The sequence below is a fragment of the Cyprinus carpio genome, chromosome A14 (assembly GCF_018340385.1).
Source record: "Cyprinus carpio isolate SPL01 chromosome A14, ASM1834038v1, whole genome shotgun sequence".
Taxonomy (NCBI): Eukaryota; Metazoa; Chordata; class Actinopteri; order Cypriniformes; family Cyprinidae; genus Cyprinus; species Cyprinus carpio.
Window position 1 is genome coordinate 188,757 of NC_056585.1, and position 141,639 is coordinate 330,395.

The 141,639-nt window shown below is 35.1% G+C and overlaps 2 protein-coding genes and 2 pseudogenes across 2 annotated transcripts; all 4 read right to left on the minus strand.

Moving 5' to 3' along the window:
- Positions 1-41,736: 41,736 nt before the first annotated feature.
- On the minus strand, positions 41,737-45,146 carry LOC122147382 (transmembrane protein 271-like). Its single transcript, XM_042769662.1, has one exon. It carries the CDS (start codon positions 44,778-44,780, stop codon positions 43,992-43,994), a length of 789 nt encoding a protein of 262 aa, XP_042625596.1. The 5' UTR covers positions 44,781-45,146; the 3' UTR covers positions 41,737-43,991.
- Positions 45,147-56,592: 11,446 nt separating this feature from the next.
- Positions 56,593-65,220, minus strand: LOC109090486 (protein farnesyltransferase/geranylgeranyltransferase type-1 subunit alpha-like). The gene is made up of 10 exons (XM_042769642.1): positions 64,988-65,220; positions 63,903-63,994; positions 63,480-63,588; positions 62,730-62,834; positions 61,881-62,007; positions 61,652-61,800; positions 60,563-60,625; positions 60,130-60,258; positions 58,469-58,508; positions 56,593-56,938 (listed from the first exon to the last, which is right to left on the minus strand). Exons 1-10 carry the CDS (start codon positions 65,119-65,121, stop codon positions 56,768-56,770), a joined length of 1,119 nt encoding a protein of 372 aa, XP_042625576.1. The 5' UTR covers positions 65,122-65,220; the 3' UTR covers positions 56,593-56,767.
- A 2,044-nt stretch (positions 65,221-67,264) lies between these two features.
- Positions 67,265-69,398, minus strand: LOC122147383 (annotated as a pseudogene).
- Positions 69,399-86,988: 17,590 nt separating this feature from the next.
- On the minus strand, positions 86,989-121,008 carry LOC109101919 (annotated as a pseudogene).
- Between the last annotated feature and the right edge of the window lie 20,631 nt (positions 121,009-141,639).

A 141,639-nucleotide genomic window follows, 5' to 3' on the forward strand; every position in this document is an offset into this window, starting at 1 on the left:
GGTCAATCAAATCAATTATACATAGCCAAAAAGGCTTCACTTTCTCACATTCCTATATACAGAGGTACAGTGTACCTTTTGCCACATTACACTTCATACAGGTATCAGGAATATTATCATTAAACTTGTGCAACATAGCCGGAGTTATATATGTTCGCATCAGCCATTTATATTGTATGAGTTTCAAGCTACTTTTGATTGTTTGTATCTGAGCCTTCTTGCATGCCACTTTCCAATCCTCTAGAGATATTTCATCATTAATATCTTCTTTCCATAATTTTAGTTTAGTTTCTAAGGATTCATTAGACCCAGACACAAACAATTCATTCAAAGAGGAAACTGAAACTTTATCATAACAGTGACCTATAATTGCTGCCTCTAATGGGGAGATGACAGGTATATCTAATGAATGATTTTGAGATGAGGATATAAAGCTTCTAAGTTGCAGATTTTTGAAAAAATGGGTCTTTGGAATGCCATATTTGGTTGATATTTCTGCAAAGGACATAAATACTTCATCCTCATTGTACAAGTCTTGCACTTTCCTTAACCCTTTTTCAGCCCATATCTGAAACCCTGCATCACATTTCCCTGGTTTAAAATTAACATTACCCCAAATAGGACTGAAACATGACCATGAGGGGGTTATGTTCAAATATTTACAAGAATCGAACCAAATATTAATCATGTTCAATACAATAGGGTTGTCCGTGTTTTTTCTTGGGTATTTGTGATCTGCCGAATACAGGTATAAGTGCAATTTTAACCATGGTGTAATAGAGCATGATTCCAAATCCATCCAAGAAGGAGCGCTTTCAGATGAAAAATAAAACATGATTGTATGCAGTTGGGCTGCCCAGTAATACCACTGGATGTTTTGACATTAAAGTCCTCCTCGAATCAAATGGTAGGTATAATAAAGGTAAACGTAGCCTGGGACGTTTAATTTGCCAAATAAAGTTAGTAAACAATTTCTTAATTCTAGTAAACAAAGATGAGGGAGGGGGTATTTTGAAAGTATATTCATTTTTAGAATATTTATTCTGCCAATCATTGAGATGGGTAAAGATGCCCAGCGTTCTACTGATGAGGTAGTTGCTTCCAAAATTGGGTCATAATTTATCTGAGCAATCTTATTCACCTCATGAACAATTTTTATACCCAAATATGTAAAATTATCTGTTGAATCGAAGATAGAAGCATAATCTTGGTTATTTTTCCTCTCTGATTCATTAAGTAACATTAAAGATGATTTGGAATGATTAATTTATATCCAGATATTTTTCCAAAAGTTTCAATGAGATCCAGTAGTGCGGGGACAGAGCTACTCAGATTTGTCAGGAACAAGATAATGTCGCCTGCAAATAATGCTCATTATGTTCCAAATGACCCTCTCGGATTCCATAAATATCATTATGCGCCCTCACCACTATGGTGAATGGTTCTATTGCAAGGATAAATACAGGTGCTGGTCATATAATTAGAATATCATCAAAAAGTTGATTTATTTCCCTAATTCCATTCAAAAAGTGAAACTTGTATATTATATTCATTCATTACATACAGACTGATCTATTTCAAATGTTTATTTCTTTTAATTTTGATGATTATAACTGACAACTAAGGAAAATCCCAAATTCAGTATCTCAGAAAATTAGAATATTACTTAAGACCAATACAAAGAAAGGATTTTTAGAAATCTTGGCCAACTAAAATGTATGAACATGAAAAGTATGAGCATGTACAGGACTCAATACTTAGTTGGGGCTCCTTTTGCCTGGATTACTGCAGCAATGCGGCGTGGCATGGAGTCGATCAGTCTGTGGCACTGCTCAGGTGTTATGAGAGCCCAGGTTGCTCTGATAGTGGCCTTCAGCTCTCCTGCATTCTTGGGTCTGGCATATCTTCACAATACCCCATAGATTTTCTAAGTAGGAGTAGATCTAAGTAGGAGTAATTGTGCATTTGCATCTATAGATTTAGTTTTATTATTGTAGAGATCTGTTTCAAGTTTTTTTTTTTTTTCTCATCTAATGTCTTCATTTCCATTAAAGTTCTCTTTTTCTTTGGGCTGGTAAAACTAATTATTTGACCCCTAATAAAGGCCTTAAATGCCTCCCATCTTATTCTAGCTGATATTAGTACCATTTTTTAACAGTTTAACAGTTTAAATTTACATTAAAAACATATTTCATTAACTTATATCATGTTATAAAATCAGTTTTTAACCTTTATAATGATTTCACTTCCAAAGACTACATACATACAAATTTTTTTTTAAAGAGTGCATCTAAATGTATAACAACTTTGGTCTTTCACCAACACAAGGATGTTATATGACTTCAAACGGTTTGATATAATGCACAAGTCTAATAGACTATTTTTTATGGTATTTTAGGTGTTGTTTTAATTATTTTTGATTCCACCACAATTACTTTTTCTTTGCATAGAAAAGAGCACCTGGGACATTTAGCTGAACTTCTGTTTTTTAAAGTTATACAGATTTGAAATGTCATGAGGATGAGTAAATGACGATAGAATTGTAATTTTGGGAAAATTAACTCTTTAACCCTAGGTTCGTTCAGAGCGATTGTCTCTGTAATAATTGTACAGTGAGTCACTTCTAATAAAAGCATCTGCTAAATGAAAATTTCACAGGAAATGAAACAATACGTGCTCAAACCATTCAGGTCACCTGAACTTTTAGAAATACCTCACATCTCCAGCACTTTGATACTCTTCCATGACTCTCAAAAACCTCTTGTGAAAAAGAAAGATGAAAAAAGGTGTGCATTAGCATATAAACTCTGACTCGCATTAACACCAGAACCCATTGAGATTCTTCCTCCTACGTGCCACAGGATCTTCTTGTGGCTCACCACCAGATCTCTGTGTGAATCCGGCTATTCCAGAAACCTATCACTCTAGGCTACAAATTCAGCTTTAAATATCTCTGCTCGGCTCGTTTCCCGGCAGAAGCTTCAGAGTTTCTCTGCTGTGCTCAAATCAACAAGAGAAGCATTTGTGCTAATCCCAGCAGGCAGCGATTTCACTCAAAAGAGTTTAGCTACATTACTCCCAACCGCCCATTAACAAAGCACACATACTGTACACACAAACTCTGCATTTCTGTATCCCTGTGATACACATTTATAGGCCCGGTGATATGACCCTTTGAACAACAGCATACTTAAACTCCATTTAATCACTTTCCTCCAGTTATGAGCTATGATTTTAGTTTAAATAGTATAGTAATAAGTAGTAAGTAATAACTTTTTAGAGGGAATAAGTTGCATTTGTAGACGATTTCAGTTGTCTTGTATGTCAGCCTGACATTAGAATGGAAACATTTTGGACCGTGATTGGAGTAGTATGAATCAGGACATGTCGGGATGTAATTGGCCACTTTCACAAGTATGTCAATCATTATTATTTTTATTATTATTTATTTTGGCTTGCAGCCCTCTGCAGGTGTTCACATTTACAGTTCTGTATATTTACGTATAGGTGATGTTTCATATGCTGAGCTTCTATCATAATTAATTTACACCATATAAAGGGTTCAAAAAAAAAAAAAAAAAAAAAAACTGATGTAACCACCTTTGTAATCCTTAACATTTTCATAAGTAACTGCAATTTAATTACACAATTTTTCTCAGTAACTGTAACTGATTACAAATACTTTTATTTTGTAATTAAGTTACGTAATTCCATTACATGTAACTAGTTACTCCCCAACACTGTTTATGACCACATTGAATGGGAGACTTTTCAGACATGCACTCTAACGAATGAGTGCAGAAAAGGTAGAGGTGACGAAGGAGCTTCAGTTGAACAACAGTGAACTGTGGTCAGATGAGATACTGTCAGGCCAAATGTCAGTCAAGTCAAGTCACCCTTTATTAATAAAGCGCTTAATACAATACAGATTGTGTCAAAATACAGATTGAGTTTACAGTGTCAAACAGGAAAATAGTTAATAATTCATGAGGACAATAACAAACACTCAGTTTATCAGTTAAGGTCAGTTCATTGATGATTCAGTGATGTGATCATCCAGTTCAGCTCTCTTCCAATAGTGTCTGTGCAATCAAGCTGACAATATTGCCAGAAATTAAGCATCCCCAGCTAAGCAAGGCAAAGGGGACAGTGGCAAGGAACCAAAACTCCATCGGTGACAGAAATGGAGAAAAAAAATCCTTGGGAGAAGCTAGGCTCAGTCGGGGGGGCAATTAATGTTTGATCACAAGTAATTTTTTGTTAAAAAATTAAAACATGGGTAAAAAACATCACAAAGTTACCCTGAAATGAAAGCAAGAGCACCCTCAGTGGATACTGCAATGATATAATATTATTGCTTAAACAGATTAGGCAAACGCTCCATTGTTTTTGAGTTTGAGCTCTGGAGAACGTGAAATGTTCCTGTTTATGACATGTTTGTTGATCTCTTGAAGGCAATGGCCATCAGAGGTGTTTAAGTTAGAATCCACTCACAATGCCGGAGTTTTTATTCAGTGTTGAATTATGCTCGCTCTCACAAATCCTTTCTCGTTAGCAAACAATGACATATCGTACTGAGATCGCAAACTGAAATGAGTAACAGCTTTTTAATAATTGTAAAGTAAGCGGCCTTTCGCACTTTTAAGGCTATATAGCTATAATCCAATGAATAAAATAAAAGGACAGACCAAAGTTTTGGAATAGACATAAACATATAAATGAATGATGACAGACAAAGTTTTTTTAATATGTTTAGTTTTATTAATGTTTGATTAAATTTTAATATGCATTTTTATTTGTTATTGTGAAAGTTAAAGTAAAATTTAAAATTTTGATTATGTTAATGTATTTGTATAATTTTTATATAATTATATAATTAATTATAATATAAATAAATAATTATATATGCTTCTGTATTCCAGCACTTCACATGTCACTGCCTTCATGGATTAATTGTTCAAATTATTTTTAAGTCCTTATTTTTGAGTCACTTTGGATAAAAGTGTCTTCTAAATGTAAATTGATGCCATAGTCTTGGTCTTACAAATCAGACTAAACCTAACAAAACTGGCCTGGATTGACCAGCATCCATGATTCTGGTGTCTTTTGGGGTTTTGGATTTTCAGTCTTAATTTTGAAGAGATGGTTTGAGTGTAAATATGGTGTTTGTGATATATTGACATGTATTGGTGAAAATGAAACGTCTCACATCATAGAATGCTTACCTGTAAAACACACCTGTCAGCAGCTCTAAGGAAGTCATCTGAGACACAGAGACGAATCATCACTTCTTCTGTCCACCATCCCCCGCGAGCAACAAGTGCGGTGTCTAAACGCTCAATCTTTCTGTTTCTGTCATCCGTCTCCAGGGTAATGCCACTTTCTCTGTTCATTCTGGCCACCATGACATACCTGTCTGTTCGACATGCTGTCGCCTAGCAACCTATTGTCTCCTTTTAGCTGTCCATCATTACAGGAATTGCTTCTCATCTCAAAGGCTTGAATCTATCAACCTCATACACATGGGCTCCTTCTGCTTTTTTGACTGAGGCCAACCTACATTTCAGCTAATTTGCGTTTCTAGAGTTGGCAGATTTGTGCTGTTTGATGGCATTTCGGTAAGCATGAGCTGCAAATAGATTTAAAACTGTGTGTGGAGACATCTTGAACTGCAGAACCTGTGGTTGATAGAGTGTGAAACTCCAGAGGATGAAGGAATTGATGGATTTTGTTTCTCAGAGAACACAAGTGATCGATAAAATTCAGATGTTTCTCCTCTCAGATCATCAAGCTTGATGTTTTGGACTTCACACTGAAGATGCCTTGCTTTGTTGCTTATAGTTTTGCCAAATAAGATGTACACAAAATAAAATCAATAAATTGTAACATCAAGACTTTATTAATATTATTATTATTTGTTGTTGTTGTTGTATTGTGACCTTATGATCATGACAGTTAAAAAGTTTGAGTGTCATGTTAAATTTCAAGTTTTTTTTAATATTCATTAATTGTACTGATGATTCTTATTACTATAAAACTATATTTCTTTTAAAAATGAAAATCAGCATAAAGGCATTACACAAAATACTAAAATTATTTATACTTTTCCATGTAAATAATTTTTATATTATATCTTTTTTATTTTATTTACCATTTTATTTTACATTTTATTAAATGTTTATCTTTTACAGTGGCACCATGTCAGAATGTGAATATAATTATAAGAAAATAAAGCAACCACTATTGATGAAATTGTAAAAACTTGGCTGATTATCCACCCAAAAGTTAATTAGAAAAACACAGAAGAATAACTAGCTGAAATTTTTATTAATTTATTTTTTTATTTTTAATTTCTTTTTTTTTACTCTGGCAACATTGTCAGGATGTCAATTAAGAAAATAAAGCAACCACTGCTTATGAAATTGTAAAAACTTGGCTGATTATCTACCCAGGACATGTAGAAGTTAATTAGGAAAGTTGAATATATATATATATATTATTTTACTGTTTTGTTGTGTTTTTATTTTATTTCTTTTTAACACTGGCACCATGTCAGGATGTGAAAATGATTTTAAGAAAATAAAGTAACCACCTCTGATGAAATTGTAAAAACTTGGCTGTATATCCGTGTTGTTGATGGGTCCAAACTGGCTTCATCTCAAAGACTCCCTTAAGGACTCAATAACGCCTCAAATTAGTTTTCTCTCTTTATAAGTTGCTCTTTTATTTTTGGCAGCTGCTGTTTGCCTGCCATATACAGAATGATGAATGTTGTTTGCCCAAATGTCCAATCAGTCAGACACAAGACATCTTTTTATGTTTATAGGTGATTCTCCAATTAGCAACTTACTTCTGTCCTGGCATAATTTGAAAGAAAAATAACAATCTTTCTGGTTTTAAAGAGTAGATTATAATAGCTTTACATTTATATTGTGTCTCTTTAGTTACCTTTTCCTCATTTTTAAGAATGTTAAAATGTAAAGTTATTTAATTATTCCAGCCTTGTCCCATTGTAAAATTCCCTTCCATATTTTATCAGTTATATTATATTATTAGTAATTATTTAGTAACTTGTGTTAGCAAGTGTATAATTTTTTTTTAAATTTATTTAAAAAAGTGCCAGCAATTATACTTACACTTTAACTTAAGAAAATATTATGACATCAAGCCAGAAATTTATAACTGAGTGAAAATAAAATAAGTTTTCACATTTAATTGCACAGTATTTTAATGACATACATTTACTTTACACCCCCGATTATGGTGATAGTTTGTATTTCAGGGTTAATGATCAGTTTTTTTTTTCTTTCATCATTTAATATATAAACTTGAGTAATATCATTAAACTGAGCTGAAATAACCTACTCTTGTAGTTGATGAGAAAGAAGCATCAATCTCCTGAGAAAATCACTAGTTGAAATATTAATTTTTTGCCAATGTTTCAGGACCCCTGGCAGATTCCTTGTTCAGCCAAAGATGAGAGAACATCCTGGAGAGCATCTGTTTCGATCCTCTTCTGAAATCAGCAGAAACAGACCCTCCCAAACTCTTAGGCAATAGATGACCTACATGGGACACCCATAGGAGGCTTAGCAAAGGTTTGTTGAGTTGTTTTTCCAGTTGAGATTCAGATGCTGACTCAGGTATTGAGATCTGCTCCTCAGGGACGCCTTTGATACGCTAAAACACATCAAAGTGTCCAGCCCCCCCAGATTTCTGATTGCTTTAAAAAAATAGATTTATTTAAAATGACTCAGGTGTAATTATGTAATTAATGTTTTGGGGAAAACAGCAAGGTGACTACCTTACCATTTTAATAATTTTTTGAAAAACTAAAAAGTTATGAAGTTAATGATGCTTAACCGTCATCTCTGCGATATACACGTTTCATACAGATGACATAATCTGAGAATATTTGTTTTCTATTTGAATTGGTTCATTATTGAAGCATTTTATGTTCTATTGATATATTTCTCATGTCTATGAAACATCTTGAGTTTTGGCTCAAGTTCACAGGGATCGAGACAGCAGAAATAGTATCCTGTTTGGTTTCATTATTTTACAGCGCACAACGTTTTGTTGTTATTGTGTGTGTACACAAACAAATGTAAACCCTTAACAGATTCGAACAAACTAATGATTCTTGGCTGTATGAGCAAAATGACAGAGTATTTTAAGTGCAAATGATCGCACCGGCGCCTCCATGTAAACTGTCATACAGTTGTTAGACTCTGTTCCATGTTTTGTGTTTGTTTTGCTCCCTGTTACCCAGTTTCTGTCTCCCGCGTCATTGATGTAATACCAGGTGTTTCCATGTGTTTCCATTGATCCCAGGTGTGTCTAGTCTTCCCATCACCCTGTCCTGTATAAATAGTTCTCCCTGTGTTCAGTCTAGTGTCCAGTATTGTTCATGTCTACATGTGCTACATGAGTTTTCCTTGCTCCTTGTTATAATTAAACTTCTCTGGATTGATGTACTTCTCATCTCATCTCCCTCCATTCCTTGCTCCGCACTCCACTCAGTAGTGCACACGTGACAGAATACCGGACCCAATACAAAGTAAGCAGCACCCCTTTTCCCTGCGTTTATTTTTTGTTTTTTAAGAAGTGATATGTTTTGTTTTTCTCGCTCGTAACGCCACACTGAAATGGACGAATGCATTATGTTCATTACCGTGGCTCAGGCGAGCTCAAACCCCATCATCTTCGCAAGCGCGTTTGTGCCACATGCCCTGGCCAGCTCGCTGTCCAGATCGGGATAACTTTCCATCATCCCACGGAGCTCCCAGACACCACCGAACTCGACTGGAAGGAAACAGTCATCCGATGTCTGGAGAGTCTCCAATCCCGATTTGGAACCCATCTGCCGGCTGGTTTTGAGTCAAGTCAGCCGTCCACGGCTCACCCATGCCTGCCACTGTCGTCGGCGGCTCACCCAAATTCACCGGCCATTAATATGACAAGCCCAACAAACATTAATATGGCAAGCCCAACGAACATTAATGTGGCAAGCCTGCCAGCCCTAATGCGCCCTCCAGTGCCCGCTAGTCGATAGCGCCTTCTAGAGCGCCCTACCGTGCCCGCTCCTCACAATCGCCTTCCAGATTTTGCTCCAGTGTTGGCCCAGACCATGCCTTTTCCCCCCGATCCAGAAGAGGTGGGCTCCTGATTCCCCGTTAAGCCCAGGGAGGGCTCCTGATTCCCCGTTTAGCCCAGGGAGGGCTCCAGATCCCCAGTTCCACCCAGGAAGGGCAACGGATCTCCAGTTAGCTCCAGTGTCAGCCCCAGTATCGGCTCCGGACGATAATGCCCACTCCCTCAGAGCCCCCTCAAGAGCCCGCTCCATCAGGATGCCTAATTTCCCCAATACATTTTTTTTGGGGGGTGGGGGGGGGGTGGGTACATATACCCGTGGCCGAGCCAGCCGTAGAGGCTGAGGCGAGGGCTGGGGCCATGGCCTCGGAGGCTGCTCCGCCATGGCTTCCTGAACTATCTGCTCTGCCATGGACTCCCGGGTCCCCAGATCCACCATGGCGACCCGAGTCTCCTGATCCATCATGGTGCCCCGAATGGCACTGTCCCGTGTCTGTCCTGAGGGACCTCCAGAGTGCCCACCCTCACTCCACCTTGGATGTTATGTGCCGCGAGTTCGCGCCTTCCGGGAGGGGGGAGTAATGTTAGACTCTGGATTTTCTGAAACTTATACGATCCCTGAAGAAGTGTTCTTGGCCCAGAAATACTGCTTCATACATCCAACTTTTTTTTTTTTTTTTCTTTTTTTTTTTTTTAACTTTGGTCATGTTAAGCAGGAGAATCCATCTCTTTAACAGTGTAAATAACTAAGAATGCATGAAATAGCATTAAACTCCCCCTTTAATTAAAGAGTCTGAAGTCATCTGCCTGATATGTTCAAAACATGTGTTGGTATTTGAAACACATCTGTGATGTTTCTTCAGCTATGAGAGCTTTTGGACCTGTAGATATCTAGAAATTAAAATTACTTAAATTTTTTCTCTCATGTTTTGTTTTATTTTAAAATATGGTCATATTTTTTATAATTTAATGTTAGCTGCAATAACCTGCTCAATTTGTAGACAATGATGGTTAAAAACCTGAGAGAATCACTTGCTGAAATATTATGGGTTGTTGTAAAATATTTTATGTACATATTATATTGTATTGAAGTACAACTACTTTACATCCCTGATTATCATCATATTTTGTATTAAGGTTAAAAGATTAATTTGATGTTTATATTTTTTTTCATTATGTAACATTAAATCCTAACATTGTAATTTGTTCTGGTCCGAAGATGAGGGCAAGACAATATATCATTTTATCAATTTCATTAATTTAGTTTATGTATGCACTATATACATAAACAAACACAATTACTTTACTGCCCCTGAATATGGTTATATTTTAAATAATTTAAGGTTAACTGATTAATTATTTTTTTAAATAATTTCATTATGTAATATACTAATTCTAATAATGCCATTAATTTGAGCTGCAATAACCAGCTCAGTTTGTAGAAGCTGACCATTTTCTTATTTTATGTACATACTAATTGAGTACAATTATTTGACACTCTTGATAATCATCATATTTTGCATAATTTAAGGTTAACAAATTAATTTGATATTTACATTCATTTATCATTAACTCCAATAATACCATTAAATAGGGCTTTAATAAACTGCTCAATATGCATAAGTTTTTATTTTATATAATTTTTTTTTGTTTGCTACATGGTCATAGTTACTGTACATAGTTTCCAAGAGTAGGTTTTAATACAACCTTTATATAATAAAAAGAAAAGTCTAAATCTCTCACATTAATAAAAATCAGCCCCCGGGAAACAAACATACCTGTAGCTGTGGAAAAGTCATTGAGGTTGTTGCGGTGATGAATGACAGCCAGCATTGTGCTCGTCGCCAGCGATATGTCAGGTGCTGGGTGATGATTATGTCACAAGTCCGACGTCCATCAATGGCAAGAAGGCAAAGCTGACAGTGAGAAGATGGATCATATCGGCCTGTAACTGCGTTACCATGTTAATGAAACACTTTGAGCACTGTGGCAAAATTAGACTCTTGACCTTGATGTGTATCTTTCAAAAAAGAACAAATCCATAAGTAACTAAATCAAAACCAACTTTGCTGTCAAATCACGTGGCTGGAATGATCAAATGGGTCTCTAATGGGCCACAAAAGCACGTCGTCATACTTTAATGTCACAGTAAAATCAGTTTGAGAAGCAAAGTTGACATATTTCGGTCCTATAAGCATTTAAATGTTTCGCATTAGTGGTGCCACAGATCTCTACTGCAGTAGAAGTGATGCATTATGGGAACTCGCCCATACCCCTCACCTGCCCCCACATTCTGCCTGCAAATTCAATTTCCTTTGGATCGTTTCCAATTTATCCAGTGCTGAGATATATACCAATCTTAGCTTGCCAATGCATCTTTTCAAGGACACACACACACAAGCCAACAAACAAACCTTCAGTCTTCATAAATATCGGTTTTGGCTACTGAAATTTTATTTAGTCAACTTTTAGGAGAACATTAACATATAGATGGCCTCAAAGCTAACAGATGTGGACTAAAAGCCATAAGAGAGTTAACTGGGGCCAACAACTGTAAGCATACACACTCGTACGGCTCTGTGACTCTTATTTTAAGGCACCTGAGAACCCTTCAGTGTTTTTGACAGCTTTGTTTGATGGTAATCCCTGGGGCAGGTGTCATGGCAGAGGCGAAATTGCCATCCATGCTGCCGTACTCATCTTAAAGATTCAATCATGAGCAAATCCCCTGTAACAGCAAATGCTTTTCTAGCTGGTTTCACTGCTAAATGTTGCAACGTTTTTTTCTAGATGCATGTGCAATATGTCTGACTGGTAGATCTTTGGTTACACATACAGTAAAACTGTTCCACGTGTATTTTCAGACAGATAAGGGTCTTTGATGGCCACATTACATCTAATGTTTAAAGCAGCGATGCCCAAACCAGGAGCCAAGGGCCAAAGTTGGCCCATGATAAACTTTGATTTGGCCTGCCATGCCATTAACAAAAGTGGAAGGAAAAATAGAAAGAAAACATGTCATTGAAGCATTATCTATAATTATAAATTTGAAGTAGGAACTTTCAGTCCCTATGGCGGTTAAATGAAAAAATGCTTTCATTAAAATTTTTCTTGTTTTGTTTTCCACAGAAGAGGAAGGGAAATAGAGTTTTGGAACAACATGAGGGTGAGTAGGTGACAGAATTGTCAATTTTTTTGGTGCAGAATTACATTAGAGCCTAACTGATTGCAATCATTTGCCAACATTATATGGAACCATTGTTTGTAATCTCTGACACCTATTTGAGTTCTGGCTGTGTTGGTGTTAATACGTGCCATGAGCTCACACATATGTCACCGCTGCCAAGTTCAGATTTGATATGGCTCCATCAAACAGTGTTACCAAACAATTTCCCGGAAAGTTGAGCACAGCACAGCCGTGTCGGCGTCGGCAAGCTTTCGGCAGATACACAGACAGCTGTCTGACTGCATTAGCTCACCCTGATCAATGCAACAGGGATCTGCGCTAAACATTTTCTAAAAAAGGATACAAACAAGTCACAAATGATCAACACAAAGACTGACATAAGTATCAGCATTATTTTCAGATTTTTTATTTAAATATTGAGGTTGATATTTACTTCAAAACAAAAATGTATCTGTTCTATTAATTTGTTATGTGTTCACTGCAGTAAAAGAGTAATACATAATTTAGCATTTTTGAGAAACTTGGTGCTCTCAATGAACTATAAACAATATATATATACAGAAAAAATATATACTGTATATATATATATATATATATATATATATATATATATATATATATATATATATATAGAAACAATATATATAAAATTCAATGAACTATAAATAATATATAATCATAAGTGCTTTTAGAAATTGACAGTTAAACTGATACTGATAATAATGTAATTTATGTACTTTTATTTTATTTTTATTTTTATGATTTAAATTATATTTTATTTCATGTTTACTTATGTCTCATATAATCAGATCTGTTTTGTGGCAATTAATTGCTATTTTGCATATAGTTGCAATGCTTTACAATAAAGTGTATTTGTTAACATTGTGATTGGCTGATTAGCAATTTGTGTTACCAAGCAATGGAATAGGTATACCTAATAAAGTGGCCGGTGAGTGTATAGTTACATCTGTAAACACCCAAGCAACAATTTTTTCTCCCTAAAAATTTAATGCATTCTCCTTCTGGAGAATTAATTTTATTCATAACACAGTTTGACATCATTTCCATAATCCATGGCTGTTTTTATGGCACTCTGAGACTGTCCAGACAGTAGGGGTTGATAATATTTTATAATATAAGGTCAAGAATATAAAGAAGTTCAAGAATTCGAGAAATGAATGCAGAAGTAGTCACCTGTTTATCAGATTCTTCCTTAAGATCAGATCGATTGACATTCACAGCCAAAAGAACAGTAGATCAATGTTTGAGAGTTTAGCAATTTCCAACATTTTCTTCTGCTAGGATTTGTTTTGGTTTGTTGATGTTTTAATAAAGCTTTGCTCTGATGCTGTGAAACAGGTTTTAAATTAATAAAGCACAACAGAAAATGCCCAAAGTGTGGAGAATATTCCAGGCTGTTCAGCTGAAGTGAGTTCTCACAAGAAAAAAAAATAAATAAAAAATAAAACCTCCTGTAAACAGATTGAGGCTGTTTGTTGCTCGTCAAGTCGTCACCTTTATTTATATAGCCTTTTAACAATACAGATTGTGTCAAAGCAAATGAACAACATTAATTAGGAAAATAGTGTCAATAATTCAAAATGACAATAGTAAACACTAATGTTTCAGTTAAAGGCAGTTCATCATTGAATTCAATGATGTCATCATCCAGCTCAGTTCAGTTTAAATAGTATCTTTGCAATCATTTGCAATCAAGTCAACAATATTGCTGGAAATGAAGTGTCCACAACTAAGCAAGCCAGTGGCGACAGCGGCAAGGAACCAAAACTCCATCGGTGACAGAATGGAGAAAAAACCTTGGGAGAAACCAGGCTCAGTCGGGGGGCCAGTTCTCCTCTGGCCAGACGAAACCAGCAGTTCAATTCCAGGCTGCAGTAAAGTCGCATTATGCAGAGGATTCTTGTCCCGGTGGTCGTCTGAGACAAGGGGGATCTGTATCTGGGGTTCATCTAGTTGTCCTGGTCTCGGCTGTCTTTCCATCATCTGGTCTGGATACGTACTGGATCAGGGTGACTGCAGTGACCATCTGATCTGGATACAGACTGGATCTGGTGGCTACAGTGACCTCGGAATAAGAGAGAAACAGACTAATATTAGCGTAGATGCCATTCTTCTAATGATGTAGCAAGTACATTGGGTGTTATGGGAAGTGTTCCTGGTTCTGGTTGACCTAATTAATGCAACCTAAAAATCCTTTAACGGATTTGGATATTAGAAGTGTATTAGTGTGTTATGTGTAAGCCAGGTTAAAGAGATGGGTCTTTAATCTAGATCTAAACTGCAAGAGTGTGTCTGGCTCCTGAACAATGTTAGGTAGGTTATTCCAGAGTTTGGCGCTAAATAGAAAAAGGATCTGCTGCCTGCAGTGGATTATGATATTCTAGGTATTATGAAATTGCCAGAGTTTTGAGAACACAGCGGACGTGGAGGACTATAATGTAACAAGAGTTTGTTCAAATACTTGGAGTGCTAAACCATTCAGGGCTTTATAAGAAATAAGCAATAATTTAAAATCTATACAATGTTAAATAGGTAGCCAGTGCAGTGTTGACAGAACTGGGCTAATATGGTCATACTTCCTGGTTCTAGTAAGAACTCTAGCTGCTGCATTTTGGACCAGCTGGAGTTTGTAAATTAAGCATGCAGAACAACCACCCCATAAAGCATTACAATAATCTAACCTTGAGGTCATAAATGCATGGATTAACATTTCTGTATTTGACATTGAGAGCATAGGTCGTAATTTAGATATATTTTTGAGATGGAAAAATGCAGTTTTACAAATGCTAGAAACGTGGCTTTCTAAAGAAAGATTGCTATCAAATAGCACACCTAGGTTCCTAACTGATGACGAGGAATTGACAGAGCAGCCATCAAGTGTTAGACAGTGTTCTAGGTTATTACATGTGGTCGCCGTGATTTTGTCAAGTAAGACATGTTCCTGGATCAACATCTTTTGATGATCCTGGATCAACATTACTGTCCAAAAATATAGACTTAACCCAATCCCTACCCCTAAACCTAACCCTACCCGTAATTTATTCCTAAAATCAGTGGGAAATGATAGCTGATTAACAAGGGTGTAGAAGCACCTAACCCTGATTTTAAGCCTAAAACAGATATTTCCTGAAAAGTTATATCTCAGTTCTGATTGGTTGATGGGAATGTTATTCCAGGATCAACAAGGATGTTGATCCAGGAAGTTGTTGTACTTGGTGAAATCAACGTCATCTATTACATGCAGAGTTTTTAGGTCCTATAATTAATACCTCTGTTCTTTTTTTCAGAATTTAGCAGTAAGAAATTTCTCTTCATCCAGTTTTTTATATTGACTAGGCATTCCGCTAGTTTTTAAAATTGGTATGTTTCGCCGGGCCACGAAGAAATATAGAGCTGAATATCATCAGCATAACAGTGAAAGCTAACACCATGTTTCCTGATGATATTTCCCAAGGGTAACGTGTAAATCGTGAAGAGTAACGGCCCTAGTACTGAGCCTTGAGGTACTCCATACTGCACTTGTGATCGATATGAAACCTCTTCATTCACTGCTACGAATTGATGGCGGTTATATAATTAAGATTTGAACCATGCTAATGCACTTCCATCAATGCCAACAAAATTTTCTAGTCTATGCAAAAGAATGTTGTGGTCAATAGTGTCGAACGCAGCACTAAGATCCAGTAGCACTAACAGAGAGATACAACCACGATCAGATGATAAGAGCAGGTCATTTGTAACTCTAATTAGAGCAGTCTCAGTACTATGATACGGTCTAAATCCTGACTGGAAATCCTCACAGATACCATTTTTCTCTAAGAAGGAATATAATTCAGAGGATACTACCTTTTCTAGTATCTTGGACAGAAAAGGGAGATTTGAGACAGGTGTGTAATTAACTAGTTCTTTGGGGTCAAGTTGTGGTTTTTTGATGAGAGGCTTAATAACAGCCAGTTTGAAGGTTTTGGGGACATATCCTAATGACAATGATGAATTAATAATAGTCAGAAGAGGATCTATGACTTCTGGAAGTACCTCTTTTAGGAGCTTAGATGGAATAGGGTCTAACATACATGTTGTTGGTTTAGATGATTTTACAAGTTTATACAATTCTTCCTCTCCTATAGTAGAGAATGAGTGGAACAGATCCCCAGATCTAGCAGGATCTGTAGTAGGATAGGTTACTCTCTCGCCAAGCAACACGAAATACCTATAGTTTGGTTTTCCTCCACCTGTTCATCAAATCTTCTGTGAATATTTGTTACATTTATGTTTATTAATATTAAAAAGTTTATAGGGTGTTGCTGGTGGTTGCCAGTACATTCCAGTCTATCAGAGAAAGTTCTCAGAATCTCTGTATTTTTTGTAGTTCTCTGTATTTTAATAATATCCTCAAAACGCTTGTACAAAAACATTATCATGGTTCATGAATCATTTTTCCCAGAAATGTTTATGTTGGATGTTTTTTAAATGTTACCTTAAAATACCATAACCAAGAAAAAAAGTTTCTAAAAAATTGTAAAAAAATGTTTTGAACATTCAGAAATTGTGTTTTTTTTTAGCTTAATGAGGGTGTTTTGTTTATATTATTTTATTAGAATTTGTTTTGTTGGTTGTATTGTAGTTAATATGGTTGTTGTGTTATGTTGCTGTTTGTTTGATTGTTGTCAGAAGAGTCTATGGGATTTTTTTCCCCTGTTTTGTCATCTGCCAGTCAAAAACTATATTAACATCAACTAGTTATTAACTCATCAACTAGAAAAGTAATAGAGGTTTAAGCAAACCTTTAGTATAAACAGTCAAAAACTGCAATATAACTAACAAGATATTTTAAATGTACAGCTTTTATATGTGAAAATAACAGGCCGTCTTATAATTCATAGTGAAATAACATAAATTGACATTTCCTTACAACTCACTTTTTGTTTATTCTTAGTTTTTTTCTAATCAGTTATTTACATTAGGGTTTTATGTTGCATCTTATGTTGGTAAATGAATGTTTATTGCATTGTTTTAGTGTTGTGTGTTGGCATGATGGTGCTTTTTATTTGTGTGCACTTGTGTTCAGATTTTAATACTTCTGTAGGTTTGTATGTTATTATATCAGTTAATGTTTTTTTTTTTTTTTTTTTTTTTTTTTTTTTTTTTGCTGTAAATGCAAGTTCACAACCTATAAAACCTAAAATGATGTTAGTAAATTTTTTTACTGACAACCACAGCTGAATTTTTTTTTTTTTTTTTTTTGCTGTAAATGCAAGTTCACAACCTATAAAAAAGCTGTGCAATATGGGGGAGGACAAAAGTCTAGGAAAACCTGTTTGGAAACAAATCTGTAAAAATAAATAAATAAAAAGAACAGCATTATAATACACAGAAAAAAAAAGAAATTAAACCTATAATTAACTTTTATTGTTTTGGTACTCGAAAACCCCTTTTCATCTTTGATGCAGGTACAAAATGTAAAGAAGTTTGAGTTGAGCAAAGCAGGTGTGTAGCAAAGCAGTGTGGACTGAGATGTTTGTTTGCAAGAAATTCGATCAACAAGAGCTCCCTATTCTCATAATAAAATCCATCATGAAAACCTGTATGGATTTACAGTTATCAGAGACTTATCACTGAACGGTTTGACTCTCTGTCTGAACTTTTGATCAGCAGGAAGCGTTTTTCAGGCATCTTGCCCAAGATGTAAATGAAGGTAAAAAACCATCTGTCAAAAAATGTGGAGATTTTATAAGATATTGAGTTTTTATTTTCCAAACATCTCTCTTATGATTAGATGTATCTCTAATCCACTTTACATTGCAGCATTCATGATACGAAGTAATTGCTTTAGTGTGTAATTTAGACTCACTGCTTTATTGATTAAGTAATTGAAAATGATTACATGACCAATACAAAATAATCCCTTTTGTGGAGCCTCTTGTAACTTGATTATTGTTATTGCTGTTATAAATAAATTATAACATTTCATATGTGTAACAGGGATATTGTAATGTGACAGCATTCCCCAAAAGATAACTATTAAAATATCCCAAGAGACTTCTTGCATATTGTTCAGATATTCCATATTAAACAGCAACTGCATATATTAATTATATTAAATATTAAATACTGGGTAAATAATAAATATTGCAGTTAATATAAATGCCTCTAGGGCTTTTGTAATTTCAATTGAAATGAAAAATGAGGGAGATTTAGTTTTTCATTGTTTGGACATTTTAATATCTCTTCTTCCTCTTTTGCATATATATGTGTATCTCTGTGAAACTGTGCATCTTTTTAAATTAAACAAGTTATTGATGAAAAAGCAGTACATATTTATCACTGTTACATATTTTATATTCTGTGTTATTTTAATACCTCTGAGAAACTTGAGAGAGGAATTGTTTTGATGACTTGCAGTATTTCCCCAGTGTCGGCTGAGCTCTTCCCACCTCTTGCAGGATCAGGAGGTTCATTCCTCTGAGGTCTGTGTGAAATCTCTGGGCTCGCAGGATTCAGCTCTTTGACTCGTGCAGTTTTTGGACTGTTAATGGCAGGCCATCGAGAAACTGTAAGGGCAGAGTTCACTTGGTGTGCTTGACTGCCTGAAGATAACCTGACTGGTCAGAAACCTGCACTACATTTACATTTACATTTAATCATTTAGCAGATGCTTTTATCCAAAGCGACTTACAAATGAGAACAATAGAAGCAATCAGATCAACAAGAGAACAACAACGGTATACAAGTGCTATGACAAGTCTCAGTTAGTCCAGTACAGAACACTTAACCAGGGTTTTTTTTTTTTTATTTATTTTTTTAAGAATATGATAGACAAGAAAAGAAAGGGTAAGTACTAGTATTAGTTGATTAAGTGCTGGCGGAAAAGATGAGTCTTTAGATGTTTTTCGAAAATGAGATCGGGACAACAACAAAGAGGACCATTATAACAGAAAAAGCATTTCACAGGTGTGTTCAGAGCATTATTTTTGCCAAAACAGACCTACTTTTTGTAGGATGTTCAAAAACTGCTCTTAAGTCAGTCAAACTGGGCACCTTAACCCCATAAAGCCTACTGTATTACAGTATGTTATATACAAAAAATTTAAGGCACCTGAATGATCAACAACATGATCAAAACTTTGTTGTTGTACACAGTCTACTACATGCCTTCAGTCTTTAGGAATTAAAAGGCCTTTTAATACAGTTGTACAAATGTCTACTTTCAGCTTGTTTAACCTGTCTTTTTGCTTTTAAATCTTTACAGATTTTTATAGAGTAAATGCAAGAATAACTTTTATATTATTAGTAATATTTCAAGATGAACATTCACTGGTCTAATGTAAATTAGTTTTCCTTGATTATCCATCCAAATATATTTTTTAAGTCATGTTCAAATATGAATATCAGGTAACACTTTATAATAACTTTCATTATTAAATCATTAACAAACATAATGCTTAATGGATCATTAGATAATATATATTCAAAGAGTTAGTAAAGTGAGATAATTTGCTTGTTAATGTTTGCTAATAAACTTATTAAACATTAGATAATGTTCAAACAAATAATTATTTCATGCAAGTTAAAATTAAACTTTCAATTCCAAATGATCAAAAACTTATTGGAAATCTACAAATGATTTTAACAGATTATAAAATGATTAAAAAAGCTTTTAACACTTTTGCTGCTACTGAGGTGTGATACAGGTAAGTTATGGACAGGTTTGGTGGTATGGGTGGGTTTTAAGGGTTGGTTAAAGGCTTAACAGTTACTATAAGGGAACACGGTATTGATAAATGACCAAGTATTTTCTTTTAAAAAATCCCCATTTATTTATGATTTAAGTAATATCCTGTTTAATGATATACTGAAGAGTAGTATACTAGTGTGAGTGTTGAGGCAATAAATATATATATATATTTTATTTTTTGCAACAAAATTACAGTGTGTTATGTCTTTAGCAAGCATTTAGCTAAACTTAACCAGCCACCCTTTACACAAACCTTGTTACAGCAGCTAAATGTCCAATGCCCATAAAGATACTAAATTAGTAATCATTTATAAACATTTACAAATATGAATGGTTTTAACAAATGATCAATAAATGATTAGTAAAGATATGTGAATAGGGTAAATTTAAGTCTTTTGGGACACTTTTTTTTTGCCATCGAGACAAAGGTATTAATGATTAGTAAACATATATAAACATTTACAAATGATGAATATAGTTTCCACTTTAGATTGGGTACTGCAAAAACATGAGCAAATAATTAATTGATTATTTCTTCAGATGTGTAAATAGAGGTCTATACAACAAACAAAGACCAACAAATGAAGATCAAATGAACTGAAAGTTTACTGACATTTGTAAGCATTTTAATTTACATTAAATAATCATATGATAATCATTAGGTAATGTTTAGTAAGTTCATTAGTAAACATGAACAAGTACATTATATCATATTTAAGCTATGTAGATATATATTAACTAATGATCTGTTAAGCATTATATAATGTTTGTTAATGATTTATAAATGAAAGTTATTATAAAGTGTTACTTATTATCTAATGAGATCATCAGGCTTTTGAAGAATGTTTATTTGTTCATCTCTCAGTCATCATTGTATTGAATTGCATTACATTTAGCTTTGATCATCAAACTTAGCATTTAAATATCTTCTTAACAATTTCTAGCCTTTCATCAGTACTGGGGCACAACCCCCATCAAAAAGTGTGTTCATATTTTGATACTCCCTTTTAATCATGCTTTGGATATAAATGGATATAATTTGTCTTTACCATAGACAAAGGATGAACCAACTCAAGGATACGTAGTGTAATCTATTTACTATACACACATCATAAACACACCTCATCTTATGACAAGTACCATGGGTGTCATGTCATAAAATATTTTAATAAGATTGAATTTGCATTTAACGTGATCACAATTTAATAAAAACATTATGCTACTAATTATAACACATTCATTTCCACAGTTATTCAAACAATGGATAAATTATACAGAGAAAGCGAGCAAATAACATTTACATCAAAAAACATTATGACTGACTTCAGTCTAGTGTGAGCTTAATCGCTTTCAAAAACACTTCTGGTGTAATCAGTGAAGCTTACCTTCAACTCAGAGTCGTTCAGAAGCTGCACACACAATAAAGAGCTGCTTCGTCTTTGACTTACCTTCAACTCAGAGTCATTCAGAAACTGCGTGTACAGTGTATATTTGTTTTGTATTTGAATACACACACATTTTTCCAACAATGGATTGTAGGTAAATATCCAGCTCATCCAGCACTCGTTTGTTTCTGTTCTCTGCTGCAAACGATCCAGTGCGTGTTGTGAACAATTTCAGACCTTTTTGGAAACCCCTTTTACAGATTAGTTAAAAAGACTGACTCATTTGCATATCTGGCACCACCAGTTCTGATTCTAAACAGCGGATAGAAAACACTTATTGACTTGATTGCTGAAATATTATCAGAGAAAGATAGATTCATCAGTAAAAGGATCTAACGACGCACCTGCATCTTACTAAGACATATTATTGGAGATATAGATTGACAATTGATATTTATATCATTTTATGGCAGTATCTGCTATACTGTTATAAATATCTCATTCATTTACATTACAAGAATTATCAGAATTTCATCTTTCTTTTTGGCCATAAAAAACATCGGCATCTGCAGCAAACTGTATTTTTTTTCTCTCCCTTTGGGAATAAAATTGAGGTGCCTCTTCCAGATCGATATTCTCATAATATCATATTCTCACAAATGTCCATATGAACCATGAAAGTCTGATGTATCAAATATAAAACTCAACAAATCTGCAAAACATATGCAAAAACATTTTTTAGATATTTTTTTGTTTTCTAATTTGACTAAGGTAGACTCTTCCATTTCAAAAATCAGATTTTTTCCATTTCTGACTACTATTTCATTATCAGGTTTTACAGCATCTGTTCCTCGCACAAGTTACAATGACTACCTTTATGGTGTTTTTTTTTTTTTTTTAACTCCAGATCCCCTTCATCCTCATTGTATAGAAAAGCCAGGGCATTCATTTATACATCTCAATTCATGTTCCACAAGATATAGAAACTCTTACGCATTTGGAACAGCATGAGGTTGAATACATGACAGATTTTTATTTATTTTATATATTTGTTTTTTAATTTTTTTTGGAGTGATTTTGGATCAGTGTTACAGCAGGAGGTCTTGTGGAGAACAGCGCTCGACTGTTTCTAATGGCTCTGAGAAACACTACGAGCTAATGATGTATTTTCTGTCACAGTCAGACCTGCTCTCCACTGTTAATGTCCACTGGAGCTTTTCCAGAAGCGTTTTTACCTGCTACTCTGTTCTACACAGACAAATGGACCCCCGCCTCACGAGTGGCTTTTAACATAGATCAATTCTTGCTTTCCACTTCCATTATTGTTGCATTTTAAGCCTGGAGTGGATGAATCTGTTCCCAAAGACAGAGACAGACGGCTGAGGATCTGCTCTGCATGTCCCACAAACATACCTGCCATTAGTCTCCAAAAACAGACACATTTACATATTGAAATTCATCAAAGATGCTCACTAATGTCCTTCACACAAAGGTACCATTTCATTTGATTTTCTCTTTATCAAAATTATGTCTTCTTCACTCATTATCCCTATAATCACCTGTCTTCAGATCGTAAAATCAGGTAATACCAATTCAATATAGTCACACATGATGTTATGCATTTTATTTTAAAGTTTTAGGGAATTATGTCGTCAAATTTATTTATTTATTTATTTTTGCATTTTAAATTAGCTAGCAAAAACAGACATGCAGAAAACTAGCATTAAACTGGATGTGTGATATGCCAAATAATATTTTGTCAACATCAGATTGCTAAATTTATTTGATCAAAAATACAGTAAAAACAGTAAACTTGAGAAATAGCATTACAGTTTAAAATAACTGTTTTTATGTGAATATATTTCAAAATGTAATTTATTTCTGTGATGGTAAAGCTGAATTTTCAGCATAATTACACCAGTCTTCAGTGTCACATGATCCTTCAGAAATCATTCTAATATGCTGATTTGCTGCCCAAGAAACATTTCTGATTATTATCAGTGTTGAAAACAGCTGTGCTATGTAATATTTTTGTGGAAACGTTGATACAGGACTTTTGATAAAAAGAACATTCAAAAGCAGAGTATTTATTTGAAGTAGAGATCTTGCAGCATTATAAATGTCTTTACTGTCACTTTTGATCAACGCATCATCAATGAATAAAAGGGACCAAAACTTTAACAAATTAATCCAATTTATTTTTGTTTTAAATGCTTTTTGTCCCATTGCTCTAGAATCAGTGCCTTGTTATGAATAAGTATAACATTAATCATGAACACTAGCTATGTCTGGTGGGTATCGTCTCAAGTTCTGAAACCATAACCTGGTCTGCAGTGCATCTTTCATTGGGGAATCACTGTTATGTGACATTGCTAGAATCGAGTAGCACGGCATGTTTTATTCATGCTGATTTCTCGCTGTTCGGCTCAATCAAAATCTCTGATCGTTTGCGAAATGAAATGTGACATCAGCAACAGCAGAAATAGATCCTCATCTGTCACAATCATTAATTGTCTCAGAGGTGATTGTGAACTCCTGTTACAATGAAATGGCTTGTTTTTTAATATATTTTTTTATTTTCTTGTCCTTTTCTGAGGTCTCTTAACCAAAGATTTCTGTTTCCTAATGCCTGGTTGTTCCCATTTATTTTTCACCCTGTTTATGTAGGCTATAAACAGGGTGAAAAATGAATGAAATATCTGGTTTACTTAACAGTAAATATAGCAGATGTAATTATAAGTCTGTAAAGTATGTATATCACATCACCATCATGGTCCAGCATGAGAACAGAGGTCAAAGGTCACACCAATCTGAAACACTGATACACTGTGAAAACACTTTTGTATACACAAATAGATTGACTAACTGTAATACTGTATAAGATTTCCATTCAAACTGAACGCATAAATCTTGGTGCTGCTGTTTTCAGAGAAAAATGCAAAACTGTGACATTCACTGACGCGCTTCTCTCGGCTTACTTACCCGCAACCCACCAAAATAAAAGCTTGCTGATTTTAGTTTGAAATAAATTTGAATTTTCATATAAAAAAATAAATAAAATAAAATAAATAAATAAATGTCAATATTAGCATTTAATTTTTTTAAGTAAACTATAAATGCATTTTAATACTATTTTTTTATGTAATAGTATCATCACTTATTTTTAGGGCTGTCAAATGATTAATCACGATTAATCACATCCAAAATAAAAGTTTTGTTTACATAATATATGTATGTGTACAGGGTATATTTATTATGTATATATAAATACACACACACACATAAATTATATATTTAGAAAATATTTACATGTATATACATTTATATATTTATATTCTTATATTTTATATTATATATAAATATATTTAATATATAAACATAACATATTCTTCTTAAATATATACATGCATGTGTGTGTATTTATATATATATAATAATATACACAGTATACACACATATATTATGTAAACAAAACTTTTATTTTGGATGTGATTAATCGTGATTAATCATTTGACAGCCCTAATTATTTTATTTTTATTATTTTATTTAAAGAAATAAGCTAAATAAAGTGCAATACTACTACTAGTATTAAGAATTATTTATAGCAGTATTAAAATTATTTTATAGTTGTATAGTTATAGTAAGATTATATATATATATTTTTTTATAGTTACAGTATATTTAATGGGTCACACTATATGCAGTGTGAGCACCAATCCAAATCTCCAGGTGCTCTCATGAGATCCAGACCAAAAAACTTATGTGCACCCCTGTATGTTATCATTGTTATTATTATTATTAAAGAAAAAGGTGTATTCAGCAAGGCTGCATTAAATTGAAAAGTGACAGAAAAGACATTTCTAATTACAAGTTCTTTTATTTCAAATAAATTGTTCTTCTAATTTTTCTATTCATCAGAATCCTGAGCAAAATGTGCCAGTTTCAACAAAAAAATTTAAGCAGCCCAACTGTTTTCAACACTGATGATAATAAAAAAGATTCTTGAGCAGCAAATCAGCATATTAGAATGATTTCTGAAGGGTCATGTGACTGTTAAGACTGGAGTAATGATGCTGAAAATTCAGCTTTGATCGCAGAAATACATTACATTTTAACGTATTTAAGTAGAAACAAGTTATTTTATATTGTAATATTTCACATTATTGCTGCTTTTTCTGTGTTTTTGATCAAATAATGTCATTTTTGTGAGCATAAGAGCCTTCTTTCAAAAAATCTTAATGTGCCAATTGTATTGTTTACAATTACATCAACCCAACTGAATGTCATTCTGCAGTATTTGCTGATTAACCCAAATGTTTCCATTACACGTGACAGTAATCTTTGCATTTTGAAAGTCTAAAATGAAACTCATACAACCCTACTGAATGAATGAAAGCAAGTTCTGACAGCTGTGATTCATTTGTTGTTCTTCTGAAAAATGCACCAATTGTTAAAACAGTCCTAAAATAACTGAATAATGTAAAACATTCATTTCAACATTAAACATTTTGCTTTGGAATATTAAGAAATTATCAGAACTTTGGAGCAGAGAGCAAAAACTGTTAAATGAACAAAACTCTCTCTCAAAAACCAAAATAAAATAAATCTCACATTTTTCAAAGAAGCCACCCTCACCTGGTCATGAAGAAGCATCTCTGACCTCAGACAACCTTCAGTCCTCAGGAATTATTGAACAAAGCAAAAGAGAGAGGCGGCTATGAATAAAAATGGAGTTCATCCATTCAGCTTTGTGCTAGGATCAGCACATCGGATGTGGCAGACATCCGTGTCAGCTCATGTTAGAGGTCCACCATTACCAAGAGTCCAGACTCTGCCAAAACAACTTTCACATTCTCTTTCAACAATGATCGAGAGATAGAGAGATTCATTTATTTCAGACGACTTTCTGTAGACAAATAAAAGCCTCCCTGTCAGTTAGTTTAGTTAGTCGAGTGCAGATACAACAGACTTTTTTAAACCATAATCTAGATTTCACAAAGATGCAGAAGGACCAGAATTTTTATTTAGTATTCTCCAGAAAGAATGGCATGTGAAAGTCTGTGGAGAAATGGGTTCATAACTTGTATTTATGAAGAAAAAGTTGCCTCAATCAGCACATTGCAGCAGACTGGAGTAATGATGCTGAAAATTCAGATTTGCATCATCTCAGAAATAAATTACATTTTAAAATATATTCATATAGAAAACAGTTATTTGAAATTGCAATAATATTTAACAATATTACTGATTTTACTGTATTTTTATCAATGCACCTATGCTTGGTGAGCATTTCTTTGAAAAACAACCCCAGACTTTTGAATGATTCTGTATTATTACTGTGCAGCTTCAATCCACTAAATATGTGTGAAACATCTGCTTAGACAGATTTATAAATCTTATCAGGACGTACGTGACACTGAAGGGCATTATTTCAGCGTCATCATGCCTGTATTTAAATAGCAGTTTACTGTTTGGTCTCTTAATGGCCTGTAGAATATAAATGAAACCAAGCATGACTAATTCAGATGTATTTAAGAACATCGACAGGACCTTGAAGAACTCGAATGTCTCTTTCTACATTGGTTCTTGACTTGTCATTGATTTCTCTCTCATTAATGGTCATTTGCCGTGGTGTAGTGGTGCCTAGTCGGTATACTCTTAATTTATGTCGGGTTTTTTTTTAAGCAGCCCAGTAAAGGATGAATGCCCTGTGTTATAGCCTGTTTCGTGTAAAACTTGCATATTTAGTTCACCCCAAAATGGGGCAGTAGTATTTGCACAGTCACTTAACTTCTGCTGCTTGACTTCACGGAGTAAGGATCATTATGAAACTAATATTAGCCACAGAGGAGGTGCAAATAAATAATAAAAATAAAAAATAAAATAAAAATAAATAAATAGACTGCAGCAATTACCATTTTGTTAGAACCTCTAGTAAATTACATGCTATTTTATTTAGTTTTCTGTTCAGAATCATGGGAGATTTATGAATTATATTTAAAATTTTTTGAGAACCTCTAGTAAATTACATGCTATTTTATTTAGTTTTCTGTTCAGAATCGGGCAAATGAGTAATTTCGAGCCCTGAAACTGTGGCGTAGCCATAATTTCAGAAGTGAGGGGGACAGAAATGTCAAATATACTAATACCTTTTTTTAATTTTTTGGTCTAATTGACAGGAATTATTATTATTATTATAAGTACTATTTTCCTGTTCAGAATCATGGGAGATTCATGAATTATATTTGAATGCTGGTCAATAACCAATCATTTTTGTATTCTATAATATTTTTCTATATTTTCCTAATGACAATTTTATGATTTATTTATATTCAAACACTTTTTCCATTTTTATATTTGACATATTTTATAGTTTCCATAGCCAACAAATGTCAATTAGCACTGCATTATTCAGATGCTTTTTTTTATTTCCTGGAGATGACTTGAAAAAACACACAAATCATATAGTATTGTCAAAATCGTGTTGTTTATTGTCTTTATGTTTCATCAGTCAAAACGTTATTATTATATTATTATTATTATTCTTAGCTACAGCAATAACTGGATGCCTTTATCCATATCAGTGATTTCTTGCAGGTCATAAGTTATTACTTCTGAATCAGTTTTGGACTTTCTGCGTGAGAGTGGCCTCAGGCTTTGAGTATAATTGAAACATACACTGCAGGAGAGTGTTTAAGCCTCAGCGTTGACCACATTACTGTCTTTACTGGGTGTTTTTAGGAAATATTTGCATTTATTCACATGTGATCGGATTAGTTACTCATGTGCTGGACTGTCTTGATTTTGGCTAATGCAGGACACTACTGAATGATGCACATCAGAGGGGATTTAAAGTGGGTATACGCAGTGCTGACTGATAAAGGAAGTGGGTATACACCTGTACCTCATATTCATATAGATTTGATTCTGAAACAGAGCCAACTTTTGACCATTTGAACAATTATGATTATTCAAACTATGATTTCTTTGTTGAAACATTCATCAACATTAACTTTTTGTTAATACACAACAATATATACCCTGCACTACTCCACTGGTCATTTGTACAGACTCCCAGCACAGCTCTGGCCTGTCCCACTGCAGCTGTTTACTCCTCCACTCTCTAGTCTCTATTTGAAACCCTCCCCATTTACTTCCTTCAAACAGATTTAGTGCACATCATACTTTCAATCAGCCTCATCCTTATGCGTTCTGTGTTTAGTAATTTAGATTCATAAATGACCTCATTCATATTCATATAGATGTGATTCTCAAACAGAGCCACTTTTGACTACTTGAAATGATGAAGAATTAGAGAATAAAAAGAGTATGATTTCTTTGTAAAAACGTTCATCAACATTAACTTTACAATAATAATTATTTAATTATTACTTTAATTAAATGCTAAAAAATTAAATAATAAACCATATTACCATAGTAAGAATAGTTTTACTGTAAAAAAATGTAGTAATAATAATAAATAATATTATATTGCATGACAGTAAAAGTACAATACTTAAACCTTTTATGTTGAACATTTATGTTAAACAAATATTTAACATTAAAAGTACAATGCTAAAATCGGAACTTTATCTATTGAATATATATATATTATACATATATTTAATATTAATTATTATGCTGGAAATCATAGAATATATATATATATATATATATATATATATATATGCTGTTGTGTGTGTGTGTGTGTGTGTGTGTGTGTGTGTAAAATAATACAATTTATAATAATAATTATAATAAAATAATAATTATTATATTATAATTAATATTATTTTTATTTTTTTTTTTATTATATTCATGGCTTAATTTCTGTTTCTAGAGTGTTCTGTAAAAAAAAATTAATAATAATAAAAAAAGGTTGTAAAAAAAGTAACAAAAACTATTGTTCTGTTAAATTTTCTGTTGCCCAAATACAAAATGTTTTTTTTTCTTTGTGAAAATTTGACTTAAACTTTCGTTATTTATTTTTTAATGATTCAAAATTTCATGTTTAATTTAATGTGCTACTTGCCATTTCTTTGTAATTAATTGTGAAATTTACTTGGAGTTTCTCGGTGAAAATTGTTTCTTCATCCGTGTGTTCAGTGTAATAAATGTAGATTTTTTGGAGAAATCATGTAATGAGAACGTTCACAAAGCTCAGTTCACACACACACACACACACACACACACACACACACACACACACACACACACACACACACACACACACACACACGATCAAATTACCAAACAGGTTAAAAGAGCACTGAATTTTCTTACATAAGTGGTGGTACCATGTAAAAAACACAAAAAAACCCCAAAAAAAATTAAGTTAAAAACAAAGATTATTAGAGTATATTTTACTAGAAAATACTATTTAGTCTTTCTGCTTCAAAATGTGACATTTAACATTACTTTGTAATAAATTGTGAAATTCAGTTGCAATTTCTGAGTGAAATTTTTTCTACACCAGATTTTTGTCAGTGTAAGCGTCATCATGCTGATGATATAATTGTCATATTACAGTTACAGCAAGGGCCGCTGGCTGAATGGCATGCTGTCCCCACATCCACTCATACACCATAATGAAGAGCTGTCAGGAGTCAATCATTAATTACGGAAACATTCAAAGTGCTTGAGGTTTTTAGCGGACCAATAAAGTTAATTTATCACTGCCTGTATTTGAGTGACATTTAGCATTGTGAAATGCCAAACACACTTGAGCTGAACGCTGACTCTCAAATGCTTTAGTGTGTGTGTGTGTGTGTGTGTGTGTGTGTGTGTGTGTGTGTGTGTGTGTGTGTGTGTCATGGCTCACGTCACATCTCTCACACACACTACATACACTACTGAGTGCAAACTTGAAAGTCTGCACACACTCAAAGACAAAGAATAACAAAGTCGGCCTCCCCCAGGGGCCTGTCATCTCAACACAAGGGACCCAGAGTGAGCGGATACATGAAATATTTCAAACTGACTATCTCTCCCAAATAACAGAGAGTTGAAACATGAACTGAATTTACAATCTGAGCATGGGATGCTCTGAGACAAAGTCATCTTACAGAAACATTACACTCTTTACAATAGAATAGAATAGAATAGAATACACTGTAAAAAATGGAATGAGCTATTTACTTTAAAAAAAGAAGGTAACAATGTTACACTTAATATTTTTGAGTAGTTTTTCAGGCTTGATTTTTTTAATGGAATCTACCTGAATAAATCATGTGTAATCTCCTAAATGAATTAATCTATGACACAATGAATTTAATATAATTAGTGAAATGTGCTCATTTATTTTAAGTTGATTCTCAAAATTCTGTGGTTTTGAGTAAGATCTGTTTGTATTTGAATTTGAGTTATTTTATACATTTTGAAAGACTATATACAGCCAAACAGCTCAAGTAGGAAAATACTTGAGAAATACTGGAAAGTACCACATTAGCACTAGCAAAGCTACTGCTCACTGAACAAGGCAGTATCCATAACCATAAGCTCTACTCTTCTGCACAATGGTAACGATTACACTGTGCAGTGGATACTTCAATGTAACAGAAACGCTTTCAAACGTCAAACATAACTGTACATTAATCATTAATGCATGTTTCCCTTCACTCAAAAACAAAAAATGGAATTTAATTTTAAAATGTACTCTCTATATCCAGCCATATGCAAAGCATGCTGGAATTACAAGACCCATGATTAATTTTTTACAGTGTATGCACAGCGTGAGAAATCACTTACCATTAAAAAGTGTGAAATGATTAAGATTTTTTTTTTTATATATTTCTTTTGTGGTTGTTTTGTTGTTTTTAAGGCTGCATTTATTTGATCAGAAATATAAAAACTGTAATATTGTGAAATATTATTACAACTTAAAATAAATACGTTCTATTTGAAAATATTGTAAAATGTAATTTATCACTGTGATGCAATGGTGAATTTTCAGCATCATTACTCCAGTCGTCAAAAACCAAAGATGTTGTTTTGCGTTTACAGGCTTGAATCAGCATAAATGATCTCAACTTTGTTGTGTAAAGACTCCTTGTGAAAATTTTATAAGGCAGTGAGTCTACACAAGCTGAGGCAGAGATCACTGATGTGAGGCCCTTGTTAAAGCAGACAGAGCCAAGGCCAGACATATTTAAAGACATTAAACAATTTATTCATAAGACATAGTTTTTACAGCTACAGATTTTACTTTTACTGTCCACTATACCTGCTGCCAAAACCTTAAAGATAAAGTGTTTCCCAAAAGGGCTTCCTGAACACCCCTCTGTCTGACACTGGGCAGAAAGAAAGAAAGTCCCACCACAAACTCACGCCACTGGTTGAAACAATCCTGCCGTGTTTGGTTGGTCACGTGGTTGGTAGCGACAGTTTGTAGCTTTTTAATGTGGGTTTTTTGTGTTGAAACTGTTAAAGATGACATATGAGAGAGTATTTAATCATAATCTTACACTTACACTTAAATTATTGTCCTTAAATGACTAGTTAACTATTAACTGAACAGATTTGGAGAAATGTAGCATTACATCACTTGCTCACTAATGGATCCTCTGCAGTGAATGGGTGCCGTCAGAATGAGAGTCCAAATAGCTGATAAAAACATCACAATAATCCACAAGTAATCCATGACCCCAGTCAATCAGTGAACACCCAGTGAAGTAAAAAGCTGCATGTTTGTAAGAAACCAGCTAATATATGAGTCCTCTATCTATAATATTGTTTTCTCCAGTAAAAAAGTTGTCTTGTCTGAATAAGGAGAGAAATATGCACAGATCAAGCACTGTTCACAAGCCAAAACCAAAACAGATTTTGATATGAGACACAACAGAGGATGACATTTTCACTAGAGGACACGTTATTATGGATTATAGACTCATATTTTGGCCAGAAGCAACGGTTTTAAGTAAAAAGACCTCTTGATGGATTTGTGTCTTACAAACATGTAGATTTTCACATCACAAGATGTTAATTGATGGACAGGAGTGGCGTGGATTATTGTGATGTTTTTATCAGCTGTTTGTACTCTCATTCTGACGGCACCCATTCACTGCAGAGGATCCATTGATGAGCAAGTGATGGAATGCAAAATCTGTTTCAGTGAATAAACAAACTCATGGGGTGAACAATTTCTATGAAAGAAGTCAGCAACCAACAATCTATTGGCCGCTCTTTCATTTCATAAAATGTTTTTCCTGCTTTGAGTTTCTTGTAGCTTATCACCGTCTTCCTCAACGGTAAAAAGTGAAAGTCATTCTGTCTCAAAGGGATGATGTAGAAAATTCCTCTAAGATGGATTGCAAACCACAAATAAATTGAGCCGGTTACTCTACCTGAGTCTGTGAGCAGTTTTTCATGGAAATGCAGAGGGAAGAAGTTACTTGATTTCTATCTGGTAAACATTAATCAGAAATGCACCTTTCACACCATTATACGCAACATTACTTCCATAACATTAATATCCATCAGACTATAGCAGTCTACAAAATATTGTTACCTCACCCTAAAATGTATACTTAGATGGGTCGATTTTCAGCAGAGATTTCTGCAGTAGAGCTGCTAATACCTCCTGATGTCTTGATTTTTCTAGTATTTAACCTTCTGAAATGTCATGTACCAAACAAAATTAGTCTAAACAAGTTAATCTCCATCAGCAACATCTGTGAAATGCTGTCAGTTACTGCAGTCAATAATGAGAATTGGTCCCTCAGTTTATGAAAACATGCAGACATTACAATAGAAGTCTATGCGCACAAGATGCTTCACTAGGATAAATGTGAGACCTACAGATTTTACATTTGCATTTATCCATATGCTTTCATCAGCTGCATTCAAGGTTTACATTCTATCAGTTCATGCATTCTTATTATACATATTAACATGAGAGGAATGTGATAGAATCACATACTAGTCAAGGTTATTTATAGTTAACTAAAACTAAAAGCTTAAAAATATATTTGTTACTTGAAATAAACATTAACTGAAATGAAATATAAAAAAAACTTATTTTATTTCAGCTAGATACCAAGGCAAGATTTCTCATTTTCAATAGTTTAATATAACCTACAACTGAACCTGAAAAAATTATAAAATAATAAAACCTATACAGACATACAAAAAAGTATAAAAATGACAAAATTACTAAAACTTAATAATTTAAAATAAAAACAGAAAATATCGAACATCGAAATATTAAACAAATCTGTTTATTCTTAAAAGCCACAAAAACAAACAAAAAAACAGACACTGAAAGAAAAAAAAGTCTAATAGAAATTAAGATTTTTGAGGAAAACACGGGCTGAAGGTCAAATTGCAGTTTCAATGCAGCTTCAAAGGGCTCTACATGAACCCGGCTGAGCTGAGGAATACGTTTTTTTTTTTTTTCTTGTGTAGTGAATCGGTAATTAATTTTTAAAATTATTTTTTTAAATAAAATCTAATATTTTATTTATCTAATATTTTATTTAATTTTATTTTAAAATTAATATTTTATTTAAAATCTAGTGCTCCTGTAGCTCAAGTGGTAGAGCATTGCGTTACGAAGCGCAAGGTTAGGGGTTCGATTCCCCGGGAACACATGATAGGTACAAATTGATAGCCTGAATGCACTGTAAGTGGCTTTGGATAAAAGCGTCTGCTAAATGCATAAATTTAAATTTTTAATTTAATTTAATTTTAATATACTTAGATCACGCGCAGTTAGCTCTTCGTCTGTGTACTCCGGTTCAAAAAGGTAGGGTAGGGCGAAAAACATCACATTTTCTCCTCCAACTTCAAAATCGTCCAACATCATTGTTTTACCTTTTTTGTAAAGGGCGTTTGACTTTCTTTGCACATTTGCTTTGTAAACACTGGGTCAATGTCACACAAGACCTTTCCAACATGATTACATAATGCACGAGGTCCAGCTAGTGCAAGACGAGCATTTGTGGTTAAAAATATATATTACATTTTATTAATTTCACTAGAAAAAAAAAACCTTATTCCTCAGCTGGGTTCATGTAGAGCCATTTGAAGCAGCAGTGAAACTGCAATTTGACCTTCAGCCAATTGAAGTCCATTATATGGAGAAAAAATCCTGGAATGTTTTCCTCAAAAACCTTAATTTCTTTGCAACTGAAGGAAGAAAGACATGAACATGATCTTGGATGACATGGGAGTGAATGAATTATCAGGGAATTTTTATTCTGGAAGTGAACTAATCAACAAAAATATGAGCTGCTATTACTTTTTACACTTTTTAAAGAAAGTTTTTTTCGCATTGACTTTCATTGTAAGTGTGTTGCTGCATTTGGTTTTTGTTTGTTTTTCTGAACTAAGGGACAAGTCATAATGATACTACATTTTGAGCTTATTTTATTTACTTAAAATTGGTAATTTTTTCATCATTTACTGACCCACATCTTGTTCCAATCCTATGTGACTTTCGATGATCCAGTTATCAGGGAAAGATTATCAGTAAATCTGGGTGTGTTTTTCACATGCACAAGTCATGCGAGTAGTGCAATTCTTTAAAAGTTCTGCTTTTGTGTTCCAGAAGAAAATAAACCAGGGCGAGCAAATGATAACTTTTAGGGTGAGCTATCCCTTTAATGTGTACCAAACCAAAACATTCCTTTCCAACAGCTGTATTTTCCAGCACAGCTGTTGTTTACTTTCAACCAGGACAGAGTTCATCCAGTCTCACCCACAGTTAAACAAGAGAGACAAACACGCGAGAGCTCCAGCAAATGACTGCTCACCTCAGAGATCGTGTGCACTTCTGCAGAGACTGGGGCTGCTGGCGGGAGCCCAAACAGTATTTAGTGCCACGCTAATGCGGCTAAATGAAGCACAGGAAAGTTTATTTATGTTCGCTTTGACTGAGGAAGAGTCTATTCTGTCTTCAAAAGGCACATTAAAGCGGCTGCCTGAGGCAAACTGCTCCAAAAACCAACTCCATAAAGCTAAATTGAACAAAAATTTTTCATTAAACCTCTGATGGGAATTAACAGACTTTCCCTGGATGTAAACTACATTCCGGATTCTCACTGGGAATCCGATTAAGCTTAAAGAAGGAGGAATAAACGTTAAGATTTGATCACCACCATTAGCTTCACAAGCAGCGGCGGTAATGGAGGCGATAACAACGAGAGCCGAAATTGTCCTGCTTTTGCTTTCAAGATGAAAATCTCCTGCCAGAGTTAGTGTGTGAAGAGGGATACTTTTCAATGATTTTTCAGAAAAAATATGCTTTAAGTGCTCAATAATTGAATTGTGCCAACTCAAGCTAAATTGATAAAAATCTATATGTTCAATATGTTTTATATAACATTCATCTCATTGGCAGTTGTTTGAGCCAATCAGCTGAGAATAAAATTTTAAGTGGTTAGCATTATTTGAATAAAAAAAAAAAAAAAATCAAAACACTTTACCTAAACTGGAAAATATACGGAAAATGACATCATGCAAATAATTTTAGTCATGACTTATATACCATTCAAAAGTTTGGGGTCTATGCAATTTTTATTATTTTTTTTTAAATGAAGGCTGCATTTATTTGATCAAAAATACAGTAAAACCAGTAATATTGTGAAATATTATTACTATTTAAAATATCTGTTTTCTATTTGAGGGCAAGAGACAAATTTTCCTACTTGAATTCATAGCAAGAAAGCAGGATAACATCTCTTCTTTTCTCAAGCAGGGTAAATTGAAAGCAGTTCGTGACGCAGTCGAGGGAGCGCAGATCTGTCGAGCACACACAGTCACTCCAGGCTTACAAGAACACATGAGTCAGTTCCAGCAACTATAAATCCATGTCCACACGGAATGATCTCATTAAATGCATGATTAACAGCATGATTAATGAAAATACTGCACTGTATCATTTCTATGCCAACTGCTGGATAATCATTGTACTCGATGACCTCAAAACGCTGGAAGACAATAGGGTGAATCTCACAAAACCTGCCAAAAACTTGCTGACAAAAGCATATCTCACCTAGAAAAATAGATAAAAGAAATAGGAAATTTTCATTTTGATGAAAGAAACATTTTTAGAACTAATTTGTTTTTTCTTTTTTTGTGTGTGTGTGTGACTTTTTCATGACAGACAGGCATATTTTCATCAGTTCTCATTATTATTATTATGGAAAATAATGTCCAAATAGATTACAAAAAGAAAAGAAAAAGCTTTCAGGGTTATTATAGTTAACTAGAACTGAAACTAAAACCATTAAACAATTACATTAAAAACCTTTTTAGTTAGTTGCCAAGGCAACATTTCTCATTTAGTTTAAGTTGAAGTACTAAAATAAATAAACTGAAATAAAAAAATAATAAAAAACTATATAGACATAACAAAAGAAGACTAAAACATTAACTAAAATTTAAATGAAAAATGAAATACAAAAATAAAAACTGATTCACTATAATGGTATTTCACTGATACTAAAATAACAAAATTCAGAAGTTAACATAATGAGATAATGTGTTTAATTGTCATGAACATAATACTGAAATGCATAAAAATCTCACAAAAATTATAAAGAAAATATAAAAATTTGCCACAAAAAAAAAAACAACAACAACAAAACAACAAAGAAATAAGAAAAACATATATATATATATATAAATATGTACATTTGTTTTTAATTAAGATATCCAGACACTTGCCAATTTGTGGGGAAAATGTGCTTAATTGTCTTAAAAATAATGTTACAACAAAAAATTAGGATGGTCATAAATACTGTAGGCCTTATTTTTAATGCAAAAATATAATTCTAATCTTATTTCTTCCCATTGAAATCTGCCCTGCATGGACATGTTTTCATGAGATTCATCTGTTTAGGCATAAGCCTAAATACTTGAGACACACACAAGACCTAACACATTTTGTCACATTGATGGGAAGGTATGCTTTAACATCTGAAACAAAAAGCTTAATTCAGGAGTGGATAAACTTCCATTACACAAGCAACGCTGTATTCCCACAGCCACATGTGAAACATAACAGGCAAATATATCGCTCCTAAAAATAGAAGCATCAAAGTCCATGAGGCGGATCGTGCATAACAAGCGATGTTTGCTCTGAAGCTCTGATGGCGCTTCTTTCATCATCTGCCTGGCTGGAAACGGTTCACCTGTGCAGAGACAGATTTCACTGCAGAGCTGGAGCTCAATCAGCAGCACACAACTATGAATCTCAACCATTCTCACACTTCTACAGCTCAAACAGACGCCTTAGAGCCAGTGTGAAATATAGATCCATATTTACTGCACTATTCATCACCGTATGTTATTCCAGTGGCTCAGATATTTTGTTCCCTATCTGTCGGTCACTCTGACGTTTCATCCCAATTTAAGTCCATCAAATGTGGCCCAACACAGTACCAGAATGGTTCAGTTTATAAAAATAAAAACGTCAAGCACTGAGTTTTTAATCTACCATCCAGAGGCCCAACAATATGCTAAATTATTATCAAAACACTAGCGGACCGAAAACTGGAAAATGTTTATCTTTTTAGTTCTTGTACTTCTAATATCTTTAAATTTCCATGGTTTCACACTTTCAGCTGGCAAAAAATTCACCACATAAAACATTGCGATTTGATACAAAATGTTTATCCTCACTAAACCTGTATTTAATGTTGCCTGGGTTGTATTTTCTTTTATTTTTCACATTTTTATTCATGGTTTGTCCATGTTGACATGTAATTTGACTAACTTCTTTCAAGTGAAGAAAGATATAGAGTTTGACCAACATATGGTAGATTTAGGTACAATACAAAATGCCCTCAAAGTCAAACATTGAAATGCATTAAATTTACCATCCAGAGGCCCAACAATATGCAGAATTATTAAGTAGACACAGGCTGAATACAAAAATTGTAAAATGTCTTTATCCACCTTATTTTTCCCGTAAGAGCGGGTGCAGCCGGTGTCATTTGCTCCCAGCTATTTTTAACTGTTCAAAACAGCTTGTTCGCTGCTTGATATTGCAGACTGGTGTGTCTTACCATATTATATTAATGTATTATCTTAGTTATAAACACACTGGTTTCTATTGCAAACAGTTTTACCATTTACTGCACTTTGTTATTATTCTCGTTATTTCCATACAGAGGCAAAAGAACTGGAAGTCTCTCACATTCACAGAAAACAGTTTACTTCCGCATCGAAAAATAAGGTGGATAGTTCCAATGTATCACTTGTATTTAATGTTGCTTGGGTTGTATTTTGTTCTATTTTGCAGATTTTTATTTATGGTTGGTCCATGTTGGCATGTACAGTAACTTCAATAAAGTGTCCAAAATATGGTAGAGTTTGACTGATAAACGACTTTTGACATTCAAAAAACAAACAAAAAAAAAGATATGGGAAGAGTTTTCCTTCCTTTTATATCTACATTGTGATATTCCAAAGAAAAAATAATTTACACTTTCATCAAAATATGACCACTTCCCTTTTCCTTCTGACATCTCCAGGTCAGATAAATAACAGCCACTTTTCACAATTCAGTAAATTCCCAAGAGGATAAAATCAAGTCCTGCCCTACGTGTTTTTTTTTTTTTTTTTTTTGTCTAGTTGAATATCCTGTTTCACTCAGAAACGTGTCCCATAACAGAGGCAAGTCTTTAAATCAAGAACAACTGTAAGACTTCAGAGTCCTCAACAAAGCTTTTTACAAGTCATTTGTGCCATTGAAGTTTAAAAATACACTCCTGATTGAATGAGAATGGCTGTAATTGTAATCAGTATGAACGAACATCTGATTTGTACAATTTTAACTTGCATGAAAAGTTTAGTCTGATGAAGAAAGCTGTATTTAGAGCCCGATCTCCTTACAAGAATGAATTTGAAGAGTAACAATGATAGAAAAATCATGACATCTCAGGCAATTTACTTATATACTCTAGGGGAAAGGCCATAAACAGTCATTTTTGTCAGACAAATAAGTTTGGTTATGTGGTCTGGGGTAAAGGCCATTGTGATTTCTTGTCTTGGTCATTTGAATAATAGATAACAGAAAATGGGCTGAGAATGAGGCAACAAGTAAATTGCATTACACATCACTCACTTCCAGTAGCTAAATTAAACTATTTTTGAAGATCTACCATAAAAGAATAGAAAAGTCAACAGTGCAACCAATTTCAGAACTTTCACTGATCTTCAAGAACATTTCTTAGTGGATGTAACCTAAATTTAGAAGTACTTTCTACCTTTTTCCTTACCTTATGTCACCCCTATGAAATGTTTTTATCAAAATATATCTTTAAAGGATTAGTTTAAAAGGCACTTCACAGTTTGAAGCTTCTTACACCCCAAAAACACAATGACGGTATTCGGTTTCCCATCTTGCAGTTGTTATTCTGCATGACTGCCATTTTCAAAGGGGCATCATTTCCCTTCTAGGCTATTAATACATATTCAGAGTTCTTTTAGTTCTATTAATGATGAGCAAATTATCTTGGGGAAACTGGGAAGTATATGAACTGTAACTGTGAACTGTTAGAGCTTATCATACTTGTGAAGGGTGATATTGTGAAGAAAACCATGACATAAATAAGATGCAAAAACATTTGCTTAAAATATTTACAACCTCTCCTGCAAAATGCAACAGTCGCTATTAGATAAAGGTGATCATCCATGAGGCAGATTTCAATGAATTACCTGAGTGCCACCATTCATTCACATCTGATATTCAAGTTTGCTAGTTAAAGAAACCGTTCACTCAAAATTAAAGTTGAAAACATTGAAAATGTACTCACCCTCAGGCCATCCAAGATGTAGATGTAGTTAGTTTCTTAATTGGAACAGATTTGGAGAAATGTAGCATTACATCACTTGCTCACCAATGGATTCTCTGCAGTGAATGGGTGCCGTCAGAATGACAGTCCAAACAGCTGATAAAAACATCACAATCATCCACACCACTCCAGTCCATCAACTAATATCTTGCAAAGCAAAAATCTGTGTGATCATTGAGACTTTTTTTTTAACTTAAACGATTGCATTGAGCTAAAAAATGAGTCTTTTATCCATAATATTGCTTTCTGAAAAAGTCTTAATCAGGAGAGAAATATGCACAGATCAAGCACTGTTTACAAGCAAACAGTCCAAAAGAGTTCTAAACAAATATGTGGGTGCATTTTGATGATAACACTGGAGGAAGCGTTATTCTGGATTATGTATTCATATTTTGACTAAAAGCAAAGTTTTAAAGTTAAAATGCCTTGACAGATTTGTTTCTTACAAACATAATTGATTTACTGGTCATGTTGATTACTTGTGGATTATTATGATGTTTTTATCAGCTGTTTGGACTCTCATTCTGACGGCACCCATTCACTTCAGAGGATCCATTGGTGAGCAAGTGATGTAATGCTACATTTCTCCAAATCTGTTCCCATGAAGAAACAAACTCATCTACATGATGGATGGCCTGAGGCTGAGTACATTCATTTTCAATTTTTGGTGAATTATACCTTTAACGTGGCTCCATTTGCCCCTGGTGGCAGAAATGGTAACTACACCATAAAACATCTTTCTAACCAAAAAACTCCAGCAACTGTCAAGTTGGATATGCTGAAAATAGAAGCATTGCTGTTTGTGTGTTTCAGCTGAACATAAGGGGGCATGTTCTCCTATTACGCTGGAACAATACAATGCAGAAACATTAATAATATCCCACAGCCACAACACTGCTAAGCAGAAATTTTCTGTTTGAATGGTAACACCTGTCATTTTAATGTCGCCAGCAGCAATGGCTTTTTGTCTGACATTTCAGGAAAGAGGAAAACAAATCACAAGGATGAGGATAAAATGTCTCATTTTAGGCCTTTAATAAAAATACAATTAGCATGAAAGGTTTGTTCACTTGTACTGTCCACGATCACTCACTACAAGCTTCAAACAGGCTAAAGTGGTTTCAGTGTTAAAGAAAATCATCTAAAAGATATTTTAAACTGCAGATAATCTCCACAAGATAATCGGTAGGATCCAAAAGCCTGAGATCAAGTTGAATATCTTTTTCTTCATTTAAAGCTGGAAAACAGTTCTGGTTTTTCGAAATTAAAAAAAAATTTAACAAAGAAAAAGTATGACTTTTGTTAAAGTTTGGGGTAAGTATTATTATTATTTATTTTATTTTTTTAGAAAGAAACTAATACTTTTATTCAGCAAGCAGAGACATTTATAATGTTACGAAACATTTCTTTTTCAAAAGAAATGCTGAAATATGAAACATATAAAAAATATGAAGCAGCACAACTGTTTTCAATAATAATCAGAAATGTTTTTTTAGCAGCAAATCAGCATATTATGAATTATAAATCCATCTCAAATCATTCTGGAGAACATGATCATCAGGTTTTCAGAGCTGCTGTCATTAAAGCAAACAACATTAGGAAAACAGAAGCACTTTCACTCATGGTCTCAGACTTTTAGACCCCATTCTATATCCAGCTCCAGTAACATCTCAGACAAAAGCTTGTCTCTTTAATCAGAAAAAGCCTCAACAGAGGCTTTGGTGTTGTGCCAAAGCATATAATATCCACTCAGAATAATTACCAGCTCAGGCATATTCTCAACGTTTGTAATGCATATAATACCGCAGCTCTTTGAAAATATCCCTGTGACATTCAGTGAAATCTATTCAGATAGACTCAAAGAGATCTTTCTAAAACGCTAAACTGAAATGTATGAATGTGTTTGTTACATTAAACAACCTGCTTTGCTTTGTACACCAGATCAAACTTGACAAACCAAGCAAATCTGCATTTCAAAGACTGGGTTGTTACATATCTAATTACACGCAGGTAGAAAAAGGGTCAAGGAACCATGGCAACATCTGCTGCAGGCAGACATGCTGTCACCTCCCGAGAAGCACTGCATACACAAACGTGTTAGTTAACCTCAACAGCAACATCAGGAGAGAGTAAATACACCTTTTATTCAGAAGCTAAAAGTAAGCAATATGAGAGAAAACAACAGAGCCACACCAAGAAAATACATTTGCATCCCTAGTAAAAAAATAAAATTGGTTTACAGGATTCCCAATGAAACTTCAGTCATAATTTAGTGCTGATGTTAAAGTAAAATTCCTACAGCAATTCTTATTTGATTCTTTGAGTGCTATTTTGGAATTTATGGGTTTCTTGTTACTGGACAATGATGGCTAGCTGTTAGATACTTTTTTGTTGGTCCTGATGGGAAATTCTTTTGGTTTTGTGTTTTTTGTTGGACTATAAAATTGAGATTCTGCACAAATGGACTAAAATTGAACTAGGAAAACAGTCATGACAGTCAAAAAACGAATTAAATAATAACTTCAATGGCTTTAAGTGTTGGTGGTAACCTCCAGTGAATACACTAGATCAGGGGTGTCAAACTCAATTCCTGGAGAGCCCTGCAGAGTTTTGTTCCAACCCTGCTCCAACACACATACCATGTAGTTTTCAAATAAGTCGGAAGGATCAGGTGTGTTTAATGAGGGTTGAATCTAAACTCTAGGGCTCCGGCCCTCCAGGAATTGAGTTTGACAACCCTGCACTAGAGGATAACCACACAACTAGCAACTGACAAGTTGGACATTAACTGCTGAAAAGAAAAGAACTGCATGTTCTCCTATTGCTCTGGAACAAAACAAATGCATAAACATTAATAATATCCCACAGCCAAAATACTGCTAAGCAGAAATTTTTTGTCTGATGGGTAACGCCTGTCATTTTAATGTCGCCAACAGCAATGGCTTTTTGTCTGAAACATCAGGGATGAAGTAATTATAAACAAATCACAAGGCTGAATATAAATGTAGGCTTTACATAATACTTTTGATGTCCTACAGGGACATTTTATCCTGTTGTAAATTGTAATAGCCCTACTGGGAATATTGTTTTTCCTGTTTTGTTTTCTGTTGCCATACTAACACAATTATGATTCTGGTTCTAAATGATTAGTTCTGAATCATCATCATCATCATCATCATCACACACACACACACACACACACACACACACCTTTAGGACATTGACTATAGGAATGAATTGAATCCTGTACATCAGGTTTTAGGATATTGACTAGGGATTAACTGGGAATACAATCAATCAGGAAGGTCAAAAAAGATATGTTCCATGTATATTTAGATAATGCATACTTCCAGTATGTTTACCTTCTAAGATGTTCTTTTTGCCCAATTGGTAACTTATTTTTGTTTTGTGCCCTGCTGGAATACTCTAAGAAATCAAAATCCTTTAGATTCCAAATATTCCAATGGGAATCCTATATACACAAACCTTTGGGATTTAGACAAGGGATGAGCTGAGAATACAATCAGGAGGGTCAAAAAAAAAAAAAAAATGCATGTATATTTAATCCTTTCAGTGCGTTTACCTTCACATAGGTTCGTTTTGTAGTTTATGAACAACTGTAGGATTTCGGTGTTGGCTGTAACCTCCAATTAGTAAAAAGTACATTCGGCAACAGCTGGTCACCATTATATAGAAATAATCAAATCCAAGTTCAGCGTGCCGAATGCGTGATTGTCACTGCAAAACTGCAACTCGGTTCCTCTCCTTTGCTATTTGCTGCTCGCTTCTCCAGGGAATATGTCCTCGTAGGCAGGTGGCAACTCGTTGTGAAGCGGGTAAGAAAACGGGTACGTGTGATTAAGCTCCGGATTTGTGGGCGAATAGCCCGGCAGCACCATGGACGGGTGGCCCCGGCTGTGCACCTCCCCGTCCGCCTCGTCCAACGCGTGAACCACCCCCAGGTTGATATAGGACACCGGCTGGGACTCCGTGACCGCGAAGTCGCGCTCCTCGTTCAGCACGATCCGCGCGCTCCGCCTCTGCGTCCGGCGTCTCCGGTGAAACTGCGCCGTTTGGTAACGCTTAATGATCACCAGGTTCATCAGCCCCAGGAGGCACTCCAGAGTGTTAAGGATAGTGGAGACCACCAGACCCCGCTGGTACACCTTGAGCCGGTCGCACGCCGGGTTTACATCCACAGAGTCCAGGCAATAGTGCGCGTACTTCCTCTCCACCAGGGACACCGTGTCGCCATCCACCACCGCGCCCGAAAACGCCGTCAGGACCCCCAAAAGAAACACTAAGATCCCAAACAGGAAGAAATTCGCACACCTGGGGTTGCCCCGGCAAAAGACCAGCGCCACCCCCATCAGGATCTGCCCGAGAGTCACCAGGATGCCCGAGTAGAACGCGCCGGCCGCGGTGGCCAGATGGAAGTGCGCTCGCACCCTGGAGCCCAACGCGATGCATCTGAATCCCACGACCACAGCGCTCACGGCACACACGAAGAGTAGACTGCTGGAAACGATGGTGCACAGTCCTTTGCCACTCAGCTTCATTATAATCCTCCTCTGCCTCCTTCATCCTCCTTTGTCTTCCTCGTCAGCTCCTCTGGAAGCGCTGTCAGTTGGTGACATGACTCGCCGGTGGTTGCGCTTCGGTTCTAGGATCTCCGACTCACTCTTATTAATTATGGATAGGCTCCTTCTGCGGTAACAGCCCCCTAATTCCAACCCATAGGTTGTGGTCACCTTCATGACCCTTACGCTCCATCCATCCAGTCCCCTAAGGCGATGAAGCGCATCCCTCGCGTTTGATGCTGGAGAGGGTGTCCTCCCTCTCTCGCCGTGCGTTCATGCAGCACTGAGACCGACCTTGGGCTGGAGGCTGGAGATCAACGGGAAGCGATCCGACCCCCTACTGGTCTCACTTACCAACTACTAAATGTGTCACAGAGGCTCGCGGAGTGTTCTGATGTCCCGCTTTTAAATCATCGTCTTAGTTTAAATATAACAAGAATAACAGCGCGAAACTGCAGGCGCTTCAGAAAGTATATTATTCATGACTGTGTTTAAAACTGTGAGACATCATTGAAAATCCGGGATATGTATATATATATATATATATATATATATATATATATATATATTTATATTTATTTTCCTATCTATTATGTATCTATATATATATATATATATGTATATATGATAAGCTATATATATATATATATATATATATATATATATATATAAGCATATATTATATATATATATATATATATATATATATATATATATATATATATATATATTATATTTTGTTTCTTAGCATTAGTAAACCATGGTTTACAATGTCAAATACAATGTACAATGTCAAATAGCCATATACTATGATACAATAGTGTTTATTTTTGTTATTAAAGAATATTTTATCCACACTTTGCAATCCATCTCAATGAAGTTATGAGTTAAAATAAGTTAAAATGCAATGGGACCCCAGACTCTGCAGACAGTCTATAGTGTTTTTAAGTGCTTTAACTACATCTTTATGCACCTATTTGCAAAATGGGACAAAAAAAGTCTCAAAGGCTGTATTCTTCAGAGCAGGACCTTTTTGAATGGTTCTTCAGATAGTCTCTGCATCACCTCTAAAAAAGCATCTGATGTGCAGATGATTCATTTTTAAAGCAGACGTGTCCCGCATGCACAACCACAGGCATCCTATTTTTGGGAGCGCCTTGTGTGTCGCAGCATGTGATGCTGAAAGGTGTTTGATGGCAGCGGATTTTCATCTGCACATACCCCAGAGACGGAGGCATAGACGGAAAATTGACTCTTTGTCTCACAAATGAGCATGTTGCACTAAATCCACTTGAACACATTCTGCTCTGCTGACTGCTGAATTCATGTTATGCTTTCATATGGTATGGAGCCGACAAACTACTATCATCCTATGTTTTTTCTCCACAAAGCCAGGAATCGGAACTTTCCAAATAAAAAAAGAACACATACAGTACAGGAAAGTCTGGATTTTTACAGCTAATTGGTTTGTGCAAGTTGTTAAAATTGTAAAACTGCCACTGGTAAAAGACTGCAGTCAAGTAAAAAACAAAGTTGTAGCAAAAGCTAGTTATCCTTAGTTACAGAAATCATTTTGAATATGCATTAAAGAGAAATAACGAGCTAAAAGTTCATAAGGAGTGACATGAAGTCAAGATGTGAAATTAGGACTGGCAATTTCCGGACTGGCTGATTCCCTCAAGCCCCCTGCAGAGAGAAGGTCTGTTTCTCAATTCCCTGGAGAAACCAGTTTATCAAGCTTATACACACACATTAAAACAGCACAAATTATCCCCAAAAGCTCCAGTCTGAGCCATAGAATCGAACAATTATCTCTGTAATGCTGGTAATCACTGCAATTAAATGCTGATCTGTGTGAGAGGTGGTCTCGCTTGCGTCTCGCATCTGCACCTCATGCCGAGACAAAGCACAACATTCAAGACTACGAAAAATTGTGAAAATGCTTCTGGTGCGATTCCCAAGACACTGCATGTTGTTTTTTAAGCTAAAAAAACCCAAACCAAAACAAAACACTGCTCTGATAGCAACTTCTTTAGAAACATAGAGTTTGGTACACTCTACTACAGTACCTTAACATGATGTGTTTCTGAGTAGAGCAGAATATCTACTAGGAACTGACTGGATTGTGCAAAGTTGCTGTTCCACACCAGAATGAAGCTAGACTTGAATGTGAGTTTGCAGTATATTATTGAAATTGCATTAGCAGTTTTTGCAACATTATTATATAAAATATAAAATTTTGGGGTGAATGAAAATTGAAAATGTACTCACCCTCAGGTCACTGATGATGTACAGTACATGCGTTTGTTTTCTTCATCAGAACAGATTTGGAGAAATGTAGAATTGCATCACTTGCTTACCAATGGATCCTCTGCAGTGAATGGGTGCCGTCAGAATGAGAGTCCAAACAGCTGATAAAAACATCACAATATTTAATTAACATCTGGTGAAGTTAAATGCTGCATGTTTTCAAGAAACAAATCCATAAATCCATTTTAACTTCAAACCATAATTTCTTGCCATAACCCATAATGACGCTTCCTCCAGTAAAAAAATCCATCCCTTGTTGTTGTCTCGCGCCAAAGTGTTTTTTGTGTTTTTTTCTTGTAAACAGTGCTTGATCTGTGCATATTTCTCTCCTGATTTAAACAAGACAATTTTTTATTTTTTCACTGAAGAAAGCAATATTGCTCTGGAATCCTTATGGACAGAGGATTTTAGCCAGAAGCAATATAGTTTGAAGTTAAAAATATCTTGATGGATTTGTTTCTTTCAAACATGCAGCATTTTGCTTTTCAAGACATTAATTGATTGACTGGAGTGTGATGTTTTTATCAGCTGTTTAGACTCTCATTCTGACGGCACCCATTAACTGAAGAGGATCCATTGCTGAGCAAGATGTCATGCTAATTTTTTCCAAATCTGTTCTGAAGAATAAACAAACTCATCTACATCTTGGATGGCATGAGAGTGAATACATTTTCAGCAAATTTTCATATTTGGGTGAACTATTCCTTCAGAAATTGGTAAATATTAACCATAGCCTATATAGCCAAAGTGGTATCAGCCAAGTACTTTCAGAGTTATTTTGATGAAAGATTATGAATACAAACTTCATGTCGACTTTAACCTTTTGCACATGGACATTGAGATGCTGGACATAAGTCACCCTTATACCTGAACCTGTCCTGGCTCACTTCTGTACCACCACCATCCCGTCTGAGTAAAGTTTCAAGGGACTGAGAGTAAAGAACAGGGTTGTGTGTAGATTATACTTCAAGGTTTTGGACATGTTGTCAGCAATATCAAAATATATCTTTCTGCTTCTTAGCAGTAAGTACACCTTGGCTTCATCAACAGTTTCTTTTTGCACCTTTAGCCTGCCAATTGGTCTAAAAAACAAGTAAACCTGCCACATACAGGTCGTTTCAAATTTTCTAACTTTTGTTTTCATATTAAACATTATCAACTGTCAGACTGACAAAAACAACCCAAGGCCAAACAAAACAGCAAAAGACATTTAAATATGATACATCTTCAAAATACTAAAAAAGTAATTTATGAAATGGACCAATTTGCTATATTACATGGCAACAGAAAACACCCTACAATGAACTATATTACTTGGCAGAAAAACTACTTATTCAGATAATAAAACTACCTATTAATTCTGAATTCAGTGCTTACAATACTAGCTCACCCAAAAATTAATATTCTGTTATGTTTACTCAAGAAATAATGACTTTCAAAATGGGTGCAAAAACACCACAAAGCACCATAAAACCCATAAATTCCAAGTCTTAAAGTTCTGTGTGACAAGCAGACCAAAATATACTTAATATTTCACTGATAATCGTGACTTCCAGCCTTTCTGTCTTTAGCATGTTCATGAGCTAAGTGACAATGTCCAATTTGTGAGTTCTTTCAGGTCTTTTAAGCTCTGAAGGATTTACTCATAATCTCATGCAGTCCTCAAGTTCAACCCACTGCCACGATGATCCACTCACAGCAGCCAATTGCTCAATGAACATGAACATTTTCAGTGAATGACAATTAAATTCCAGTTTGTTTCTCACACAAAGATATCATATAACTTGATATGATTCAAAATAAAGCAGACAAAACATATGGGCTATTTTTATATCTGAATACTGCTTTTTTGTGTCTTTTTTACGCTGGAACACTTCAGACCCCATTTATTATATCTGCACTGGAAAAACAGAACAGAACAATTCTGTGTATAGTGTATACACTTCTCTTCTGTCAAGAGCAGATCTCGGCGTTGACTGTTCTCCAGCACAGACACTCATTGGCACATGGCATCACCGACAGGTCTAAGAAACCTAAGGAGAAACAAACAGGAAACCGGAGAGACAGAAGTGCCAAAAAACATAAAAAAACAACAGCGCTCTCACTATTCAAAATCAGGATGAGCAGCACACACTCATCTGGAACAGGAAACAAACTGGAAGCATGCCTTAAAAGCAGAATTAAATGAAAAATACTTCAGTGTCTGGGGCAAGAAAACATCAGATGTTTTAGACATTTTTAGGGTATGAAATGCAGAACGGAAATATAAAATATAACAAATGCAAGTAGATGTATGGGTGCAGTTTGTTAACACAAAACTCTCCCAAATTGCTATGTTATTGTGAGTGGTTCAAGGACATTGGAGTTTTTTTCAGAATTGTAAATAAAGATTGTTGAAGTATGTTTTACAAGAAAATACTATTTCAGGTTTTCTACTTGAAAATTTCAGTTAATTCAATGTGTTATTATTATTATTATTATTATTATTTGTGAAATTCACTAGCAATAATGAAAATTGTTTTGAAGTTAATCTCACACCAAATATTTTTCAGTGTATGTAATAGCTAAAATTATCAGAGTGGTTTTTACATTATATTTTATTATTTAGCAGATGATTTAATACAGAGTTACTTACAAATTAGGATCAATTTATCACACAGGAGACTCACAAGTCTTTAAAATCAAACTTTCTATATACTTTTTTACTATATATTTTTATAGCCTTTACATAGCATTTTTATTTATAATTTTATAAATTTTTTATGTAACTTTTTCTATTGAAGAACCTATGATATGAAGAACCTAAACTGTTATATCAAGAACTTTTTAATGTCCAAACACATAAAAACAACTCGAGAACTCTATACCCACAGTACCGCAACTGCAACTTTTTAGCATGTTGCTATGCAGTTGCTAGGGTGTTTTGATTGGTTGCCAGATGCTGATCAAATAGTTAAGTAACAAAAACTCATAAATTTAGGAATCATTCATATCTGGAGCACAAACATGCATTAAATGCCAAAGTTAAATTTTTAGTGTTATGGGTTTGTTAAAATCACTTACCAGAAGCAATAATAAAAACGATGCTTGACTTAGCAAACATTACTATTAAAGGCCTAATATTGAACTTTTTTTTCAACATGTCTCATCTAAACTAATGATGTGCAGTTCATCTTTGTTATTAACAAAATTCACTCTCAAAAGCAGCAGCAACAACTCCTTCCCTCCATGACACACACTCATTGGATTTGACAGCGCCAAGTCAACCAGAAGGTCAAGCCACAATGAAAGCAGAATGTATTTTATATTGATTAACTGTTTGGACTAATTATATTACAGTGACATGTGACAAAGCTAACACAGGAGGAAGAGAAGAGACAACTCGACTTCCATATTAAACACGAATAAGAGATTATATTCTGAATGCAAGACTACTCTTGTACCAGCAGCACCAAACAGAAAAAATAACTGAAATAATGACTGTTTTCAAACACTCAGACAAACAAGAACCAGACAAACCCTCCCACCACAAACTCACCCAAGTTTGTCCATGTTGCCATGTCAAACCACTCAGACAAAGAGATTTCAACTCCATTTGATGCAACAAGTGGAACAGACGTTTTAGTCAAGTTTTTGGTGTAAATACATATGAGCAGGCAGTTGCCTTCTCAATAAGATCTAGAATTTTACAAGGACAGAAATGTAAAGTGTGAAGGAAGGAAGCAAAAAGAAGAAGACATGACTGTTTAAAGTAACTTATTTTCTATTTCTTCAGAAAACCATCGTGCATTAAAAAAAAAAAATAGTCCAAATGCACATGAAACCAGCCCTATATACACACACAAAATGGTGATCTTAAAGAGATGAAAGGAAATGAAAGCACACATTTGTTCTGTAGAGCACAAAAGAAGATATTTTGATGAACGTTGGGAATCAAACAACACTGGAGCCCACTGATCTCCAATTGTATGGACAGAAAACATTTCTCAAAAGATACTTCAAGATACTGTCAAAAGAAGGGACTTATTTTCCAGTTAATATTATTATTTTTTATCATAAACTCATCATGCACCAGTGCATTAAAACATTAGAAAGCAAAACAGTGATCTGAAGGACCTAAAATGAACCTAAAATCAAGAACTTTTAAATGTCCAAACACACATAAAACCAATACAAGAACCTATATACACCCAAAATGGTGACTTTAAAGGTGCATTAAAGAAAACTACCCAATAATGAAAATTTAACCTCTTGTGGTTCCAAACCATGTATGACTCTGCCTTCTGCAGAAGACAAAAGAATATATTTTGATGAATGTTGGGAATCAAACACTGGAGCCCATTAATTTTACTTTGTATGGACGATGTATTGTGAAAAAATAGAAAAGACATTTCTCAAAACATTTTCTATAAGGTACTGTCAAAAGAGACTTCTTGAGAAAAGCATCATACACTGGTGCACTTTAAAAATAAATAAATAAATTGAAACTAAAACAGTGATCTGAAGAACCTAAAATGTAACATCAAGAACTTTTTGAATGTGTAAACACAATTAAAACCAATACAAGAACCCTACATACAAGCATATTCCAACCAAAAAATTAAAACCCTCTTAAAACATTCACCCTCATGTGGTTCCAAACCATTATGACTTGCTTTCTTCTGCAGAGCACAAAAATAAATGTTTTGAAGAACACTGGAAATCCAATAACTTTGGAGCCCTTTGAGTTCCATTGCTTTGACAAAAACATTTCTTACCTTCTTTACTGTTCCACGAGAGAAAGAAAACCATACAGTTTTGGAATGATGTGAAGGAGTGTAAACAAAGACATATTTTTCATTTTTGGCTGAACTATCCCTTCAAGATGCAAGTGTACCATGATGGCGCTGACTTACATTCAAAGGTATTGCATGAACGTTCACAGCTCCATGATAAAACACATTCATAACAGACCAACAACAGTGCGGCCTCCCACCCTCCAATTTCAAACTGTTATTCATCTCCGTCTCGGATGAGTTGGGGCTTTATGTTCTTTTAGTATTCTCTCCCTGAGCTCGACAACAGATAAAGTTAACCTGCCCACCAACAGCTGCATTCGATACTTGAGATCTCATCCATGCACACACAGACATGGCTTTATGATGAACGCCTAATGAAGCAACTTTTACCCCAGTGTCACCTAGCAACCATCATCTCCATTAAGTATCAAAGATTAGCTTGAGGAGGACAAATAAAAATCATATAGCTGCTTGGTTTGCATAGCACAAACATTGTGAAGAAAATGTACTGTATAAAGCAAAAAGTAAATGTATTTATGAAGCCTTGGAGTCTCACGCACACACCTGTGAGGCAGCAGGGAAGGTGAGGAGCTGTCTGACTCCTGGCATCACTGTATGTGTCGAGTAGCAGGTCTTGGCACAGGCTGCAGTTAATAATGGATGGATGTTATTTAGACGGGAAACAGCACAAGGCATTTCCTCCAGACCTCCTCTGATGAGTTTCTGCCTCATTTAGGATCATGTTCCTGGCGTTTCTTGTGGGAACTCTTTAAAGCTGCCTGAGATATGTCTCGCTTTCTGTTGCTCTCCATTCAGATGGCTTCGGTTCTGTTGCAGTCTATTGCCGGATGGAAAGGTTATGAAACAGACCATGAAATTCAGCCGCACATGTTGTCACCTAACACAAATGACTGTAAAATCCTGTCATGGCGTACTTGCAAATTGAGGATTTACAGTATGGAATTGGTATTAGAACCACTGGGGTCTGAAGAGACAGGATTAATGTGGATTTGTACTTCATTAAAGCTCTGTGTCCCTGCGGTCCCATGTCTGGTTATGATAAAGGCCGTGTGGGACTCACAAGGGTGATATATTTTATCTCATTCCATCCAGCCTTGTTCAACCAAGGTTTTCATCTGCTTTAATGGATGCCTGTTTATCTGAATCTGACAAATGACACTAAGTCTGCTGGAGTGGTTGGGAAGCTACAATCTGTTCTTTTCTATGCTTAACTTCAGAAGCCATGGGGTGATTTTAATTGGCATACTGCATATTATTCTTTGAAAGAAAGTATGGATGGAATACTAAATGTCAAGTGCATCTTTGAGCCTATATTTAGTATAAGTAAAATACTTAAGTACTGTTTAGTTGTCTTGAAATTGGTGACTTGAAGTGGTTAAAAAAATTATTAATGGCTATGGAGGTAAGTTATTGATTATCAAGAATACTATTATGATGTCGTTTACAAGATAGCATCGATAGCTATGTAGTAAATGTTAGCCTAAACAGATAGTGTTTAGTTAGCATTTAAAATATATAATGTATAATTACGTGGTACTCTCCTGGGACTAGGCTACCAGGCTATAAATGTATGTTGTTAAATAGCATGAAACTGTATGTTAATGCTGCTTTCATTATTATCATATTGCAATTATTTTGTTTCTCAGTTTCTGATAAGAACGAGGCAGGAGAAGTTTCTGTGAGGGTCTCAAGAGTCTCTACCTACATATATATACCACAACATCAAATGAGCTTCACTGGAAGTTTAAGAGCTGGCTTATCTTTATGCGGGAGTTCTAAAGAATGTCAATTAAGTATCAAACAAGCTCAAAAAGAATCTTGGTGGTGAAGTTAGTTAAACTGCAACCCTGTTTATAGCCATCTTAAACATGCAATGTAATGATGTCAAATGACAACAAAGTGGCATGTAAAAATGTTTGTTGCATACTATTTCATACTAAATAGCTGGCAGTGTAAAGAATAGGCTATATATACCTCACAGTATGCTTATATTCCATAAAAGTAAACAAGAACAAAATTATAGTTTATTTAAAAAGACTGTTCTAATGCGATCAAAGCCCTGAAAAAGAAAATAAAACAGAATAGAAAAAGACAGAACAACATCTACAGCTTTAAAGCGGCCAGACAGTCCCAGGGGCCAAATCTTCCAGTAACTCACAAGCCGGTCACTGTCACTGGGGTAATAGCCATCACCGTCACCTCCCTCTGACATCTTGTCGAACACCAGAAATCATCCAGCTGCATCTAAACCTCATTCCTTTTAAGTTTGCCTGAGTGAAGATGCAGCAAAGTTCAAACAAAAGTTACCTTTTGGTGCGCTCCTATCCTGGGCTCTTCCTGCTCTGTATTCTGCAGCTCTTTCTGTGTTATTTGGAAGTCATTGTTTTCTTCTTGCGGATGGCCTGTCTGCATCTGGAAATGCTTGAAATGAGATACAATCCTCTTTGCTCACACTATAGTGCATCTCAATTAAGCTCCAGAGCTCTTGTCGAAGCACACTCACGTACAAGAGCCGACTTGGCTGCTCTTTAATTTCCAAATTTGCAGTAAAAATATTTTGGCCGCAATTTTTCTGTTTTTGTGACCATGATTCAGTGCAGCATTAAATGAAACATCTACACGCATCCGATTTGTGCTTAAACTCACCCCAACAGAGCAGTTCTGTAAAAACTTGGACTTTTCATTATGATTCTCAATTCTGACTTTGTTCTCTTTCTCCGATATGCTCAATACTGTAATGTTCTAATGCTACTGTGGGAAGGTCTCATTGCCAGGGCTCTGCACCATAAACACTTCAGATCCTGCCATGGGGCTCATCTTCAGATGAATGCCCTTGAACAAGGATCATTACCCCCTTGTACTTTAGGGAAGCCGTCCTGCTTTGACCCCGGTCTCTGCCTGCAGATGTCTGCTGAAGTTAGAGTTAATCCAGCCTGTACTCAGTAACAAAAACTGACACATAATAACAAACAGTAGCTTAAGATAATGAAGTAGAAATATCTTTCACTTGAAGCTATAGAGGAGAGACTTTTTCATACCTGTGCCACCCTGACAGCAAAGCAATGAGCTATCGAAGCCTGTTTCTGCCACAGAATAAAAAGCCTGTTTGACTTTTTTCTTGCACTTCCAAGTTTTATATCTGGCCATTATGATTTTTTTTTTTTTTTTTTTTTTTTAAATTCAAATTCTTAGTTTACATCTTGCAAGTTTGTTTCTCCCAAAGAATAAAAAAGGTAATTATGACTTTTTATCTCTCAATTCCTTTTTTTCTTCATAATTGGATAACTTGCATAAACTTGCAATTCTGACTTTTTCTCAGAATTGGGAGAAAAGTCTGGATTGCGAGATAAAAAGTCACAATTAATTTTTTTTTTTCATGGTGGAAATGGGCTTACATAAGCTGCTCTTAACGACGATGAGTGTTTAAATGTTCAATGAACTAAATGTTTTTTTTTTTTTTTTTTAAATGACAAAACATGTTTTAGAATGGTCAGGTTTTTCTCCAGTCTTGAAGTCAAAACAAACAGACATTGAGTGTTTACATGCAAAATCACTAAACTCGCTCACTAGGAGCATTTGCACAGCAATTAAAATTGTTGTTCATGACCCTTGTTACCAGAAATGAACTATTATTGGTAAAAGCAAATGACTTCAGGTGTCTACAAATCGCTATCAGTCAAATAACACTATTTATGCTCACCAAGGCTGCATTTATTTGATTAAAAATACAGTAAAAATTAATATTGTGAAATATTGTTACAGTTGATTTATTAATTTTGAATACATTTTAAAGTGAAATGTATTCCTGTGATCAAAGCTGAATTTTCAGCATTATTACTCGAGTCTTCAGTGTCACATGATCTTTTTAAGAAATCATTCTAATATGCAGTTTTGATACATGTGCTGCTTAATATTTTTGTGGAAACTGATACTTTTTTGTCAGGCTTCCCTATATAGAATATATAGTTTATATAAATATAATTATTTTGTAAAATTATCATTATCGTCTTTACCGCCACTTTTGATCAATTTAATGCATCCTTGCTGAATAAAAGTATTAATATATAAAAAAAAAAAAAAAAAAAAAAAAAAAAAAAAAACTTACCCCAAACTTTTTTAACAGTAGTGTACATACAAAAGTAAATTGTTGTTCAGCCAAGCATGTTCATAATTCTTTTTCCAAAAGATTAAGTATAATGTTGGTTAAGTATCTGCTAAAAATGGCATTAAAATCTGAAACCAGCCTAAAAAAAAAAAAAAAAATCAAGCACTTAAGGCAATATTACTTGTATTGTAAGTCTTCTTGTAACAAGTCACTTTCAGATCTTATATCAACTAGGAAATGTAAGACAAAGAAAATAAAAGTCAATCAGCCTTAGCATTAACCATTATTATTTCTGTACATACAAAAATACAAAAAAAAAAAAAATTGTGTACAGTGTCTGTGTGGGGTTTGTTTGTTAATATCAGAAGATGATTTGGTTTGGAGAGGGTTGTGACTACACCTGAAGCATGTCGGTTATGTATTCGCTTTGATAAATGACACTTTAAACATCTGAAAACTTAGATGGTAGTCTAAAAACATAAGAATGCGAAGTGTGTAAGGGAGGAGAGAGGTAAAGATGAAAGGGAATCAATGAGTGGTATGATTAACTGCCAAACTCCCACAGTCCATTTCATTCAATCTCAGCGTGTTTAAGCATATGGCTACTTAGATTTTTACGCCGTTCTTTGACTTACAAGCACTGCTGTTAAAGCCTGGTTGTGCACACCCAAGCACTCATACAAAGATAAAGAGTCTATCATGTCTCAGAATTTCTTCTTGCTCCAAGCATGTGTCCAGGTCTGCGCTTCTCCTCAGGGGTCACTGGGCTCCGTGTCGGGCTGCTGGGATGATGAGGGAGGAGGCGGGTCAGAGGAGGAGGCAACTGGGTCACCTGAGCCATACGTGTTCTGGAGAGAACGAGACACGTAATTCCAGTATTCCCTTCGAATGGTGTCCTTTTCCTCAGCCAGTAATTTACAAAGCTAAAAAACAAACAGGTGTGAAAGGGTGAGAACAACCAAGGCTCTTTTGCATCAATGGAGACAGCAGAGATGATTTGGGGGAGAAATGGAAATGATGATAAACTCCGAGACACTTAGCGAACACTGTACATAATTCAGACAGTGTAAAACAACAGGGGAGTGAAAGTCTAAACGCAGCTCTGACATTTTCCCATGTAAAGAGTGCCAGCATACAAGTAGTGAGACGGCCGTCTCCCTCTGAGCAGCAGTAAAAGCCAGTTCAGACCTTATGAAAGAAAATCTGCTGGTTGTGCTCATCAGTATTCTGCACTTCACAGCCTTACTGAAAGGTCTCCAGCTCGACCTGCTGAGGAATTCTCTAGAAGCACAGGAGAAACGAGCAGAATCCTCTCTAGAGCCTTTCGAGAATTGTAAGGTTTCCACAGTAGAACCCACAAGAACCATTTTAGAACTCTTCTAAGGGTTCCACTGTAGAAACCATTCCAAATATTCTGGAACCATGTTCTGTGAAGTTGCACAGAAGAACCTGGTAACCAGGTAAACTTAAGACATTTTAAAGACCCTTTTAAGATGAAGAAAAGAAAATTTAAGGAATAAATAGAAAGGGAACACAAGAGACCAATAATGTCTCTTAATGTGAATGTCTAGGGAGCAGACAATGAGTTATATTAGTAGCACTTCAGTTTGAAAATACAACTGCCAACCAATCCATTACTTTTTAATTAAGGTTACGAAAAGAAAACAGATCTGCTTTGCATCAAATAGAATAGAATTATATTTTATTTTTTTTCTGATCTCACGGCAAAAAAAGTGATGTTTGCACAATATGATTTTTTTATTAAAATATCCAAAAACCACTAGAACGGTCTTTTTGGTTATACATACATATACATTTTTTTTATGTTTGTTTGGGTGGGAAAAGTATTTTTTTTTTTTTTATCCAATAAATATATATTTATTAGAGTAGGAAGGCTTCACTCTTGTTTTGAATTACACATTTTTTTTTTTTAAAGCTGTGATAACTAACACAAAAATATTCATTTCATATCCATGGACGCTTTTCCTCTGAAAGCTTTCATATGCGTGTGAGTCTGACTGCAGCTGAAAGGTTGAACCAGTTTTTTAACACATACACATGCAGGTGGCCTCAATTTCAAAACAGAATATCATTCTCAACTCCATCATCATCATCATCATGGCGGCACACGATAAGAAACCCACAGCAAAGAAATCTCATTAACCTCAACACAGATACAACATCCGCAGATGTGCAGAGGAAAACACAAGGCGGTGTGTCAGGGGGGGAATAATGAGGAAAATAATACTTTCTCTGTCCTGATTTTCCTCCCTTTATGGTGGAACCAAGCTCTGTGATGTACAAAGGAAGCCATGTAATGTTTTATATTCATTTTGTTTATTGGTATGGAACCACAGATCAATTATTAATTAACATCTATTAAAGTTGTGTTGAGTTAATATTTAAAGACAAGCGCTTTCAGCTAAAGACAGAATTAAAAAATCTCTAATTACCTTAATCACTGGTTTGGAATGATGTCTATTTTTTTTGTAAAAACCAAAATACTGTTATTTATTAGTTTGTTTGTGATATAGATATCTGTAAGTGTACCTACAAGCTAAAAGAGATGAAACATAATCACTAGACCAAAGGCTTAAACCACGTATTCTTTATGAGAACACTTTACATGTGATACGGGCTAATGAAATTTTTATGATAAAAAATTAAAAAAAAACACTCTCAGAGTTTGAGTGTTATCCATCATAAATTGCTCCTAACGGAGTACAGTACTTGGATATGGGCACATTATGTAAGTTTTGTAAAGTTTTACAACATCAGTTCTGCTTCATTAATGCTTTGATGATTGTTTAATGATTAAAACCACAATAAATACTGTTATTCACCTTAAAGGCAGCTATTTATTGCGGTTATTCATACAAAACTGAAACTATGTTTACATGCAAATTAATATCAATACTTGGTCATACTCTGATGTATGCATGAAGTAAATGCATTATTTAACACAACTGCCATATGACTGTATACAGGTGAGTAGCAGAGAAAAAGTGTGCATAGTTTATTTGGGAAATTTTGATTACCTGGTATATTCAAACTTTTGAAGACCTCTGTGTCTTTTTTAGGAAAAAAAAAAAAAAAAAAAAAAACCTTACAGGAACTGTTCACCCAAAAATGAAGATGTACTCACGTTCAGGCAATCCAAGGCAGATATGAGTTTGTTTCCTCATCAGAACAGATTTGTGGAAATGTAGCATTGCATCACTTGCTCACCAATGGATCCTCTGTAGTGAATGGGTGCCGTCAGAATGAGAGTCCAAACAGTTGATAAAAACATCACAATAACCCACAAGTAATCCACACCACTCCAGTCTATCAATTATCCATCAATCTTGTGAAGTGAAAAGCTGCACGTTTGTAGGAAACAAATCCATCGAGACGTTTTAACTTCAAGCCATTGCTTCCAGCCATAAAAATACAAGTCTATAATCCATAATAATGTGTCCTGCAGTGAAAAATTCATCCCCTGTTGTCCTCTCACATCAAAATGCACTCACATATTCCTTTAGAACTACTGTATTATGGACATTTTTCACTTGTAAACTCGTAAACTGTGCATATTTCTCTTTTTTATTTCTCTAAGACTTTTTCACTGGAGGAAGCAATATCTTGGATAGAGGACTTGCATTTTAGGACAATGCAAAAGTTTAAGTTAAAAACGTCTTGATGGATTTGCTTCTTACAAACACTTTTGTTTCACAAGACATTAACTGATGGACTGGAGTTATGTGGATTGCTTGTGGATTATTGTGATGCTTTTTATCAGCTGTTTGGACTGTCTTTCTGACGGCACCCATTCACTGCATCACTTGCTCATTGGGGAGCAAGTGATGTAATGCTACATTTTTCCAAATATGTTCCCACAAAGAAATAAATAAACTAATCTACATATTCAATGACCTGAGGGAAGTACATTCTCAGCAAATTTTCCGTTTTTGGCTGGAAATTATTTCTTCTTTAATACGTATCTTAATACAAAAAAACCGATCTTCATATAAACATGGCTACTGATTCCTATGTGCTAAATAATAGCTGATCTCCTAAAGAATTGTTGTTTGTTTTCTTTTTGTTGGTTGGTGGATGTGTTTGTCTCCAGAGCATCTTCGTTATATCTTCGTAGAGGTCGACCAGGAAGGCGGTGAGATATGGAGAACTGCATGTGTCCTGAAGCTCCGTCACCTGTTCCAGCAGTCCAGGGTATGAGGACAACCCACCATCCTGTAGGATCCTGAGTCACAGAACAGATGCTTTGAGACAAATCACAATATATATGTTTGTTTAATTCATGCATATATTATATTTGTATTTTTTTATTTGTATCATGAGCAAGAATAATTATAATACTTTTTTAAAGTTGATGTTTTTTTTTTGCTAGTATATAGTCATAAACATTCAGTCAGGCTCTTCAATGAAAACTGTGTTTGTGTGTTCTGTGGTGAGCATCTGCCATCTGCTGGTCTTATGTTTGAAAGTACAATCCACAGAAAATTGGTTGACATTACAGGATGTTTATATCTGTTTGCAACACCCACCCATTTAAATAGTTCCAAGCGCTCTCGTTGTGAGGAGCTTTCTTTATTTGTTTCAGGGTGTACCTAAGAGAGAAAGACAGAGAGAAAGGGAAAGAAAGGCACTGCATGGTTTTAATTGGCCATATTTGCTTTTCAGTAATAAATAATAATCTTAATATGTAGATTCTACAGAAGAAGTTTCTTTAAAAGCAGGTGGAACCAGATGAACATTTACATGTTAGATGTCTTGTTACACAACAAGCAACCACGCTAGCGTGTTCTTCAGAGAAGCAGCTTTAAGTAATTCATATGAGCAGCACTGTGACTCTCTAGTAATATTTTATATATATTTTATATGATGTAAATTTTTATTCATGTTATTGAAAGGCATGGTTATAGAACTAGAAACTATTATTATAGCCTGTTTCCATAAATAAAAATGTAATTGCAATTTTTATCTCAAAATTATTTTCTATCTGAGTTTATATCTCACAATTCTGCCTTTATTCCTAGCAATTCTGATTTTTTTTCTTTCAATTAATCAATATGAATTCAGAATTGCACTATAACAAAAACTTGCAATTCTGAGAAAAAACTCTGAATTGTGAAATAGAAATCTGCAATTGCAAAGGAAAAAAAAGTCAGAATTGTGAGATAAAAAGTTGCAATTACCTTTTTTTATTTTATTTTTTCCATGACACAAAAAAAAAATAATAATAATAGAATTGCGAGATGTAAAGTAAACTTAGAATTGTGAGGGAGAAAAAGTATCAGGATTCTGATTTTCTATCTTGCAATTATTAGTTTATATCTTGCAATTAAGACTTTTTGTTCTCATAATTGTGAGAAAAATCTGAACTGTGATAAAAAAAAAAGTCTCAATAACTTTTCGTTAGTGTAATTTTTTAGATGCAGTACCTGAATAATCACTCAAATGCATAAACCAAAACTTTGAAAGCCTGAGAAACATGACATAAGAGTTAAAATAAAGAATAACCAAAAGAAAAATTTAATTCAAGGCCAATTTTTATAACTTCATGTGATCATTTGTATATTTGCAAAGCTTTTTAGAGCAAAAAAGGCTCTGATTTGGTAATGAATGAGACTCACTGCACTTCTCTTTCGAGGATGGCAGAGTCGGAGTATCCACTGGTGTGACTTATGACAAAGTGTCTCTGATTCCAGGCAGAGTTATTTCTCACGTCCTCCTCTAATAGTTCCTCCACATACTCCAGCTCTCCATCCCACAGTTTATACTCCTGGGACACACAGAGTCGGACCATGAACACGCATGCAGACCAGCAAACGGTTACACACCACACTGGATCTGGATCTGTACCTGCATGACCCACTGTCTGTGCTGCCATGCGTGGTAGTTCTTGGCATCTTGACTAAGAATTTCTGCTACGAACTGCAGCTCTTCAGACGGGTCGTTCAGCCACTCCACCACCATCCGCCTGTGATGCCTGCAGATTTACACAAATTGCTTAATAATCAATAATAAATAACAGGGCTTGATTTGTATGTACTTAAAAAATGGCTTTGTTGTTTTAGTATCACTGAGATGCATTTACAGTTTTTTTTATTAATACTTGGATTAGTTTTTCTTCTTAAATTTTAAATTTTTAATTTTCTTTTCTTTTTTTTTGTGTGTGTGTGTATGTGTGTGTGTGTGGGGGGGATATGTCTATATAGGTTTTATTAATTTTTTATATCCGTTTTAGTTATAGTTGTTTTTTTTAGTAAATCTGGCTTAATTAGTAATGGATGGTAACTGAATTAAATAAAGTTTTTTGTTTTTTTTTATTTTTTATTTTTCATTTATTTTTTTTTTAATAAAAATTTTTTTTTTTTCTAAAAAATTTTTTTTAACAAATCTACAACAAATTAAGTTTTTTTCTGATTTAGTTTTTTTTGATTATAATACACCTGCTATAAAAACTACTTTCACATAGAAATAGGTAGTACATTTCACAAATAATAACAAAGAAACTTTGAAAAATAATTTTTACAGTGTGCAAGTAAAATATGACAGATTCTGGACACGCTGCAAAACTAATGTAAATGAAAAACTCCTAAACGTCAAACATTTATAATGCTTATTATTATTAGTGATGTTTGCTAAGGAACGCATGACTTTTACTCAAACTTCACACTTATTTGTACCAAGAGGTGGAGGTAGACTTACCAGACTTGGTAGTTCTTGGGCTGATCCTCAATGATGGCTGTGATATACTTCATCTCTTCTCTCAGGTCTTTATCTAGAGCCTGCAGTAAAACTCTCCTGTAGTGCCTACAGACATCAAACACCACACTTTCATGAAGGATGCAAGTGACTTGCACTGACTTTGTAACTTTTTGCAGACCAAAGCAATCAGAAGACTTGCTGATTTTTAAATTTGTAGCCACTGCAGACTTGGTGTATGTGTTATGTACACTAGCACTCAAATGGTTGTTTTGAAAATAAATTAATAGAATGCATTAAATCTGATCAAAGGTGACAGTAAAGACATTTATAATGTTACAAAGTGTTCTATTTCAAATAAATGTTGTTTTTTAAACTTTCTATTTATCAAAGAACTCTTCAGCATACAAATCAGCATATTAAAATGATTTCTGAAGGATCATGTGACACTGAAGACTGGAGTTATGATGCTGAAAATTCAGCTTTGCATCACAGCAATAAATTACTTCTTAAAATGTATTAATATAGAACACCGTCATTTTGAATTGTAATAATATTTCACAAAATATATATATATATATATTTTACTGTATTTTTGATCAAATAGATGCAGCCTTGTTAAGCATAAAATATTTAAATAAACTTACCAAACCCAAACTTTTGAATGGTAGTGCATTAGGTTTGCCAATAAAATTAATCAGGACCTAACATATTCACATTTATATGATAATTTAAATATCCCGTTATACTCACCATACTGTGTAATTTGCAGCATTGAGTTCGATAGCTTCCGCGGTCAGTGCAAACGCTCTCTCACTCTTCTCGTCGTTCTTCAGGAGCGCTCTGAACATGTCAAACACGTCTGTGGACTGCAGATGAAAAGTGTTTGTCTTAAATGAACTGATAACACACAGCGAGTAAAACAAACCCTGGCAGCATGATTGAGTCTTGTATCGCACTGAATTGGTTTCTTTTGTGATAATTACTGCTGACTATACATTATCCCGTTACTTGCATGATTACGTAAATAAATGAGCATGAAACAGGGCAATGGATATGAGTTGTGGAGTGATACGAGAGACATGAAAGAACTGAGAAATCAATGGTCTGAGACGATGATAATGTGTGATACTAAAAAAGAACTGTTGTTGGTTCAAGCTTTATTGAATAAAAGACACTTACATTTCTCTGAATAAGCTATTTTCACGACAGGGTTTGGTCCATCATCTTGAGGAACAGGTTCTAGATCGGCCCACTCTTTTCTGTCCCTAAAATAGAAAAACAAGCACATTAAATTATAGAATTGCTAGTTAAATAGTCCAGGCATTTCACCAAGACTTCATAAAATTAACCTCAAGTGATTTAGTTCATATGCATCTCTTGAATGTGATATCATTCAAGATGACATGATGACATTTAACCATTGAGTCAACCGAATGAATCAATAAAGAAAAAGGTTCATATGAATCTCTTAATTCGTAAAGACTTCTGACAGTCTTATTCAGTTAATTTGAATCGACTGGAAAATGGTTGATAGCATCTATAAAAGCTTTTTGGGCATATTACTTTAGGCTCAATTTTCTTCAACCTCTTAGAATGCATGAGTCAATGAATAAATGGTGAAAAATTACCCTCAGAAAAACACCTTCTGTATAGTGGCACCTGTTAATTTGGGATTAAACAGACTTTTAGAGTCCTGGTCAGGATTTAAAAGACTCCTTTAGCCCAATATTACGTCTTTAGATGTGAACAACTTCGTATATGAAAACTGCCATACGAAAATATCTAATCTAGTGTTAAATTGGGATGAAAAGACTCCTTTAGTACTGCTCTACACAGATTGTTTACATCCTGTTCAATTCTCTTGATTCGGTTCATATGAATCATTTTGACGTATTGATTCTGCTCACGTGATTCACTCAGAGAGCTAACACCAAAACACATCTGTAGTGATTATAGAGGGTTAACCAAGGATTATCCTATTAGCTTAAACTTACTCAAGTTTTTAAGGCATTTTGAATTCACGTCTTGAATACGCTCAGGATTCCGTTCATGTGAATCACTCATAAACAAAGCTAATACAGCTGCCTGCACACTGAAGTGGATTGCTTGTATGTACGAGCCAGATGTCATCTAAAACGTTATTATAAGCAGATGTCCCACATAATGAGGAGAAGATTAAATAACTATCTCTTATTGAAGTGATTAGCCGCACACACACTCATTCACAGTAATCATGCTAGGCTAGCTGCTAAACTCACCGGTAGAAGATATAACCTCCTTTAACAGGCTCCTCATATTCCATCTCCGCCTCCTCTACAGTGTTCTCCTCTTCTACTCCGTCCTCCTCCAAATTCTCCGCCACAGGGTTGGAAATTTCTTCAACAGAAGACATTATAGAAACTACACCTAGATAACTGTGCAGATGGAGAACTGAGCTGACAGTGGAGTGAAGGCAGACACGTCTGATCCTGAACGGTTTCAAAATAAAAGCCTGTCACAGTCGAGTAGAACAGAAACAGGACATAATGGTGAAAACAAAAGTGTAATATTATAAAACAATGTAATCTAATCGATACATAAATCTAATATTATACATTTATTAATACACACACACACTTTATAGTAATTATACTACGTGTATGCTCATATTATTAATTCTAAATTAAATTAAATTAATTTTAAATTAATTCATTGTTTTTTTCTTTTCATTTATTATTTATTTTTTATTAACTTTTATTATTCATTTTCCCCATTATTTTCATTAAAACACACACTCAAAAATTACATTTGTAATATAATTTATATAATTTACATTATATATATATATATATATATATATATATTGTGTGTGTGTGTGTGTGTGTACGAAGACGACTTGCTGAAGTTCAAACCGAGCATCAGAATGGGGAAGAAAGGGGATTTAAGTGACTTTGAACGTGGAATGGTTGTTGGTGCCAGACTGGCTGGTCTAAATATATCAAAATCTGCTGATCTACTGGGATTTTCATGCACAACTATCACTAGGGTTTACAGAGAATGGTCCGAGAAAAAAGAGAAAATATCCAGCGAGTGGCAGTTGTGTGAACGAAAAATGCCTTGTTGATGTCAAAGGTCAGAGGAGAATGGGGGCCAGATGGTTAGAGATGATAGAAAGCGCAAAGGGTAACTCAAATAACCACTCGTTACAACCAAGGTATGCAAAATACCATCTCTGAACACACAACACGTCGAACCCTGAATCAGATGGGCTACAGCAGCAGAAGATCACACTGGGGTGCTGCTTCCTGTCAGCTAAGGGAGAACTGGAAACAGAGGCTACAGTTCGCACAGGCTCACCAAAATTGGACAATAGAAAGATTGGGAAAATGTTGTCTAGTCTGATGGGTCTCAATTTCTGCTTGACATTCAGAAGGAAGGGTCAGAATTTGGCTTAAAGAAGAACATGAAAGCATGGATCTATCCTGCCTTGTCTCAACGGTTCAGGCTAGTGGTGGTGGTGTAGTAATGGTCTGTGGGATTTTTTTTTTTGGCACACTTTGGGCCCCTTAGTACCAATTGAGCATTGTTTAAACACCACAGACTACCTGAGTATTGTTGCTGACCATGTCCATCTATTTATGACTACAGTGTACCCATCTTCTGATGGCTACTTCCAGCAGGATAATGCATGTCACAAAGCTCAAATCATCTCAGACTGGTTTCTTGAACATGACAATGAGTTCACTTTACACAAATGGCCCCAACAGTCACCAGATCTCAATCAAATAGAACAGCTTTTGTGATGTGGTGGAACGGGAGATTCGCATCATGGATGTAACAGCAACTGTGTGATGCCATCATGTCAATATGGGCTTCCCAAAATCTTTCTCTGAGGAATGTTTTCCAACACCTTGTTGAATCTATGCCACGAAGAATTAAGCAAATGGGGGTCCAACCTGGTACTAGCAAAGTGTAATAAAATGGCCTGTGTATAATATATATAATATATATATATATATATATATATACACACACACACACGTTTTAAATGTATTTATATTCAAACTCATTCCCATAATATTTTTACACACAAAATACCAATATTATACATTGCAAATATATTGGATTTTAATTATAGAAGTTTATTGATATATAAAAGTAAAAATATATACATAATTTATTGCAATACATTTTTTTTTAAAAATCAAATTACTAAAAACTAATAGGGAAAACGGAATAAGTAAAAAAAGCCAGCCAAAGGGAATGAATTTATATAAAAATATAATTCAAGTTTTAGTAATGGAATTACTCAGACTCAGATTAACAATGCTCTTCATTTGGACCTACATCTTTTTTTAATAAGTATAATTTGAATGTTCACGCTAACCAATCTAATGTAAATAAAGGCAGCATAGAGTCGCAAGGAATTTTTTCAAAGTTACTAAAATATTAAACTTTAAAATGATTAAAAACTTATTTAAAGTACGTGCAATTAAAAACATGATTTTTCATATATAGGTATAGAGTTATTCTTTAAAGCAGCACTGAAACCATTCTGGATGTTTACTTTTTTTTTTTTTTATTGTTCATAATAATTGATACATGGATTTCAGTTAGCAACAACTATCAAAAACAGTTAAACATAGAAAATAGATATTCATACAAAGATATTTTGCTAATCTCACAGAAGCACCAGTTAAGGCCTTTTTAACAGCAAGTGCCATTGTTTGAGAAATGTTATACTGAATTACTGCTTGCCATTGCCATTGATGGGAAGCTTCTTGAAGTTTTCACACTCCAGGAGGGCCTTTGATTTTGGGCTTTGATTTGGCAGCGGGCACGCAATCTTATCCACATAGCTCTTGAGAGTTGGGAAGGAGGGGTCCAGAGAGGCAGAGCAAAGGACTTTATCGATTCAGCACGAAGGTGGAGCGAACAGGTTGTAGTCAGCAAATGAGATCTGTGAGGAGATTTGAAACATGGATGTCAGTCAGAATTAAGCATGTACTAAATGACATCCGTTACTCTTCTGGTGTTTGTTCCGGATTTCTCACCTGATCACCAACTAAGAATCCAGATTTGCTTTTGGACAGAACATTCAAATGGTTTGAGGTGGTTGGGCAGATCTTTGCAGTATGCTTCCTTACCAGTCTCCTACAGATAAGGGATGAAAAAAAAAAAGGGATGCAAAAAAAAAAACTTGATGTTTACCATGCATTTGCTCTAAAATGGATATGGAATAAAAAGGGAAACAATATGAAATTAAGGAAAATAGGAACAGATTCAGACTAGATTTAGTCACATCAGTACTTACATATTCCTGGTAGATCAGCTTTATGTATTTTAGGCGAAGATCTTCAACTGCATCATTCATCATGTCAATAAGAGAAGCCTCACAGTCATTTTTTCCCATATGCACACCTGAATGTGTTTGAAAAAAAAAAAAAAAATTTAAAAAAAAAAAAAAAAAAAAAAAAAAAAGATTATAACAGTTCTGTATATACTCTTTTTTGTTTAATATTGTTACAATTTTATGAATGTATTATTTAATTATGTAGGTTTTAAATTTTAGTATGCTAGTATGTTGAAATGTTGCCACATTTGACCTTGTTTATTTGAGTAATTTAAGCAAGTGGCATTATCTCAGAATGTTTAAAATATAAATTATGTTTTGAATGTTTTTTTTAAATGTGTATGTTTTTTTTTTATTTATTTATATATTTCTTAAAAATGGGTAGAAAATAATAAATTTGTATACATTTGTATTGTATTTGAATTATATAAAATTTAATTTTGTAACTTATTCTTTATACTTTTTTCTTTATAAGATTAAAATGTTAGTGTTTTTCACAGAGTCACAACATGTTTCAGCAGGGATGCAAGGCGCAGACATGGTGGTGATTCTTGATAATATTAAAACATTGAGGGTCATTCCTTGAATGGCCTATTGGAAATGGAACTGAACACAATCTGGTCCCACTGACTTGAAAAATAATAATAAAACTTCTTATCCCAACATTGGGGCATGATTTCATGGAGCAGGTGCGGTCATTATACCGCAACCAACAACTTAAGTATGATTTTATGCGAATGCATTAAAATAGTGATTGTTACCATGTTTGCGACCCAAATGCCTTAACATAGCATTGGACTGATACAGGACCAGGTCACCATCTTCAAATTTAGGCAACTGTCCAAAGAGCTAAAATAAATCAAGAAGCATGTTAGGGAAGGAATACAGTTTAAACTACAATAAACCGTGCACAGATCATGTAAAATTTGAGAAAAAAAAAAAAAAAAAATTATATCCTAAACTGTCCACCACACTTTGCTGCCTTTCATATCACCCTTCATCCACTCCTCTATGGACACCATATTCTCCTTCAGCTGCTTTTCATTGTCCGCCAGCATCATCTTCAAAGGCACCACATCTGCCTGTGAGATGCACATGACATGGGGTTATCAGCAGTCTACAATCTTCTAAGTGTGTGATCACATGCAAAGATATTAGACACCGTGACACTCAAGTCTGCAAACACGGCCAACGAAGGATTTTTCCCCCTTCCCTTTTCCCCCACTGTGTGTGGGCTGAAGTTAACTGCCGTTCCTCCCAATCTAGGGCAAATGCCATTCAGACAAATGCCACATTTTGATGGACACACCAAAAGCCTGGCTAAGCATGAGAGAACATGCAGGGCTGCCAAAGATTAGCAGTTGGAGTGAAGAATATTCAAACTTTTTATTCTCTGAACAGAGAAAGTATTGTGCATTCATTGTTTTACTAAAATAAGCATATTATAGATATATTGTAAATACTAACCCAGTGAACAAAGGAATGTTCTCAGAACAATTGTTAATGTTCTTACAGTAATGTTACTAGAACATTTGTGCAAAGTTATCTGGTCTATAATAATGTTCTTAAAACATTAGCACAAAACCATTTTTTTTATGTGCTCATGAAACATTTTTGATATTTGAAACTGTTAGTTTGACATGTCATCTGACTCTTTTTTTTTTTTTTTTTTGTTTAAATATTAAAACTTGTTTCGGAATGTCCAAATAGCATTCAAATGTAATGATCCCACGAAATTTGGTAAATTATAAAATGGAAAAAATAAAACTGCTACATTTTTTTTTTTTTTTTTTTTTTTTTTTAAACTGGAGGTTTTTGTGTGTATGCATTATGAAATAATTCTGAAATAACTTTGCAAAACGTTCTTAGAATACAAGTTTACTATTAGCTGGAAATCTGTATTATAAAATATGCAAATAATAATTTAAAATCTTGTTAAAGTTGCATGCAAATTCAATCAATTACTTAAATTAGAAGCCTTCTTTGTTGCATATGGCTCGCATTGCATGCAACTTGCACCTCTTTTGTTTGCAGCTCCATTACATAATACTGCTTAACTGAACCACTTCCCGAAAACGCTCCAGACTTTTCTGAGAGGTTACCGCAATCATGTGACAAGATTACAGAATCAGACTTTCATACAAACCTTTGACTGACTGAAAGTACGTGAGTGTGTAGGGAGCCACTGCAAAAAAAACAAAAACAATAGAAGATAAATAAAAAAATAAACCGAGAGTAAAACAGGAAAAGAGTTAAGAGGATTTCCAGAACACATGAAATCAGCCCTAAAAGGAAGTAATCAGGGGAAAGTATTGCATCGATTAACTGCAGATTTGGACGCTAGCTACATACATAGGCCTACTTTGTTTACTAGACTGCCCCGTCTTCTTCTGCATGCGTGAGCAATTAAGCATTACATAACACTTTCATTCATGCACATACAATAATGTAGCCTACTTTAAAATAGTCATGGCAAGGACGGTCATGCAAAACCTCAGAAATATGAATAACACATATTGCAGTTTTAAAAACGTATCGGTTCAGTTTGGCTATGGCAGGCGTTGAATGGATTTCGACAGCAGATCTATTTAAACAGCTGCACATTATGTAATGCGGGCGTGGTATTAGCTCTATGAAATATCTTCTTCAGACACATTGTTGAGGGCAACGACGCCGTCAATCATTTGTTATACTGCACAGCGCGATACAATTATTTGCAAGCAACAACCATCCGACATAATGTAGATCTAAGGCACGATCATACTCATAAAAAGTGCAGAAAGGTACTTTACTCGTGTAGAATAAAGTAGGTCGTGAAAGCTGTGTTTCAGACAGTGCGCGAGCGTGCTCCTGAAAAAAAAGTGCATGTGCGGCAGAAGTTCGTTCGCGCGACGATCAGTTTTATAAGCCTTGAAGGTTTTTGATGAGTCATGCTCGCGACCTCTTAGCACGCAAAAGCGCGTAGCTGCAACTACAGCCTGAAATCATGATGACAATACAAAACAAAAAACGCATGACTGATTGCCAGTGGGTCATTTGTGATTTTATAGTACATGCAACTTTAAAAATGAATTTTTGATTATGTTTAAGGAATAGCAGACATTTAGAAATGTTTTGGTTAACCAAGCATCTGAACTGTAGAAATAAAGCGAAATGTTAGTCAGTGAGGGACTAACAGTTAGCTTTAAGGATTTTGTCAACTGAAAATGAATTTTAATATTTTAATTTTATATTTCCTATTGAATCTGGCTTATGTGTTTTGCATGTCTTTTTAATAGTCTTACACACCAATAAATAAATACATACACATACATACATAAAAAGAGGAAAAGAAAGCCAGCTCAAATGCAGGTCATAGTTGCTTTAATGTCATTCTCGAGTTGTTGGGGGCGTGGGCTACAGTTGCCAATTCAGAAAAGGATAAAATCATAGACTGCATATAAAAACAGTATGTAGCCTATATAGCAGGGTCTATTCAAAATCTTGCCCTGGAGGGCCAATGCGGTGCAGAGTTTGGCTCCAACCCTGATCAAAGTCACCTGCCTGTGATTTTCTAGTGATCCCAAAAACATTGATTAGCATGCTCAGGTGTGTTTGACTTGGAGCCAAACTCTGCACCGCAAGATTTGAATAACCCTGCTATATAGGTTATGAAATTCATAGGTCATTTTGTGTTTCAAGAATGAGGTCCAAGGTTAAGAATACAACAACACAGTGAAAAGACAACTTCCCCTTATGGCTTGAATCACGTCTTCTGTCACGCAGACATGGCTGGATGTTGGACTCATGAAAAACAATCACGTTGTTGCATTTGTAAAAACTGATTTGTACTGCTCGCTGTGAGGTGGGAGCGACCGGCAGGCAGAGCTTGGTTTTAAAGCCTTCCTCGAATGGCTATGTTCATGAATTAAACATTTAAGAGTTTGTTATTCGTGGTCTAGGTGGTACATAGCCTAGTCTACGGCATATGCCTTAAATACAGGACGATTACCACGCACACATACACTCTCACACTGATGCAGGAAAAGAGAGGAATGGGAGAGATATCTTGTTTTATTACTTGTGTTGCAGTGACTACATCTTTTTGTTTATCTCAGAGGAGCTTGTTACCCAAATCCGGAGAACCTGGGTAACAGCTGGCTTTTAGCACTGGAGAGTATGCTACTTACTGTAACTAAACAGATGTAAACCAATAGGGTTTGGCTCTACAGTCTATAGAGAGTCTGATGAGTCAAAATATATATTTGCAAGCAAAAAAAGTCAAATATGCTTGAAATGTCCTATATGTTTAAACAGTATAGCCTTAGATGGTATGTTTACTCAAAAATGAAACTTCATTAATTCATGTCATTCCAAATGTGATTTCTTTGCTCAAAGGTCATGATGCAATACATAGCCTACACATTTTTGAAAATCATTTGCCCGCCTCATTAAGGAGGTGCTGAGAGTGAAAGTGAATCATTTATTCATAATTCGTATAGGAAAAGACCACTTGAGTCAAGTCATTAAAACTGCCCTAGTTGCCATTTTAGGCATATTTGATCAAGTGTTGTTTCAAGTGTAAAAGAGGGACCAGCGCGAATCTGTAATCTGTGTATGCTAGATGCATACAGTATCTGTTAAATACACTAGCTACATGTATGGCCTCATGCATATAATGTCTTCACACCTCAATCAGTCGTTGGGTTTTGCTGTTGTTTCATAAGAACTGGTTCATCCTGTTCAGCTCTCAGTGGAGGCTGAATACAGTCAACTAGCATATGTAAAAGTGCAAAATTACCATTATACTTTGCTTTTACAGGCTATAGCACAAATCTAGGAAACATGTAGATGTTGCTGTATAGTGTTGAAATACTCTGGATGAAAAATGACATCAGTGGTACAATAAATGTTTATTGGAACAAAATGCATTAGTGTGTAGAAAAGTGTGTGCATATACTGTAAGTGTTGGTTTGGGTTGCAAGCACTTAATTTGAAACTTGAACCTTTTAAATTCACCTACAGTATGAGCCGACCAGAACTCATCCGCAGGATGTTTTAATAGGGGGCCAGGTCTTCATGCACTTCCTGGAGATATTATCTTTTCCTGACTCTGCTGAGCGAGCTAAAGTATAAGTTATGTCGCTGGCCAATGAAAGTAGTGGTTATGCAACAGATTTTTACTGTTGAGAAATAACTCATTTAGTATTTGGTCTATCGTGGGATTCATCCATGCCAGTCCAAACAACTGTACAATAAAAGTGCAATAAAAAGTTTAATATTTACCAGCATATCAACATTGTGTATGATAATTTTAGTAAGAATACTATGGGTGTTTTCAATGGAAAATAATATGAAAAAATGGCAATTTAAACTTTTTATTTATTTATCCTTGTAATTCTGAGTACATACAACTCCGACTGTTTGCCCTCTCAGTTCTAAGATATAAAGTATCTGAGAAGAAAAATCAGAACTGTGAGAGACAAAAGTTGCAAATTCCATTTAAAAAACAATCCCTTTGCGAGATGTAATCTTTTCAGAATTCTGACAAAAAAGTCCACAAGAAGTTGCTGGAGATGTGCAGTTCCAGATCTCCGGACTTGCAGGAAAAAAAAGTCTGAATTATGAGTTTAGATATGTAGTTTATTGCAATTCTGAAAAAGTGTCCAAATTGTGAGATGAAAAGTCTCCCGCGGGCAATTACCTTTTTTTAAAAATATAATATATATATTATTAATATTATTTCTTCCAAAGTAACCGGTGTCTAGATAATTGCGCCCCCGATGTAAATTCAGAATGGTGGGTGGAAAAAGTCAGAATTCTGAGTTATCTCGTGCCCCCCAATAAATTCTGACGCTTTTCCGACGAGGATTCTGAGTTTAAATCTCGCGATATATCTTGCAAGTTTATAGTCTCACACGCATTTCTGAATTTACATCTCAAAATTCTTGGTTTTTTTTTTCGGTTCTCAGAATTATGAGAAAAATACGGTCCACATTGTGAGATAAAATGTAACAGTTACCTTTTTCGATTTATTTTCTGTTGGCAGAAACAGGCTTCCAAAGGGTAATATAATTTTCTAGAAAATTCGTTTTTTTGCAGTCTAAAATACGTGCAGGAATAAAAAACCGGACTTTTTAGCAATAGAGAAAAAAATAAAATAAAATACAAAAACAAAAAAACAAAATAAAAGGAAAGCAAAGACAGTTTAGATCAAGTGAGGTGGTTTATTTTCATACTTTCACGGGCCAAGTTGAATCGAGATTTGGACAGAGGCCAGTCTCCTCCAGTTCAGTTTAGCTGGTCACAAAAGCTGTTTAACGACACAAAGCAGCACACGACACAGAAGCAGGAACGAGGAGCAACAGAAGAAGACGAAAGAGGAGGACGGGGGGGGGGAAATGAAATGTTAAACATTTCCTAGGGCTTTCAAGCACAAATTGCACCATTTCCTGAAAACATTCATATATTTTCTCCATGTCCATCGCAGATAAAACTAATATGATCTTGTGTGTCAGTTAAAGCATTTATGCTTTGCTTTTTCTATAATGTTTTCTCTGAGGAGTCTGTTACTCCTCTCACCCGGTAACAGCTCAAGAGACTGCTAGCTAACCCAGCATAAACAAACAAAGAGTAGTTGTTACTGTAATCCCAAAGGGGAAGGAGTTCCAACAAAGTTTAAGAAGTGATATTATAAAAAAACGGATAGTTACGGTCTTGATTCTGCTGTTTGGCACTGAGCTGAGTTTGAAGCTGTAGTAAATTAAACTACAAACATACACCTTTGTTTACTTCTGTGTTGCTCTGGCAACCAACTTTGTTGGAACCACAACTGTTTCAGAGGAACTACATTGTTGGTGGAAGAATAATGTTTTTTTTGTTTATATCATCACACTTTATTTGCTATGTTTTTATTCTGTGAAACTCAGCTTTGCATCGTAAACAATGCCCTTAGCTGTTAAGCCTGCAAGCCTGGCATGTCACATATGTGCTTGCAATGTCCTTTTTGTTTGCATTTATGGCCTGAACTTTTTGGTCTTTAAATTAATTACTAGCTAAGAATCGTTGTCAATTGTAATCTGTCTGGTTACTGCCATTTCTTACTGTCTGTATCATTCAAACCAGACCCTCTGCAAGGGAAGCTATTTTCAATAGAGAATATTGCATGTATCTCAGAAAGACGTTGCATCTGAGGGGAAGGGAAAGCAACAAATGTTCATAATATTTCACTTCACAATATTAAATTTGGAAAGAAAAAAAAAACCTGCTGAAAAAGTGATTTACAGGGACAAGCACATCAGCATCATGTATTAGGCTACGTTAAAGTTTTTTTTACTGATGGAAGTGTTATTACAGATAATGGACTATTATTTTGGCCAACAGCAACAGTTTAAAGTTAAACGTATTAATGGTGGATTGGTTTCTTACAAACACAGATTTTTGCTTCATAAGACATTAATTGATGGAATGTAGTCATGTGGATTACTTGTGGATTATTGTAATGTTTTTATATCTGCTGTTTGTTTTTTTATTATGGTGGCAATTATCTGCAGAGGATCCACTGGCAAACAAGTGATGTAATGCTACATTTTTCCAAATCTTTTCAAATGAAGAAACAAACTCTACATCTTGAGTGGTCTGAGGATGAGTAAGATGTTTAAAATGTATATTTTCAGTGAAATTCAAATCTTCATTTCTAGGCCTCAGGGATAACTTGCGAGTGCCATGCAAATGCTGCCCTATTGCGCTTTAATTATTTTCATCAAACCTTCTGTTCACGGTGACTTGCATGTTTCAACAGTGAAAGGACGGACAAATTCAAAAATTTTTATCTATGTGTATATTTTAGAGTGTTTTTGTTATTTTTGACACAGGGGCCTCTTGTGTTTTGTGTGTCTTTGAGATGGTATTTGCCAGTGATTAATCAAGAACTGGTTCTTCCTATCACCTGAAGTGCAGTGTAACCATAACAAACAAATTAAATTCTATAGAAAAAATACTGCTAAGTGTATTTGCACCCAGCAGCTGATTTGTCCTGAAATAATTTATCAATGCATAAACACAGAAAAGTGCTGAAATCTTTTATTTATTTCCAGTTTCCGATTTAAGGCATTAAAGGGTTACTCCATCCCAAAATGAAAATTTTGTCATTAATCACTTACCCCCATGTCGTTCCAAACCCTTTAAAGCTTTTTTATACAGAAAAGTACACAATTTAAGATATTTTGGATGAAAAAACATGGGGAGGCTTGAGATTTTGTCCTATAGACATGCCAAATAAATAACAGTGTCAAGGTCCAGGAAAAGTATGAAAAGCATGGTCAGAATACGCCATTGCCATCAGTGGTTCAACGTGATGTATGATGAAGTGACGAGAATACTTTTGTACACAAAGAAAAACAAAAAAAAATAACTTTATTCAACAATTCCTCTCCTCTGTCTCTCCAAAATCAGGGTAGAGTCATTTTGGCAATTCTGAGCAGTATGGGCAGATGGCAGGACGGACCTCTCTTCTGTGTCCAGCTGTGCTGTGGCCAATGCGCTGCCCACATCTGCCAATGCGCTGTTTGCTTTCAAACCAAAGTGTAAATAGACGTAAAATCGTATCATTGTGGTGAGGCTGATACAGAAGAGCGTAAGCCGCTTGTGTTCTGCTCAGAATTGCCGATGTTTTGGTGTGAGATGATTTGGAGAGGAATTGGAGGAGAATAGACTGGGAAACAGATCTGGAGGTTGACTTGCCCTGGAGTCAGCAGCCATTCCTCCTCCATGGCTCTTCCCTCCGTCGACTCCACCGTGGGCCACCATAATGGCTGCGGCCTGGGTCCAGCTTGGCGCCTAGCCTCCTGCTCCAAGCCATTCCTGTGTTCTCCCTGGCTCCCCATGTGCTCTCCATAACCTAGTTTCTCCCTCAGGTTAATTGTTTCATTGAGTCCAGGTGTGTCTCATCATCCCCTCGTTAAGTTGATTACATAAGCTCTGTTACATTTTGTTTGCTTCGTCTGGTGTCTAATGTCTTCTGGTTCCCTGTTTTGTGCTACGTGGATTCCTCTGTTTGATCATTAAAAACTGTAATTTGAGTTTATTCCTATGTCTCCTCGCTGTAGCAGCAATCATGACAGCGCTCTCTATTCCCTTTCTATTCTATCTACTTGTTTTCTTCTTAAAAACAAGTAACAGCTTAAAAACAAGCTAACAGCTCTCTCTATTCTATTTCTATTCTTTCTACTTTTTATTATTTGTATTTATTATACTGCGTTAGACTACCCGGGACTTGTCACAGCACTTACATATTGTTGCTCTTAACCCAGCACTTTTAGAGAACAACAGACTGGTATCCATTCTACATTCCATTGCAAAAACACTTGAACGAGTTGTGCTTAACCAAGTCTCTGACTTTCTCAAACACAAAAACCTCTTGGACAGCAACCAGTCTGGCTTCAGAAGTGGAAATTAAACCAAGACTGCCTTGCTCTCAGTTGTTGAAACCCTATGTCTGGCAAGAATGGCTTCCAAATCTTCAATACTTATCTTGCTGGATCTGTCCGCTGCTTTTGACATGTGTTAATCACCAGATCCTCCCTGTCAACCCCTTGGCAAAAGGCATCAGGAGCTGCCCTCCAGTGGTTTGAGTCTTACCTCTCAGATAGGTCCTTCAAGGTATCTTGGAAGGGTGAGGTGTCCAAGTTGCAACATCTAACTACTGGGGTGCCTCAGGGCTCAGTTTTTGGACCACTTCTCTTCTCTGTCTACATGGCATCACTAGGTTTTGTCATTCAGAAACATGGCTTTTCATATCACTGCTATGCTGATGACACTCACCTCTACCTCTCACTCCATCCTGATGATCCGATGATAGCTGCTCGCATCTCATCATGTCTAACACAGCTAGGCTCATCAACCATAACTCCTTTAAAGACAGCCAGAAACCTTGAAGTTGTGATTCATGATCAGCTGAATTTCTCTGTGACAACATTGCTAAAACTGCCCAGTCCTGCAGATTTGCTTTATTGGCTCTGCATCCTTTTACTCTTAAATTCACTACTTTCAGAATGATGTGAGTGCTCTCTAGAAGCTTGCGTTCTTCAAATATGGCACATTATAGTGCCATCCCAAAGAGGCACCAAAATTACTTTCAAGGACTTTTACATTCACTGTTCCCTCCTGGTGGAATGACCTGCCCAACTCAGTCTGTGCAGTCCTTAACCATCTTCAAGAAATGGCTAAAAACACATCTTTCCCATCTTCATTTGACCCTCTAACTCTAGCACTCTCTATTCAAATTATAATAATAAAAAAACCTTGACCCTCTAACACTTGCACTATCTATTTTATTTCTATTCTTACTACTTGTCTTATTTAAAAAAGAGAGAGCCTCTGACACTAGCATTCACTCTATGCTTTTTATATTCTATCTTCTTGTTTCTTTTTATTTTTATAAAGAAATGACCCTCTAACACAAGCATTCTCTATTCTTTCAACTTGTTTTATTTTTATTAAAAAAAGACCCTCTAACACTAGTATTTCCTATTCTTTTTCTATTTTTGTTTGTCTTTCTATTTATTATATATACATATATGTATATGTACATATATGTACTGTGTTAGGCTAACCAAGACTTTTCACAGCAGTTACATAGTTTTGCCTTTTTGTTAGTTTTGATTGATTCTGTTGCCCTCATTTGTAAGTTGTTTTGGACATAAAAGCCTCTGCTAAATGAGTTAATTATTGTTATCGGATTTTATCTATCTTTCCTGATGAATTATATTATCGATATACATTATGTACACTATACTTATTATTTTCCTCATTTCAGCAAGTCATGAAATTTGGTATAGTAAAAGCGTACCTGTTCAAGTGATTAAAATATAAATTTAAACAATGGATTGATGAAAAGTTGATTCATCCACCACCATACTTGTCATTCTATAATAGCAACGTATCTTCTAATAAATCATAAGGAAAAAAAAAAATAAAAAATTTCTAACAGCGTTATTAGCGGTCGATCTGCATGTAAAACCCACGACTTGTTAGTAGCGGAGTTGATGTAAGTATGTGAAATCCATAGTGAATTAGTCTTCTGGGCAGGGCTTTGATTACGCTAGAACTGACATCAAGGAAACTCAGCCACCACCCAACAGAATCAATAACTTTTATTATATTAATAGGCTGATAATACAGACAATAGAAGTTCATGTTTAGCATACGCCCCATGCAATCAGGTAAAGAAAAATAATATGTTCATACATGCATGCTCTCCTCCTTTCTTTCTTGTCTATTTGTCACTGTTAGTTACACCACTTGCAAAAGCATGCTTCAAACACTGAGTTCAGATTAACAAAACACCATTCAACACTCCCAGACTATCATGTTACAGTTCACTGCTTAACACTCTGCTTTCTGGATCCTGTCCTCATGAAATGTTTAAGTGCAGCAATTGTTAATGGAGACAGTTTTAGAAATGAACTGGGACTTCAGTCATATTTAAAACGTGACACCCAGTCCTAACAATATAGCTCTTAACATTACTTCCAAGATGCCACATGTTATTTATTAAGGTTGTTAATGTGATGTTTCCATGACTGAATGTACAGGAATAAAAACATTTAAATAGCATTCACGTGTAATGATTAAACGGAAGATATTTCTATATTTCATGAAGATATTAGCTAGATTTCATGTAACTAATTGATTAGAGTGCTGACCTCTGTAAAGAATCAGTGCCATCTTGGTGACGCCAAGTTTTCCACACCCACCACAAATCAAACAAAAACTGTCTGAAGTTTAAGCCACATAAGTGTTACCGCCTTCACTGATCACGATACTCAATAAACTAAGCCAACAAGAAAGCCTTCTGTCCAAGCATGCGTAGTGCATTGGCAGAAACTGAAGATAAAGACAATAAGCAGCCACACAAAAGTAAAAAGTAACACAGAATTTTAAGACAATATTGCTCTATATAAGGGAAACTGGAGTTTAGTGGGTCACAATGTTACTCCAGTAATGTATTTTTATGGAAAGCCGTTTTCTGCCAGATATTCAAAAAAAATGTAAGAAGGTAATTGTGACTTTTTTTTAATCCCAGTTATGACTTTTGTCTTGCAATTCTGAGAAAAAAAAGTCAGAATTATGATAGAGAGTTCAGATATCTATTTATAAACTCTATATTTAGTCTGTATTTTTTTTAGTTTTACATCTTTGCATATGTGTTATTTTGTGTCTGGCATATTATATTATATTATTTCACAATTCGGACTTTGTATCTTACAGTAAGAAAAAAATCAGAATTGTGAGATAAAAAAAGTCAGAATTAATCTGCATTTTTAATCTGACGGCATAAACAAGCTTCCATATTTCTTATTCCAGCCTGAGGAAGAGTTAATTTAAAAAATGTCCAACAATTTGTTCTAATAATATCATGAGCATCACAGAAAGGCTAAACAATGTTTAAACAAGGGGCTATGATTACATTAGTCTGGGTATTGAATTGTGGTTGTAATCTGAACTCGATTGTTTGAAAAGCATGCTTCTTTGTGATGTGACAACAGTAAAATAAGATAGGGGTTAACCTATTTATAGTTGACATGGATAGGGAGGGTGGGAATCATACACATGCTATTCATGGAGATGAAAAAAAAAAGCATACAAACACATACTTGGCATAATAAATGTGTAGACATCCTGTAGGATGGGGTAGCCACTTCCATCCTCCTCTTTCGGAATTGGTTGGTGGTGCGTGATACATTAGTATTGTGTTACAGACAGGGCTGGAATGTTTTTTTTTTTTTTTTGCACATAAACGTAGCTAGAAAATATTAAAGCTGCAGTCCATAACTTTTTTGGTTAAAATGATCCAAAATCAATTTTTGAACAAGTAACCAGACAGCTTTCAAAACTATCACCTTACTTTTAGCTCGATTCATAACGTTAAGCTTGTAAAACAGTTTTCTAATTTGAGTGGCCGGGTAGGCTTTCACGGGAAATTCGAGCATGGCGCGCTGTAACATTACGTTCACGTCTGTAACAAAGAAGCTGTCCTGGCTAGTATGCTATATCGAACGTCAGGATGCTGCAGGGACAGATAGTTTATCCTTTTCTTACAGCATCTGGAATTAATGGCAGATTGTAATCCAGAAATGGTCAAAAACGACAATCACCAGTGAATGGAGATTCACCCATAATAAAAACCAAAAGAATTTGTACTGAGAAGTGGCTACAGAAAAATGTATTGACTGAAATTAGAATATATTCCAGTGTTAGAATGTGCAACCGATTACCAGATACGTGGAATTACTCTGTACTAAAAGATTTATTTCAAAGAGAAAGAGTTGTAAGGAACCTTAATTTGCTTTTTGGGTTACAAGAACAATTTCATTTTAATGAAATTCGAATGGTGTATGACAATTAGAGATTAGACTGTACAGAAACTGAAATCTACATGTAATGCTAAAAGGCTAAACACTAAATACACTCACACATTGCTGATGTTATTATAACGTCAACAATTTGAAAACAAAGTATAACAATAATAATAATTGGCACGGTTTTGATGTGATATGAGCTAACCCATCGTTAGCGCAATTTACTGTAATGCTTTTTCCTCAGTTGATCAGAACAAAAGTGGCAGATGTTACTTACTTGTTCAGATGACATTCTCCAGTGAAAACTCCACACCGGTGCGGTGTCTGACAGCCACACATTAGATTCATCCACGCTGAAGCCAAGCTGGTGCACAACCAACGCAAGGAAGATAATTCTGCAAATAGCTGCAATTGCAGGTTTTAAACAGAGATGATGAAAAGAGGCAAAACTTACGGACTGCAGCTTTAATAAAAGCAAAGCTGCAGGATATTTAACTGTGCAGTGTCGACTTTTGTGATATATCTGCTGCCAGTGGAACTACTTCTATATCGGTGTGTGTCCGGCTCCTCACAAAACAGATCATGAAAACAGACTGCAGTTTTTGTTCAGTGCTGCGTAAATTCAAGCTCAGATCCTCTCATTATAACAAACAAGTGTAGAGAGCTTCATGTTTATAACGGAAGTTTGTGAGATCGCGATGAACTACGACTTAATGATTATAAAGGGAGGTTTGCAAATTTATACAAGTTTTATAAAAAAAATATTTTATACAAAAGCTTCATATTAAGTGACTTATACTTTTAGGAAACACTGTTTCATCATAAACCGCTTGGCCAAACTGACAGCAAACGTATGAGACCCCACCACTAGTCATATCTTGTAGCTCTTTCACACACTGGAAAGATTTCCACAGTCGTCCGTCTTTATGAGTATTAAGAGTTTCTCTTGAGATTTACAAGTTGCAACAGAAGCGAATTCTGACGCTGAGAAGAGAACCAGAAACGGAAAACACACGCCATGGTAGAGTCACTCCATAATAAAAGTCCCTGAGTTTATTTTAGCACGCTTGAAAGATAAAGCATGGTTTAGATTGCAGTTTTCAGCAAAGTCGCTTTAAAATAGCATGGGCTGAGCTATTCAAATAAAATTAACTGACTTTAAAATAATTGCACCCTGATTTTGACATTTGTTTTGAACATAGATATGGTATAGCTAGATTCTAGCTGTTTTTCTATGGCCGCTTTAAGTAACATACGTAACCAGGTCCGCCATACTGGAGACGGGTCACAGCAGGTCTAGTTAACAACGCATGTAATGAATATCAATCTGCAACAGACTTAAGCATATGATTTCTAAAACCTAAGACAATATGAATTGAAATTTTCTTTTAGTTTTTTCTTTAATTATCGTGAGGTTCCATTTACTGTTATTATAATTTATATATTTTTGATGTTTTAAGTGCAATTTACCAAAATCACACAGTTTGAAAATTAAAGTAATTTGCAATTAGTGTACAGATCAAAATATGACATCAATTAAATAGAGACAAAATAAATTAAATAAAGACATCAAACTATATTAGTCACATTTAATATTTATTACAAAAAGTAATTACAAAAAGTACATGTTACAGTGTAATTATACATTTAAGAACTGAATAATATTAATTAATTACATGTACTTACTATAGGGTTAGGTTATTAAGGTTTGGATTAGGGTTACTTGCATGCAATTATGCATAATTAAGTGTTAATATAATAGTAAGTACATTTAACGTGTAACAAGGACACCTTAAAAGTTGCTTGCATTTATTTATGATTAATTGTTAGTTTAGTTGTTAGTAAGTTTATTTTGTGTGTAGGAAGCCTTCTATGAGTAAACTGTATATAGTAATTTTGTTTTTTGTTAATGGTATTTTAGTGCTTTTGAAAGCTGTTGGTCGGTTTTGAACGTGCTGTAAAATGAGGAAATTTCCAGGGATGGGTCTAGTAAGGGACATGATTTGTCCCCAGAAAATAGTGACTGAATGGTTGTAACACCCCAACCCAATGGCCCAAATTTAAATGTTGTTTGAAGTTTGCAAGCATCAAGACACTCAGGACAGAAAATGCTTGGCTGGTCTTTAGATGCATTCTGTGGCCTGTATTGAAATAAAAGAAAATCACATGCTTAATTTCAAATGCTTCATATTTGGTGTGGTCTGATAATGGCAAAATAATATTTCATAACTTAAGAATGGTGTGTGAAATTAACTGCACTGCATTTCTTCAAATAGCACAGCTCTTTTAGTCACTAGTCACTGCAATACAGTATACTTGTATTGTTGGCCGACCACCGTTTTGCTTAATGGCCTATTTAATGTCACAACACTGAACCATGGGGACATCATGAATAACTTCTCCAGAATGTTCTGCTGCCAATTCCCGAGGGTCATGAACCGACCATGTGATGATTTTAAAAGAAACAGACTTTTGTATAAACCTCATTACAGGAAGGAACATGACTTTGTTGCCAAAAAAAAGGAACAAACATTTAATGAAAGTAAGTAGCAATCATCAAAGGGAGGTCATCTTCCGCAGGGTAGGGTTCATTTTGGTTATGAATTTGTAGTTCTTTAGACATCAAAGCATTCTTAAGAACACAGATAATTCTGCATTTCAATTATTTCTAGGATTGTGTAAAACTTTAGTAACAGCACATACTCACTCTTTATATATTTGCCATTTGTATCAGCACTGCTCATAGGAAAAAAAGTGTACTTGCTCAGTGGTTTGCTCTCCTAAGCTTAGGAGACTTAGAAGAGATTCTCTCAGTTTTAGTAGAAACAGCATTTTTAGATGTTTTCTTCTAACATTCCTTAAAATTTTGTAGCACAAAATCAAACTCATTTCTGTCTAGGAGAAAATGTTTGAGATGTTAAATAGATCTCACTTTTGATTTGACTCACCTATGGGTTGGTGAAGGACCCTGAAGAGCCTCCAATTCAATTCAGTTCAATCCATTCAAGTTTATTTGTATCAGCGCTTTTACGATACAAATCAATTACAAAAGCAACTTTACAGAAAATTAAGTTTCTACAATATTTAGTAGTAGCTTAATTAGTGATGACGTTCAGTGTTATGTGCATACGGCAGAAAGTATTGAAAAATCAATAAACTCCACTCCCGGTAAAAAGGCCTCATGTTTCAATAGGACAGTTTTCTCAGATCTGACGTCCATTCCGATGTATGAAAAACTTGCAGAATGGGCTATGATGGCGCTTCATGTTGATAACACATTATTCGTTGTTCCGCTTGCGGACCTGTGTCATGGTGCTTACAATAAATGAATTACAACAAAATGTTTTCATGAATAGACTTTTATATAGAAAATGCTCAAGTTTTAAAGTCTTTTGTACTACAGTATATAGATTTATATATGGTCATAGTTACATTATTATCAGATTTCTCTCTAAAATCCTTTAATTGATAATTATATATGGAAATGCATAGCTTAAACAACTAATTAAATAAAACATGCAAATGCAAGCAGAAAACAAGCTGGACGGGAAAAACTAACTCTGATTTGCACATATTTTTTCATATATATTATATATATTATATCTATACTATATGGTTTTTTTTTTTTTTTTTTTTTTTCGAGGGGGGGAGGGGGTGTTCAGTAGTCCCCTACTCGGATCCTCACATATATACTGCCTACTGCTGCAGATATACTGTCTATCATGAAATAATGTATCATCTACTGATTTTTCATTGGGCTATAACATATATAATCCATCAAAAGAGCCTTGAATTTTTTTATAGTGGCAGAGTTTGCACTTTGGTGAAATGAAGATTGCGCCGCCCTCGATGAACCAACAACCATTCATAATGACACTAAAAAACACCCTCAGCTAAACGGCTTGATTCTCAACAATTCAGGGCAAGCAACTCAGCAATTTGTGATTGTTGAGCTTAGGTTTTTACACACATACAAAAGACATCTTCCTTTGTGTATTTCACTACAATGAAATATAGGGTTTATATATAGTCACATAAGGTAAATGACGATGAACATAAGTTTTTATTTTTTGGCCAAAATCTTGCTTTGACTAAGATACGAGGCACCAAGTCCTGAATATTAATTAAACACAAAGGCCAATAAACAACTAATTATCTTCTATTCACAAACGTGAAGTGACTGTAAACAACACAACATCTGTAACAGTAAATAAAGCATGTTATTAATATAAGTTGTCATATGATGACCAGCTGTTCACTAACAGATAACATATACCCTGCATAGATTTTGTGCTAGAAGCTCTCAGAAGGTTTTTTGGACCACTAATATTTCCAGCTGTTTTGTAGGCTTTATCAGTTACACTATACAGTTTGTTCCCAAGGACTGCTGGGAAATAGATAAGACAGGATGCAACAAAACATCCATCCCTAATTGGTTGAGAATACTGACATTTTGCTTTATTTGAAATATTCCGACTTATCTCTAATTTATATAAATTGCATGACATTAAAGACACACAGATATGCACAACATACAACCGAATATTGAACACAAACTGAATATTGAAAAAAAAAGACATGAAAAAAAAAAAAAAATGTAAATAAATACAGGCAATTTATATAGGACAATTCACTCAATATCATCCGAATCTTGATTATCCATTCACTCCAAACATATTCCAGTGCTCTACAGTACTGAGAGGTAATGAACACTTTCCATACTGAATTTGCACTTCCAGTTATTTTACAACTAGTGGAGGTAAAATATCCCACACACATTAAAATATACCTAAACTGAAGATGTATGCCTTTGAATTGCTGTACATTTTTCATCCATTTGCAATTGCACATACAATCTAATAAATGTTATGTGATACATATTTGTTATAAGTGAATGGAACAGGTTACAGATTTCTGTAATAGTACCAATAAACTGAATGCATTTTAAGTACAGTAAAGTTATTCAGTTTCATCAATAATAATCAACCGACTGACTGACCGACCAATCAACAATCATTTGTTCCAGACTATATTTTGACTAACTGAATATTGCTTATTCATACTTTTTTAACTGAATAAATGTAAGTGTTTTCAGAATTAACATATTTATGCTGATCCATCTAAATAAATGCATTTTTAAAGCATGACTATTTAAATATTAAAAGTTATATATTAAATAGATGCAAATAGTTAATAATAAATTATGAAAAAATATTTTTGTGTGCAGAACAGGGATATTATAGTTAACAAAAATTGAAACTAAACTGAAAACCATTAAAAAATAAATAAATAAATACATTTTTGTTACTTGGTTAATAATAAATTATGAAAAAATATTAAAGCTTGGGGGCATATATATATATATTAGGGCTTTTTATTTCAGCTGGTTGGCAAGGTATATATAAAAACAACTAAACTGAAATAAAATGAAATAAAAATTAATAAAAAAACTATATAGACTTATAAATAGTAATATATGAAGTATTAAAAATGACAAAAAACACAACAAAATGTGCAAAAAAACAAATTAAAATAAAAATTTTAATTACGAATAAAAAAATGATTCAATATATTATGAAAACTACAAATAGTGAAAACTACAATAGTATTTGTATATAGTATTAGTACACATTAAGTTTATTAGTTTATTTTAACTATGTGTAATCAAAATGGATCGAAATTTTACGTGCAATTCAAATACTGAAATCTTAAAGCTAGACCTACATTTTTGAGTGCATGGAGCTGTCAGTCAAAATCTCTTTATCATTAAAGGGTGGAGCCAATGTCACACTCAAATGAAATACACAGCCAGCAAAAAAAAAAAAAAAACACGCCCAACAGAGTGACTGCACATTTTAACTTCTAGTTACCAGTAACTTAAAAGTAATTTATGCCCTCATCTGCCATTGTTCAGACAAAACTGAGAACAATGGCAAATGTTCTCCATATTAAAGTGGAAATGTAATAGAATGACTTCACCCTTCATTGGCTCGGTGCGGATGGACAGGTCGCGGGGTTGAGTTTGTCACTGAGTTGCTGTATGAGGGTGAGAGCTCTTCTGTGGCCTGAGATTTTTCCTCTAGCAGTTCATATCGCAGACTGGAAATATCCTGCTTGATCTCCCTTCAGCTCACCTACAGATCACACCCACAAATATATATAAAAAACATGAACACTGTCAAGAAATTTTTTTTTGGGGGGGACATATTGTCATGTAAATAAAAAAAGGTCCTAAATAGGCTTCATATTCTGTGTAAGCAAAATATAATATTTTTTATCTTTATATTTATTTATTTATTTATTTATCTTTCTTTCAATTATGAGGTGCAATATGAAATGGACATGTCTTTGTGAGATTCAATCTTACATAAACTTTGATAATTATTATAATATCCTAATCATATGAGCTTTATCACAGAATCATCTTTTTTTCTCTTTTTTTCTTTTTTGTAATATCCAATTGGTTGGTTTTTTGGCAAATGTTCCCATTTGTTTTTAGCAGTTATATAAACAAGAATCTCATTGTAAATCACACTTCACCTTCATTCACTTCATCATTTTCTTTGTCCACTTGTGCTTTAGTACATAGCGTTTTGATGAGACGCTTCATAATTTGCTGTGTGAGGGAATCAGACAAAGTGAACATCAGAGAAACCGATAAGGAGGAAATCTGCAGTGATGATTCATCACATGAGCGAAAGAGAGAGAGAGATATGATGGGCGGTCTTGCCTGATAACGCAGTGGGTTGATTTAGGATGCTGTTGAAGCTGTGAGAGTCCAGCATCCTCAGGCTCGACTGGGTGAAGAGGTTCAGCTGTAAACATTCAGAAATCTTGATTATTGGTAATGGTAAAGAGTGATGATGTCACAGGGGTTTCAGCAGTTGAGATCAAAACCAGTGAAATTACACAATTCTTGATTTCAGTTTTAATACCACAATAAGAACCAATATGCTATTGAATACTTATGTAATGAGTTAATTATTACTTCATTGTTATGTATTTTGTTTATGTAATATTTTTAATATTAACATTAATTTATAATATTATTTTTAAACATATCTATCCACCCATTCTCTAGTAATATTAAATATTTAAATTTAAATTTAATATAAATTAAAGAAGCAAATATATGTAGTCTTATTTTTCCAACTAAGTAATAATTCAAATAAAGTTAACAATTAATAATAAAATAATAAACAAAAATTACGAAAAACAGTTGAATAAAGCCACTAATGACATAAACAGTGCTTGCTTTACATGTATCTAACTGCAGTTTTAAGTGTGTAAGTACACATTCAGAAATGGATAAAATTTCATAAACAATTAAATGTAAAATAAAATTATCTATAACTTTTGGCCAAACTAGAGGGCGTAACAAACCACTGAAATCACTGAAGACTTTTTCAGCATTGTTGTTAGTGTTAACTAAAACCATGACAAATTGTTTTCAGTAATTGAAATAAAAATGAAATAAAATAAAATATATATAATTAATAAAAAAAAGTTGATTTTAATTCAAACTTAATTTCTAAAAACTAAAACTAAAACAGAAATATAAAGAAATATTTAAAAGCTATACAGAATATTATAGTATTCTACAATAAAGCTATAAAAGGAATATTAAAAAACAACAACAATAATGAACAAAATGTCAAAAGCATATAATGAAATTACTAAAACTAAATTAAACTGAAAAAAGTACACACACACACACACACACACACACACATATATATATATATAATCACTATATGAAAAACAGTGAAAAAATATATACTATATACTATAAAAGTACATACTGTAAATACTACAAAAAAAAATGCACTGGTAATTATCTGCTAGTAAATTATCCAGTTAACACACATTTCCGTTAACAATAAAACAACGCAATGAAGTTCAAAATTCAAAATACATATTTAAGCACCTGTAAAAAATCTATATAAAGAAATTAATATGAAAATTCCTTCATATTAATACAGTACCTGTGTAAAACTAAAGTGCAGTTCAACAGTTCTTACTGTAAAGACAGGCTCAAACAACAGCCTGTGGTAGTTGGAAAAACACAAACTACAATCTGTTGTGATTATAAGTGAACTCATAACAGCTTCAGTGTCTCTGTGCATGAGTGAATGTTCTCTGATGCTCCGTGATGATCTCAACATCTTAAAAACAGCAGCCATGCAGGTAACCACCAGATGAGCCCCTCTTCCGTGGTGTCTTGTAGATGGGGCCTCTATCTCTCACACATATTTTTGTCAGTTTTTCAATTCACGCAGCCCACGGGAGAGGGAGATATACGCTGGCCTGATCAGAGTGAATTGGGACTGAGGCCTCTGCCACAGATGAATCACAATAATGCAAAGTTACTCTCGTGCCAGGGACATGTGCTCCTGCTCCACACACAGGAGATGAAGTGACATTTACCCTGAGAAAGCAATGATCATCTCTCTCACCTCTTCATCAGGGTTCGCTCCCCTCTATTCCACACTCAAAAAGCATTGATTCTCTCTGCAGGCTAAATAAGGAGCTTTTTTTGTGGACACACTAAAAAGCGGTTTTTGGCTTGGGAAATGTCGATAAGTAAATGACATAGGGAGGTATTATATGGTCTTTATTGGACAGATAGATAATTGTGGCTTATTTTTTACTGGAGATAAGGGGATTATTTTTGATGGTGGAGGCAGAAAATTAATGGTGTTGAGTGAATTATCACACCGAGAGCAGGGCGGATGCAAGGAGAGGTGCTTCATCCTTTAAAATCTGAATGGAAGGTGGAGAATTGTGTGCTACAGATTTCAGAGAGAGGGAACTGTAGGAGGAAAGATATCATGCATCATTTAAGAGCTCTCTCTCTCTTTCTCTCTCTCTCTCACACACACACATGCACACTGAGGCTCTGGAATGAATTGAAAATGTCTTTTAAATAAAAATCAAACCATGGTTTGTGTATCTCTCTCACACACACACATGCAAGTGGAATTAGATTAAAACAGAATAAAAATGAAGTTTATTATATAATTCATACATATAAATCATAGAAGTCGATTTGTCAGTAATTTCATTTTTCAGTATGACTTACCTTAAATACCAAATATGTTATTATACACAACATATGAGCTATTTCCAAAATCATTAGTTAATATTGATAATCATATTTAAAATGGCAGCTATAAAAAAGAAATAATTTTTAGACAAACATATTTTATTTTGTATTTTTAAATGTATCATTGTATATTATATAATGTGTTTGTAATAAGACTCATAAATTAATTGTATACATATCTACTATTTGAGGATTTAAATGTAAAAACTATAGGAAATTATATAATTGCATTATGAAAATGTTTTATAAATTCATTTAAAAAAATCTGCTAACTAGGGTTTGACTGGGATTAAATATAACCATATTCATTTAGCACACACACACACACACACACACACACACTTTATATATATATATATATATATATATATATATATATATATATATATATATATATATATATATATATACAGTACAGGTTAAAAGTTTGGAAACATTACTATTTTTAATGTTTTTGAAAGAAGTTTCTTCTGCTCATCAAGCCTGCATTTATTTGATCAAAAATACAGAAAAAAAAATGTAGTATTGTGATATATTATTACAATCTTAAAATAATTGTTTTTTAAATGTATTATACTTTAAATTATCATTTATTTCTGTGATGCAAAGCTGAAATTTTTAGGATCATTATCTTTTTTTCTATCTATTTTTTCTGTATTTTTGATCATATAAATGGTGGCTTGATGGTTGCAGAATAACTTCTTTCAAAAATGATACATAAAAAATAGTAAAGTTTCCAAACTTTGACTATGTACTATATATATATATATATATATAGAGTATATTAGGGTTGTCGAAATCATTTATCGATTAATCAATCAAAGTAAAGTTTTACATAATATATGTATGTGTACAGGTAGTATTTGTTATAACATATATAAATACACACACATAAATTATATATTTAGAAAATATTTACATGTATATACATTTATTTATTTATATTCTTATATTTTATATTATATATAAATATATTTAATATATAAACATAACATATTCTTCTTAAATATATACATGCACATGTGTGTATTTATATATACATACAAATATACATTGCATACACACATATATTATGTAAACAAACTTCTTTATTTTGGATGTGATTAATCGATTAATCATTTGACAGCCCTATATATATATATATATATATATCAGGCATTAAAAGAGTATAATGTAATATAAAATGGAAGAGAGAGAGAGAGAGAGAGAAAGAGAGCAGGAGAGAGAGAGAGAGAGAGAGAGAGAGAGAGAGAGAGAGAGACTATTGTATATTGCTCTGTTGTGCTGAATTTTCATTGAATTCCAAATCAAAACATTCCTCTTCTTGTCATTCCATTTAAATTCCAATTCAACTTTCTGTGTATTTTGTTCACACTCATAAACTGAAAAAAATGCCTTAAATTCAGTATTTTGTGCAACCCTGACACAAATCAGTACATACAAACAATAAACAACAGCAGACACATACCATGGACTTCGAAGCTGTCCATGCCCAGCTCCAATGCCTTTTCAGGCGTGCACTTGCGACACCGGAGTAGGTTGATCAGTCTCTTGATACACAGATAGAAGGATTCTGGGACTGGGGGATGATGCTGGAATGGAGGCGGAGAGTCCCTGCCATTGTCAAAATACGAGAGCCAAAGTTTAGACCGAGCGAACTTCCATTCCACATCTGCATCATCCTGCGAGAAACAGACTGTTAGATCCTGTATAGAGCTATTAGAAATCATCATACCATAAGAGGCTGAAGCTTTGATATGATCTAGGAATAAGGGTTAACCCTTATGTTGTGTTATGGTAATTTTGACCCCAAAGACAATATTCTTTTTTCAGAAATTAAGTATTTAATGTTATCACATTGACCAAAAACGTATCAATTTTGTTCTGGGATTTTCTCCACCTTGTTACACTTGTGGTGTTCCCAGTCAAAAATGACTGGGATATAAATAAGTTTGATAATATAGCATAATGAGTAATTTTAAAATTCCAGTCATTTTTTGACTGGGAAACTGAATTTAGTGAAAAAAGATTTTCAGCACAGCATGGCAAGGGTTAAGCTGAGGTTTAGTTGTTGTATAAGAATTATATTTTCGGGTCAGCGATAGATGCTAAATGCCTCCTCTCCAGAAATGTGAAGTATGGGCCATTTGCACAAGAATAATTGCTCAGCTGCAGAGTCAAACCGCCTGTGGTCCTCAAAGGCTCTAAGAGTCCTTCTGAATGATTACAGTCATTTTAACAGCAGCATTAAAAGCTTCAGACATCATTTTTCCCCTCACTCCACGCGGTGAACTATTGGAAACACAGAGGACAAGGTCATGATCTGGATTCGGGACCTATTTATTTTGGCAAAAGAAGGGCGACTTTTTAAAGGAATAGTTTACCCCAATTTCAAAGATGTAGATGAGTACAAAATAATGAGTACATTTATCTAATATTAGACTCTTCTCCTCCAGAGAAAATGTCCACCCCTGTTGTCTCTCAAGCATCAAAAATCCACGGGACATATTCGATTAGAAATTAAGCTCTTAAGCGCAAGTTTTGTTTGGAAAGACTCTAATGACAAGTCAGATCATTCATATTAATAGGTCTGGCCAATCACTGCTTGACACCTGGAGCATATAAACACTGAATTCTTTTCATTTGTTTGCAGTCTAGCGACGCGGACCAGCCGTGAGGGGGTAGGTTCCCCGCCCCTGCCTTCAATCTGACAGGCAGGATCCAATCGATCTGCATCCCCATGATTAGACTCAAGGACGGGGTCTACACAAAAGACAACTCTTCTATAAAACTATACTGAATCGGTGTAACTCACTAGCCATCTGTTAATACTTTACGGAATACCATGCAAATGTTCATCTTCTTTCATCAGTCATCAAAGTCTTGGTCTAAATAGAACTAGCTGGATGTGGACAGAAATTTGTTTTTTTATTTGTTTTCACATTATACAGACGAACAAAAACAACAAATAACTAACCCCCCTTCCCCAAACACCAGACCTAAAAGTACAATATATAGTAAATCAAACATCCATAAAGAAAACATAAAAAGCATATAAGTAAAGATAGTGATAATACGAGTGGTTTGGCTTTCTTTTTACACATTGCCATGTTGTGTGCTTCCATGTCCTTAAACAAAAAGAGTTAAAAAAGGCTGCCAGGTATTATACGAATGTTCCAATAGACCCTCTGGATTGTGGTGGTCTGATTGTGGTGAGAAGATTGATTGATAAGCCATTTTACAGGGACAGGAGAGTTGTGCTTATAGAGTGGAGGCGTGTTAAACAGCGACAGTTTTATGATTATGATAGTATATCCCCAAGCTTGCCTACTCTTTCTACTACACACTCAAATGGGTACTTTTCTTCACCAAAAGAGTACACACATTAAGGGCATAGTACAAGTAGGCAACTGGGACGAAAGCATAAGATACTGCAATTGGAAAGATCACTCACCTCTATTTCCTGGTATGAGCGGTTTATATCATGGTGGACAATAAGTATGTTTGAGCAGAACCACCACCATGGTAACATTATCGGATCCCAAACAGCACGTAGCCAATGATTTTTTTCGAGTATATTATTTAATGATCATGATGTTGCAGACACCATGAAGACACCTCAGACAGTCCCGGAATATGGACCCAAAAGAGAGTTTTAGAAGGCTTGCCTCATTGCAGAACGCCTGTGAAGACAGACAAAAAGGGAATAGATCGTTCTAAGAGCCAAATGTGAACTCAATGTGGCCGTGAACTCCATTTTTACATTTTTGTTTTAGTTATTGTCTTATGGTTGTCCTTTGTCGATATATAAATACTATGTGGAGGATGCTATCAAGTATGATGTGGTGTGTGTTAATTGTGGATGTGTGGTGTGTGCCTGATATGTGAAAGGAATTAACATATTTCTACTTTTATGGTTAGGGTTATAATAAAACCCATTATAACAATACTAATTTTTTTGTGCTGTGTTTCTGAGCACAAAACCCATTGAACATGAAGTTGATTACTGATATGAAATTGAAGGATGCCAGATGGAAGAGTGATATATTTATTTCATTTATATTTATTTCCTACAAACTAACAAAAGCCCATAGTTTATTTGTATTCCTGTTGGGTGTTTGTTAATATTCTTGCTATTATTTGCATTGTGGCCATCCCTCTTCAATCTGTTCTTTCTCTTATTATTTGGCGAGTCTTCTTAAGCTGTTGGCTGAGTAGAAGTCAATGGTTAATTTCAAAAGTTGCCTCTAATGTAAGAGACGATGTAACAGTGTTGTGATCTCGGTGAGAACATTGTAATTATAATGAACAAATAGAAAAGCATTAGACGTGGTGGAACAGAAGCTGCAAGCGCGACTGAATAATAGACACTGAATGATATTAATTTAATCTGTCAAAATGCTATGTAAAGTCCAATGTGAGCCTACACTCATGAACCCTTAGGTTAAGATGCGTAAGCGTTTACCCATAGTGAATTGAATTATGTTTTATACTTACATGTGTTGAGTTAGGCGCTTTCTTTTGCCTGTAGGATCCCATGAAAGTGGTTATTAGTTCAGTAACTTGACTGTTCTGAGCCAGAGTGTTTTTAGCCTTTGATATTATACCAGTGAATTAAGAATGTTAAAAGGGTTATGTTTCTATTGACTCTGAGTGGTATGGAGGGACTTGTTATGTCGGTGTATGTTTGTCACCTGGTGAATCAGTGGTGAGTTGACTTGAAAGATAAACTGAATTCGTTCTGCCATTCTGAACCCAAAAGAGTTTCCCATCTCAGGGTAAGTTAACTCCAGAGCGTCCAAGGTTTCAACTCAAGGAGTTGGTTGTGAAACCGGTGATCTATATTGGTAGAAGAGGGCCCGCTGTAACGGTGGTCGGTGAGAATGTGGTCGAATCAAGCAGACATCCAAACTGTGGCATAGTTGATGTGTCCCCCAGGAACCAGGATTGAAATGACACTTGCTCTAGACAATCAGAGGTGAAGGTAAGTGCCTGCAATAAAAGTCTATCTTTTACATCTTGGAATGCGAGGCGTGGTTAAAATGACCTCTTCTCGCACTCACGCACGGCGGCGTGGGCAAGAAGAAGAAGTGAGATTTGAAGGTAACAGCTCGACATCGGAGCTTGTGTAGTCTCATCGATTCTATACTGTGAGCATGAGTGAGCAATACCCAAACACACACACACACACAGCGACACCCACGCACACACGACACGACACAGGAAAGCACACACACACACACACACACGCACAACAGCACAGGACACAGACATTGACTGTAGTAGGACTTTGTTTCAGAACCTCGCTGAACGTGCGATGAAACAAACCTGATCATGGTTTGGAGGGTTACTTCTATAGTTTATAAGTGAGCTCGCGATCCAATGACAGCCGTCACAATATTGAGTGCTGGGAAACCAAGAGTATCATTGTCACAGGACTGACACTGTCCACCTACGGTATCTCTGCATGACAGACAACCGAGCCCTGCGTTGAGTAGTAGGCATGGGGATTGCATGTGATATAAGATTTATAGACCAGGCTATGCCACAGTGTACACGTACATTGGCCAAACGTTTTGGCAGTTAAAATAAAATATTTGTGTTTTGCAAAGTTGTTTGCTTAAGCTGTTGCGGTGTGCATTAACATTGCGTTCGAGATTATGTGTATAGTGATCAGATGGCATTTTAAATAACGGATTATCAAAAGTTTATATTTCATATGCAAGAATCGATTTGTGTTCTGTCTCGTGCCAACAGTGGCAAGCATTCTGAGACCAATCCATTTGTGGGGTTGGCTTGTTCATCCAAGGGCAGTGGGCTCTCTCGGATAATTCTGCCCAAAAACATGACAGTGAATAAAGAATGGTATCAATACTTCCTGCAGCGAGCAAATTCTTACAAGTGAGCAATGAATCGAATCTAATTAAGAATATCCGTGAGGCATTTTTTTCAGGCCTGATGGACTCACAATGTCACGAAAGCTGAGAAGTGATAAAGAAGTGGCGTTGAAGATCATTACACTGAAATTGTCATTTCAACTGCCTGGATCTCCAATGCCACAGTTCAGCTCGCTAAAAGGGCGTGCGACTGTGACAAGCAGAAGTCGCACAATTTTGTGACGAGCTCTGATAACGAATAGGCACGAATGGACTTGTCACTAGCTGAACAATGTTAGGTGTCATGCAAAATCTTAAAAAACACTTTTAGGCAGGCAGTTATAGCATGTGGGTTTGGGGGGGGGGGGTGAGGATCCTCTGTTTGGTTACATAAATGAGATCAAGACCATCAAGATCATTCATGAGCATCATCCGTTAATGCAGTCGAGACTGGGAGTTTTTAGAGATACTGGGAAAAAAAACCCTATCGAATCTCAACTAGTAGACTTGGAAACAACCTTGTCCCAAAATTTGTCAATGTAATTGCCACTACATGCAAAAGTGTGCATATAGTTCCCCACAAATTAAAGTTCGCAGAGTGGGACAGAAAAGGGGTAGGCAGGGGCATTTCATTTTACGCTGAACATAGGAGGAGCCAAATGTGTCCCGATCACACCTGTGGAGTGTCCAGGAGCTCCACCAGAGGGCACTCCATCCCTGACTTTTATCATTCAAACCCAGGACTATCATCTTCCCACCATCCTTTGACCCAAGACGCCATCACTCTCATGACCAGTTCACAACTGGCCTCATATTAGTAAAACTATAATAATATGACACACACCACGGTCTCTTTTCTCACTGGTGATTGAATAGTTCTTTAGCTCTTCCATGTTTCTTAGGTTTCGGAGTTAGTTTCCCTGTTTCCTCGCCTTTGTGTTTTGTATCCCTGGACTGTCTCCTTATTTTATTATTATTTGCGCCTGCCCGTGACCTTCACCTGAGTTGTGGATTACTCTTTTGTCTTTGCCCTAGATGTATTTGCGGGTGTTTTGGACCCTGCCTGTTTCTGACTTATGCTCTTTGGATAAAGCCCGGCACGTGGATCCCAACTTTGTTGTCACGCCTTCCTTCCCCGTTATTAATAAGCCGTTATGGATAAGTTTTGCAGTGTAATAATTGATGGGGCGTATTTTTTGGACATTATCATCGTAACAAAATGATGTTTTTTGTTTTTTTGTAGAAAATTAATTGCTATAAAAATTCATACGCTACTACTCGTGTTCTTGCAGTGATCGTGCAGGAGGGTCATTGCAACATCGGACTTGTCCATTTTTCGAGGTTTTACTAGTTTAGTTTACTCTTGAATTGTTTTTTTTTGTTGTTTTATCATAATAATTTTTGTTATTATTTTTTTTTAGTATAAAAAATTAAAAAAGAAATTAAAAAATAATCAAATATTAAATAATATATATATATATATATATATATTATATATATATATATATATATATAATATATACACACACACAAGTGTGTAGGTATTTTTTTTTTGCTTTGACTGCTCAAACACCTGCCTTTTTTCAGTTTTTTTTTTTTTTTCAAATTTAATTCAAGAAAAAATGCATATGAATTATAGAATTAAAATGAAATTGTGTACAAACAGTAATGAAACTCTCAAAAGTCAGAAAATTCCTGTTTATTTTTTACATATCTTTCAGTCATTCTGAGGTGTGGCCATAATTTGTATGCGTGTGTTTTGTTTGACTGAATGGGAATTCCACAAACTTATGCTCTCGAGCTGTATATGGTTCTTTCAGTGAGTGCCTATGGTTCAAAACAGGAAAAAGAATAGAAAAACAAAAGAAATAAGAAAGATAAAAAAGAAAAAAATAAAGAAAAAAAAAAAAAAAGAAAAAGGAAAAAAAAAGAAAATAAAAGAAAATAGGATATAGAAAACAAATTTCATTAAAAGAAAGAAAGAGGGGAGGAGGAACACCGAGAGGGGGGGAAGGGGGTCCTTTTTTCAAAGCTATTGATGTGTTGAATTTAATTAAAAAAATCCATATATTATAGCCAATAGTTGTTTAGATTTTTACATAATTCATCAATGCCTGTTTGGTCTGTATAATACAACCAACCAATCATGATCTGCCACAATAAGTTTCAAATTCAATTGGACAATGTGAAGTGGAGACATAATTTTTCCGGTTCTTATTTCATTAATTGGTTTAAAATTGGACAGATGAACTTTGAGGAGCAATCTGGATCGGCTGCGGTTTGTGTCTTTTTATAAATCACAACTGCATAACTGAGAAAATGGATGCTAACTGACGGACAAAGCACAAAAAACAAAACCTTGCAGCACCACAAATAATCATTATGGTAAGTAGTGATTCAATTAACTTGTATTCAACAGTAGAATTCCATAGTAAAATATCGATATACCTTCTACTATTTCATGAAACTCTTGAAACTGTTACTCAAAGCCCAGTGGCCACGCTACAGGGCAAACTTTTGATTGGTAGTGTATATATATCCCATCCCCCCATTTACATTTGAGATCCCTGCCCCTGAGGAACTTTCTGCACGTCCCTTGGTAGACTCAACTTGTGCATTTGAAAATATGTAGTTATGCCATGTCCCCCTGATTATACATATTTTTATAGTTTTTTTCCGCAATATTAGTTTCAGTGCGGGCATGTCCTCACTCCGTGGTGTGAAGGCAGGGTTAACCTTGGCGCCCCAGGTAGTAGAGTAAGGATGAACATGCCAATCATGAACGCGAGTGAGGAGACCATGATGAAGAGGACCATGAACTTGAAGATGTCGCCTTCACTGTTTCGTTCCCAGTGAGATCTGCAGCGGGCCGACGCTCTCTCGTTGGCCGCCAGGATGGTAGGCGATGCGAGAGAAGCTCAGAACCACAGCGATGGCGTACAGACCCTCCGAGATCACTGATGATCCGAATGGAAGCCACTTATCTGCTCGCTAAAAGAAAAGGAAATTACACAGTGGTAGATAAAGTTAAGTATTATTTAGCTTAGCTGCCTCTGATGACTTTATATTAGCTAAACTCTCGTTTATTTATCCGCCGACGATGTCCCAGTGTTATTTTAGTATCACTGATGTACCATTATCAGTTTTTGTTAATATTTTTGAAGTAGATTTTATTTTTATAATTTCTGTTTTTATTACTACTGTATAATTTTATTTACATTTTAATTACGATTTGTTGGGGTTTTTGTGTTTGTAGGTTTTTTTTTTTTTTTTTTTTTTTTTAAGTAGGGGAGCGCAGAGCACAAGGTAACGCTGGGTTAGTTTGTAACACACGTGGTTTGAATATTTTCCACACATGCTAAGCATAACAGAGTTCACAGTATTTATTAGTTTACCATATCAACATTATATAGAAAACAATGTGTGCCAAAATTCTAAAATAATTTTGAAGATATAGCTAAGAACATTTATTTTACCATAGTAAAAATTAAAATTCTGGTTTGAAGTACAATTTTCATCTCAGTTTTTTTATTCATTTAAAATAAGACAAATCTGCTATTAGTTTTTCTAATCTCCAATCTGTTATTTATCAGTTTTAGATCGTGGTTTTTAATGCTTTAAAAGACTAGCAGAAGACACACTAAAACCAGTTTTCAAATACCACTTTGCACAGGATGGGCACATTGTAACACTTGGCGTTACAATGTGCTATTCTATGACACCATTAGCAATGTGAATTTACATGTATTTACTAACAAACAACGAGAAACAGTGAATGAAGACTGACAGTCAATGGTTAATATTTTGAAATGATTATTTCAAAGACAGGTAAAGCATTCTTGCTCTTTTATCTGGTCGTCGCCAAGCATTGGTTGCAATGGTGTTCATTGTCAAACTCTAAAATCAGATTATTTTTTAATTCTAAAAAACGCCATTATTTTTATTTGAAAATAATAGGATAATAATAATAATTAATAATGTGTTTCATTAACACAATATTTTTAGTTTTGTCATGTATATTTTTTTTTCATTCGATCAGATTAACATTTTAAGCTGTCTTTTGGTCATGTTACAATGTGCCCCTCAGATGTTACAATGTACCCCACCTATGGGGCATGTTGTACAGCATTTCACTTCATGAGCCGTTCCATTTTTTTGAGGGTAAATAAAGAAAAAACGTATACAACTGTAATTATGAAACAAAGCAACATATTTATACTACACAAGTGTAAAATTACTGTGGATAAAATATATATATATTCTGAACGCCCCATGTTGGTTGTAGCACAAACTGAGAATCAAAAAGTTTTACTTTGTGCCCCGCCCCACCTCTCTCCCCTATGTCTACATAGTTTTTTATAAATGTCCTTTTATGTCTATTTTATTCGTTTTATTAGTTTTAGTTTTATTTTGGTTTAGTTATTTTACTGCATCACATTTAACTAAATTTAAATTACAAATTCTCCTACCTAAGTTTTTAAATATTTGATTTCAGTCACCATTTGTTTTGTTTCAAGTGACAAAAATATTAAAAATTACTCTATGGTGTTGCACACCATATCGGCAAATCCTTACATGTAATAAAATTATTACTTTAACCATGGTTTTAATCATAAAATCATAAAACTACCCACAATTCATGTAAAATTTATAATCATATTTCTGTTTATTTAAATTTATTGTTCAAAAGAAAAAAAAATATTTAAAATCATGTCCTCTCAGATTCTCTTTGAAACAGAGCAGGGCTCAGATTCTCTCTCACCGTATGTGAAAATATTTGATGTCCGGGCGGCAGCGTGACCAGTGAGAGGTCTGGAGCATGGATCTTTCTCATCCACATCCTTTCTGGGCTTTCATGGCCTGCAGGAAGTGCGAAAAAACGGGCGGTGAATGCTGCAATGAAGATGGGACAGCATCCCGAAATCCAGCACATTCCTCGAGCTGCATGACATATTCCCTCGGACCCTCCGTCCAGAGCTCCTACACTCCGACCACCATCTCATTCCTGCAGAAAACAGAGGCGTTCTGATGGTCAACGACAGCAGGGTGCTTATACCAGTATTGTATGTATTGTGGTTGAAAACAGAAATAAGCTTATTTCTTATTTTTAAGAAATAAGTTCTACATACACTGTAGCATATTGATTAAATGAACTTTGCAATTTTCAGTATGTAAATGTATAATTTATTTACTAAATACCTATACAATGTTACCTAAAAATGTTACAAATTCTATTCTATAGATAAAAAACTGAACTGTGTTTTCATATGAGATATATATAAGGACAAAAGAGCGAGAGCGAGAGAATTAGACAAATCAAAGAGCCTGAGGAGAACACAGTCTGATAGGAAAATTATGATGGGCCTCAGCGAATGCTGTTAAAATGGTGAGCTACATTTGAATTATATTTTTAATTTTAAGTTAGAAAGATGCCAAAGGAAATCCAAGTAATAAAAAAAAATACTTCACTCAATTCAATCTCACACTGAAAGCATGCTGGGATGGAAAGGAAATTTTCATCTCCAAAACTACCAATAAAAGACTAAATGCTAAAGACTAAAAGCAGAAAGCCATACGAATCAATGAGAACAGTAACAGGAGGTTGTGGTTGAAGAGAGAAGGTCAGGGGTTCAGGTTCAGAGGAGGCATGTTGAGCCCTCAACCATCACCACAATATAATGGACTTTCCAACACACACTTCCACAATGTTACACTTGTATGAGCACTGTACTCACTTTCTGGATACACATTCTGAACATACAGTTTGATTAACTTTCTGAACACACTGTATGAACAAACAATCTAAAAACACACTTTTAACAAACATTATGAAAACACGGTCAATGAATGCTCAAAAACATTCTATAAACAATGTTTTTGAACACATGATTGCGCCACACTTGATTGAAATAAACATTCCAAACACCCTATGAATGAACATTTTGGATGCAATGTGTACAAACATTCTAAAAACGCACTATGAATGAACATTCTGAAAACACAGTATGAGCCAACATGCTGAATGTACACACACCCTTTATTATGTTACACATCACCTCATCAATTATAACCAGTGTTTAAAATGAATAGACTTGTAAAAAAATTAAATAAATACAGGTTTTAAAAAAATGTGTACATCAAAAAATGTTTCTTAAGCTAAAAAAAAATATCCATAAGCTTAGTGGAAATCAAATGCAAAAAATAGTAATTATAAGCTTAGCACACACCACATGACTCAAAGCTTAAAAAGTCACACTACTAATGGACTTCACGCATGGTCACTTCCAGAGTCAGAGCAGGTTTGATCGGTTAACACAAGCACAGTTAGGATGGCTTTTACACTGTGATATTTCAAAGGTTTTGTCACTGACTGAAAACCCGTCAATCTGTCACTATCCAGATGGAAGCCAAGAAACACTTTTGGATTTTTGCACCATGCAAGCAAACACACAAAAAAGTCACATGGTGTCATGAATTATTAAGAGACATTGCACGCAATAGCACATCATATTTGGTGATGCTGACTCAATGTTCAATTCAAATTTCAATCCTAGAAGATGAAAATAATACAAAAAACAAAAACAAAATAAAAACTATTAATCACCTCTTAAAATGAAAAATAACAGATGTAAACATCATATGGCATGCAATATGTATCATCGTTCAGCGTTTCCCCAGCATCTTGCCCTGGTTGAAACAGCGAAACATTTTCTTACACCAAATGTAATGAGGTGCACGCAGCGTGGGTGAAATCTCTGAACCACAAAAAGAATGGGAAAATGCTCTAAACCTAATATAATCTGCGGTTCACCCTCTCAGTGATGCATTGCCTGCAAAAAGCCTTTCATTACTAGAGCATTTCTCAATGCGACAGTGATGAATGAACATGCCTTATTTTATCTTTAAATGAATCAAGAAGAATATGCTGAACGGTGATTGTTTTGCTTGTTTTGTGTGTTTTTTTTTTTTCTTTTTTTTTCAAGTGAGTGCCTTGAAACGTCCTCAGAGATAAGCTACAAACTAGTTCAGATATCACTGTTTCCAAAAACAACTAACTAACTAAATAAACAAAGCATCACAAGTGCTTTCAACATTGATAATAAGATAATTTCTTGAGCAGCAAATCAGAATATTAGAATGATTTCTGAAGAATCATGTGACACTGAAGACTGGAGTAATGATGCTGAAAATTCAGCTTTGCATTACAGAAATAAATTACATTTTAAAATATATTTAAACAGAAAACAGTTACTTTAAATTGTAATAATACTGCACAATTTTAGTAAACAGTTTTTTTTGTACATTACACTGTGACAAAAATTAGTGGTATATACTGTATAGCAACGTTTAGCACACTACTGGCTGGTAACAGCATTTTGTTAATGGAAAAACTACTGTAATGCTACTGAAAACTGTTACAAACATCACTACTTTCAGAAAGTTACAACCCAGCACTGAAAAAATGGAAATGAATGTTTAAGAAATGAGTTTTTAAGAAAACACTTTCCAGTCAGTGCAGAGAACATTGGCTCTAATCCACTCAAACTCTCTATCGGTCTCATCAGGTCGAAACGATTGACAGGTTCATTGATCATTCTGCTTTGGTCCTGACGTGAGGAACTCTATTTCTGACAGTGCAGGGAAGAAACATTTTAGTCTCTTGAATAAATGTCCCGCACTACTAACTCTGGCAATTTTATACATGAAAGAACAACCACAAATGAGATCTCTTCAATCTCTCAGTTTCTTCTCCTTGACAGTAATGAGATTACATTTTTCATCAAATATCTATAGCAAATCTCTTTTGGTCTAAATGCTAGTTGTACAAAGGGATCATGTAGTACTGAGATCATATGAATTAAATAATACTGATTACAAATGTTAGTGCATTACCTGCTACCCAGATCATGATTAGTATTTCTGTCCAGGAGAATTGTGTGGTCTTGACTCTGAAGATCTGGAGCGGGTAGTCAGTGACGGTGACGTTGGGAAGGGTGGTGATGCCTTCAAACCGATCAGACGCATTGAACACCAGCAGACACAGGAAGATGATAAAGGAGGCCGCATGAGCAACAAACTTCATAAAAGGACTGCGTAGTACTTTACCAAGCTGAAAAAAAAAAGAAAAAAAAAACATGGAAAGGGTCAAATATGTTGAATAACAAATATGTTGAATAACAAGCACAGACTCATTAGGGTTAGGGTTAATATGAAATATGTCTTTATATATGTCTTTATATGCCTTGGCAAATATAGCTGAATATAAAGTATATATATATATATATATATATATATATTTTTTTTTTTTTTTTTTTTTTCTTTCTTCAGTTAATGTTCATTTTACTTCAAGTAACAAAAAAATGTGAAAAATTTACTGGACAGAAAAAAAGACTTTTTGTAATTTATAAATTGCAAATGTGTCACCGAATTACCAGGGTTATTATAGCTAACTAAAACTAAAACCATTAAAAAAAAAAAAGTCAAGGAAATAGTTCTCTTTTTCATTTAGTTTAACCTGATGTACTAAATAACTAACTTAAACTTATTAACTTCTGTTTTTCCAGTTAATGTTTATTTTATTTCAAGTGCCAAAATTTGTTTGTTAAACAGTTTTATTTTCAGTTAACTATAATGACCATCACAGCAACAAAAAAGTGACCTTCACAAGGTTCACATATCTAAAGAAAATATTCCTAAAATAAACTATATTAATAAAAAAAAACAGGTGTGTCTAAACCGGTACTGTAGGACCCATGCATATTTTTGATCATTTTTACTGCACCTTACTGCACGGGGCAAACCAATACCCCACAGCTAGCAGAGGGAGTCCCAGCGCCACCACCAAAACCACCAGACACTTGACTGCTGTGGTTTGCTCCCGAAGACCAGACAGATTCTCATACCAGATCTTCAGCAACTGCTGCTGACAGTTTGGATGAGCCACAAACTGAAGAAACAGAGACAGATTCATGGTTTAATTCATTTGAGGTCAGTGAGTATTTTGTTAGCACTTTACTTGAAGCCTGTATATATAATGAATATTTATTAATAATGTACATTGTATGGTATTATATATTTATAATTAGAACTAAAGTTAAAATGCATTATACCCTATTTGTAGATTCCTTGTTACATCTGAAAATTGGTTTGTTTGTGTTTTGAGAAATTATACTTTTGTGGCAATGAATAGATAAGCATTATAATGTACTATCTGTGTTTACAATTATTCATGAGCTCAAACAATGCATTATAAGGTGCATTACAAGGCATGAGCAATGCATATAAAAAAATACACTTAAAATTAATTATATATATAAAAAGACTTCAAATAAAGGCTGTATTCATTATAATTCCATTCAGCAACGCCACATTAAATTGATCAAGTGACAATAAAGCCATATGATACATATAATGTTACAAAAAAATATCCATTTTGAATAAATGCTTTTCTTTTGAATTGTCTTTTCACAAATGTATCCTGAAAAAAATAAAAAAATAAAAAATAAAACATATAATAGTTTTCAACATTGATAATAATCAGAAATGTTTCTTGTGCAGCAAATCAGCATATTAAAATTATTTCTGAAGAATCATATGACACTGAAGACTGGAGTAATGATGCTGAAAATTAAGCTTTGCATCAGTGGAAAAAAATATATTTTAAAACATATTCAAATTGAAATCATTAATTTTTAATTGTAATAATATTATTTTTGATCAAATAAATGCAGCCTTGGTGAGCATAAGGGATTTTTCTCCTCTACACTCTCAGAAAAAAAAAAAAAAAACATACAAAAGCTGTTACTGTGGCAGTACTTTTTCAAAAGTGGGCATTATGTACCTTTAAGGTAACAATTGTGGACCCTTTAAGTACGGTGTACCTTTTGAAATTGTTCAAACTACTTGAAAATAGCTGTTTAACACTTCAAATAATGTCTGGTATGTCCATAAACACAGGAATATGGCCTTGTTTAATAATATAACTTTGGGTGCGACAATGGCATCTTGCTAAATTTGTTCAAGACGTCACCATGTCAACAAACCATGAGACATCCCAGCGCACATGTAACTATCTATCTATATATATATATCTATATATATATATATATATATAATATATATATATATATATATATATATATATATATATATATAGGTTGCGATTTGTAGGGGGTGGGGGGATTTTCTCCCTTCTGGTCTATGCATCCCTGCCTCTACTGCATTTTTTATTAAAAATATTCTCCTGGTGATGACTGCTACTCCATCAACCACAAACAGAGCAATAAAATACCAAAAATAAGCTATTTCTTAGAACGTCAGCAAGTAAAATACTGCAACAATGACAATACAACAACAATAAAATCAGAAGTACAACTGTCAGCGCTCCCGCTTTCGTGATCCTGGTTCTCGTGCCTCAATCCATACAGGGCTTTTCAGAAAGTCAGCGTGCGAGTGACAGTATGAGACGAATACACAATGTTTTTGCTCAAAACTCACTCTACTGTGACCTAATGCAAATATTGCATATAATAAACTGACACCAAAGTGTATTAAGAAACAGAACGCAGAAGGGGGGTGGGGGGGTAATTTCAAAACATCCCCCCTCTGGTTTGTTCACAAATATATATAAATAGTTAAATTCACTTATGATATGTCCTACTTTCTCCAAAAAAACCTTACAAAAAAACATTATTTGAAATAAAATAATAAAAACTCTCCCCATATTGTATTTCAACTAGTTGCCAAGGAATAATTTCTCACTAATTTCTCTAATTAGTTTAACTTGATGTACTTCAACTAATAAAAACTACAGACATTTAAAAAAAAAAAAAGAAAAACCTTACAAAAAAGACATAAGAAACTTTTTACCTGTAAGAGGGTTAATAAGAAGTTTTTCAACCAAAGTTCACGAAAACCCTCTCCTTTCAATGCCAGTGTCAGAGAATCCAACACGTCTTTTTGTGGGCCACGTACACACAAATGCAGTCCACTAGCTCCATTGGGCTCCCTCGTCCCTCCGGCCACAGCTGTGCCCTCCTGCTTGGCTCCTCCTGCCCCAAGCCCCTCCTGTCTCCTCCCTGGCCTCCATCCATCCTCACCATCACCGCCCTAGACTCTGTCTGCACACCCTCCCTCCCCCCCCAGTGGAATTGTAACGGAACGTGCATTCTGGGAGTGAGGGAGTAATGTCACACCCTTGGACTGTTTTATGTGTGTTTTCCCTCCCCTTCCGGAAGCGAATAGTGATAGTTGTCATGGAAACAGCCCCTTAGACTCTGCAAGCTAGGCTGGTAGTTTGTCCCCCTACAACCCCCCCCCCCCCCCAACGAGGCTAGGGGGAGAGGGCCAAGGTTCAAAAGTCATGGTTCGCTACTGCTTTATTAATATTTAATGTACATTCTTATAATGTTGACAGAAAATACTCTAAGATCAACATTCTTGGAACGTCCTGTTATTTGCACTCAAGAAACGTTTTTGTAAACTTTAAAATAATGTTGTAATCACAAGAAGAAAAGTGGACATGTCAATGTTTTAGAAACATTTTTGACGACATTATAAAAAAAATACTGTAATATATATGCATGAATACTCTTAGACAGTAGTTAGTTTATGAGGTTGTGCAGTTGAAAATTTTCTTCTGTCTAAATAAGGAGAGAAATTAAGTGACTGGACAAAAGTGATGTGCACCGCATGAGAGAAATGTTGAGAGAGAGAGAAGCTGTTCCTCAAGGACGTAAAGGGCTTCTCTGGGACATTTTGAGTCATGATTGCATTGTGAGTTAGTTAGCATTACCAGGCTGTTGAGAAAGCTCATGCGTGTAACCTGAGAGGAAGACACCTCAGGAACCTTTTTAAGGGTCCGTCACCTCTGTTTGGATTCACACCAAGTAACATTTACTCATCAGCAGAAAAACCAAACTCCAGCAGCTGCTCTCGACAAAACCAATGAATCTCATGCATAGCAGGAGACAGTGAATGATCTCAGACCATCTACCAAAATCAAAACCATGCTACACGACCTTGCTGTGACCTTATTCAGGAAACAGCAGCAGTAGCAGTTAAAACACATGAGCTGATACAATGTTTAAAGTAATAAGAGTGATTTTTTTTTATATAGATTTTTACAGAAATATAAATTCAATATTAATCATTTTATTTTTTATGTAAATTTAATAATAGCAGTTAAAAATTATTAAAACACAAATATGTATTATTTTAATAAATTATTATTTCTGTAATGTTTGAATATTACCTCTATATCTACATTTGTATATTATGTATTAATATTTTGTAATATTTTTACATAAAAAATATTATAAACAATAAATTAGATTTATATATACTGTATATATACTAAATATGTATTATATTATTTTAATCAGTTATTATTTCTATAATGTGTGAATTTTACAGCTAATATTTCTATATTTTGAATATTATATATAATAATATTTTTAAATATTCTTCAGTTTACATATGGTTGCTAGGGTGTTTTGGTTGGTTGTTATAGTCATTTGGGTGGTTGCTAGGGTGTCATGTTTGGTTGCTAGATGGCTGCTTCTAAATAAAAATCACAAGCCTCTCCTTATTTTAATAAAAAAAAGTAATAATACAAATAAATTTTTTATTATTAAATGTATTACTACCGTTAAAATATTATTTAATTTATTATATAATATTTGAATATTATATCTAAATTATCTCTATTCAAATATTTGTATAATACTATTTAAAATGCTTATATATGTTTAGCTTTCATATTTTATTAATTTAATATGGTTATTAGAGTGTTTTTGATGGTTGCTATGGGTGTTTAAATGGTTGCTAAGGTGTTCTGGTGGTCTCTAGTTATGACTCATCCCTCCTTTAAGCTCTGCTAAGGCTTTAATATCCATTCACCTATGAGATTTATTATTCCTTTTTGCTTTCATAAATCTTCTTTCCTTGTGTGTGTCATGGTAGCTGTGGCGGGGCGGAGAGAGTCCAAACTTCAGCACTTCCGCAGCACAGTCTCAGACATTTAGACTTTAGCAAGCATCAGCTTTCTCTACAAGAGAGTGAAAGACGTGTTTGATGCTGATAGTTGTGTTGTAATGAGCCGGTTTGTTCCTGCAGGCCACACTCATTTACACGCAGAGGATCACATGGTTCTCGCTGTAGCTCTAGGGCAGCTCTTTACTAATGACAGGAGAGAAAGGGCCGCCGCGGGCCGCAGATCCTGCACTCACTGATGATCGTGGAGAAGACAGGCACAGTTTAGTGAATTACAATAATGTCTGTGATGCTTCTCTGGGGATTTCAACTATTTAGGCTCAGTTAGACAGAGTGCCAGCATTTAGTGTGATGCTGTCTGATTGGATGCGAGACGATACGTGCCAGAACAAATTATTGTGATGTTAAATAATAAGATGACATTTTATCCCCCCACACACGCACTGTTTCAATTCAGTTCAGTTTTAAGTAGTATTTTATTGCCACTACTGATATTAATAACAAACAACTATCTCAAAAATTATATATATATATATATATATATATATATAGATATATATATTAGGGCTGTCAAATGATTAATCACGATTAATCACATCCAAATAAAAGTTTTGTGTTACATAATATATGTATGTGTACAGGATATATTTATTATTATATATATATAATACACACACATAAATTATATATTTAGAAAATATTTACATGTATATACATTTATAAATTTATATTCTTATATTTTATATTATATATAAATATATTTAATATATAAACATAACATATTCTTCTTAAATATATACATGCATGTGTGTGTATTTATATATACACATAATAAATATACACAGTATACACACATATATTATGTAAACAAAACTTTTATTTTGGATGTGATTAATCGTGATTAATCATTTGACAGCCCTAATATATATATATATATATATATATACGATGTGATTAATCGTGATTAATCATTTGACAGCCCTAATATATATATATATATATATATATACTATATATATATATATATATATATATATTTATATGTATATATATATATATATATATATATATATAAACTTTATATGTATCATTTGGAGCTAATAAAATGCATGATTTCTTTTTAGGCTTTTGCAAACAAATATAATAAATATTGAAATATTTATCTTTTGGTTCACGCCATTGTTTTAATAACCAAGCACGCCAGAAAGAAAGAAACAGAATGAGAATAAAATGCACATAATAACAATCAGGCCCTTATGTAAAAACTGCCACAGGCCTACTGTGGTTTGCTTTTCAAGAATGTAATGACTGCAATACGCTTGAACCAAACAAATATTTCTTGTGACAATACAAACCAGCCAGCAGAGCCATTCACAACGCTGAAAATAAACATTGCCCACCGCATGACTTTTAATCTAACAGGCTGCACTTCTCAGGCATGGAAAAGCACACAGTGACTGTTGAATTAATCCTCATAATGTGGACGGTTGACTCTAAACTCATTTCCTAACACAACCCAGAGCCTCACACTCCACGTCCTCCTGGGAGCGTTTAGGGCTCTTGAAATCTCATCTTTAAATTACACTTTATGTCAGGGTGGCTGCGTGACGCTCGAGCTGTTAGCCTGATTAATGCTTCGTCGGATTGCATCCCTGACAGTGTGTTTGTGTGTTTGAGAGAAGTGGACGATGTGTGTGTCTGGTGATTAAACTAAACTAAGTTGCCATAAAGGATTATTCACACTTTCACAATAAAATACATGTGATTAATTGCGGTCCTCTTTATCTGCTTCTCTCTGTTTCTTGTCATTCCATTCTCAGTGAAAATCCAAGGCATCCCTCACCCAAATATCTGTCAACGTAAATCTAAGCAGCTTTAACAAACGCCAATCCTCGGCAATCCTAAATAATGTTTTAGCAGTTAAGCTTTTCATAAACTCTAATCACAAGGTCATTTTATAACTACAGCTCCAGCTATAACTCCAGCGATGCATACTGTGGTCAGCTGTGTTTGTTAGTATGAAAGCATGAGATTCATCCATTTATACGTCAGGATACATTTTTTCAGGATTTTTTTGATGAATAGAAAGTTTTAAAAGAACACATTTATTTGAAATAGTATATATTCAGCATTTATTTTAATGATATCTTTACTGTTGCTTTTGATTAAATTAATGGCTGAATAAAAGTATTTGAAGGGAATAGTTCACCCAAAAATGAAAATTAACCCATGATTGCCATCCATATGACTTTCTTCTTTCAGACAAATAGAGTTATATTCAAAAATGTCCTGTCTTTTCCAAGCTTTATAATGGCAGTGGATGTGGGTTATTTTTCATATTTTCATACATTTCATATCCATATTTTAAAATGTATAAACCGTAATAGTTTGATTGTTTTTTATTGGATTTGTTTTTGGTTTTTTTTTATTTGTTGTGAGCTCCGGTGGGAAATGTCTAATGTGGAAGCACAGAGAAGAGCCAAACTAAACACCGTTCACAACTTAGAGGTACAAAATAAGGATTTTTAAAGAAAAATGTTGGAATATTTCAATATAAGCCAAGATGAGACTGGTTTTCCTTTGCTAAACAAAGGAAACTTTGCTTCCTTTGCTCCTGTAAACAAAACTTGGTTCTCGAGAGATGTGGTTCTACACCTATTATTAATTATTAACCTATTATTATCAATCATATCATGGCTTATTTTAACATTACAAACAATTTTCTTATACAAATGCATCGAAGTCCTTTTTTAACCTCCTAGAGACAATTTTTATGATGGATGGATGCTGTTTATTGGACTTCTATTGGACTACTGAATATTACCACCCATTCACTGCCATTATAAAGCTTGGAAGAGCCAGGATATTTTTTAATATAACTCCGTTTTTAATATTATTTAAGAATCTAGTCATATACACCTAGAATGGCTTGAGGGTGAGTAAATCATTGTGTAATTTTCTTTTTTTTCCAGTCATTATAAAATCTAATAATATTTCACAGTATTACTGTATTTTTTAATCAAATAAATGCCTTGGTGAGGCTTCTTTCAAAAACATAAAATAAATTAATTATCCCAAAGTTTTGACAAGTAGTGTAAATACAACATAAATTAATAATCATAATTTTCTTGTTTTTCTGTATAAAAACAAAAAAAAAAACTAAAATAAAACATCTAAACATCCTTAAAAGTGCAGTGTAATCCCTGCACTGGCATCATTAGATGGACACTTGCCTTCTTAACCTCGTATTTAATGGCCAGTTTGACTCGACTGAGCAGGGAGCGATGATGCTGGCCTTCCTCGAGCTCGGCGGATATATCTCCGTTCAAGATGGCCTCCACCTCCTCCGTGTCCCTGCACAGATCCAAAACGCCAACCACAAAGTCTTTACACTGCATAGACAGCTTCCTGTAGTCATTCTGTAGAGAAGGAGAGAAAAAGCAGAAAAGGTTTGTTTGAACATTGCAAAACAGGAGCTCACGGTCTACAGGGGCCTTTCAGGTGAAAATGTTGTCAGGCTTGAACAACCACTGCAACGTCTGACTCAAGGGCATCAGCAGGAGATGGAGTATTTGCCAGAATCCATCAGACTCCAAACACAACACCACTCAGCCCTAATAGTTATCTTGGAAAGAAAATGAATGAATGACATTTTCTGATCTAGTTTATTCAGAAAATTCTGCAGAGATCTGCCAGTTTTTCAAAGTGAGTTTATTATTGTAATGACTGTGATATTTACAGAACCACTGCAATTATCTTTGGTTGTTTCTGTTTCTAGAAAACGTATTTGTCCTTGAATAGGAAATTAGTCTTTCAGGTCACTAAAATGCTCTCCTGTTTGATATCAAAACATTATTGTCATTACAGAAACAAACATTTTTTAGCTGCTGTTTCATTAGATAACAGAAAATAAAGTATCTGGATCTGTAGGTGTCAAATGCTGCAGGATCTTTTCTCTTCATTAACGGCAAAATTTTCTTCATCATGTTTGAAGTGTCAGTATGTTCAGCTGGTGTTTTGATGATTTTCAGTGGATGTATGTTCACACATATTACACATATGTCCAATGAGAGGAATCACTGGTGTAGAGAATTACATTAATCATCAAAATGATCCACTAACCAAAAACAAACACTTAATGTTATCACTTGAAGGAATTAGTAATCCACACAACTTCAATCCATCAATTAATCTTGTGAAGCGAAAAGTTGCGTGTTTGTATGTAACAAATCCATGATCAACCGAGTCCTCTATCCATAACATTACTTTCTTGAGTGGAAAAAGTTGCCTTGTCCGAATCAGAAAGAGAAATATGCACAGATGAAGCACAGTTCACAAGCCAAAACCAAACATTTCTGAACAAATATGTTGGTGGATTTTGATATGAGAGGACAGCAGGAGATGGACTTTTCTAGGGAGCGTTATTATGGATTATGGATTCGTATTGTATTTTGGCCAGAATTAACAATTTGAAAGTAAAAACGCCTTAATAATGGATTTGTTTCTTACAAACATGCAGCTTTTCGCTTCCAAAGACATTAATTAATGGACTGGAGTGGTGTGGATTACTTGTGGATTATTGTGATGTTTTTATCATCTGTTTGGACTCTCATTCTGACGGCACCCATTCACTGCAGAGGATCCATTGGTGAGCAAGTGATGTAATGCTACATTTCTTCGATGAAGAAACAAAACGAATCCACATATTGGTTGACCTGAGGGTGAGTACATTTTTCAGTAACAGCATGCCAACAGTTTTTACAAACAAATAATGAAAAACAAGAAGTGATGGAACTATTTCCAAAAGCAACGAACTGTGTTTTCCAGAACTCTACAGTAGAAGAAGATCCTGGTTATTGATTGACTTGACATGACTAGCTGTTTCGTGAGAGCTGAGTTGTTTATGTGAATTATCCTGGGTGATTCTTTGACTGACTTCTTGACTTCTTCATGACTGAATTATTTAACCGTAGCACCATAAATCCTTTACCATGAGGAAAAGTCAATACCTCACTTGTTAACCTCAGATACACTCAACTCATGATGCCAAATGGTTGCTTAATTTAAAAACATTATTGACATTATTGAATAAGCATAATCAAACAGAGTGTGGTCCCTCCACAGGGTTCACTTGATAGACATCAGATAGACGTCATATCGGTGTGATCTCCCAGCATGCATTGCTGCTGAGGTTCTGTTTAAAACATTACATGCTGTGTGCTTTATTGTTCTCTGTGGGAGAATATTATACCTTCTCACACCACCAGGATGACAACAAACCTCTTGTCAGCATGAGAAAAGCAATTTTACTGAGCATATGTTATATGAAAATCAGACACCAGGCGTTATGGGGAAGTCCAAGTTTGACTCCTAACCCTAAGGTTGTGGGTTCGAGTCTCGGGCCGGCAAAAGCAACGCTATCTCACGACCAATTTGTACGTATTTTACGAGGTGGCTAATTCACATGAATTTGTATGACCTCATACGATTTCATACGATTTGCCTAGACCCCAGTGTCGGGTAGGTTTAGGGGCGGGGTTTTGTGTAGGTAATTCGTACAAATTCATACGAATTGTGCAACTTATAAAATAAGTACGACTTGGCAAAAATCTTATGAATTTGTATGAGTGTGGTGGTACGAATTCGTACAAATTAGCAACCTCGTAAAATATGTATGAATTGCCGTGAGATTGGGCTGGCAAAACCACGACTGAGGTGCCCTTGAGCAAGGCACTGCTCCTTGGGTGCCACAGCATTGGCTGCCCACTGCTCCGGGTGTGTGTTCACGGTGTGTGTGTGTGTTCACTGTTGTGTGTGTGCACATTTTGGGTGGGTTTAAATGCAGAGCACGAATTCTGAGTATGGGTCACCATTCACTTTTTTTTTTTATGATGACTATCATCAACAAGTATGATGGGTGCATGTGATGATGTGACATTTATTTGCTCAGTTAAGACAAAATGTAAAAAATATACACCAAGAACTAAGTAATATTTAGGTGAATCTCACAGAAACATGTCCAGGTCATATTTCACTCCAAAATCAAAAGAAAAAATACATAAAATCTTATATTTAAAACATTATAATTAACTACTGTATATAACTAAATAAAATTATATAACATATTTTCATAAAGAAAATGGAGTCTGATTTTAGGGCCATTAACATTTCTTTCTCTCTTGCATTTTTGCATTATTTTCATACTGCAGAAAATCGAGGCTCTCATCCCAAAAAAGAAAAAAAGAAAAGAAAAGAAATCTGTCATAGAGAAAATGGAATTTAATTTATTATTATTTTCATGCAGAAACAAATTGTGTATATGTATACACTCCAAATATTATATTTAAAATAACCGAATATATCTAAAAATATAAAATATATTTTCATGAAAGAAATGGATTTCTATGGATTTGGATTTTTAGAACCACTAACATTTTTCAAATTGTTTTTCAGAAAAATAAAGCACTTTTTTTGCACTGTAATGAGTCCAAATGTTTTCTTTTCATCACATTCTCATATATTAAAATCAGCGTAAAAGTTATCCCACTTTTATGTATATTTAAATAAAATTGCAGATACTAACATGATGTATTAATATATCTATATATATATATATATATATATATATATATATATATTACAACAACAGAGATTTGCATTACAGTAAGGAGGTGTGTTTAACTGCAAAGAAAATAATGTCACCATGCAAACAAAAAAAAAAAAAAAAAATCTTATGGTGCTACAAAATTTCGTAATTTTCTTAATGCAAAATATATTATTTAATCTTTAAGAGTTTTTTGTGAGATTCATACATTTATGCATATTATAATTTTTTTTCTTTGTGCATCAGTGAACTTTGAAAGCATAAATGAGTTCTGCAGGCTTAATAAAATACAACAAATGATTCATTCTTAAATAAAAGCTCTTGAACAGAGCTGAAGAGAGAGCTCAGTTTATCTGAAGGAAATCTCTGGCTCTGCACTATATTGAACATGTCTCACGCTTCTGCTGCAGCAAGAACTTATAGCAATTCAGCGATTCGATTGTCCAGACAAGCAGACAGGCCAGCCTTGACATAAAAGCTGAATCAGCAAGCATGACAATCAGTTACTGTTAGTCTGAGTTATTGAAAATGATGTAGTCAAAACATATTTACCAGAAAGAAGCCATTGTGCTGCGATGTCTCTTTTATTATTTACGGTTCTTTTTTATCCTGTTGACAGGCAGCAGCACACACAAACAGACACACAACAGAAGTTTAAATGCAGTTAAAATGAGATAAATGTTAAGATAAGTGATGCAAACATAGGATGAAACTCTGATTCCGTGAGAGTCTGGGATGGAGAAGGAAATTTAAAGACAACAAAAATGCATTAAAATACAGCTTGCAAACTGGTCACCGTTTCACACTCCAGGTACATTTCCAATAAGACAAACTAAAATGACTCAGTTCAGAAAGGGCTTGAATGATTTACTTATTGAATCTGATTCAAACCACAAATATTTAGTGAATATTTTTGACTGATGTTACCAAAACAACTCATAAGAGTTATTTTTTCACAAATCAGACATCACGGTCCATGCTGTGTCACTTTAAAGATGTGATTAATGCAACCAGATAAAATGATAAATTACACAAAATAGTTTATTTATCACAGTGTGACTCCTGTATTATTTTTTTTTTATGCAGTGCAATAATTAAGATTAATTCGCTCTTATATTTAAAATTTGCTCCCTAAACTTTGCAGTGCATACATGGCCAGTAAAAAACCATTATGCAAAATATTTAAGGGAAAATAAGTCTGCTGTAGAGTCAAAACATTTACAAATAAATTTAGAGAAAAAGTGTTTAAAGAAAAAACATATGGTGCAAACTTAAAAATACAATTACAGCCCAGTCTCACAAGTGAGTTTTAAGATCATTTTGTAAACCTTTTTGAGTGATTCATCAAAACCAAGTCGTTAGTACCTAGGATAGTATAGTGGAATTTAGTAGGTATTTTACGAGGTGGCTAATTCGTACGAATTCGTACGACCACACTCGTACAAATTCATACGATTTTTGCCAAATCTTACGTATTTTACGAGTTGCACATTCGTATGAATTTGTACGAATTACCTACACCACACCCGCCCCTAAACCTACCCGTCACTGGGGTCTAGACAAATCATATGAATTTGTACGAGTGAGGTCGTACAAATTCGTACGAATTACCACCTCGTAAAAATACGTACGAATTGGTCGTGAGATAGCGTTGTTTTTTTTCCATGAATCAGACATTACAGTTCACGCTGTGTTTGTTGCTTCATATCACTTTAAAGACTGTGATTAACTAATGCAATATGAGAAAAATAAATGACAAAACTGCATTTTTTCACTGTTTTTTCTCGACTGTATTTTACATTGTTGCATCAGGTGTGAATCAGAACTCCTGTATTATTTTTATAAGCAGTGCAGTTAAATAATTTATTTGATTAATTCGCTCTTTTATATATATATATATATATATATATATATATATATATATATATATATATATATATATATATTATATATATATATATATATAAAAGTAGTTAAGATTCTAAAAACTTTGTATATGTGACCAATAAGGCTGATGCCATTTTGTGAATCTTTTTGACTGATTCATCAAAAAACCGACTCATAAGAGTCATTTGGTTCGTGGATCGGATATCACAGTTTGCGCATGCATTATTTCTATATGCAGTTTAATAATTTTAGGAGATTAATATGCTCTTATATTTAAAACTGGTTGTGACTCAAAAATTTGCAGTTGTGCACTTGACCAATAAAACCATTATGCTAATCAAATTAAAAATTCAAAAAATTCAAAAGAAATGAAAAAGCCATGTTATTAAAGCCAAAACAAACGCATGTTAATCCAGTCCCCACAGAGGTGGCCATACTACCTTAAACTCTTTTTCGATGTTGGCGAGTTTGACGAGCTCGTTGCTCAGCTCCAGTGCGGTCAGTACGGGGTCTTCGCTGGACAGAGAGAGATATGCCGGACTGGCCAGTCCACGATACGCATTTATCCTGGACCGCGAGTGGCGGCTGAACGAGTCCCTTCCTCTGCTTCTCCGTGCAGTCAGCGCATTTGCAGAAGTAGTCGTGCGGCCGCTCGATCCTGGCGCCCTTCATCAGCAGCATGTGCACGACCTCGTATTTCTGGCAGTGGGCAGCCAGGATGATAGGTGTGATATCGGGCGAGAACCGTGTGCCGTCCTCGTCGTACGAGTAAAAGTCGTCGTCTTGCAGCTCGCAGGGGCTGCGGTGAGTCGTTCGCCGCCGCCCGCAAAAGACGGATGTCCCAGCAGGGCCTCTACAATACGCACGTAACCTTTAGAAAATCGCCAGCAGGAGCGCATCCCCGACACGGGCCAGGTTGTCTCTCCGCAGAGAGCAGCTCGGTGACTTCCAGGTGTTCGTTGCCAACGGCCAGCTGTAGCCCGTTCTGTCCCATGTAGTCGACGCAGTTCACATTGAGCGTGGGTGATTCTTCCAGCATTTTCCGGACCACCGGGGTATTGCCGTACTCCGCCGCGTCCAAAAAGCGTTCTTCTTCTGCTGTGAGGCTGCTGCCACGGGCGTTGAACATGAACGCCGGTCCGCGAATCGCCCTGTCGTCGGCCCTTTTCTCGTGGTAGGGTCATCCTGCGATGGGGGAAAGTATCCGAAGATTTCCTGCAATTGAAAAAGAAGTATTTTTACCCTTGTGAACATTAGTTAAGCTCATCCAAGTGGAAGTTGACTTTCTATGCACTGGGCTGCTTGATTATATCTCACTGGCCTTTGACAAATGTCCAACAAGTTGACTTTCTCACTGAGATCTGACAAGTGGTGTATCATCAGGGGGATATGATCCCACAGGGACGGAAAGGTGATGCGGGCCGGATGGTCCTGCTGAAGGCGAGATCGCCCTCTGGCTTTTAATAGCTTTTTAATGAAACGCAACAGATGCCATATTCAGACAACAGGTGAGTGTCTTGTTGGAGTGACGTCTGTTCCTCAACTCAAGCTGACTTCACATTTAGTTAGTCAATGGATAATACTTTTAACAATGTTTATACGTATTGCGCCTTGTGGCTACTTTTCACAAACTCTTGACTATTGGGACTTCATGGAATTCATATGAAAGGCTTAAAAACCCTTATTCCTTTCCCCTATATTCCTCTCTCTAACAATACAAAGTCCAAAAAACATCAAAACATTTTTTGGAACTGGTTGGGATTTATGTATTTGGCTCTAGAACTTTGTCCCAACTACAAAAGCTTATTCTGAGAGTATTTTCACACCTTTTGACCAACCTTTTCCATGACTTTTCGCCATGAATTTTATAGAGACGGCCCTCACAAAGAGCAATTTCTGGTCAAATATTTTAGAGCAAAGCATGAATTTTTAACACATTCTAAAGAATATATATTTTACATTATTTTAAAAAAGAGAACATAAATACAGTAACGTATATAAGTTTAATATTTTTATTTACAGTCAGTTTTCTATTATATCATTATATATATAATGTACAATGTAGTGGGTTGTGGGTGTGTGTGTGTGTGGTGTGTGTGTGTACAGTTGTGGTCAAAATTGCTAAGCTGCCCGCTGTACTTCAGGAAAATCCTTCAGGTCCCACAAATTCTTTGGTTTTCCAGCATTCTTGTGCATATTTGAAACCCTTTCCCGTGTTTTTCCACTGAGGACACACAGAGGGGACTACATACCCAACTATTTACGCAATCATTTACTTTTTTACCAGCCCTGAAAACTTGCAATTTTAAAATTGTTAGTGCTATCATCTGGCTTGTCCCTAAAGCTGTGACACAATAATCATTGTACTAATAAATAATGAAATTTAAAGACTGCACTGTTAATAAACTGTTAAACTCCCTTGTATTTATAAAACCCACCAACAACTGTTTACTGACGCAATATTCATGCGGTATTTAATCAAATCAACAAACTTCGACTTGACACATTGCAACAAAAAACAAACTTATCTGCTTTAACACAATATAGGCCTAAAAAAACCACAGTGTTAGCAAAAATCACTAAACACACGTGAAACTGAATCGGGAAAGAAAAAAATACAAATGTATTATTGTGAACTATTATAAAAACAAGTTAATTCAAGACATTAAAACAACTTCACTCAAAAACTTATTTATTACACGCATTAGTAACTAAGGTTTGTGAGACTGAATTTGTTTAATTTAAGGGCTGAATTTATAGTCTGAGCGAGATGGAACCCAGTCCACCCCTGCAGGATTTACTTGAGAAGGGGGGGGGGTCGGGGGGGGGGAAATTGCCGCGTTGGCTGTGTGCGACACCTTCCAGTCAACTGCCGGTGTACTGGTTCGCCAGCTCTCCCCAGGCTCAGACACCCACTGTAGACCAGAGGCCAGAGAGGAGGGGGAAGCATTTATCAGCTCCAAACTCTCACATGCAAGACCACTTCTACCATTGCCAATTCAATCTAAACGCAAAAAAGAGCTCAGCCTCCCCTAAAACCTCGTGACTCTTGGCCAAACAACAGAACATGACCTTGAATCTGGCTCTGGACTGAGGTATTTAATTAATAAAGTTAAACGTCTGCATATTTTGATAAACAAAAAATCCGTGAAACTCTCTTACAGCTGTGAGATTTCCTTTTTATCCTGCTTCAGTGGTATATATTTCACCAGTATTCCTCGAGAATGTTTAACATGAGTTTTCTTTTTTATTATTTTATTTGTGTAATTTATTTGTTATTTTTAATGTTTAATACAGTGGACATATCATGTGGAACACCTTTTACTGAAAGTTTTTCTAAAAATGGTATACAAAACATTTTCAAGCAATTCATATAAAAAAGTTTTGAAAATTTTAGAACTTTTTTCGGTTACAAGAAACGTATGGAGAATGTTAGTTTCTTATTCCCTCCGCAATGTGCCCCAGAACATGGACGTTAAAAGGTTTTTGTATTTAGTTAGCCAGGTATTTATGGAATTGGCTATTTCTTTATGGAAGGTTTACAGAACTTTTAGGGGAATGTTTCACGTGTTCTCAAAAAAGGCATCAAAATCTTGAAATGGTCACAATTTTGGGCTAATCAATGGTCCTGTTTGATATAAATCATTCTCTAATTACTAAAGCGACCAGAAATTCCTTGTTTAGTTAAAAAAACACATTTAGAGAAAATGTTAAACTTAAACCTCATTTCTACTCCTCTCATTAAAACACCTTCTCTCATTTTTGTGAAAAAAATGGATCGATTGGCATACATTTACGCAGCTCGTTGTTAATCAGGTGCAAAAGTGAGAATTTAAACATGCTTACAATGTGAAAAATGTGCCGTGTGACGTGTATGGAACCCGTTCATCATCGGAACACAGCAGTGCTTGCACAAAGACGTGCATAATCAAGAAAGATGAGGCAAGGCTATCTGTCATTTCTGCAGCGCCAGCTCAATATATTTAGAAAGAACATTGTGTCTCTGAAATGTAGACAACGGTGGTATTTCCAGAGTCTGGACACGCATGTGGCAACAAAGCACCATCCACCACTAATGAGATGCATCCGTCACACAGTAAATATCCTGAAAAGCAATGTCCAGCATTGAGGTCTAAATCAACACCATCGTGCAATTGACAGGCATCGTAACGTTCTTCATTAGTGGCTGCATTTTACTAGATTTTCCACGGCCATGGTACTAAACTTTGTAATATTTGTGCTAACAGACATGAACAGTACTTCAAACCATGGTCTATACTATTCACACTACTGATCAGACTTCCTGTTTTTTCCTGGATGACAGATCCAAATCGGGTTAAAAATTTAAATTCTCAAATAATTATCCCGGCTGCGTTTTGAATAACAAAAGGAATAAACTGGATATATGTATACATAACTTTCTATATATAGCTGGTGCATTTATTTTGATATCCTAAAAACTAACCAAAAACTGAAATAAAAATAACTTTTTGTTTTTAAAAAAAAACAAACAAACTACTAAACATGACAAAAACACAACACAATTTTCTGTCTTTCGCACAAGGAAAAACACATTTTTATGAGAAAATTGTAAAATTCTTAAGAAACAGCTTCCTTTGGGGTTTAAATGTATTAATTAATATTACTATTATTATTTTTTTTTTTTGTACTAAATAATTGTATTTAATAAAACAACTGAGCTTAGTAAAATAAAATACTGTACCTTGCAGGGCCTATATAAATTGCTTTTGATAAAATCAGTATGTGTATATATCTGCAGATTAATCAGCTATATAGCATGCTTTTATAGGACAGAGCATTCTCTGATGGCTGGAAATTACATTTGAAACATTTTTTGGAAGAAAACACCACAACCTTCTTTGCTTTTGAATAAGCTAGCTCACATTTATGTGCTATATATAATATTATATATATACTATATATAGAGACTAATAATAATAATATATATAGTAGATAAAGACATACATATACATACACATAACATACACAAAAACACACATCACATCACCACAAACACAAACACACCACACACAACACACCACACAACACACACACATATATATCTATATATTATATATATATTGCTTAATTTAGCAGAACTGGAAATTAATGCCACATTGAAAAATATTGTTTCATGGAATTTACATGATTTTTTTTCTTTTTTGGTCTAATTTTCCAATAATATAAGCGACGTCCTCAGTGCACCCAACGAAGGATTTGTCAGTGACTTGAGGACTCACTGCGACAAATTTACGCTACAGTAAACCCACACATGCAATTAATAATCAGTGGAGAAATGAACTTCCACTAGGTGTCCGCTTTAAGATCCATATCACAGAAAATAAAAAAGAAACTGTAGTTTTAGGTTGTTTAGCATTTCAATGACATTTCTTCGCATCAATCAATTAATGAAAAATGTTGGCAGGGAGACCGGTTCAAACAGGACTAGGCAATTTCAACAGGAGCAATGTAATACATTAAAGTAGCCTATTTTAATTAAAAAATCAAACTTAAGAAATGACTATGGAACTTGATACTTTAAGCTAATATTTTACTAAAATAAAAATATCAGAACGTATTATCCCTTCCATCAAAAGTTAACTGAATTTTAGTCTGCCTTTTTTTACGCGTGTTTTTCTTTTCACTTGCTTATCACTGAGATCAAAGCGTAGTTAGTGTGAGCTTGTAGAGTTTGTATGAACACTCACATGTTTGTACCGGTTATATCCCGTGAATCGCTGCACCGTTACTGACGGATTTCCAGGTGATTTGTGCGTCCACACCGCCGTTCTCCTCTTTCCACCTGCCTCATCTTCATCCTCAGAAAACGACGCGCTTTTCTGGTAGTTGGATCCCTCTGCCTCTGCCTTTCATGGACATCCAGACAGCGGCTGTGAGAGCTGCTTCCGGGACTCCAGCGCTGCTCACTGGCAGGTGAAGCTCTGACAGTCCAGCTCAGATCATCGTGTGTGTGTTGATAAGAACACCGGAGAGGAGAGGAAGAATCCAGCAGCCCTGCCCCAGTCCAGAGTCCTCATTTAAAACGATTTAAGCAGGAGGTCCCACAGTGTAGTCATTTGTGCTAAATTATTTTTATTTTTGTACGAGTTCACTATTATAGACTACATTTTTCAAAGTTCAGAAAACCTGATACAATTGAAGTTGTTTGAAATAAACACCATTATGAAAATGCTTTTTTATACTATAGCTTTTATTAAACTAATACTAAATTGTGGTATACTATATGTTTGCATACATTTTAAATATTTTAGATCATTATATTTCACATTATATTTTATATACAGTGCTTACATTTATTAGACCACCACCATACAAACAAACTGTAATGTTTGTGCCACAGCTGCTCCCTAAGCTACATATTGGTGATAATCCAATTTATTATTATATATATAGATATATATATATATATATATTATATGTTAGTATATATATATATATATATATATTATATATATTTATATATATATATATATATACGTATATATCTATATATATATATACGTATATGTATATATATATAGTACGTTATGTATATATTATATATACGTATATGTTATAGATATATATATTATATATATAATATTATATATATATAGTATCTATATCATTATCTATATATATATATATATATATCCACACACGGTGCGTCATATAATAGAATATCATCAAAAGTTGATTATTTCACTAATTCCAATTCAAAGTGAAACTGTATATTATCATTTAATTCATTACAGACAGACTGACATTTTCAATTTTCAATATTTCATTTCTTTTAAATTTTGAGCTTATAACTGACAACGAGGAAAATCGCCAAATTCAGTATCTTAGAAAATGTGAATATTGTGAAAAGGTTCAATATTGAAGACACCTGGTGCCAAACTCTAATCAGTTAATTAACTGCTGTGACACCTGCACTCTGTGTTTAAATGCGTCTCAGGCTCGGAGTTCTCTGTAGGCTGCACGAGTTGCATGGCAAGACTGAGTGAATTGAACATTGCCTTCTTTCCACCGGACAATTGACACCTTGCAGGAAGGAGGCCTCTGACCCAAGCGCATTGCAACCCCCAGTCTGCTTCCCCGAGAGCTCCGTGACGGCAAGCACATTACAGAGAGTTGAAGTGAAGGAAAGATGTGGTAGTCTACAAGGTACAAGCAATATGTGATGTGACCGCACTCTGGAGAGTATTGTTGAATGCAGGACCCATTCAAACCTGTCACGGAGATTTCTCTCAAAACTTTCACTTTCTGGAGTAAGTGCTTTAAGAAACTACTACACAAACGACGCATGCAAGATATGGGTTTCAGCTGTCGCATTCCTTGTGCCGCTTTCTCACTCTTGAACAACAGACAGCGTCCAGAAGCGTCCCCCCACCCCCCCCCTCGCTTCAAAAAGTGACTGGACTGCTGCCTGAGTAGTCCAAAGTTATGTGCGCGGATGTAGTAATTTTGCATTTCCTTTGGATATCAGGGACCAGAGGGTCCTGCAGAAGAGAGGAGTTCACACAGTCCCGGTTGCTTGAGGTCCGTGTAAAGTTCCACAGTCAGTGATGGTTGGGGTGGCCATGTCATCTGGCTGGTGTTGGTCCACTGTGTTTTCCTTAGTCCAAGGGTCAACGCAGACCGTATCCCAGGAAGTTTTAGAGCACTTCATGCTTCCTTCCGCTGACCACTTTATGGAGATGCAGATTCATTTTCCACAAGGACTTGGCCCCACCACAGTGCCAAAGCTTCCAAGGTTACCGGTTTAAGGACCAGGTAACCTGTTCTTAATTGGCCAGCAAACGTCGACCCTACCTTAATCCCTAGAACATTATGGGGAATTATTGTGAAGCAGGAAGATGCGATTGCCAGCACCCAACAATGCAGAAGAGCTGAAGGCCCACACTGATGATGAGCCAACCTGCCAGGCTCTCATAACACTAAGCAGGGACCACAACTGATCGGACTCCATGCCAAGCCGCATTGTTGCAGTAATTAAGCGCCAAAAGAACCCCCAACTAAGTATTGAGTGCATGCCTACTTGCTCTACTTTTAATTTCACTTCTTAGTTCGGCCCAGCATTTCTAAAAATCCTTTCTGTTTTTATTGGTCTTAAGGATATTCTAATATTTCTGCGCAAATGAATTTTGGCGAATTTCCTTAGTGTCAGTTGATAATCATCAAAATAAAAGAAATCTCAACACTTTGAAATATATCAGTCTGTGTGTACTATGAATAAAGATACTCTACAGTTATCAACTTATTTATGAATGGCAATTAATAAAATAAATTAACTTTTTGATGATATTCTAATTATATGACCAGCACCTGTATATAATTTTTCTGTAATGGCTAATCTACCAGTATGTGTGAGTTCTTCAGCCACAGTAGTGTTTCTAATGCTAAAATATAATTATTGTTGTTATTCATGAATTTTCAAATGTATTTTTTCACAAGAAAGGCAGAAAATATAGTAAAGCACTTTATACATTTTTTTATTTTTTATTTTATTCAGATGCCCAATTACTGTCAATAACAACAGAGACTAGAAAGTACATAAAATAATGCCAGCAAGAATGCAAGCATTTATCAAGGCCAAATGAGGCCATACAAAATATTAAGTTTTTTGGTTATTATGTATGAATAAAAACTTGTTTCAGTTTGTTATTTCCCTAATAAAATTACATTGAACAATTTTAGTTTTAACCAGTTTTGACAGATTGCGAAAATATTTGTTTTCCTCTTTATTTATTTACAGGTGGTTAAAACATTAAAGCACACACACACACATATATGAAACTAAAATTACAACTATTAAGAAATATTTTTGTTACTTGAAATACAAACAAATTGAAGTAAAAAAAATTAAAATACAATTTTTTCCAGTAGTTGCCAAAGCACATTTATCCTATTAAATTTTAGTTTTGGTTAACTCCATGTACTAAAATCTAAAGAAAAATGATCAAACATTACAAAACACACACAAACAATACACATATATATTAACACACATATTAATCCGATATAAAAAACCGAGCTGATTGGTTTCGGCACTACCTCAGCAGCCAGCCAGACTTGCTGTTCAGGCATTCCAAAACTTGGCTGAGTGCTTGCTGTAATAAGTTTCAGCAGTGCTTCGAAACCCTCCACCTCCCCATATCTCACTGTATTGATCTGCTCCTGGGGTCATTGATGTTATGTTATGGGGTATGTTTATGCTGTTACTCAACGCATCAGTCTTCCTACATGCTCACTGGCTGCAGCATGTGCTGTGGATGTATTGGCAGTAGCAAAGTCTCTGTCCTTGCTCTCAGCAGCATGACAGAAATATATATACATAAGTGCTAAAAAATGCAAAAATTACACAACAAATTTACTCAAACTTTTAAAGATAATATATATATAATCCATCCTGATGTGTATGTGTTTCCTGTTGTCCTAGTATGGTCTCTATTGATATAAATGTGGTGTTTGAACAACCCTATGCACCAAGAAATTGATACACATCAAGGAAAGAACAAAATGCCTGCGGACATCTTGATCATAGCAGCGTTTGGACAGACAATTACCGTGAAAACGTTGTTTGGCTGGCAGTTTGACAAGCCCTCTTCATCTGAAAGTTTGATTGAACAAAAGGTCCAAGCCAAGCCATCAATATTGTTTTAGTGTGTTTCCAATTAAACTGAGGTGGTTGCTTTCTTTCTGGTCTTTGAAAAAGAATACAACAAGGGGACACTGTTTGTGGGTTTGCTATTTACGGTGCTTCAGAAGTGCTCTTCATAACTAGATTTTGTGTGTTGAATTACATGATAATCATTAATTATGCCTGTGAACCCGTTGTGTGTCAATTTTTAATGGCATATAAAGCTCTAGGTGTAAATCACAGAGTAAACTCCAGCATACTGTCTTGGCATAGTAAAAAATCCTTTTTTAGAGATAACAATAAACAAAAATCTTTAAGAGATTTTCACTAGACATTTCCTCTGCAGACTTACAATGTTTATCACAAGATGATCTGCTTTTAAATGTCATGTCACGTTTACTGGCCTTTTCACATTTATCTCAATGAAACCAGAGCAGAACCTACAGAAGCGCTCTTGCGAACACAGGCAATGTCATTTGTTGCTTGTGACTCAGAGGCGGAAGGTGACTTTACAGAAATGAAGAGCTCTTGGCTCTTTTTAAGCTATTCTCCAGTCATGACACCAACTAGATGGGGTCTTATTCTCAGGAATCAAGCTCTTCCCAGATGCAGTGTCTTCTAAGAACAAAGAACATTTAATGGCCTGATGTATTTCGGCCACGTTTCTGAGTAGAAGACACAGAGAAGCCAAGTAGCTCTAAGCGAATTGAATAGGTGTTCAGTCAATATGAGCACAGGTGGTGGCCTTTGTTGCAGACCTACAGTATAATGTATGAGTGGAAAACAAAAGGATCCAGTGACATGGACATTCAGCAAGACCGACATAATATTAGTTTAAAAAGTTGAGCTTTTAATATTTAAAAAGCCGCAAAGGAAAGATCAGTCAGAACGAGTTACAGAAAGAAACCCAAAGGCCATGATTTTTGATTTGTAATTTAATTTAATTTACTTAAGTATTTTTATTTTTTTTGTCAGCAAGGAATCTCTCATACAATAAAATCCTGGAAGCTCACTCATCCTATATATTTGCAATCGCCTCCAGGCAGCTGGCGGTCCCTTCTCACATTTTCAGGATTCTCAGAAGCGGAAATTGTTGGCTAAACGTCTAGTGGTGAACGGTAATCCACAACAATTGTTTGTGTGTGTGTGTGTGTGTGTGTGTGTGTGTGGTGTGGGTGGTTGTGTGTGTGTTTGTGTGGGTGGGTCTCATTTTCCCCCAATAGCAAAAAGAAAACCTCGACAACAGTCATTTCTGCATGACTTCCTTACTGAGAAAAAGAGAGAGAGAGAGAGAGAGAGAGAGAGAGAGAGAGAGAGAGAGAAAATAAAAAATCAATTAATTAATACAATAACTTGGTCAAAAGAGAGAAAGCTGAAAAAAATTTTCCCATCACTACTCCCCTAGGCTATGTATTATTCATTTATTTTTATTTAATGCCCAGGGTATAAAACAAACAAAACAAAAAAAAAAAAAAAAAAAAAAAAAAAACAACCTGAAAAAAAAAAAAAACGATCAAAATGTGTAATTTGATCACAACATTAATCATTACTGTTATTAGAGAGCTCATTGTTTCTGTTTAATTACATGTCATTGACTAGGTGTATTATTTTTACGGTATGATTCGATTTCTGCCATATGGACTTCATCTTAAGAGTTTTCCCCCCCCCAAACCCCCACTGTAAACTATTCCTTATTGGCAATGGATAAAACCTCGAAGTTTCTGTGAAGCTGGCTTTGCAACGTGGATCATGAAAGCACTATCCAAGAGAAGAAAAAACAAGTATGTACAGTTGGGTAAAATGTACAGTGGGTCTTTAAAATAATAATTTTTCATTTCACATTCACATTTAAATAACACATTTCAATTCAGCAACAAAATCTGACATGAACTCACAAATGCTGTTTCTTATGCTCAAATAGCATTAAAAAGCACAGGCTGGTCCTGTCAAGGGGCATGTACAGTCATAAGCACACGTTTCAAGGCAATCAGACCTTCTAACAGCAGCTGCAGTGATGCAATGACTTTACCAAGTGGAGATTGGCAGAAGGTATTCCTCCATATTGCACATTGCTCTTTCTCCCATTTATAAGGTGTACTGAAATCAACATACTCATGCACTATTTGTGTCGTTTTTAAGTATAAACAAATAGACTGATTATGTGTTCATATTAAAAATTCCAAAAAGAAAAATACCCAAATTATGCACTTAATCAACCAAAAAACAACAACAAAAAAGCAAACAAAGTTGCCTCCGAAATCATGCACTATACACCATGCACTTATACACTATGTACTTATTCACCAAGTACTCAACCGTGTAGTGTATGAAATTTATAGGGTTATTTTGTGTGGTCAGTGCCATTTCCATGGCACAGGTGAGTGTGGCGGGTGGTGAAATGGGCAGCCAGTGGGGAAGGTGTTTAATTATTCCACCTGAACAGCACGGGATTATCCAGATCAGAGGCTCCCAGGGCAGAAGATTGTGATTGAGAGACCTATCTGTCAAGACGGACTAACCTGCCCTGTCACTTTTTTGTTAAGTGATTTGGAGATATACAGTAATCAATGCACTTCATGGGTAAATGCACATCTCGGCTTCTCTAGAAGTGAACTTAATTGTAGTGTGTAGTCTGTAATGTTGTATTAAATGTCACTTACAGTGTCTGTTCATTAATATTTTATGGTGTCACAAATTCTAATCATTTTCCTGTTCTGTGGAACTGAAGAGGATCATTTATTGATCACAGATCATTTACACACCAGTTTCTGCAAATATAGAGTCATTTGGGCCAGTGATGCATTTTATCTGCTTAAAAGTGAATATTTAATAGTAATTGCATACATCTCCCTTGATGCCATCATGTTCATGTGACAACACAAAAATCATCACAGTTTTCCAATTTGGAAATCAGACTTATTAGGAATAAAAAGATACACTACACTCGCAAATATTAAGGATATAAGAGTCATATATATTTTAAAGAATTTAAACACACACAGACTACTTTCAAAAATTCATTTTTTTTTTTTTACATTGATAATAATAGGAAATGTTTCTTGTTAAAAGCAAATCAGCATGACTGATTGATTACTGAAGGATTATGTATTACCGAAGACTGAGTAATGATGCTGAAAATTCAGCTTTTCATCACATGGATAAATTACGTCAAAAAAGTCAAATAGGAAAAACAATTCTTTTAAATTGTAATATAAAAAAAATACATTTGATAACTCCTTTTTGCAAAAAACTCACTGGTCAGATACTTTTTAACGGTAGTGTGATATTTTTTTTTTGTATAATGATATTCATATTCAATATTAAATGATATTAATATACAGCCATTACACTTTATATATATCTTTACAGGTCTTACAGTACTCATTTATAATCTATTTATCTCTATTTATAATTATTACATATACTGCTACTTTTGACTCCATAGTCAAAGACTATCCTTAGTAAAGCTATTTTAAGGATACATGGACAATGTCTTGAAGAATGCTTATCTGACCACACAAATGAATCTGAGTTCACAAATATGGTTTTAAGCATCATCTCACTTTAATCTATCTAATCATAATGTGTAAAATATTTTCAGTGAAGTTCAGAATTGAATTAATAAAGTAATTTTGGATCTCTCTTTCTTGTGCTATTTTAATTCAAACTGTTCGGATTATTTGCTTGGTTTCATTCCAAGGTGTTCCCATTTAATTTCCATTGAATGCCCAGGTGTGTCTCAAATTATCCCCTCCTCCCGAGTCGTAAAAAAACTTAAATAGTGTTCCCTGTTTTCAGTCTGCTAGCATCCCGTATTGTTTATGTCTACACCCCGTGCTACGCGGTGATTTCCTGTGGGGATAATTAAATTCTGGTGGTTTGTACTCCATAAGGTCTCCCATCGTTCCGCGCTCTTAACAAAAACCTAACAGTAGCATAAAGCGGTGCCAGAATAACTGGGACCAAAAAAAAAAAAAAAAATGTTGATGACTGATGGCTGGAGGCTACAGGGGTTTGTAGCAAGTCGGGTCGGAGTTTGGAAGCTGACATGGATGGATTTCCCATTGAGCTTCAGATTCTACTGATGCCGCTCTTGCTCGCTTCTTTCTACTGGGACTGGACGGCGAAGCTGATCACTTCTGCCGGTCTTCCTGTCCGCTTGATTTTCCCCTGAGTAGGAGCTGGCTGGTGTCTCGTGACGCATGTTTTTGAGATATCCCTTTTTAGCAGGCTCCGGCTCAGCAGAGAGCTCAACTCCAGGTGTTGGCTCCAGCCGCAGAGCTCAGCTCGGCTCTGAGCCCTCCCAGAGCTCGCTTCCAGTGTCGGCTCCAGCCCCAGAGTCTGGTATTCCAGTGCTCGCTCCAGCGGCAGAGCTCGCCAAAGTGTGAAACTCCGGCCAGCAGAGCTCGCCCTCCAGTGTCGAAACCGGCCGCAGAGAGCTAACTCCAGTGTCGCTCCGCCCCAGAGTTCAGCCTCCAGTGCGTAGGCTCCAGCCCCAGAGTAAGCTCCAGTCTCGGCTCAGCCGCTGAGCTGGCATTTTCGGTGCCTGCTCGCCGCAGGGCCCGCTTCCGGTGTGAGCTCTGGCGCAGGGCTCAGCCTCCGATGTCGGCTCCGGCATGGCCAGAGCTCGGCCTCCAGTATTGTCGGCTCCAGCCCCAGGGCTGGCTCAGTGGCCAAAATCGGCCCCTCAGGCTGTAAATGTCAGTTCCTGGCCTCCCAAAGCCTGCTCCAGTGCCAGCTCCTGAAGGTACTTCTGCTGTGGCTGCTCTCCAGAGCATCCTCCAAAAGCGGCTTCCGGCCAGCGAAAGGCGCGCATCAGTCCCGGGGTTCCTGAAGCTCCCAGGAAGGGACGATCCCAGTTCAAGGCCCAGGAGGCTGGCACTTTCCTGGTAGCCCTTCGGAGAACTCGGTCCCAGGTCAAAGGGGCCTGGGAGGGGCTCTGGTCCCCAGTCAGGCCGGAGGAACCGGTCACCAGTCCGACTGGGAGAAGTCCAGTCAAGTCGGCCCGGGATGGATCTCCGTTATGAATTAAGCCGGATGGGCTCGGTTTCCAAAATCAAAGGCCACGAGTGATACGGTTTCCCAATAAAAAAAGCCAGTTGAAACCGGTTCCCTCATTAAGCCTGGGGAGGGAGAATCCGGGCTGAGGCACCACCCCGGTAGATTTTCCAGAGGCTGGGGCGTGCCAGGGCTGGCTTCACCATGTGGCCTTCCGAGTCTCGCCTGTAGGGATCCTCCCAGTTGCTACGCCTCACACCCATATGATGTGGCTTGGGGGCGAGTACTGCTTGGCTCCAGAGAGGGGAGGCTTCATGTCAGAGCTTGTGTGTGTTTTGTTCCCTTGTGCTCCTATGTCCCGTGTACATGTCCATATATTTGGTTAGTTTCCTGTTCCTGTCCTGATCATTTGATTTCATTCCAGGTGTCCCCTGTTTAATTTCCATTGATTCCAGGTGTGTCTCATCCCCTCCTCCTGTCATGTGCTGGAAATTGTGTTCCCTGTTTTCAGTTCAGCGTCGGTATTGTTTTGTCTACACCCTGTGCTATGTGTGATTCCCTGTGGGATAATTAAACTCTGTGGTTTGTACTCCTGGTCTCCATGTTCCTTGCTCCGTGCTCTTTTGCCCACAGTAGCATACCCGTGACAGCCATAAAGTGACTTTTTATTAAGTCTTCTAAAGTCATACGGTAAGCTTTTTGTGAGGATTGAATAAATCGAAAGTAGTTATTCACTGCATCTTCCCCCTGCACTTTTTACTGCAGTCGACAAAAGGAATGGGAAATCAGATCAAACCTTCAGCAAGGGCAGTGCAAGGACAAATGTTAGGCCATGTATCCAGCGGGACAGACTGATGCCATCAAGTTGTATATAGTCCTCCTGCCAAGGTCAGATGTGTGATTCTTGCCCTGTGGCATCAGTCAAGTGAAATATCCCTTGTGCAAACCTGAAGAATCATAGCAGTGCCATCTCTGGAAACAGACAAATGAGGAGCAGAGCTGATGACACAAATGTCGAAGATATAGGTGATTTGTTAACTAAAAGATGCTGCTGGCATCCCATCCGGGTGTTATCGCAAGCTTTGGCAGTTAACCCTCAGATTCAGAGAGTTAAATTATGGTCGGGGAAAAAATTACAAAGTCTGGGACTCAACCTTGGCAGTGAAGTGAATTATTCTCTGGCAGCATATACTGTATCTAATGTCTGCATTTAGTTAACAATAAAGATATTTTGTTGCCGTTTTCACTCAGGAACTTGGAGAATCTTGACTGTCTTCTGAGGAGAGAGTTTAAATAAAAACAACCAAAATCAAACAAATTACTTTTATTCTTAAAAATATCAGTATTTTCACTTCAAATCAACTATCTACTCTGAACGAAGTTGTTTGCAGTCTGACACATTTTCTTTGACTTCTCTCAGTTCAACGGGTTCTTTAGATGAAGAGAACAGCACCGCAGTCAAATGCTTCAACAACTCAGGAGTTTGAAATTGCCCCGCTGACACGCAAATCCTTCCAAAGTCTCACAACGCAAATGGCAATAGAAAGACCAGCAAGCACCATCGAAAACCATACTGATTAAGATTAAGCAGCGCAGTAGCCACTGACATCCATAGTATTTTTTTCATACTATGGAAATCAATGGCTACCAGCAACGGTTTGATCACCTACATTATTCAACATATCTTCTTTTGTGTTCAACAGAAGAAAGGAATTCATACAGATTTGGAAAAACATGAGGGTGAGTAAATGACGCAATTTTGAGCAGAAATACATCAAAAATAAAAAAGACTGCTTGGTACAAGCGAAAGAAATGGATGAGTAGGTGCCTTTATCATGTAAAGTCGGAAAGTAATGAGACGTATGTATGTAGTCCTGACCGAGAATGCACACAGAACTCATTAAACGCTGTTGAGTAATGATTCTAACATTGATTCAGAGTTCATTGTATAATTGACATGCAGTGCTGCATCTGCAGACAGACTGTAGTCTTAACCGTTTTATCTAAGGCTTACTGTCCATGTGGTGCATGTCTTTGTTTTATATCTTTTATCTAGTATCCGATATATCTAGGCCTTTAGTTAGAGATTTTATATGTGTGTAACGCCTCTGCATACACCGTAGAACAACTGCAAATGTAAGTATGAATATAATTCTGTGGCAGACATTGTACATGGCAAGAGCAAGTAAAGAGATAGAGTGCGCCATCACATTCTGCAGAGATGAACACTATTAGATCATATCTCCCTGAGGAAACACAACATGAATTGCTTTCATTTTCGCAAGTCACATTAAATTAGATTAAATGGCTCCTAGACTTTTGTTGAACACCAGCAAGAGTGAAAAACACTCACTTTGCTGTTTGGCAAAGGGATATGACTATATTATGTCACAATTAAGTATTGAATGATCACAACTGTTCATCTATCAGCTACTGTAAACTGTTACATTTAATTTAATTAAATTTACAGATTTTAAATGATTCATGAGCAGAAGAACAAATTTCTTGAATGTTTCAGAATGAGGCTCAATAACTTTTTTTTTTTTTTTTGCCAGATTTTTTTCCAAACACCACCTGAATAAAGGCATGCACAAAAATAACTGCAGAAACTCATAAAACAACAATCTACATTTTAAGTACTCCACAGACTGCAAAGTTTTGCTGCAGTTAAGCTGTTGATTCACTAAAAAGAACCGACTCATAAGAGTCATTTGTTCATGAATTGTATTACTATAATCATGCTGTAATTGTTTGTGCTTGCTTTTTTATACCTTTGTTTTTACCTTTGTCTCTAACCTTTGTCATTTTATCCAAACACATTCAATCAATCCTCCAAGCTCACAACTTTGGCGAAATTCTTATGCAATGGCATTGCAAATTCAGTCGGTGCAGGAAGAAGTAGCTGCTGAGTGAACATTGCACATAAGAGTAGGGGCAGTTTCCTTTGACACGAAGTGTGCATCATGCGTGGTTCATAACAAGTGTTTTTTCAGATCGAATGCAAACATATTTAAGAACAACAGAATATATAATTTTCATTTGTAAACTGTCTCTGTCTTCTGCCAACTCATCATCACTGCAAATTCAAAAATATTGGCTTACCGCTTCATAATTTCAAGTGATTGATAATTTTTAATGGCGCTTTTAACAAGTTGACCTGAAAAAGCTTTTAACAGGTTGATCTTGACACAGCAGGCCCTACTTCTTCTGTGCTTGGATGCAGGCTATTGCAATAATGACATGCGGACCACCATCACTATACTGCTGATCCATTTCAGCTCATTTCTTTCTTTGATATTGGTGGCAAATTCCAGCCAGAAAGGACATACATATTGTCTTATACATTTTACATTATATGACCTTACACACTTGTCTTCACACAGGCTACATAATTGTAGTTGAGCTACTCTGAAATAGTAACTTTTTAAACTAAAAGATACACCTAAATCGGATTCACATTGAGCAGGATAAATCAATGTTAAATTTTTTTTTCTTTAATTTATAGAAAAGAATGATAAAATAGTTATCTGCTTGACATCTCTTTAATTTAACACTTGCCTTAAAAAACTACAGGTGTCAGCAGTAGGAGCCTCTTTGCATGAATGTGACATTTTTCTTGTAATAATTTTAGCAAGTACACAATATTTCAAGCTTAGAGTAATTGACGGTCTGCAGAATTTTCAAAAAGGCTGCAGAACAGGTTTTCGGCATTTACTGTGACACTGAGTAAAAGCCTTATTCTCTGCTAAATCATTCATTTCAGTATGAAGACAGGCCTGAAAAGACATTTTCAGCGCATGAATGATGCTTCAGTTAAATAACTTTCCAGAGCTTGCAGGCGACAATCATTATCATTTTTAAATGTTTCAGGCAGCATACACCATCATATTGAATCTCTACATATTTCATGTAAAAAAAAAGGCCTAAATTTAAGATTTATTTGAATTGCATATACAATTGCATCCATTTTTCATTACAAAAGTAATAATATTTAATAATAATTATACTTTAATATCTAAGTAAAATATTAAAAAAAGCCAAAAAACAACTGATTTAATATTTATTCTAAAACTAATACTACAAAATTATTTTACCTTTGCATTTACATGTGAATTCAAATGTATGAACATAAGTTAAATGTTACAAACTGATGTGTACTGGCTTACCGAGAAAAGCCTCAAGGATTCAAAGCCTTTTTGGTTGATTGATCCTCTCTGTGGGGTGATAAAACGTGATCCCCGTGCAAGAATTCAATTTTTCATATGCCTTAGCTGGTATGACGCAGAGAGTAAGTGAGAAAAAGTAAAAATAAATAAATGTTGACCACTGAGCGAGGCGGATTTCATTGGGAAGAGAAGAGCTTAAATATATCTCAGAAACCATTGTCATTAAGGACACGCACGGTGGCAGGACACCAGTCATTAAGAGCTTTCACACGAGAGAGCAAGACAAACTCATCTCACAGTGCTATAATCCGCTCCAGTCGCCTCCGAATTGCTGAACTTACAGATGAACTGGAAAATGATGTTCACAGAATTGTGAATGTGAAGGATTATATTGGATAATTTTACTGAAATTTTACGACCTTCTGAAAAAAAAAAAAAAACTGAAAGTTCCCTCCTAAATGCTTTGTTGTGTATGATGGTTTGGTTGCTCAAATGTGCTTTAACTGTAACCTAATATGATTAATCAAACATTCAAGTAATTACTCTAAAGCATACCATTTCCAGAAAGATGCATCACACTCATTTAGTTAAACGGTCAGTTAATCTGAAAATGAACATTCTGTCGTAATTTACTCAACATCATTTCTGCAGTGAGAAAACACAAAAAAGACTATTTTGCATCATGGCAAAGGTTTTCAGTAACAAATTAAATACACCCTATATTGCCAGGTGGCACAGTCATTGATTCTGAAGATAAAAGTGTTTGATTTAATTAAGGAGAGTTTAATGAGAAAAAAGTTGTATTGAGCTGGTTTCATTGTGATCTTGCAGCATGGCAGCCTGCCAGCTTGCTCTCAAAAAAAATAAAAAAGCTGTTGAGCCGACTGTCATGCGGGTTTTGCAACATTTTAAACCTTTCCCAACTCATTCCTTTCTAGTTGTAAACCTTTTTTAAAAAAATAAAAAGTACTGGTGCTTTAAAATCATTTGAAGAAACATATCCAGGGAGTAATTTTCATCTTCATATTTATCAGTAAAATCCTCTTCCCAATTAAGACATTTTTCTAAGCAGCTACAATACAATCGGGAGTCTCTGACTATATGAATAAGGCCGTGTGTGTATCTGTTATAAATGATAGTGCATCATGTATAGTGCTATCAACTAATATAGGTCCTAATATAGTGGTTATCAATTTATGTATGATTGATCATGCATGTGCCTTTAGTGTAACATTTTTCTCAAGAGTACACAAAAAAAAAAAAACATCCTGAAGATGTTTTGTTGTTTTATCAGGCTTATAATAATAAAGACTTCTATATGTTGTAATTATGACTTAAGTCAGAAATATGACTTTATTAAAAGTCAAAACTATGATACAAAAATGAAAACAATATAACATGCTAAGGAATAATCATGAACTGAAAAACAAAAATTATGACCGTCTAAATTAAGACAGGAAAGACAATTATGAGACGAACAAGCAGGGGGTGAAAATTATGATATACAAGGTCAATTATTAGATAAAAAAAAATAAATAATTAAAACAACCATTAGGGCAAAAAGTCAATTATGAGATTGGAAGTCCTAATTCATGATTTTAAAATGTTTGTATATTATGGCATACTAAGTCATGAATATGACAAAAAGGTTCATAATTAGATGAAAAGGTGAGAATTATTAGAGGCAAAAAAACTTACCACCATTAAACATTATGTTTTACTTAGTAATCGCATATAAGTAACCCAATAATCTCATAATTAAGACTTGGTTATGTCAACAAATTTGACTTGGAAAAAAAAGAATGAACATGGGAGGTTTGGAGCGTGGGAGATGGGAGAGTTGTTAGAATGTTTTTTATAGGTAAGGGTCTCTATTAGAATATGGGGCAGGTTTTCTTCAGCCCAGGACAAATATCAGAAAACAGGTACAAGGACAATCATCCTTTAAAATAGATGTTACATTCAGTGCTTCTCACTCATGCTCTTTCTCTCCCTTTCTGCCACTCCAAAAGAAAGAAAAAGCCCTCACTGCTCTTTGTGAAAAGCTCTAAACAAATCTCATCAATAGGCAATCAACTCTTCCAGCCTTGCGGTGCAATGCGTCCATTTTAATGAGTTGGGCGCGGAATCTCTACTCGCACACTGTGAAGTACGATAAACGTTCAACTATATTCAGCTATATTCAAACTAGGTTCCCACTTGTGTGTGTCCTCTGAATCCTCATCAGGATCATCAGGGCTTATTTCCAAATCACCTTAAGATTTATTTTTTCTGATAATGGAAAGTAATACATTATAAGCTGATGTATGAATATATGTAAAAGGAGTGTTTGCAAAATGCAAAGTAGTTTATTAATATTTCATAATATTCAGTGTGTCATGTTGATTTATGTCATAATATTGATATAATGATGAATATGTGCTGCATGCAGAATTAAATGAATAGTGATTTAGGTCTCGAATTCATTACGGTGTATATCTCTGTGCTAGGTACTGCAGACCTGTGCTCTTCTCGGCTGTCAGCTTTGATGTGTTGACACGCACACGTTTGTTAAGATCAGGCAGGTTCTCAACGTGCTTCTTTTCTACCAGAAAGCTTGATTTTTAAACAACAGCCACCCTTCAAAAACGTGCTGCTGAGAAGTTTTAGAGTGAGTCAAGCTGCGGCGCTAGTGCCACTCACTTTTCCAGACACACACTAAGAACAGTGTTTGTTTGAGGGGAACAAATGGGAGTCTCAGAAGGGCATCAACGATGGGAGCAGTACAGATGGTCAGAAAAGCTGTTACACAAAAAAACTATTACCAAAACTCTAGTTTTCAAAACGTGGGAGAAGCCTATCGATGAATGAGGACAAACAAAAGGAAAAATGGAGAGAATATTGTAGAATATTGTAAGCGCGGAAGAAAGAAACAAAAAAGCAGTTTTGCTTGTGGTAAGTTTTTAAAGTTGTAATTATGGACTTTATATGTAGGAATTATGACCTACTTTGACAAAAGTCAAAAATTGGGGACATACAAAATTTCATAATTATGAGAATTCATCCAAAAAGCTGATGAAATTCTTGACACACCAAGGTCGAAAACTGAAATACTGAAAAACAGGACAAAACTGCATTTAATTATGATATACTTAGTCGAACTTATGAGATAGAAAAGGCAAACAAAAATTAACTATTTTTTTTAAAAAGTATGGTCATAAATTTTTCAAATTTAAAAGCACATTGATTTGACTTGATCTCATTTTGACTGTCATAATATTGATGTAGTATATCAGTTTAATCTTGATTTTTTGTTTATCCCATAAACTTTGATTTCTGTATGTCTTAAAATGTGACTTTTAAACGTAATTATGAATTGTATTTCGTACTTTTTGTTTATCTTAAAATGTTTACTTTTTATATTTTTTTTTCTATCAGAATGTTAATAATTTGGGCTTTTGGGACATCCTAATGAGAAATTTAACGTCATAAATAAGTATATCATGGTTATGACAATTTAAAGTCATAATTTCGATGGTACTTATGGGACTTACCAAAAGGCATCCTGATTTTTTTTTTTCTTTCATGGGCAGAAGGAAAGGGGTTTGCATAGAAATATGCTATTCACCGCAATGACCAACCCCGAAAGGTTTGAAAACAGGACTTCTAGTCTCACCCTCACAAAAACATTCCTGATCGCATGGATTCCTATTACAAGTAACTAGATTTCGCCAGCAAAAATATAGTAAATGTTACCACACATGAACATTTACAGGGAACAAAATGATTTTTTTTTAGAGATTTATTTATATGGCTTTATTTTATATGGTTTGATATGTAGCTAAACAAATGTCAAAAGCAGACCAGAGACATGTTGTAAATAAAAGAGCATAACATTTTAAAAGGCTAGTGAGTTTATATGACAAGATATTGTGAGGTTGGCCTTCCTTCCTCACTATAATGTCAACACAAAATATTCAATAAACCCAAATCCTAGCCACAGTCCTATAATATGAGGCGCACTTTGGTGTTGTATAGAAACAGTAAAAGAAGCAAGGAGCGAGCTGCTAATGTGAGGCTATGTGGACAAAAGCATTAGCTGCAAGCATATTCTTATCTGAAAAAACTAAATTAGACTAGATGAAGAATGAATGACTAGAGAAGTACATGCACTGTCTTCCTACTCACCCATCTGGCAGACTCGACTGACTTGACTGAGAAAAACAGGATATTGTCTCGTCAAATGCAAACAGGTGCCTAATGAAAATAATGCTCATTAAGGTATACAAATATAGGAGGGAGAGAAATAAAAGTTGGCACTGCAAATAAGTGGGATGCAAATCAAGGTTCAGAGGAGCATGTTGTGTACAGTTAGGATGGGAAGATATTAGACAAGACTTCAATGGGCCCTCTTTCCTGAAATATGAGCGATAGATTTCTATGTAAATTATACATTAAACCTAAGTAAACTTGAAGCACTGGATTGAATGAGGGGGGAAAATCTGTGTAAGATTGTATAAAACCCATTAAAACACAGCCAACCCCTTTTTAAATGTTTTTTATTCACTACAAATATTCTAAACACATTTTAAAAATTCTCTATTAATCACTTACATTTGATAGGTAGGCAGAAGAGGTAGGAAAGAATGAGTTGTGTTAGACATTGCTACAGAGAGATTTTAAAACAGTCTCGTAACATCCTGACAGACAGGACATCTAAAGATCCACTGTGTGTTTTCTCATATAAAGTAATAGGAAGAAAGGAAAAAAAGAGGTTTCATCCGGCTCACCCTGCCCTATTGTCTAAGAGAAGCATTCACATCGTGCCTCTGGACTGAGGACTGTCTTTGTGAACGAGAACAAAAAGTTGAGTCTAAAAGCAAGCGTCTCTCTCTCTCTGCCTGTGTTTATCTCAGTAATAGGCTCATGTCTTCTTCACTGTCATTCTCTGTAGCTTTAAAAGGA

Excerpts from the sequence above, each read along its gene's own strand:
- LOC122147382 (XM_042769662.1), bottom strand. The coding sequence starts at position 44,780 with ATGAAGCTGAGTGGCAAAGGACTGTGCACCATCGTTTCCAGCAGTCTA.
- LOC109090486 (XM_042769642.1), bottom strand. The coding sequence starts at position 65,121 with ATGTCTTCTGTTGAAGAAATTTCCAACCCTGTGGCGGAGAATTTGGAG. Across the intron at positions 63,995-64,987 it reads GGAGGTTATATCTTCTACCG|GGACAGAAAAGAGTGGGCCG; the intron begins GTGAGTTTAGCA and ends TTTCTATTTTAG. Across the intron at positions 61,801-61,880 it reads ACAGACAGTGGGTCATGCAG|GAGTATAAACTGTGGGATGG; the intron begins GTACAGATCCAG and ends TGTGTGTCCCAG.